The 144179-nt window shown below is 39.7% G+C and overlaps 1 protein-coding gene across 1 annotated transcript; it reads right to left on the reverse strand.

The window, feature by feature from the left end:
• Positions 1-25292: 25292 nt before the first annotated feature.
• Positions 25293-104067, reverse strand: Nrcam (neuronal cell adhesion molecule). Its single transcript, XM_035445653.1, has 26 exons — positions 103853-104067; positions 101061-101262; positions 95950-96055; positions 92838-93034; positions 91982-92104; positions 87828-87998; positions 87285-87341; positions 85402-85513; positions 82021-82205; positions 80654-80785; positions 72630-72773; positions 70451-70562; positions 67384-67550; positions 67141-67288; positions 65300-65424; positions 63108-63209; positions 59360-59557; positions 59191-59261; positions 58007-58232; positions 57425-57540; positions 55674-55878; positions 53515-53637; positions 52793-52969; positions 35408-35539; positions 34608-34686; positions 25293-26908 (listed from the first exon to the last, which is right to left on the reverse strand). The coding sequence occupies exons 2-26, from the start codon at positions 101170-101172 to the stop codon at positions 26671-26673; spliced, it is 3558 nt and encodes a 1185-aa protein (XP_035301544.1). The 5' UTR covers positions 101173-101262; positions 103853-104067; the 3' UTR covers positions 25293-26670.
• Between the last annotated feature and the right edge of the window lie 40112 nt (positions 104068-144179).

Raw genomic sequence — 144179 nt, forward strand, 5'->3', positions numbered from 1 at the left:
TTTTTTTAAGAAGGCATTAGGGTCTGGGGAGATGACTCAATGGCCACCTGAGTTCAGTTCCTAGCACCCATGTTGGGTAGTTCCCAACTGCCTTTAATTCCAGCTTCAGGGTATTCAATGCCTTCTGGTTTGTGAGTATGTGTACATACTCACATGCATACATGCACACATACTCACAAACAGACACATACATTTACGCATAAATTTTTAAGTAATAAAAAATAGATCTTTAAAGAAAGAAACGGTATCACAACTAGCAATCAGTCTGTTATAAATTTCAACAGTTTGTTTTGTCTTTTAAAACTATTTCATCAATTCTTTGAGAATTTTAGACAATATGTTTTGATTTGTTCAACTTCCCCACTACTTCTTCTAATTCCTCCCAGACTCACTCCCATTTTTCTAACCACAAACCCAACTTCATTCTCCTCTTTCTTTAGAAACCTATGACGTTCAATTTGTGCTGCCCATGGATGTGGGGTTACCCACTGGAGCATAGTAGACCTACCATGGCTACACCCATAAGGAAATCACTGGTTCTTTACAAAATGATATGATGGGCTTTATTAAGAGTAAAGGCAACTGCCAATCACTGTGTTTCATTGACAAAAATTTTAGAGTTGATTGAACCTTCCAGAGTCACTTAGCTCAACCTTCCTTCAAGAACACTTCCTCCACCTGACACATATATAGTTGATAAACAACCGTCTGGCCTTTGTTAGAGTAGACAGAACCATACAGAATGGTAGTTTTTCACTGGAAAAAATACTTCAGAAAAAATTCTGAAGATTATATTGCAATAAAACTGATCCTTTCCCTTTAAAACCATTCTCTGTGGGCAGTTGGCAAACATTTTTAAGTTTGGAATTTGGACCACACGGAATGAAATATTTTTGCCCTCATGAGATAACCTAGGAAAAAACAGAACACCATTGGCTTTCCCATTCATAAACACATTCTGCTTGGCGCTTCTATGATATTTTGTGAGGTGAAAGAGCCTGGAGTTTAGATTCATTTGCATGTTATCCTACTGTGATAGGAAATTATTTCTTCTTAGTCAGCTCTTATCATGCAGATTGCTCTGAAATCAGATTACAGCTGCTCCCTCTGATTGATTGGTTCATTCTGCCTTTAACAATCACTTCTGTATCTTGTCAGAGAGAATAAAGCTAAGGAAATAATTAAAGCACTCACTTGTCAGTTTGTAAGTGTTTTAACATGAAAGTTGCAGAAACCACACTGGTGTAAAAGTGAGGCAGAAGCAGACTTCTTTTTCACAATGAGTGTTCAAAATATGTCAAACAACCCTAGGAGACACAGAATGATTAGGTAACTTTAAGTTGATCCCTGAAGTGCTAAAACCAGCTCCTCCCAGGAACAACAAGGACTAGAGAGTGGGTAGAATTTCAGTTTCCATCAAGGGACACAAAGAAGGCAGCTTCCCACTGACAACCCATTCTCCCACTTTAAAAAAAAAAATGTGTTAAGCCAATATTCTGGACAAATGCCTTGAGCCACATGCTGGCATCAGGGCCCAGGGTTTGGTTTTTTTGGAGATGCCATCTATACTCCAGACTCGGACTGTACATTCTGGTCTCTCAACTTTACAATTCAGGTTCCATGACCTTGAGCACACCTTTAACCCCTGCTTGTTTATTTCCACATCATCAAAAGTAGTAGTACTATTTTTTGCAAGGTTTTGGGAAATATCAGAGATCATATAGGTAGAGTACCTAGATGAATGTGTCGCCCGTATTTAGGCCACCAGGATGTGGCAGTCCCTAGATCTCAGTTTGTCTTTCCCTTCAGTGATGCTTCTGTCCGGCAGCAAATAAACTGGCTGGACACAGTTTCTAGTGTCTCTCTCATAAGTTTATCCTGATGGAAGGTGACCTTGGAGAATCTGTGCCAAGACAAGCAACGTGGCCTTTTCTGGCCCTTGGTTCTCTAACAAAGAGGGTTATTTAGGGCATAGGACAAATTCATGCAGCACAAACAGACGCTCTGCAAAGGCAGGTGAGAGGAGACTAGGAAAGAAAATCTTGGATAATGCATTTAATTTGATCTGTTCCCTGGAGTCATTAAAATGCATCCTTCCCTGGACTCTAAAATTCTTGAGCTGAAATAATCAGTCCAACAAGATTTCTCCGCCTAGAAAACAGCAGAAGCATTCTTTATGTGTTCAAAATCCCAGGACTGTTGAAATACTGCCCCCTTGTGTTTCAGGATGGGAGCAATCTCAATGGGAAACACCCTATATCTAGCATAATGAATATACAGTGGACCCCAAATCACCCCTCTAATGTGAACGGTTAGAATGAGGGTACCGGAGTCCAGTTTGTATACACGTGATTAACACAGAGATTGACAATTACAATTTTCAAGGGACTCCCCAGTGAATTTAGAGGAAATTATTAACCTCTTAAGCATCCTCTCCTCGAAGAAGAAACAGAATAAAGAATACTTAAGAGAAATGACTAGGTGTCGCCTTCTATTACCCTGCCTACTCTTGTTTCTTTATTTCTCTCTCCACTCACTGAAAAAACTACCATGGCAAAGCAATTATAGTAGAGGCCCTAGAATCAGTCACTATGGACTTAAAATTTGTAAAAATGTGGGCAAATTGTTTAATGTGTCTGTGCCTCAGCCTATTAGGTCTGTAAGATGGTGACAAAGCAGTTGTGCCTTGAGGTACTGTCCCAAGGATGTCTGTGATTCTTAGAGCTCAGTACTTAGAACAAGCCCTGCACACTGTAAACATTGAACATTGGGAGCTCTTATTTGTCATTATTGTCTATTTCCCTGTCTCAGAATTTGTTCTAGAGTGTGGACACTGTGTGGAGAGTGAGAGACTTTAGAGCACTTAGCCCTAAATGTGATATCTTTATCAACAACCCTGGCTCCAAGGTTGAGGCTGTCTGCAGGAAGAGGAAAGTGGTAAAAGCCAGAGATGGTGGATGACTTCAAGGAAGCAATGTCTTCCAGGCACAACAGGGTGTATGCCCATATGAACTCACAGAGATGGAGAAAATATGCAAAAGACTTGCACAGGTTCAAAATGGACAAAATCCCAGCACAAAGTGTCACCTGTATCCAACAACCTATTTGCAATTGACAGGTGCTGGAGGAAGAAGGGCAAAAAGAATGCAATTCTGATTATATCAAAACTCCAAGAGGAAAAATTCATGATCCTTTAAGAAGCTGCTAGGAAATGCTAATGCCTATTGTATTAAACGAGGCCAGAATTACCACAGTGAATCTGAGGAAACTTGGCAAGCTTCATGTTTATCAGCTTCATCAGTGAGATGTCATTCTCCTTCCAGTTTGGGAGATTAGCTACATTTTTGCTAAAAGGCAGATTCCTTGAGGTAGAGATCTGAATCATGCTGCCTCCGTCTCCTTAAATTACACCCATTTGTCTCCCAGAATTATACTCTTCTGGAACCCTCTAGTAAAATGAACATGTGTCTGCACACATTTGCCACTATTATTCACTTTGTATTAACACTAGTTGTGAGGTTGACTGGGGACATCCTAACTACACAGCTAAAGCTCTGAATAACTGTAGATTTTTTTTAATATAACATTTCTGGTCCTAAAATAATGCTTATTGTAGGAGCCTTGGGTACTACATGAAGACACTGAAGAAGAATATCTTCAGCATTAACTTCTGACACTTCCTTCCAGATACGTAACTCTGTGACCTGTGTAGTCAGATGGTCAGGTGGAGTTCGGAGCTCATGAGACATCACATACTCTCCTGGTTGAAACCCAGAGTCCTCTTCCAGTTCCTGCTGATTGGTGAGGGTCTCACAGTTCTTGGTTGCAGTTCTTGTCCACAAAGGTGCCATCTCTACTCAACACCAATCTTCTCCCTCTTGAAACACATGTACTTGGAGGTGTGTAAGGGCTTGTGAACATACACACAAGTACACGGAGGGAGGGGGCAACCCACTCACATTTCTGAGTGTGGGCAACTAAAGAACTAGAAGAAAGGTTTATTGCAATAAAGTGTCAAAACATTGGTCAGGTCTTCTTCACATCCTCATTGGGAGAAGATTGCCATGGGTGCCTGTATTGAGCCTGGTAACACTGCTGTGTTCTCGCTACTCCTGGCTTGTGTAGAGCAGCATAGGCACTTTCTACTGTCCCTGTCCCTGGGCTACACTAGCATAGAGGCTATGTTTTCTAACTCCAGAGCTTACTACCAACAATTTCTAAAGCAAAAATAGTTCCCCCAAGAGGAATAGTTCTAATTCCCCACTTCTATTGCATTTTAAGTACTAGGGACATGTAAATTCATATTATGAACTAGATATACTAACTAATGTTCTGTAATATTTTACACTATCACAGTGAGTCTTCAAGGGAAATTTGTCTCAGTAGGATGAAGGACATGAGAGTAGGCACATGAGGAATGAGGTTACTTCTTAGGGGATATGATGTCCCTGTCTGAAAGTGGAAAGGACTGATGTTTTAATGACAGATGTAAAGATGGGAAAACACCTTTGACCATTCTAGAATTATCTTGGGCTTATCTCTGCTTAAGGATGGAGCAAGAATTGCCAGGACACTATAATTTAGAGCATTCTGCATGACATTAAATTAAGAGCTAGGTGGCATAAGAAATCCAAATTCTTTAAAGTGATAGCAGATCAGTAGTGATCTGTGCTATTGCACCACATAGTGCACACAACTGAAAATGGACACAAGTAAATAGAACTTCACAAAAGGGAATGCTTGCATGGCTGCCTACAGATTGTGAGAACTAGGAACCTTCACCTTAGTAGAATCACTCAATAGGTCTTTATACACTAGTACATGGAAGGACCCTTTCCTTCAAAACTTTTTGAAAATGACAAAAAGATTAGATACCAAAGATAGAGCCCTTGTAAACATTAAGCCTGTATCTAATTTACTATACATATAGCAACACATTAAGTGCACCCTGATCATCTTTCCTACATGAGAGCCCTGCCTGGGAGGTTAGTAGTGTTCAGCATTTCTCTGCTGCATCCCATTCTGCCGTTGTCCCATCCATCTAGGGCTGTGATGTACACTTGCTTCAAGGCATTATAAAATGGAGCTATTTTGGAGAGCATATATATGAGTGTGTGTGCTTTGATTATATGCTTTTTAGGAATGCTCAAAATGTGCCCTGAAGGTCAAATGCTTCCCAGTATAACTTTGAATGTGGTACATCATCTCACAGTATCAAAAGGTTGGGAATCACATCAAATAATTTCTATGACAGAGTCACATAAACTCCCATTAACTCTGCTCCCCCCAATACACACACAGCCTTCCTGTTGCCTCAGTACTTACTCCTGGCTTTGTGTCCCATTCTTCCCCTTCCTCGGGTTTCTGACTTGGGTTCTCCAATTGGTGCCTGCTTTATGACTTTCAGCCACCCCTTTTGAATTCAACACTGTCATCTGTCCCTTAGGGTTTGTCTTATTTTTTCTGTCAAGACACAAGCTAGAGTCATCAGAGAGGAAAGAACCTCTGTAGAAGAAATGTCTCCCTGAAAGTCAGCTGTAAGGCATTTTCTCAATCAATGGGGGAGGGTCTAGCCATGGTGAGTGGTGTCATCCCTGGCCTGGTGGTCCTGAGTTCTTTAAGAAAGAAGGCTGAGCAAGTCATGAGGAGCAAGTCAGTAAGCAGCACCACATCCATGGTCTCTGCATTAGCTCCTGCCTCCAGGATCCTGACCAGTTATAATTCCTATACTGAATTCCTCTGGAAGTATAAGCCAAATAAACCCTCTTCTCCTTGACTTGCTTTTTGGTCATGATGTTTCATCACAGCAATGGAAACCCTAACACAGGTCTCAAGCCTTTGTCATAGAACTTTCTTTCAGAACTCTAATGCTCCACATGTACAAGTCAAAGGCCAGCCTTAGAGTTCTTCCAACACACCACTTCCTGGTTTATGGTAATACCACCTATTTCTTATTCTGAAATGCAGGCAAGTCTCAGATGTATTTCATCTCTTTCTCTGTGTCATCAGACTAGGACAGCTTGGCTGGAGTTGGAGAATCCACTAAGAAGATTCAGTTTTTATCTGGTTGGTGCTGGCTGGCAGCTGGGCCCCAGCTGGGGCCGTTGGTGAGTTGTTACAGGAATAGAGCTCTGAAACTCTCACTGGCTTCTTGTCTGGTGATATGATCTCTCACTGCCACAGGTACTCCTACTATGATGGCATTTGCCCTTAGGCCCTCATAAGGATCAAGGTGGATGGGAAGGTTCCATCTTGGGCTCTTGGACTCCCCAAACTGTAAGCTGAGCAAACTTCTCTTTCAAATCTAGAGTAGCCTTCCTTGAACATTTTGTAAGAGTATTTGCAAAGTATGAATATAGGGTAGTCTTCCTTTAACATTTTATAATAATATTTGTAAAGGATAAATAACGGGATGCCTTGTGCTAAGTGCAGTTGTAGCTTCCATTGGAGAGGCTACATGTGTGTAGTTTAGAATGATAGTCTCAGGGTTTACAGAATTATTAATTATGTGTCAATGAGTTCCACCATTTCCATTCCCAGCAGCAAGCATTCTGAGAAAATAGACAGACACTGTAGACTTTTTGAACATAGCATTAGAAATCACACATGTCTCTTTAGCTGTATCCTGAAAGTTACTAGAAAGTTATAGGACAGTTTAGACTTAAGGGAGTTAATAAGACAACACCTCCTTCTGAAGGCGTGATAAACAATGTCCAAAAAGGTGCTTGGGACAGGGGCCATTAGTGAGATGTCTCAGTGGGTAAAGGTACTGCCCACCTAGCGAAAAAACATGATTTCAATACCTAGAAGCACATGATGGAAAGAGAGAAACAACTCCTGCAACTTGTCCTCTGGCCTCCATATGCACGCTGTGGCACATGTATGCACACACATAATAAATCTACTTTTAGGTCTTCTTTTAAAAGGCAAATGCATGGGAATGAGACCTTGCTGTACCTGTCTTTGGAACATTCTATCTGTCTCCATGGCTCTGACCCTGGGAAGAGTGAAGATAGACAAACTTGCCTATCCACCTTGCCTTCAGTTCCACGTATCTTACATTCCACCACAAGCTCTGGTAGCTTCCCTAACATCACACCCCATTTCTCATTACCAACATTTTTGGTGCCTGCTCCCTTATAGAACTTACCTATTTTATGTCCCATTTCCTCCTGGCCCCATTAGGTGACTTGAGGCAGCACTTTGTGCTGGGAAGAGCACTGGACTGAAAAACCATGTTCTAATGCTTCCACTAATGAGCTGTGTTCTCTTGAGCTCTTGCAGTGACTATGGTTTCCTCATTTACACAATGCTGGGAAAGTGAGTTTGGGAGGCGAGGGAGAAACAGTTGTTAGCATCAACTCTAATCATTTCTAAGCCCAGGCTGAGTTGAGAAATAAATGGAGAACAACAACAAATCACTGTTTAACCCCATTTAAAAGATTTACTCAGTATCTAAACAAATGTGGGATAGCACAGGAGATAAGGAAAAAGGTGTAGGACAAAGTCTAACTCTTGGGCAATTTCAATGTTCATTGTTCATCACAAAAAGCTGAAAAGCTTTCCAAAATATGATGTATAATATCAGTGAATGACTGGCCATGACTTATTGGCAACAAATCCTCCAGCAAAGTCATTGTGAGTTCCCACAGTAGTGTAAATGTTAAGATGGCCTTGAAGCAGACTAATTCTAACACAGCAAAAATTATCTAAGCCACAGTTGTCCTCTGACCTCAATATACATGCTGTGACACATGTATGCACACACATACTAAATGTCATTTTACATGTTTTTCTTAAAGGGGAATAAGTGGGACATGTGGCTTCCCTGCAGCTATCTTTGCCAAAGAAATGCACTGTATGAAAATCATGGTTATAGTGTTGGAGCTAGTAACAGACATCTGGCATAGGGAGTGTTCTGGTTTGCTTCCCTGTTGCTGTGATAATACCATGACCAAAAGAGACTTGAGGATGAGGGGGGATGAGTAATTTCATATTTCTGCTTACAATCCATCATCAAGAGAAGCCAAGGTGAACTCAAGGCAGGAACTTAAAGTACAAACCATGGGATGCTGCTTCCTGGCTATCGTCCCCAGACTCATGCTCAACTAGATTTCTTACTCGTCCCAGGCCTGCCTGTGTAGAGATGGCACTGGCCACAATGGTTAGGCTTTTGTACAGCTATCATCAATCAAGACAACTCAGTACAGGTATAGCCACTGACTACTCTGATCTAGGCAGTCCCTCAGTTGAGACTCCCTCAGATGACTTTGAATTGTGTCAAGTTGACAGCCGAAGCTAACAAGGACAGGAACAAAATCAGCCATAGAAAAAGGTAATGAATTTCTCCCACTCTCTATAAAGATGGGGAGGTGCCATTTTTATTTGCACTTCTCAGCCATAGGGCTTACCTGGTTTGATCAAAAATATTCAATAGCCTTAAAAAAAAAACAGAGGTCATCTTATGAATAAACAGCTCTCCCTTGCAGTAAACTCTGTATCACCAACATTCCCACCAGAAGAAACAATAAGAAGCACAGACCAGCTGGAAGAGCATGCAGAAGTAACAAGAATGAGAAACCTCCAGGCAGGCCTCATCCTAGAAAGGATAGCCTCCTGGGCCCTGGGGTGACCAGATGCCACTGGAGCCATTGAGAAAAATAGAGACCTATAGTAAATGAACGGAACCTTAAGTGCTCCCTTGGGGAACAGGGGCTATTTAAAGCTCACACATAGCTGAGTGCTGGTGCACAGCAGGTGCATTGAAAGTACTCTGTGATGCGTGCTATGCACTCCAAATTAATCAGATTACTCTTTGCCCTGCAGTTTTATAGCATTTCTCTAGTTTCATTCCATGCCACCTGGGAGAATATATTCTTGCCATGACTAGAGTTCTGTGATTTTACTGGAAGAAATTTTAAGGCCACTGAACCCAAAAGTCTATTCTGTGCACATCAGTCACTGGTCCTTCTGAGTAGCCAAGCTGTGGGTCCCAGCATTCCTGTGTGGAGTGCCTTAGCAGAAGAGACCCACACTGTGTCTAGTATGGAGACTGCTCCAGCTTGTTCTGCCTGATGCGACTCTGGGTCAAGGGTGAAGAGCCAAAATATAGAGAACACAGCCAGAATTTGTTATTAGAAGTAGGCGTGATTCTTTCTGAATAGAAATAGAAGAGGTGTAGATGGGGGAACGGAGGGGAGATTTGGAGAGGGGGGATTTGGAGGAGAGTTGTGAGGGGAAACTTCCATTGTAAATAATAATAATTAATAATAATAATAATGATAATAATAATGTCATTAAAAGTTAGAAAAAAGAAGTAGGGGTGATTACTGGGAAACAGGAAGAGATAAGAGAGGATGTTAAAGAGAAAGAACAGAAGAGAAGGGCAGATGTGAGACTGTTTGGGTCCATTCCTCTTGGGTGCCTAGAGGTTCCAGGCAAAATCACAAACCAAGTCTTGAAGACAGCAACCAATCTCAATGAGAAGAATCAGAATAATAACCCAAAGGAGAAATGAGATATCACCATTGTGTGGCATGCTTCCAGCACTTTGAAAATCCAGGACTTCTGTGTTAGCTGGAATAATAAATTTATCACATGTGACTACTCTAGAGGACTATCAAGAGTGATAACCTCTAAACTAAAGTGGCAAAAGAAACTTCCAAGTACATTTTTTTTCACAAATTCCCTGGACCATTCCACTGTCCCCACACAAAATTTTCTTGATTTCAATGGAATTACACTTTCTAGAACTCCAACTAAAGCTTCAGATGTTGCTCTTAAGTCCACTGTGCTTGTACTAAAGCCATGCCTCTCAACTCTCTAGCATAAGACCAAGCAATACCAGGATACTGAAGCCTGCTGGTCCTGGGTGACAATTGTCTCCTTAGATGGCTACCTATAGTTTGAAGAGTCCCATAAACTGTGTTAATCTGCCCTGAATTGAATAGCCACCTTGAGTGTTTCTACCTAACTTTGCCTTCTTTTCTTCTTTCACAGTGGTTATCTCTGCACATCAACTTGATGACTCCCTCACAGGCATATCCTGAACCTAGTCCCTGAGCTACTCAGCTAACTCAGGGCCTGCTCTGGGAAAACTTAGGCTTGCATAGATTATCAACAATCTCACACAGAGCTGAATGAATGACTTCACTCATCCCTCTGCCATTAGAGCCACCAATCTTTGTAAAAGCTTATTGAAGAACCCAGGCACAAAATTATACCAAATCTGGTTGGCAATTGGCTTCCATTTCTGTATCTGTTTGTCTAATTTGCAGAAGGGGAACCCCTTCTTCCCTTTCTTCATCAGCTTGTTCTACTTACCTCATTCTCTGCTGGCTGGCTAAGTTGCTTTGAGTAAGTAAGGCACTCTCTAATAAATATCCTAATATCTTTACCTGACTCCGTATTGGTAATTCACCTTTTATCTGGTGGCAGCTGTGGGATGTTACAAGCCTATGCCCAGTCTGGGACTACTCACAGGTACCACCGGGACACCAAATAGTTACCAACCGTCCAGGTTGTACAGAAACTTAGTACAAAAAAGAAAGAAACTTAGTCAAAAAAGAAAGAAATTTCCACAATCCATTCTTTACCATTATATGGATGATATTTTATTATCAGATTTTAATAAAGAAACATTAGAACGAATGTTTGAAACAGTGAAGAAGGTTCTGCCTCATTGGGGGTTACAGATTGCCCCAGAAAAGACACAAAGAGGAGGTTCTATTAATTACCTAGGTTACAAGATAGACTTACAACGAATCAGACCTCAAAAAGCACAAATTAGATAGAAGAGATCGTTATCAAATCCTTAATAGTCTTCAGAAACTACTAGAGGAAATTTCTCAACTACAGACAATAATTGGTGTGGAAGGACATGATTTAAAGCATTTAAAATGGCTCTTAAAGGGGACAAGGACTTAAACAGTCCAAGAATATTATCCCATGTAGCAGAAAAAGAATTGCAATGGGTGGAAAGCAGAATACTGGATGCACATATAGATCATGTACACCCTAATTTAGACTGTATTCTGGTCATCTTACCATCCAGAGAATACCCTTCTGGGATTCTGGTAGAGAGAGAAGATATTATATTGGAATGGATATTTCTGCCACAAAAACAGAATAAAAAGCTAAAGACATATATAGAAAAGATTTCTTATTTGATTCTAAAGGGCAAATTAAGATTCCATCAACTGACTAGAAAAGATCCAGTGGAAATGATAGTACCTTTAACTAATGAGGAAATTTCCTCCTTAGGGAAGGATAACAAATATTGGCAAATAGCTCTTACTGACTTTTTTGGGGAAAAATTAGCAACAATTATCCCAAAACTGACAGAATTAAATTCATAAAAAGACAATCTGGATCCTTCCACATATTGTAAGACAAACTCCTATTACTGGAGTTCTTACTGTCTACACTGATGGGAACAAATCAGGTAAGGCAGGTTATAAAGCAGGAGAGGTAAGTAAAGTAGTTCAAAGTCTGTATAACTCTGTACAGAAGGCAGAATTATATGCAATTCTTATGGTACCTATGGATTTTACAGAGCCTCTCAATATAGTTATGGATTCTCAATATACAAAGAGAGTCATGTTACACATTGAGACCACAGAATTCGTTCCTAATAATACAGAATTAACTTCACTGTTTATACAATTACAGGACACAATCATGAACAGAACTAATCCTTTATATATAACACATATCAGATCCCATAGGGATCTGCCAGGCTCACTAGCACAAGCCAATGATGAGATTGATCATTTATTAATAGGAAATATGCTAGAAGCCTCAGAATTTCATTAAAAAACACCATGTAAACAGCAAAGGTTTGAAAAAAGACTTCTCCATCACTTGGCAACAAGCCAAGGAGATAGTGAGAAACTGTCCTACCTGTTCCTTTTATAATCAAGCTCCATCAACAGCAGGCTGTAACCCTAAGAGCATTCAGAGAAATGAGGTTTGGCAGATGAATGTCTTTCACTTTGCAGAATTTGGAAATTTAAAATATATGCATCCTACTATAGACACATTTTCAGGGTTTCAATGGGCTACTGCTCTTACCTATGGAAAGGCCAATTCTGTTATTACACACCTGCTAGAGGTGATGGGTATACCTTCACAAATAAAAACTGATAATGTGTCTACTAAATAGGAACCATTTTTCAAATATTATAACATAAAGCATGAGACCAGTATACAACACAATCCCACAGGACAACCAGTGGTAGAGAGATCTAATTTGCAGAAGGGGAACCCCTTCTTCCCTTTCTTCATCAGCTTGTTCTATTTACCTCGTTCTCTACTGGCTGGCTAGGTTGTTCTGAGTAAGTAAGGCACTCCCTAATAAATATCCTAATATCTTTACCAGACTCTGTATTGGCAATTCACCTTTTAGGGTCCCTTGAACTCTGAGGGGAGGGATTTGAGAGAGACATTTTGTTTAGAGCATCTCTCTCTCTCTCTCTCTCTCTCTCTCTCTCTCTCTCTCTCTCTGCAAAATGTCTGACTGTGGGTCTCTCTATTTGTTCCCATCTGCTTCAGGAAGAAGCTTCTCTGATGATGGCTGAATAAGGCACTGATCTGTGAGTGTAGCAGAATAGCATTAGGAGTCATTTTATTGTTCTTTAAAAAAAAAAAGTCAGTAGTATTTGGTTTTACCCTAGTTCTCTGGGCTATTTAGCCTCTGGTTCTTGGTTACCCAAGCAGTGTCAGGTATGGGTTCCATTTCATGGTGGGAACCTTAAGTCAAATCAGACATCAGTTGGTTACTCACACAAAGTTAGCACCACTATTACCCTAGTGTATTTTGTAGGTATAACAGATCATAGATCAAAGGTTTTGTGGTTGAGTTGGTGTTTACAGTTTCCTTTTGGTAGCCTGCTAAGTACCTTTCCATTTCAAAGACACTAGAACTTGTGGTGAAGGTTCTATGTAGGCACCAATTTTATCTCTCCGTGTCCAAGGAATTGTTTGGTTCTTATCTTCAGCAATGGGGCCTTGTCAGTTTGTGAAGAACAACCTATTTTTCTTGGCAACAGCCTGGGTTGTTTGGGGATTTCCATTGGACCCTTTCAGCCAACAACTCAATTAGATGAAGCCAAGTCATGGTGGTGGAAACTTTGTTTGCTGACAAAAGATGTACAGTTTGGGTTCCATCTCCCTCATTATTTGGAGACTGCATTAGGCTCACCTTCAAAAATTATATGAAGTTTCCATGGCCCTAGGTTTCCATATTACCCCCAAAATGCCCTTCAATTATTGCTGTCTTCCCTTATTCCCTACCTTAGTCTTTTCTCCCCTCCCTTCACAACTGATTTCCCTGTTTTCATCTGCCCATATGGCTACTCAATCCACCCATAAAATATATACTATATTCTCTTCTTCATGATATACATGTGTCTCCCCTAGTCCCTTATTCTATGCTTAACTTCTCTAGGTTTATAAATTATACTTTGGTTATCATTTACTTAATGGTTAATATCCAAATATAAGCAAATACATACCATATTTATCTTTCTGTGTTGGGGTTACACCACTTAGAATAATTTTTCCACTTCCATCCATTTGCCTACAAATTTCATGATGCCATTTTTAAAAGCTGAATAACACTCCATTATGTAAATGTACCACATTTTCTTTACCTATTCTTTTGTTGAGGGACATCTAGGTTGTTGCCAGGTTCTGGTTATTATGACTAGAGCAGCAATGAACATGGTATCCCTTTGATAGGATGAAGTGTCCTTTGGGTATATGTCCAAGACTAGGATAGCTAGATGTCTTAGTTAGGGTTTTTTTTATTGCCGTGAAGAGACACCCTAGCCATGCCAACTCTTACAAAGAAACCATTTAGTTGAAGTGGCAGTTTACAGTTTAACAGGTTCAGTCCATTATAACGATGGAGAGCATGGCAGCATGCAGACAAACATGGTGCTGGCTACATCATGACCAGAATGCAGCAGAGAGTTGACTGACTGTCACACTGAGTGAAGTTTGAGAAAAGAGACCTCAAAGCCCGCCGCTGCAGTGACACACTTCCTCAACAAAACCACACCTCCTAACAGTACCATTCTCTTTAGGGGCAAATTTTCTTTCAAAATACCACACTGGATCTTGAGGTTGATTGATTCCCAACTTTCTGAGAAATCAGCATACTGATTGCTATAGTGGCTGTCTTAGATAGGGTTACTATTGCTATGACAAACACCATGACAAAAGAAACATGGGGAAAAAAGGGTTTATTTGGCTTATACTTCCACAGTATGGTTTTTTTGTGTGATATTTTGATCGTATTCTTACAATAAAGTTCACTTGGAGTCAGAGGGCAGAGGTAGCCACTAGCTGACCAAATTAACCATAGAGGTTTTGGAGTATGGAGGACAGAGAGGAGACAGGAAGTAGTAAGGCAGGGCTGTGAGAGAATCTCTCAAAGAAAAGAATCCACTTGCAGCAGAGCATTTAAGGGAAAGAAAGGGATTTGGACTCACCCATTTATTTTTATAAGTTTTTAGAATTATTTTTATAATTCTCTCTTATGTGAATTCTTATATAAAAATAAATCTCAAAATTTATAGGAAGTGCCAAGATGTACTAAAATTTTATATTTTCAATACATACCAAAGCTGTGTCATTTCTCTATTCTTTTCTTTTCCACTGCCCCCCCCACCTCACTTTTCTTATTCTACCTAAATACAAAAATTCAAGCTGGCCTGCAATTAGCTATGTAGAAGGATGATCTTGACGTTTTCCTTGATCTACCTCATGAGTGTAATCCCTCCTGGGAATACGGCTGTGCCACCATGCCCAGTTTATGTGGTGCTGAGGATCTAATCCAGAGCTTTGTGTTTGCTCTGCTTTACCAAGTAAGGCCCTTTTCCAGGTCAACCTGTGATTTCTGTACAACCTGATAACACAGTCAAAGAGTAGTAGACCCAACAGGGACCATGAGAGAGGAATTCCAACACTTCATTCTAGCAGAAGAAATGTAAAATCTGGGACCTAAATAATAGCTAAAGCCACATGCCTGTCCTCATCCACCCTCCACCTTCCTGACTCTCAGAGCCCATGATAGCTGGCCAGGTTTCTTTAATTCTGGCTTTTAGAATAGTTCCTTGGTATAGATCATTCTAAAACATTTCAAGTTTTCAGTAGACATAGTTAACAAATAATAGAATCCCTACATAGATCCCAAGGTAGGAGCTAAATTGTTCTCATTTTATAGATGAAGAAACTATGGTACACAGAAGTTGAATAGCTGGCCCATGATCAATATATACTGGCATTGATTCCCCAAGATGAGCTAAAAAAAAAAAGCAGGAAGGGGTAGAGAAGACTGGGAGGTTGGGGCCATCGCTGACAATGAAAATAAAAACAGTCCTCTGGCCCTTCACTTCAGTTATGCTAGACTTGGCCAAAGAAATGGTGGCAAAAATCTTGGAGTTGGCAGGAAGGTTCTTGAGTATCTTTCCTAGCACTGATCTCTTACTGATTTATTTCACAATTCTGAATGTCCTACAATACTTCTATGGAAGATGAGTCTCGTCCATGGAAATGAAAACTGCCCTTTAGAAATGCAATTGTCATATAGATCTCAGCAGTAGATTCCATCATTTCTTATGGCCTGTAAGTAAATGTGGCTTATACCTCAGCACTTTGGGCTGGAGACAAGCTGATCCTGGGAGTTCACTGGCGGACCAGCCTAGCCAAAATGTGGGGCATCAGGGTCATTGAGAGACCCTGACTCAAGGAAGTAATATGGATGGTGCTACAGCCAGACACCTGACATCTTTCTCTTGCCTCCACCTGTATGTTCACAGGCAAGCACATATGTGTACATCACAGAAATCCAGAGAGAGAGAGAGAGACAGAGAGACAGAGAGACAGAGAGAGACAGAGACAGAGAGAGAGAGAGAGATAGAGAGAGAGAGAGAGAGAGAGAGAGAGAGAGAGAGATTTTCCTTTGGAGCTGGGGCTGTAGTTAGTGGTAGAGTGCTTGCTTAAGTTAAATCCTTGGCTTTGCCTGGCCCCCAGTATTTAACTATCAACTGACTTGTATGATGCAATGAGAAAAAAGTATTTCATTGATTACCCACCAATGAAATAGCACAGTAAGGAATCAGTGATCAGCCTGTGGAATTGACAAGAGGGCTGCTTGGAGAAGTTTGGAATGTGTATATATTCATGAGGCCACAGGTTTAAAGTCTAAGAAAGCCTGGCTAGTCCACACTGATGTCTCAGATGCACAGGGACAGGCAGGTCACTCAGCTTCCAGAAGTGCCCTTCACGTTGTTTTCCATGGATCCACTTCTGAGAGCCTTCTAGCCTGTTTTTTGGTCTTCACTAATTCTCATGTTTTTCTGCTTTGTCCTTCGAGTGAGGAACCTTGGCCTCTCTTGTGCATTATCCCATATTGACCACTGTTTGAGCTACAATCTCCTCACAGCACAATTCTGTTGTTTGCGGTGACTCTGAATGTTCACTTCCAGAGGGCACTGTTAGAAAAACCAATGGGTCATATTCAGTAATCAGTATGGATGGATGAACACAGCTGAGAGAAGGAAACAGGGTAAAGGGAAAGACTTTCAGAACTCTCTGCCTCTCTCTCTCTCTCTCTCTCTCTCTCTCTCTCTCTCTCTCTCTCTCTGTGTGTGTGTGTGTGTGTGTGTGTGTGTGTGTGTGTGTTTGTGTGTGTGTATATGTGTGTAGGCCATAGGATACTTCGGGTGTTTTATTCCTCAGGCACTGTTCACTTTGTTTTTTGAGGCAAGGTCTTCCTCTGGCTTGGGGCTTGCTGATTAGGTATGCTGGCTATCCAGAAAGCCCCTGAAATGAGCCAAGTCTTCACCTCTCCAGCACTGGGTTACAATGTGTGCTGCCATGTCCAGTCTTTGTATGTGGGCTGTGCAGGCTGACTCAAATTACTCAAGCTTGCATGGCAAACACTGCGACGACTGAGCCACCTCAGGCCCAGCTTTAAGCATTCCTGCGTGGTTCAAGTGTCCTTTAGTGAATGGATTCTTTTCTGTATCTGTGGGCTCTTCCTTGGTCTTCAGGTATGACTTTCTAGCCTCTTCCTACTGTATGATTTGTCATCACTGAGAAGACTCAGGAATTGTGTTTTTGGACCAGAGACCACAAGCAACTTGACACAACCTCTACCTACCATAATCCTGAGCACATATTCCAGTCCTTCAAAAGCAGCTACCTTCTCTCTGTGGCAAACACACACACACACACACACACACACACACACACACACACACACACACACACACACAGTGGTACTGTGGAAGCTACAGGAGGAGTCAGAAAAAACAAGATTAAATTATCTCTTACCTGTGTGGAATGTTTTGAATTGTGTCACTTGCCTCTCATTCCAAGTTGAAACACTTAAGTCCTAGGCCTCTAGCACCTCACAATGTGACCGTCTTTGGGGTGTGACATTGCCCTGCATATCATGGCTTCTTTTTGTCCCCTTTGCAAGTTCTAATCATTCCTTTTACTACCTCTCCTGGGACTGCTCCACTTAAGCCCACAGTGGAGCCTGTCTTCAAAACCATGGCAGCCTATGTACTACCATAGCACTTGGGCCTAGATTCTTCATTGTGAGCACGAAGCCACTTAGTTCTCTGACTTCTCCAGAGTGAAGGTGAAATAGGCTCAGACACAGTGACTTCAGCTCTTCTGCTCTCGTGACACTGGGTCAGCGATAGGCCCAGAGGTGTAAAACCTGCTCAACGGAAGTACCAGTTCTCTCATGGAGCAGTTAGATGTTGAACACTTCAGCCCACATTCTAGATGTGCTCATTCATTTACCCTTCATTGCTCCTGTAAGGCAGAGGTAAGGCTGTGCTTAGCTGAGTGAGTAGACACTGAGACCTGTATTCCCTGTCTGCCAATGAGCATATTCCCCAAGCACAGCTGGTGAGGCATGCTATCCACATTCTTCTTATGTGTCCTTCCATCGAGATAGAAAGCAATAATCCATACACACTTGACAGCCTCTAGCATGCACCAACAAGGACTTTATGAAACTAATGGCAACTCCAAGAGAGGGCAAGGAAGTTTTGGTTTTGCTTCTGTAACATCTGCTAGCCTCATGGCCTTCAGAACTGGATCTTGAAAACTTGTGTTGTTTGCTACACACTGTAATCTGGGGGGGGGAGGGGAAGCAATGCTCTTACATCATTCTGGGTCTTGGCATGGGTTGCTCCAAAACAGGGCTCCTCCAAACCCATTTATGTAGATCTGTTTCTGTCTTGTCATGGATAGCTTTTGGGCTGGTGGCATGCGGCCTTCAGCAACATCAGGCTCTTATTCTGAAGTATTACTTTTTCACAACTAGACAGACATGCCAGCTTACTCTCTTTTCACTTTGAATAGCCTGCTTCCACTTTGTGTAGCTTGTATTTCATGATGAACAATTTTAAAGGAAGAAAGAGCTTATACTATAGAGTCAAATACAGCTGAGTTCATGAGATAGATCTCTTCTACAACTGTGTGACCTTTGGGAAGAAAAGGGATGTTATCTCACAGGCTGGGAAGAACATGAAATGGGAATGTGTACATGTTGTCTAGCATTGTGATGGGCATTTAACAGACACTAAAGGCAAGTTTGCTATTTGCTTCTTCCTTTGCATCCTACCATAGCAATTTCATGCTAAATAAAAAGGACAGGATGCTGAAAATATAAACCAGGCAAACATTCCAAGGCTGCATTTGGGAACAAAATGTAAAATATTGCAATTTGCTAAAGATTATTTCTTAGTGGTCTTGGGATGCCATAATAAAACACTAGTTACCAGCCTGGATGACTTAAACCACAAACATCTATTGTCTCAGGATGCAATATATTTTTTGAAAGCTGGAAGTGACAGATGAAGCAGCTAGCTGGTTGTTCCTATCGAGTCCTCTTTTCTTAGTTTGCAGATTGCCTACATTCATTTCATGCCTTCATATGGCAAAGGGAGAGGGACAGAGTGGAGAGAGGGAGAGAAAGGGGGAAGGAAAGAGAGAGACAGAGGCAAGAGAGAAAGAAGAGAGTGGGTATACAGGGAGAGACAAAAAGGAGGGGGAGGAGAAGAGAGAAGGGAAAGGGAGGAAAGAGGAAGGGAAAGAAGTAGGGAGGAAAGTGGAGAGGAGGAGGGGAGGGAAGGTGGAAGAGGAAAGGAGAGGGGAAGGGAGGGAGGGGGGGGGGAGGGGTGGGGATCAGGGGGGGGAGGGGAGGGGAGGGAGGAGGGGAGGAGGGAGGAGAGGAGAGGAGAGGAGAGGAGAGGAGAGGAGAGGAGAGGAGAGGAGAGGAGAGGATAAGGGAGATTTGTATTTGTAGACAGGGCAATATGGGATACACAATCCTTGTGCTGCCTGGAGAATGAGGAGTGAGCCATACAGAGACCTGAAAAAAGAACCCCAAGCAGAGGGAGAAGCAAATGTAGATTACTTTGTCATGTCAATCATATCTCACTTAGATGGAAAACTGAAATCTAGGAGATACAGTTTTGCTTAAAAGAGGTTGTGGTGATTTCAGGAAGGAGGAAGGATGATGGGGAAAGGTCCAACATCAGAAAGGCTCCAAAGGTGGGCTATCACAGAGCCAGAACCGAGAGGGTGCTTCTGTGTCAAAACCAGCTGCTCATACCCCCAGTGTAAAGAACGAACTAGAGGTGACTCTGATCAGGCAGAGCTCTTGGGGCTGAGTTGGGAGTAGACTGGAGAACACAAATGTAACAATAGCATGAACGGAACTCAAATATCACTTCATTTCTAAGGTGAACATGTAGAAATTGGATTTGGTTATCACCCATCATTGGGTGCTCATATTCTACCTGGAGGTCACCCAACCAAGAAAGACTGAGCATGCTCTATAACTTTGGCCTGTCCTATAGTGCCATGCACAACTGAGCAGGTGGGGGGAGGACACCACAGACTTCTAAAGAGGAAGGTGTGGTCCCCACACGAATACAAGGCAGTTCTAGGGGTCCCCATCTCCTCTGCCCCATCTTAGGGTAAGTAGTCCAAAGAAAGCAAACCTGTAATGGAAGGAGTCATTTGTGTCCAGTTTATTTTCCTTTCAAAATCAACTTTATTGAGATGCAACATATATAACAAAGCACACTTACTTTTAAGTATATAATTTTTGAGTTCTGATGAACCCCTATAACCATCCTCACAACCAAAATGTGGACTACTTCAATCATCTATAAGAGTTCTGTCTGCCTCCCAGAGGTAAATCTCTCTGCAAACTCCAATCCCTGGCAACCACAGTCTGCTTCCTGCCCTTGCAGGGGAGTTTTACCCACTCCGAAGTTTCATATGAACAAAACTTCTATGTTTGACTCCTTCACTTGGTGCCAAGAGATTTGTACTTACTGTTGACTGGTGGTCTGAACATGGTGCACATTTCAAAAGTTGTTTCTCCACTTACCTCTTAAGGGCATTTGAACTACTATTTGAAGGGTTTTGTTGTTGTTGTTGTTGTTGTTGTTGTTGTTGTTGTTATGAAGAGTACCTGGTCTCTCCCTTTAATCCAAAGCTAAAGCATTCCTCCAAATGGGGTAGGAGAGAGAATAGCTAACAGGCTGAGCGTCATGTTGAACACAAGCTACTGTGTTTGAGAATCAGAGGGGATTTCAGGAAGCCAAGTGCATGTCTATACCCGCAGAGTTCCTGAACCAGTTGTTCTGGGGCAGGCCAAGAATGGGATTCTAACAAGCAACGCTGTTGTTCTGGGAAACACCTGGAGTTGATGGCCTTGCAGTCTCCTTGAGAAGATAAGAGGCCATGTGTCCATGATGTGAGGCTGTCCTTATCTCAAACCTCATTTACACACAAGTCTATTCACCCTTAAGACAAACATAAGCTTTATTAAGACATCACTTGATACCATAATTCACTAGTTTTAACTATAAAACTCAGGACTTTTTAGTACTTCAGGAAGAGCCCTCACACCAGTGTGAAGTGAACTCTTGCCCCCACCTCCCCCAGCCCCAGACAGAAATCTATATCCTGTTTTCACAGGTTTGCCTTTTTGGACATTTCAAGTAAATTAGAATAGTGGATTTTGTGCTTGATTTTTAAAATTTGAGGGTTTTGGAGAACCTGCACATTGTTGTATTCATCAACTCTTTAATACGCCAGGCAGTATTTCATCTGACTGGGTAGCTATAGCATCTATTCATATAATATGCTCATTTTGTCCAGCTCTTCATCTGCTCATAGCCACTGGCGTTGTTTTCTAGCATTTACGATTGACACTTCCTGAACATGTTTATGCAAGCCTATGGCTAGATGTGGGTTTTCATTTCTTTTGGGTGTAACCTCAAGCATTGAGTTGTGATCACATGGTAAATTTATATTCAATATTTAAAGAAATTGCTAAATTCTTTCCAAAGTAGCTACACCATTTTATATTTCCACTACCAATGTATGAGGGTTCTACATGAATCTCTAGATTCAATTTATGTGAGGGCATATGCGAGAATTTAAGATCCCCATTGGCTGTGTTGAGGAATCTATTGAAAACACTGTTCCTTGACCACGGTAGCAAAGGATAATCTGGTCAACGTCAATTTTCACATTGACTTCCCATAAGAATAATCTGGGGACCTTTCCTAGTGACAGTCAAACTACAGTTCAGATCATGAAAACAACAACTCTGTGGGCTTGGTTGAACAGGCACCTGGCTTCTAAAACTGTCAGGTGATTTCAATAATCCAGCTATTAACCTCTGATGAAAAAAAAAAAAAAACTATTTTGTTGTTAAGTCATCCTCTGAGATAATGAACCACACACTTAGAACTGAATAGAGACACGGTCTACAGGACACACTGAATTGGACTGGGGACATTTTACAATCATAGAAGGAAAAAAAGGATGGACTGTCTGGCCAAAAGTATCTTCTACAATTTTCCTTACGGACTTTTCCTACTATAATTTCAACCATTTGGCCATGAAGTGGAGAATGACTCATAAAAGAAAGGGTATGGGTTGGAGACTGATGTAAAATCCTGTCTGTTTCTGACACTTGAGCTGTTTGAAAGTCAGTAGATAGTCAGAAAAGCAGGGGCTGGAGTGACTGATGGGTGCCATCTGTCGGGGAGGAGGTGTCCAGACCCAGGTAGAAACATCCTACTTTCATTCTTGCAATGGTCCTTCCCTTACTTCCAACTCAACACAGCCTCCTGCTTTGCAGTGACAAGCAGTTCCTGGTAACTGGTCTTCCAGGAAGGCCCACTCTCCCGCTCCTGTTTGCTGCATCGAGAGTCTCTCTCTGGATGATGTATCATCTTCAGCCCTCTTGTTCATGTTCTTCTTCCTTAGCAGTTTGCACTGGGTCCCATGTCTTAAACAGCCACGCTTAATCTTAGAAGTCCCTTGACCCTTTTGATCACTCCTCACATCTCTTTGCTTCTTGACTAATATTAAATAAGCTTGGCACATGGTCCGCAGGCCCAGGAATAGACTGGCCTCTGCATCTAGGCAGGCACGCTGGCCTTGCTGTGACCAGCTTGGTCCCCTTACTTTTCTGTGACTTTTCCTTGCCTCCCACCATTCAGCTCACATTTCATTGCCCAGGGCCTCTTTCCTGAACACCATGCCCAGACTGCTTTTCCTTCCGAGGTCTTTCCTAAGTGTGGACTTGCACTCATCCAGGGGTTCATCTGCTTATACTTGTCTTGACCAGGCTAAGCTCCTGGCCGCAGGGGAACAGCACTCACACCTGGTTTCGCTTGTGTTTCTTCATGGCTCAGATTATTTTTTGTTGCCAGGACCCACAGAATTGAAGTGGAAAGGGTATTAGATTAGCCATCACCTGCCCCATTGTTATCTCCCTGAGGAAATAGGAATGGGATAGTCAGAGAAGAGTTCAAGCAGGGCTGGATGGCCGTGTTGGAATACTAACCCTTACTTCTCTCTAGGCCACAGATCTTCCCTCTCCGTCCTCCCAGCCACTGTTTAGTACAGACACTGCAGCAATATTCTCTGCTCTTCCTTCCCCTTCTTCCAAAAATAGTTTAAACTACTTTTGTGTGTTTCAATAGCACACAAATAACAATAAAATTCAATAACAAACATCAAACCACTGGTGGCAGACAAAAATAGTATCTTGGATGAAAGGGGTTGAAGACATTTTGAGGACTCCCTTCCCTTATCGTCACACACACCTACCTGACAAACGTGGCCAGTGGACTCCAGGGCAACTCTTCCCCTGATCCACCCAGGCTGAAGCCCAATCAAGAGAACAACTATGCAAAAGGCTCATACACCTCATGCTTCCTCTCTGGAAACTGTGAACTCACTAGAGAGAGCTGCTGTCCCCTTTCCTTCGTTACAGCACCACCAGGTCATCGTTTGGCTATCCAAACTGATTTGGATGTTGTCCCTAGGTGGCTTTCTCTAGCGGGTTTCTTTCGAGGCAGAATAAAGCACGGAGCGCCCTCTGGTGGTCAGATGTAGAAACGTCTCAAGTAGGAGCGATTCATTCCGTGGATGAGAATCCCTGAGTTCCTAGATCCCCCTCATCTCAAAAGTGGTTAAAACCACCTGACAAGATGGTTTATATCGCTTTATAACTACCAAATCTTTCTGAGGTTATGCTTATGGCTTTACAGGCCCTGTTGCCACAGAGCCGTGACACGATGTAGAGCGCGGCCGTGGTTTGTTTTTCTGGTACACAGTGAATAGGGAGAATGGAGGATCTGAGAGAGCAGCCAAGGTGCCTCTTGGGAGAGGAATACTGAGCTAGCTCTACTTGACATCGCCAGTTCTCTTTGTAACGTGTTATCTAAATAACCGAGAGGGCAAGGCGGGTCTCCTGGGTGTAGTGCTGGGACACGGTCCTGTGACTAAGGGGCAAGCGATGGAATGTGGGCAATTGCTAAGCTTGGGCCGTTTGCACAGCTATACATATAGTTTGGAGACAGAAGAATGAAGTGGATGACATATTTGTAGTACGTATGAGTGTTCAAATTCACTCATCAGGCAGCCATATTAGGAAATACAAATTGACTGTGGTTGAGGTGAGAGGAGATCCGAGCTGGTGAAATGGACTGGCCATCACTGACTGGGCACCAGCAATCAGGCTTTTTTTCTTCTTTTTCTTCTCTTTTTCTCAAAAGACTGGTACTATCTCTTTTTGCTTAGTCCCTAGCCTTCTATTAAAAAGTCTGGATTATGCTGTCTTATCCATTCTTACGTTTAGTTTTGTGGTGTCATAGGCCTTTGAAAAATAAAACAAACAAGTCAAAATGTCTTCAAAATCTTCGGAAATACAGGTTTGAAGAAGTTAAAACTCATGAGGTCTGGACTGTTTAATAGCCGCTTTTCTGGTGGCAATCTGTGGAATTTTCCTGCTGGGTGCACAGATCATCAGGTCATTATAACTGTTACACCTGGACATTCATGCTCCTTTAGGAACATGATCGATTACAAGAGGGAAGGACATTAAAACCACATCTAACTTTTAATACAAAATCAATAGTAATCTACAGAAGGGACTTCTTCATACACAGAGACTTGTAGCATCCATAGTTATGGGAGAGCAGAAATGGCACATTTATTTATTTATTTATTTATTTATTTATTTATTTATTTATTTTGTCTCTGAAGAGACTGAAGTAACTTTTGTCTCTGTGCTTTCTGATGTCTAGGCAAGCCTGTCTTATCATTTGTAATTCCAGTAGATAGGCTGGTTTGTGGAGAGTAAATGAGAAGACATGAGAGTATTGAGAGCCTCATTTGGGGGATCACTGTAGAACAAGTTTTACCTGCATGCATGGAGGATGCCAGGTGACAAATCCTACTGCACTCCGTTGGCAAAATGCTGAGGATTTCAGCCAGAAGCTGGCTAAAACCGTGGGTTAAAAGGTTCACTAGGGTATGAGATAGGTAGGGTGTTAGTTGTGGGGGCAGAGAAGGAGGGGAGGGAGAGGGACCTGGGGTTGACATGTAAACTATTTTCTTTCTAATTAAAATTTTAAAAAAATTTTAAAAAGTTCACTATTGCAGTTTCACAGGGAGAAAAAAAAAGAGGCAAAACCCCACAAAGGCATCTGGATGTTTTTCAGTCCTATGTACTGCATTAATGAGCTTACTTCTCACCCAGCAGAACATAAACATTGCTTGTGTGTTTATTTGCACGTAACACCTATAAGCATATAGCTTCTACACTTTGTGTATATTTACACATTCAACAGAATATCTACATATAAAAAGCTTTACTTAAAATTAAACTTGATGCAAGTTATGAGAAACCAATTTATTGGCAAATGAAATTGAGCATTCTTTCAACCATAGGTTGTCATAGAGTTTTATATTGGAGGTAAGCCATTTCATACACATTGTTTATGACCAATATAGTATATATATTTATTTATTCCTTAGACTGCAGGTATAATCTTTTTGATGCTGGCCTAATTAAGCACTTGCCAGATTTTGCAGATTCTGGAGTGTGCCTGTTGCAATTTGTATACACATTGCTGGATGCTGCAGTTTGAAAGCTCATATAGGTATAGTGAATAGAGTCTCACTATTCACATGCTGCTGTCTGCTTTTAGTTCTACAATCTTTTGTTTTTCCATCAATTTCCAACCACAGCATTTTTCTTTTTCAACATGACTTGTTTGGCTAGAAACCACAAAAGACCACTAAACCATTATGTGCTCCAGCCGATGACAAAGCTTTTCTTTGCTTTTGATATTTATGGGGGAAAGCCCCTTCAAATACACTCAGCCTTTTAAAAGTTACTTTCCAACAACAGCAGTAACAGAGGATGGAGTGGCCCAGACTGGCTGATATCCAGTGCAGGAGTCAGGGGATACTTATTGTCTGAAGGCACTGCATGTGTCTTGCCCTGCATTTTCCAGACTAAAATTTGAAATCTAACTTGAGGGTTTTGTCTTCCATTCTTTCCCTATGGCACAAACACCGGAAGGTGTCACAAAAATGCAATGTTTATGCCCCGAACAACTGAACACAGAAATAGAATAAGAAGTGGAACACTGCTGCTGTACCCTGGAGGGTTAAGAAGCCTAGGAAGTAACAGGAGCAAAGAACAGATGACAGTCTCAGTGAGCATTCGCGGATGCACCTGCCATAATTAACTCATGTAGCAAGTATATACTGTACATACTGTTCCTAGCAGTCTCCCGAAAAGACTAACAAGAGCTAGACATAGTCACGAGTTTCACAACAATGTCCACAGAGACACTGAAGCCCTAGAAAACACTACGGTAACACTCCCCACAATCACAACGGAATTCAGATTTAGGGTTCAGCTGAGGAGAATAGTGTCAACAAAGTACTTGACCACAGCGCAATCACATACACAGCTGTGTCCTCTGTGCAGTGTGTTTCATGCATCTTATTGAACTGTATCCCACACAGGGAATAATGTGATCTATTGATGATGTTGAACTTTTTTTTTTTAATCAGTTCCAAGGAAATTGAGAAAACCCACTCCGAACAAAAAAAAAAGGACGCACTTTGCACCCCAGTTCATATCAACGTATCGTTTGACTGAGTTAAGTTCTTGCTTTGTTCCCATAATATTCACATACAGCAGAAAACATCCTTTCTACCCATATGCCCATGGAATGAGAGGGATGAGAAGTGCTCAGCAGAAACCTTCCAGAGAAATGGGACATTGACGAAGAGCTTAACGACTTAAACAAAGGAGTTCATGGCGTTGACAGGTGAAGGGGCCTCTGAGCTCTCATTTCCCTCGGCTGGTTCTTTCTCTTTCTTACCACTGTATTGTCCGATAAAGGAGCCATCCTCATTGAATTGGCCATTCACCCCCTCTCCATAGTCAACCAGGCTATCATCACTATCTTCCTTTTTCACAGTCCTGTCTGAAGGTGTTCGGCTTCCTTTTTTCAAAGGCTTGTGATCTTCTGCATCGCTGGAAAAAAAGAAAACATTTTGGTAAGACTGGCATTTAGCTAAAGTGCCTTGGTTTTACAGATCGTGCATGCAAATTATGAAAAAAGCACATGGAGCTGCTATGGCCAAATCTAACTGCCAAGTGGATTCCAGTGGCTAGCGTGGTGCTGGAATGGAATCAGGCACAGAAATGGTTGAATCGTGGTCTGCAGCAGAGAGGATGGCTTTCCGATAGGGCGTGATAATTTAAATGAGAGATTCTAAGGCCTGATTGGAAGGCAATCCAGGAACAATCACGAGCATTAAAAGGGAGGGGGGGATTGAGGACAGGTGAAAATCATCACTGTTTCAGTTCAAAGGAGCAGGGCAGAGTTCAGGACAGTGCCGAGTTAGTGTGTTAAACTGTAGAACATCTCTGATTCCTTGGATGTGAATGGAGCATGATTTTGGTTACATGTGAAATATGAATTGTTTTTTCCTGAGCCAGAAAGAGAAGCAAAATCCTGCAGTTCAAATAGTTTTGTTATTGAGTGCAGGCCAGATCTGTGAACTTCTACCTTACCTTTCAAAAGACCTAGAAATCCATTAAAAGGAGGCAGGGGAAACAAATGAGAACAGCCTAAGAAGAAAAGCACAATCCTTACACGGATAGGTCACAATTCATTTTTCTCTGAAGAATTTTGGCCAATGAGTAAAGATTTATTCATTTGGAAAGACAAACACTCTAACTTAAAAGCACTATATTTGAAACATAAATAGCCAGTCTCCAAACCCTAAGGTGGAGTGAGTGCTTCCAAACTCACAAAAAAAAAAAAAAAAAATGTCCTGTCCACTGCTTAACTGGATTCTCACCTCTCCTCTGGGCTATGCACACACTGAGGGCGGTCAACGTTTGCACTTTAGCAAAGCATTATAGGAGTCTATTATTATTTTTGCCTATTTCTTTGTTGAACCCTTAAGCACAACTTCTGAAGGCAAAAGAATATTCACTGTATTTAAGAATGTGCACTGACATGGCCACATATGTTACTGAATTTAAGATCACCCACTAACATGGTCATATGTATAAGTACAGTGACTGACTCCTTAACAGGTAACATTTGGGGGGAAATAGAAAAAATTACCAGCAACAACCCGGTTTGAAATAGGAATGATACACAATACTTGAACTAAAAGTCTTGAAGTACTTGATGTGACAAAGCTGTCACTGTAACATCAGTGTTTTTAACAAAGAATGGTGATAAGATTATTGTTAGCAAGACTGAGTTTTTTTTTCCCCTTGTCAAGCTACAAAGACTTAAACTGTCTCCTTAGGTGATACTTCCTGCTAGCAATCTCTTATTTTTCCCTCTAAGAAGAATACATCAAAACTTTCATGTGCTAGCAAAAACAACCCATAAAGATAATATACAAGTACACATTCACATCTAAATAATCTATACAATTGGTGACATCAGAGATCTTGGGGTGCCCTGTTGATGGGGGCATTTCAAAGGACACAACACCCACAAAACCCAACTTATAAAATACAGCTTACACAACATCTTTGAGAATTAGCTGTGAACTTCTGTACTTTGCTTAAATACCTCTAATATTTATGCCCCAGAAGAATTCAATAATAAGCAGATTTTTGCCACCTGAGTTCCACCTATTATTCTACTTAATAGAACTAGCAAGCCAAGGAATACATTATAGGATATGTTATTATGTCATTTCTTTGATCCAGCCTAGCCTTCATCTAATGTTTACTAAGTACCTACTCTAAGGAAGATGCCATTCTAGGCACTGGGGACATAGGAACAAGCAACAGAGACTAAAATGCTGCCCTTACATCCAGTGGGGTAAAATGCAGTTAGCAAACATCTTGGTAAAGAAAATTACTTATGTCAGGTGATCAGTACTGCAGAGAATTGAGAGCTAAGTAAATGGAACAGAAGGAGATAGGAAAAAAGGAGGGAGGGTTGACATAAGATATCCCTATCCCTGGAAGGTCTTGTTTAAAGGTACCATCTGATCCACGGATCTAAGAGCTCACCCTGTGGATGACTAGAGCAAGAGCAATTATGGCAAAAGCAACAAGCAGCACAAATGATCTGCAGCAGGGCAGGCTTGGCATGTTCTAGAAACAGCAAGGGCTTGCTGAGGCTGGAATTGAATGGGTGGATAAAAAAGAGAGTAGTTGGAGGTGGCAGGGGTAGGCCAAGGATCCATGGACATTGATGAGCCTCTGTTTAAGAGATGGAGGCTCTGTGGGTGGGAGGTATATATCCATGGGTGAGCATTGTGGTCTGACCTATATTGTTCTAAAAGCACAACTCTGCCATCAAACATTGACAGTAGCCTGCCCTTGAGAGGAGGGGTTGGTAAACTCTAGCAAACTTGAGATACACCCATTTGTGCTTTATTTATTGCCAATAGCTCCTTTTCTGCTACATCAGCAAAACTGCTGAGTTCCAGCTGAGACTATGTGGGCTGTAAAATCTAACACGTTTACCCAGGGCTCTTTAGAAGTGTGAGTCTGCAAAGCTCAGCAGTGGAATTGTGAGATTACTTCTGTCATTCAAGAGAGAGATGGCTGTGGTTTGGACCAGGGTGAAATGTTGAAGAAGTTTATACCAAATGCTCAGATTCTGGTCATATTTTGGAAAGAAGAGCAAGGTGGACTTCCTGGTGGATTGGCTAGGGAGCAACAGGCAAGGTGATGGCACCAGGATGTCTGGCATAAACAAGAAACTTGGCATTACCCCTTTTCACTGTGCACCAGAGCATGCTTGGGCGAAGATCTGAAGTTTGGTTTGCACATGTCAAAGTTTGTACATGTCAGAAGCACCACTTCTGCAATAATGTTATGAGACTTTTATGAGAATGATACATAAAATCAACAAAAATGCCTCAAGGAAGTCAAGCTATAGCCTGATAGAATTCATGAACATAGACAAGGAGACCTGAACTTGTAACCAGCCAAGTGGAGCCAACCACTAAAGAGATAAAATATCATATCAGGTTGGGTCAAGTTCAGGAATGAAAGTTTGGTTTAGTATGAAAATACAATTTATTAAATTTACCATTTGCACTTTTGTAGCCAGGAAAAAAAAACTATGATCATCGCAGTAGACTTAGAAAAATGTATATGACAGTGTTCAACACCCATTCATGAAGAAAACTTTAATATGCTAGAAAGGGGGAGTGTTTCTATTAATCTGTTAAAGGATGTCTACATGAAAACTACTGTGAATGGAATCCTTGATGGCCAGTGCTGAACTGTTCTGTTTAGAATCAGAAATAATAGTAAGCATGGCTGTTTTCTCCTCTTTCCTCTCTCCCTCTTCCTTTTTCTCATCCTCTCCTTCTTCCTTTTCTATGTTTTTGGAGACAGGGTCCTACATAGCCCAGGCTGGCCTAACACTCTCAACCTTGCTATGTAGCTGAAGATGACCTTGAACTCATCTTCCTGCCTTTCCTGCCCAAGTGCTAAGAATGTACACATGAGCTGCTTTCTACATTCCTAATGAAAACTACCCAGGAATATCAAGCAATGTGATGAGAAAAAGAAATGACACTTTTCACACACCCATCAAATTGTTGGTAGTCCTCTGTATTCCTCACAAGATTATAAACTCCCAGTAAAGGACCAAGTTTTATTGTGTTCAATTCACCTAAGGTGTGGCATACAGTAGGAACTCAATAAACATCTTTTGGGTAAATTCCTGATAAAATTACATTATAAGAGACCATGAATACTTAAAAAATGCTTTAGAATTCTAACATTACATTTTCATTCCTTCTTAATGTTATAATAGCAGACAAAGCATTGCTTTATATTATTCTTTCTTTAATACTGAGGATGCATTTTAGGGAGCTCATTCATTCCATTCTTAGTTGTGCTTGGCTCACATCCATGAAATAGTTACTAAAATAAAACCCACTAACAGTAAATAAATCTAATAATGCATCTGACATTCCTGCAGTGACTGTCCTACTATGATCAAACTACACAACAGTGTTATTGACATCCATACACCAAAATCTTATGCTGGCACACTGTAAAAGTTCATCATTATTTGCTTACAACCAGTTCATATTTGTGAGCACAATAAGCTGAAGTATGTAACAAATGCAACACCACAGCTTGTATCAGCCAAGCTTTGGCAAGAGTTAGCAAGCTGGCAGCAGCGCTGTGGTCACATGAATGACAAGATTCCCATGGCAAAATCCTCCATTTGGCCAGTAAATCATGGTTTGCATAGCACAAGCATATGGTTCACAACCTAGGCTCACTGTTGTTTTTAAACAGAATGCATCTAAAGAACAAGGAAATACTTACATAGTTGGCTGCACTGTTTCTTTGATTTTTCTATATGCTAGTAAGGATGCAGATCCTACTGTCTGTATAATTAAAGAGACAAACAAAGAAAGCTGCAGGCTTCTGAGAGAGGGTAGCTGCTTGGGTTGGGTGTTGGAGTGAGGGTATGGGGATAAAGCATATGGAAAAAAAATCAACTTTGGCTACTACAGGAGTTCCATCCCTCTTTGCACTATGACATTTTTGTCTGGCTTGGAGCCAACCAGGTAGAATTGTTCCATCCTCAGGCTGGAGAATGTGTGAAACACAAATGGAATTAATTTACATTTCCACAATAGTCCTAATTGTGTGTCAGCATGAGACCAGCATTATAGTCCATTTTCAGAACACAGGAGACTAAGAGTCAATAAGAAATACAGAGCTCAAAACATCTAGAAGGTGCAAAGTAGAGAAAGGACCCCGGTGATTTAGGGAAGAGAATAACACTCAAATGTACCATCAAAACAAATAATTCTCCATAAATAATTGGAACCGTTTTCATAAATTATGACTCTCAGATTAAAAAGGCCTACATGGAACAAACCAAAGGGAATAAACCTGAGGAAGCATCTGAATGCCTAAGGATAAGGTCACATAGACAACAACTATGTCCTGGAATTTGGGAGATGTGATTTCACATGAATCCCCACAAACTTGAAAATTCACTCAAAATCACACCACCGAGTCATGCTTTGAGTTGAAGACATCCATCAGAACTTTATTTCCTTTGGCCCCTCCAGGATTAATGTCATTACAAGAGTGACAAGTACTTTTGTCTTCATGCCAATTGGAAAATCTCTCTAGCCTGAGAAACTTCGGCAAAAACCGAAGACAGCCATTGAAAACGTTTCACAGACACAGCACACACATGAATTAATGCTGAGGCAAAGAAATGAGAGCTGGCAGATGGAAATCAAATTGTGACTATGAAGATAGAGCCAGACACTTGCTATGTACTGCTCGGAAAACAGACTCATGCTGGAAGTTGTCAGGTCACTCACAGAGAGCACAGAACTAGGAATGAAACCTCTGAAGATGTTTGGATTCTTGAAAATTTGTCAAGATGATGAAAATTAAGATGGATACATATTAGGCATCATAAAGGAATCAGAGGTAATGACCAAATGAAAATGGCCTCTGGATTCCAAGCTAGTTCATAAAACACAACCTTGACTTGAATCAAGGTTTAGTGCTGTTAGCATAGTCACATTGTCCCAGGTCTTGGCTTCACCAATATAATTGGCTACACCAATATAACAGTAAGGTGATATTTTGAGGGCTTTGAGATGAGCAGTACATTGCCATATTTGCTTAAGCATGATAAGAATATGAATCCACCACAATGTGGAGAATGTATGAAGTGCAATGGCTTATTTCTAATTCATGCAAGTATATATTTTCTATATTGAAGATGTAGCTTCGTATCAGTAAACAAGGGAGTGGTGTGCATATCCTGTATGAGGTCATAGCCACAAGAACTTTACAAGGATGTCCTTTAATTAGTGTCAGCTCACCTGCGTGTGGGAGAAACAGGTAGAAAAGTGAGTTATACCTGCAAAGATTTCTACTTTTCCAGAGTGAGACGCAGCTGCCTGGATTATGCACACTGAAGGCTGCTCTCATGTGCCATGGAAAACTGGTGATGGTGGGTGGGTGCTGTCTCAGGTTTTCAGACACTTTTACCTCCAGACCCAATACTAGGCAACAACATAACCCTTGCAAGACATTGTTCTGCTATCATGAGCTACAGAAATTCTGAGAGCTTTTGGAAACCATTGGCATTTTCTGTTGAGGAGGGGACAGCATAGGTACTGAGACCCTGTAGGCCAGACATGGTCGTATGTGCACGGACACTGTTGTGAAAGCTCATACTGAAACATACGGGTTTTCTGAATCCATTTACGTGTCCTACATTGGCATTGGTTGTCCCCTCGTGATACTGACATGGGAATCAAAAAATGAACTACAAAGCCAGGTAGTATCTGATGCAAATATCTATCTACAAAGATGGCTTGGAAATCACAATAGTGAATCTTTGGGGGGGGATTCCCAGGTAGGGTTTCTCTGTGGCTTTGGAGGCTGTCCTGGAACTAGTTCTTGTAGACCAGGCTGGTCTCTAACTCACAGAGATCCATCTGCCTCTGCCTCCTGAGTGTTGTGATTAAACGTGTGCGCCACCACTGCATGGCTAGTGAATCTTTTATTTCACCAAAAAGCATTTTCTTCTGTCAAAAAAAGCCATGAGATGTCCTTCATATATATTTAGAAGAATATATCTTATGTCACCAAAAAACTAAGTTATAAAAGGTATTTCATAAATAGAGTTATTTCAGGGTATTATATACATGATAGAACTTAACTTTAGCCTCTAAGTAAGAATAGTTTCATGCCAAGAGACTTAAAAGAAGGTAGATGGATTATGCTAAATGTTTTTCTTAATATGTAGTTAAATCAAGAATGTAGTATTGGCATTCAGTGAGTTAATGTACTGCATGATTGACTATGACAGCTCTTAATAATTAACAGCTTCAAAAACAACCTACTCCTAATTATCTAAAAGTTAGGGGGACATGCATTATTTAAGAAAAAGCATTTTCTAAATCTGAGATTAAAAAGTGTTGGGACTGGGCATGTAGTTCAGAACTAGAGTGCTTGCTTGGTTTGTGCAAAGTTCTGTGTTTGGTTCCCAGCACACACATATACATCCTGTCTCTGTCTCTGTGTCTCTGTCTCTCTCTCTTTGTCTCTCTGTCTCTCTCTCTCTGTCTCTCTCTCTGTCTCTCTCTCTGTCTCTCTCTGTCTCTCTCTCTCTCTCTCTCTCTCTCTCTCTCTCTCTCTCTCTCTCTCTCTCTCTCTCTCTCTCTCTCTCTCTCCTGAGGTAGGGGGGCTATGAGCTTGGAGCCAGCCTGGCCTATGTAGGGAATCCCAGGCCAGCTTGAACTACATAATGAGATTGAATCTCAAAAATAAAATGAAACAGATGCAGATGGCAGCCATGCTAACACTGGTTTTATAAATGCACGTTTCCCTCACACTGTAGGCTGTACAGAGTCCTTCTAGTTCTCACTGCAGCACAGTGAAATTGCTGGCCTGAAGAGCACAGCTCCTGTCTCTGGAAAAGGGTGGGATATAGTCTGACTCTAAACATGTAACTATAGTGGAAAATTTTATGATTCTTATTTTTTAATGGAGTGGTTTTTAGTGATGATATTTTAATCAAGAAGGGGGGCTATGTTTTGACATGCACTTGTTTCTTAAGTAAGAACTGCCAGGCAGGGCCCACTGTTCACTGGGTTCTGCTCTCAGAACTTGGGGGTGTCTGAAGGTAGTGTTTAGTGGGGCAGGGAAGGCATGACCAGAAGAAACAAGGGCTCACCTGTATTCTCCAAACGTTCCATCATCTTCCTTCATGGGCTGGATTTCAGGGTCCGCATGAGCATCTTCCTTTTCTTTAACTGGAAAGTTTGAATTGACATTATTATCCATTGATACTAAACTTCCTTGCTCAATGTTTGCAGGGGTGAGCTGAGACATAGAGGAAAGACAATCTCTACAGAAGTAGCTACTGTGTAGCCAGGCATACAATGTGGCCATGAGAATGCTTTGTTATTTACTAGATCAATTTTTATTAACATGAGCCACTTCAGTCTTTCTCCCAATGAAGAAATGATTTCTAAGTTTCCCGTAGTTCTTCTATATTTTCCAGTCTATTTATTAGTGTATTAGTAGTAACAAACATTTTTATATGTGAATTCTTTTGTGGTGGTTAAAAACTTAACATTTTTAATCGAAGGATAAATGGTCAAAGAAGATAGGAATTTGTCATCCTTGCCGGGACCATAATGTAATGTCACATGTTTCTTGTATTCTGGCTGTAAAATTGTACATGCTGCCCCCCCTTTGTCTCCTATAAACTGGTTTTAGATCCTACTTCAGTGTTCATAACCCTTTGGAGTCTAAGGAAGAAGGCTTCCTTGGAAAAGTGACTGGTACAATTCTCGTGTAGCCCATGACCTTGTGACAGTCCTCATAATGTAAAGAGGTGTCCAAATGGTTCAATTAAGTAACTCAAATGTATGGATAAGAAGATATTCTGTTCCTACTCCTATCCCCACTCTTCTTTTCAGGGTAGCAGATAAATCTGCAGCACTGGGAAGCATTTCAAAGCCCTCTCACCTGGATATTTACCACCCTTGTTTCTTCTAATGAAGCAAACGATCAGCAGAATTAAGATGAGGAGGGCGACAGCACACATTAGACCTATGAACCAGCCCTGGGTCGCGATATCCACTTGTCGGCTTGCCATCGCTACAAAACAAATCAGTGGCATCAGTAGAGACAGGTTAATGGCAAGGTGAGATCCATGCTGGTCTCTTCATTAAAAAACAATTGCCTCAGTATAGGAGCTTTTATGTGCTTTTCACAGGACCCCAAATTGGAATCTGCCAATCACCAATGAGAAATTGCATACTTAACTCTGAAAAAGCTTCACTGTGTAAAAAATTGAAATAGAGAAATCTTTATGTTAAAGATTAAGTGCTGCCACACCCTGATAAACACTGGATTCACACTTACTTTAACTATACATTCTCAGTAAAAATGCATTTACAAACCAATTAAAATCTATTATTTGGGGGATAAAATGGATACTAAATACGATAAAAATATAAAACTGAATTTTAAACAGAACAGAATGTATACATCTAACAGAGTATTTTTCCCTTCAAAAGAAACCACCTTGGGAGACTAAAATGTCAGTGGAAGAACGAAGCTATATTTTCAGTGTTTTGGAAATCTTAAGAAAGGAAAAGAAAAGAAAATGACCCATACAAGAACAGTAGGCACTGATGAACACCAAAACTTTTATTTTACACAGCACCTCAATTCTGATTAAAAATCCTGAGAATATCAAATATATTGTTAAAGAATCAGTATTTGTTATTGTTTGGGCTCTGTTATTCAAAAACTTTAAAATACATTTTGATCAATTATTGGAATCAATGTACAGTTTGAAGAGAAAAATACTCATTTACATGTATACAGTTCTTTATGCCTTCATCTACTCTGTTTGAGGAAATGATGTGAAACTTTATTCAGCTCCTCATAGTATGCAAAGCTCCTATGAACAGTTCAGATATTATATAAAAGTGTCAACTACAATGGACAAAGTGCAGCATTCATTGCTATTCAGACATACCCACAAAAATATGTTTAAATAAGTTTGCACGAATCTTTTATTAAAGGCCTTTGCTTTTTCTTTTTAAGCCATAAACAACATAAAAGGTTTTCTTCTTTAGCATTCATCCATATGCCTATATTTTGCCTTTAATGTGAGTTTCTTCTGAAAAACTTTCACCACTGGGTTAGATGTGCATGATCTCTAGATGCAGAAATAAGCATATCCCAGGTTTCCTATATGTACTAAAAGAAGCGTTTAATTGTGTCCTTTTGTCACAGAAATTAAAATGGTTAAAATTAAGTATGAAATGGAATGTAAAAAATGTCTGGATATATGTTTAAGAAATAAGATGGAAGTGGAAATATATCATTTGGAACATAAATTGGAGCCCAATAACCTTTTCCTAAAGTCCCCTCTGTGCCTCATTAGTTAGAGGAGTTTTGAGCTGTAGTGTAACCAGGCACATGTAGAACTTGAGTATAGACAGCTCTGGCTTCCATACACATGTCACAGTGATGATGATGATGTCAGTGGTGGTGATGCTGCTGCTGCTGCTGCTGATAATGATGATGATGATGATGATGATGATGATGATGATGATGATGACAGAAGCTAACAAGTTGGACTACTCCTCTATGCTAGGAACTGTACTGAAGGCAGGATCTCTTTTAATTCTTACAAAAGTCCTCTGAAGTAGGCATTATGATAATCCCAAAGCAAGAGAGGGTGAGAACAAGAGATTTCCCAAGAGTTGGAAGGGACCTTTGTGCATCTGTCTTTTTGTCCTGTCTAGCTTCAGTTAGTGAACATAGTAGTAAGCTATTTAACTGTCCTGATCTGATATAATGCATTACTGAAAACATGTCCAGACACCAATGTCTGAACATATCATAAACTGTTTTAGGGACATTCCATTCCAGAAAAGGTAAAAGATTTGAAAAATTCATTACATTCTCTTTGGCAAAACAGTCTTGCCAATTTGTACATGGCTTTTGTATGCTTTTATTCAAAGCTGAGCCCCAAACCACATGGCAAAAGTTATTTTAATCACGGGAGTCCTTGATTGTGGAATGCTTAATGAATTATGGCATTGTTACAAATAGTTGCAGCATTTATATCTTTCATCAAATCAAATAAGACTGATGAGATAAAAAATGCAAGATGTGTGAGTATTAGTGCTAACACTGTCTTCCTCAAGGGAGATTTTCCTAACTGAACTGCTTCTCAGCAGTTCTACTCAGTAGCTATGAAAAACTGGCTGCTTCCTGGATAACTGGCCAAAGATTTTCATGTTAACTTTGAATGTTTGCTTCTGTATCAAAGAAAAAAATTATGTGGATTTCTCCAATCTATTATTTAAGACCAGCTAATCACAAGTAAGCAGGTATATACATGCATTCATTCATTTGCATACATTCAGAGACAGAAACACACAGACACTGATGAAACCTAGGGGTCTTTTTTCCTTCTTGGAAAGAAGGGTTTGACTGTGAAGTTTGAACACATGGTCCCTCTTTTGACAGGTTGTCAAACGTTTGGGAGGTGAAGCCCTGCTGAAGGAAGTGGAGTTTCATTGCCTGGTCCCCCAATCCTATCTGCTTGTGTTCTGTTCTGTCAACAAGTGAGCAAGCAGCCTCAGGCTCCTGCTGCAATAGCCACTTGCCACTCCCACCACCATGCTGTCCCCACCATGATGAACTGGACTCCTAAACACTGACCAAAATAAATACTTCATTCCTAAGTTGTGTCTTGTCAGGTCACAGCAAAGAGAAATGTGGCTGACATATGAGGGTATTAGTTGGAAAATGAAAGTGGATTTTCTTCTCATCTGGAATTTCTATAGTTAAATCATATGCTTGAATTATCCACAAGGTGAGAAATAAAACTAACAAATCAAAAGAGTATGCAAATACCAAATAAGGCAGACAAGTGAGGCCTGCCTTGATGCCTAGAAGTTTCAGAGCAGTTTACTGTTCTGATTTTGCTTGTTGTGACATGGATAACATGTGCTGCATGGTGGGAGATCTCTGAGGACAGTGCCAAATCACAGAGTGAGACATATGATTACTGTTTATGAAGAAGTCACAAAGCATGAAAGTGACCTTTCCGGTTAAAACAGTTAGAAATGGAAAGAATGAGCTTGAAAATGCCTGGAGAACCAACAGAAAGGAGGTGAGCCCAAGAACAGATCTGTCTTAAATTCGTGATTAAGTGAGAGAGGGGTGCCACCACTGAGGGGCTGAAATATGACGGAGGATAGAAGGGCAATGTTAGGGAGAGATCGGGGCAGGAACAGAGCACCATCCTCCCCTCCATCCTGCTACTTTCTGTCTCAGTGTACAGTGCTTGACACAGTCGACAGTGTCCTAGATGGAGATTTCAAAGGTGGCAATAATGCCATTCACCAAGAACTCTAGAGGAAACATTGAGCTGAGGTTCCTGGGATTGGCAAAGTGAAGAGAGAAGAGCAGCACATGGACACAGAGTTAAAAAATTAGCCAAATGTTATGCTTCCCCATTGAGTATTGATGTCCTAGACTTCAAAACCTAGTGCTGGGAGGGAGCCAGAGCAGCCCATAAAGCGTTTACATGGTGTGCATCCTATAGCCCTAAGGACAGAGCACTGCTGCCTGAGAGGATGGGGTTTATTATTTGGGCCATTACTAGAACTTAATCAAAACTTGTTCTTTTTAGTTGTCAGTGAGCATGTAAATGGTGGCAATTACTGGGTCTTGCATCATCCTACCACCATCAGTGGCACATAGCAATTTCCCATGTCCCACTCTTTCCATTCACTCGTTTTGAATAAAACTAGTACTTGCTACTGGGATGGTAAGCATCTCCCATCAAGGAAAACATTCTTTTGTTGTTTAAAGGAGACATATTTGGTTGTGCAAAAGGACAAACATGCTGCAATCTGATTTTGAATGCAAATCTAATTTATCTGTAATTTGGGAGGACATGAAGTCCTTAGAGGCACCATTAACGCATAAAGGCTAATTGAACCCACTGTTTCTGGGACAACCTGTTCCTCTTGGGGTATGTCTCTGTGGCTTTGTATAGTGGGTATGGTTAGGGCTTCTCTTTGGGACTGGGGACAGACTTTTGGTCCCAGCTCTACCATACTACAATTGTAACTGGGGCCAGTTCTTCAACTCTGAAGATGGGCATGTAGTGTAAGCAGGCAGTAAGAGTGCTCACTTTAGAGGGATGTTATAAGCATGGAATGAGGAAACCTCTCATGTGTCATACTACCTGCTGTATTTTTATTCGTATTCTAGCTGTATGTCTACATGAGCTTTTAGTATTTTGAAATTAACAATTATCAGTAACAACAAGCAAAATTCTTGAAGAGAAAACTGAGTTGTTTAGAATCCCCATTTTAGAATTAATTCCTTTCCTAGCATATGTATGTAAATGGATATGAAAAAGAAGGGACAGAATAACAGGATTTTTCTTAAAACATACTGATTTTAGCAGATGTATATTTAGAACACCTCATTTGGTATGTAACTTAGTATTAACTTTGGTTTCTTTCTCTTTCTAAATTTTTTCCTGACTAATTCCAAATGATAAGAAATGACTTTAAAAATCATGCTTTGTTAGTGAAACTATAACCCTCCATCCTGCCTTTGGTTTCTATAGGGGTAGGTGTGTGATATCTCCTTAAGAATGTATGACATGACTGAGCAGAAGATGAATGAATGAATCATAGGACAAACAGCTCCTGTTTCAATCTGTGTAAGGAGATTATTTTCTATATTGGCAGCAAATATTTGTTATTATTATTTACATTTTACATGAAAATTTCTTCTTAAAACTTTCCTTTTACACTAGTGAACTCTGAATAACATTCACAAAACTAAAACACATGGAACAGGCAGCTTTTGCAATAAAATACAACACCAGACTTATAGAATTTCTTTTGCACAAGCTTAGTAACACTATGTTGATCATCCAACCAAATTGCAGGGTTCTTCTGGGTTATAGTCCATTTTGATATAAAGAATTCTGACACTCTTAGATATAATTCCAATGGAAAAAAATTCAGACATTAATGTCAATTTAATTCAGAGAAATTTTAAATATGAAAATTATTTAAAAGTAATTACCTAAATAATAAATTAAAATTATATTTCAGTCTTTTAAAATGATTTTGGGCAATAATGTAGTTGAAAGAGAATTTGCCCAATTTTGTAATTTGTTTAATAAAAGAAGCCAAACATAATTAAAATGCAAACTCCCAACCCAGAAGGGCCCCACAGAGAGAAATCTACAGCCCTTCGAGCTGCACCGGCACCAGCCTCTGACTAGAATGTCTGCTGGCTTCTGCTTGTGAGCATGAGCCAGAACTGGTGTGATGTGTGCCTCACCTGGGCCTGTCTCAAACACATCCTCTGAACTCACAAAACCAGAGGCCCCCTCAGCACCAACTCGAATTTTGTATGCTGTTCCTGGCATTAGACCCTTTAACCCAAAGAAGCTTCGAGAACCATTTACATTTGCTTTCCTCCATTCTTCTTTGCCTATGGAAATTGTGCAAAAAACAAAATAACAAAAAACAAAAACAAAAACAAAATAGTAACATTTCAGGGGACCAGAAGTTACTTAATGTTTCAAGAAAAGAAAATTGTCTTTGGGGTAAAGATAAAATATCTAGGTTGATTAAAGGTAGATTATTACAGATCTAATTGTATCAAATAAGTCAGTTAAAATTGGGAGATAAGTGAGAATATCCTCAAAGCAAGACCTATTGGACACTTAGCATGCACCCAAATGCACATATCCCATCACGGTCATTATTCTGTCTTTTACAAAGGATACTCATATACTCTTTGCCTTATGAAATGGCTGAGTTTCTCCCAAGATGTTTACATCAAGAACTATTACACATTAAGTGGCTTCAGAGAACTATAAGAATTATTTGTAAAGATTCATTAGATGAATCTTCTGGTAAATTTAAATACCTTTATACATATCTAAGCTATAGATTCAATATTTCTCAAGTATTTCTTTTTCTAAGGAATAGTTGTTTGCAAAAAGATATGTATCTGCCTGATAAAAGCCTCAATAGAACATTGACTGGTGTTCACCATTTTGTCAGACATTTGTGCAAACATTTACTGGCCAATCAGTCTATGATTTCAGAGCATACTACATTGAGGAAAGTATGAATGTGTTTTCATGAGTCACTGAAAATTCAAGGTGCCTGCACCATCCAGGAGACATGCCCGTCTGTGAACAGAGAGTTGACTTAGGAATACATAAAACACCAAGACAAAATGGATGCTTCCACAGTTTTAATTTTCCTCAATTTCTTGTAAAATTTTGCTGGGTTAAATGAATTCTTTCATATCAGTTTGATTTATACTACTAGAAATTCCAGATTGAAAGAAGAAAAAGTTGTCTTATATATACTTAGAAGTTATTAGTTTTGTTTACATGTTGTATTTACAGAACCAATTTAAAGTGCTCTCATATGAAAAATAACAATAGCAGCAGGGAGCTAAAGCCCCTGACTGTTAGTAACAGAGTATTTGTATTTGTTCATTAACTATGTGGGCTTGTAGTTCACAGTGATTTTACCATCATGACTCTGATTCTCTTGGTGGAATCAAGTTGTTTTTAGTGTAGTCCATGGGAAACCCTAAACATTATTCTTAGTTCCTAAAACATGTCCCCCATATTGAAAGCAGGGTAATAAATCATGTCTTACTGCCTGCTACACCATATTCAACATAAAACTTCACATGCTCTGGTCCCTCATATTCCCAACTGATATTGGCATACGTATCAGCAGCTGCCGCAGTGAGATTGCTGATCCTGGGATTTACTGCTCGAACTAAATACACAACAGAAAAACAAAACAAACAAAACACACAAACAATCATATTGCAGCACCATACACACTGACTGAAAGATCAAATAATCTGAAATTGTGTAAATATTAGAATTTATTGAAAAAAATTTAGATTCCATGCATCTTCACTTTTGATATAGAGAGATTACCTAGTTACTAAAATATTATAATAATCAGAAGTAATGGCATATGATGTTAAAGTTATGAGTTCTAGTGCATGGGTGCTGAGTAACATAAACTGCTTCCCATTAGATCCAGTCCCAGTACACATCACTGTCTTCATTGACTGGTAAACAATGTGGATTAATGAAGATTCCTGAGGACAGATGCCATTACAGTGTATCAGAAGCTTCCAAGTTCCATGAGACTACTTTTAAGTGAAGACTTTCAAAGAATTTATGTTGAAAGGAAAAAGAATATTCTTGAAAGTGGTGACTTCTGGCCTGTTTTGCGTCACAGACTAGAATCTGAGGAGCTGAGAAACTTGAGTGTTGGAGGACACTGAATAGTTAGGGCATTCTGGAGGAACAGGGACAAATAGAGTGGCCAACTATGCTCTATGGGAGGTACAGAAGTAAAAGGAGCAGGAATTAGCTGACCTGCGACATCCCAGAGTGATAGTCTTGCCTGGTGTTGGTTACACAACATTTCCTAACAGTGTAACTGGCTTCTAAAATTCCAAATTATGAAGCCTATATGATGCTCTCCATATACATGTGAAGTAATTAGAAGTGTCATTTGAATATCTGGAGGCTAAATCACACCACCCCAATAGTTTCAACTAAAAGTTAGAACTATAATAGCTAAAATGACCAGACCCTTTTGCCACCCCACAGAAATTACATGAGACGTGAAATTAGAAAGCACTGAGAAGTTTCCTCAGACTCTGAAATTAAATTCTAAAATGTGATGTAATTTAGAAGGTCTGTATTGAGTGCTATGGAAATAAGTGGCATTTCCTAAGATCAAACTTAGGTTTCTGGGGAGACAGTGAACTGTAAAAGGATGGTAGAGAGGTGCATATTGCATACAGACATGTATGGTATTGTCTAACAGATTTAATTAATAAAGATAAATAAAATTTGAAAGGCATATTAAAGAAGTTTAACAATGTACTTGGCCTGTGAAATATAACTAGATGACATACATATTTTGTGGTAAGTGAAAGGAATAACAGTGATTACTGATTTACAAAGAAACCATTTTAGTTTTCCCAGATTTCTTCTTAAGCAGACAACAGCAAGAATAAATAGAAGGAGTTACATGGGCGTTTGTGTGAATTATCACCAGCCAAAACCTAGTACATGTCAATAAACTTCTTTTAAAAATAATGGAATCTGGGGCTGGGACTTAGCTGGTAGCATGCTTGTCTAATGTGCAGGATGCTCTGGGTGTGATCCCAGCAGTGCATAAAAGCAGGTGTGATGGTGCACTCCTGCAATTCCAGAGCTCAAAGGTAGACTCAGGGGAGTCAGGAGCTCAAGGTCTTCCTCGGGGACATAGCAAGTTCTTGGCCACTCTAGGATATAAGGATACATGAGATCATGTCTCAAAAAATTACTATGATATCTAAGAATTAAATTTAGTATTGAAAAACCATAGAAGTTTTCCAGAAAGCAGAACCATAGCAAAATTTGTTTAAAAATAATTTTAAACAAAGGGCATCTAGCTTTTTAAATCTTATTTTTTAAACTTTATTTATGTGTGTGTGCAAGTGTGCACACAATATGGTACATGTGTAGAGCTCAGAGAACATGTTGTAGAAATTGGTTCTCTCCACCATGTGGGCTCTGGGAATTTAACTAAGGCCATTAGTTTGGTGGCAAGCACCTTTAGCTGATTTATCATCTAGCCAGCTCTAAAAGAGTGTTGTCTATGAATATTTATTCATAGCATTCAGAACTTTAGTCAGACAGAAACTTATCAGAGAAATAAAGGAACTAACATATTATGGCTCAAGTGAACTTAACAGATATCTCAACAGATACAGAAAATTGGAATAACCCCCTGTATCTTATTGGATCACCATGGGAAAAGGTTAGAGTTCAACAAAAACACAAACTATAGGAAACCTGCAAACTCGTGGAAACTGAACAACTCACAAGTGAATTACCACTGGGTCAAGGAAGAAATAAAGAAAGAAATTAAAGACTTCCTAGAATTCAATGAAAATGAATGCACAACATACCCAAACTTATAGTACACTATGAAATCAGTGCTAAGAGTAAAGTTCACAGCATTAGGTTCCTACATTAAGAATTTAGAGAAATCTCACACTAGCAACTTAACAGCACACCTGAAAACACTATAACAAAAACAAGCAAACATACACAGGACTAATAGATGATAGGAAATAGTTAAATTTAGAGATGAAATCAATAAGATAGATACAAAGAGAACAATAAAAAGAAACAATGAAACAAAGAGTTGGTTCTTTCAGAAAATCAACAAGATAGACAAACCCTTATTCAAATTAATTAAAAATCAGAGAGAAAATATCTAAATTAACAAAACTAGGGACAAAAGGGGGACATAACAACAGACGCTGAGGAAATCCAGAGAATCATTAGGTCATATTTCAAAAATCTGTACTCCACAAAATTGGAAAATTTAAAGGAAATGGGCAATTTTCTTGATGGGTACCACATATCAAAATTAAATGAAGACCAGATAAACAATTTAAATAGACCTATAACCCCTAAGGAGATAGAAGCAGTCATTAAAAGTCTCCCAATCAAAAAAAGCCCAGGGCCAGATGGTTTCAGCATAGAATTCTACCAGACTTTCAAAGAAGACCTAATACCAATATTCCTCAAATTATTCCATACAATAGATACAGATGGAACATTTCCAAATTCATTTTATGAGGCTACAGTTACCCTGATATCCAAACCACACAAAGACACAACTAAGAAAGAGAACTACAGACCAATATCCCTCATGAATATTGATACAAAAGTACTCAATAAAATACTGGCAAATGGAATACAAGAACACATAAAAAAATCATCCACCATGCATGATCAAGTAGGCTTCATCCCACAGACATAGGGTTGGTTCCATATATGAAAATCTGTAAATGTAATCCACCATATAAACAAATTGAAAGAAAAATAACCACATTACCATCTCATTAGATGCAAAAAAAACAAACAAACAAAACCTTCGATAAATATTTACTCCTTCATGATAAAGGTCTTGGGGATATCAGAGATACAAGGAGTATACCTAACCATCATAAAAGCAGTATATAGAAAACCAACAGTTATCATCAAACTAAATGGAGAGAAACTCAAAGCGATTCCACTAAAATCAGGAACAAGACAAGGCTGTCCACTCTCTCCATATCTATTCAATATACTACTCGAAATTCCAGCTAGAGCAATAAGACAACAAAAGGGGATCAAGGGGATGCAAATTGGAAAGGAAGAAGTCAAATTTTCCCTATTTGCAGATGATATGATGGTCTACATAAGTGAACCTAAAACTTCTACCAAGGAGTCCCTATATCTGATAAACCCCTTGTGATGTGACTGGATACAAAAGTAACTCAAAAAATCACCATCCCTCTTATATACAATTGGTAAATGGGCAGAGAAAGAAATCAGTTGAACAAACCCCTTTACAATAGCCACAAATAATATAAAATATTTTGGGGTAACTCTAACCAAACAAGGGAAAGATCTGTATGATAAGAACTTTAAGTCTTTGAAGAAAGAAATTGAAAAAGATAACAGAAGATGGAAAGTTTTCCCATGCTCTTGAATCAGGAGGTTTAACATAATAAAAATAACTACCTTATCAAAAGCAATCTACTCATTGGAAAAATCCCTGTCAGAATCCCAACACAATTCTTCACAGACCTTAAAAGAACAATACTCAATTTTATATGGAAAAACAAAACCCATGTTAGCTAAAACAATTCTGTACAGTAAAGGAAGTTTCAGAGGTATCACCATTCCTGATTTCAAGCTCTACTATAGAGCTATAGTAATAAAAACAGTTTGGTATTGGCATAAAAATAGACACCTTGATCAATGGAGTTGATTCAAAGACCCTGACATAAATTTACACACCTATGAACACCTGATTTTTGACAAAGAAGCCAAAATTATACAACACAAAAAAGAAATCATCTTCAACAAATGGTCTTGGCAAAACTGGATATCGGCATGGAGAAGAAAGCCAATAAAGCCTTATCTCTCACCCCATACAAAACTCAAGTCCCAATGGATCAAAGACTTCGTCATAAGTCCAGTTAAAATGAACCAGATTGAAGAGAAAGTGGGGAAGTAGCCTTGAAACCATTGGCACAGGAGAGTACTTTCTGAATAGAACACCAGTAGCATAGACATTGAAACCTACAATTAATAAATGGGACCTTCTGAAACTTGAAAAGCCTCTGTAAGGCAAAGGACATGGTAAATAAGACAAAATGGTAGCCTACAGAATGTGAAAAGATCTTCACCAATCCCACATCTGACAGAGAGCTGCTCTCCAAACTATATAAAGAACTCAAGAAACTAGGTATCAAAATATCAAATAATCCAATTTTAAAATGGGGTACAGATCTAAACAGATTCTCAACAGAAGAATCTCAAATGGCTACATTATACTTAAAGAATTGTTCAACATCCTTAGGCATCAGGGAAATGCAAATCAAAACAACTGTGAGATACCATCTTATACCAATAAGAATGACTAAGATCAAAACTACTGAGGACAGCTTATATTAGAGAAGATATGGAGTAAGAGGAACACTCCTCCACTGCTGGTGGAGTGCAAACTTGTACAACCACTTTGGAAATTAATATGGTGACTTCTCAGAAAATTGGGTATCAGTCTACCTCAAGACCAACTATACCATTCTTGGGCATATATCCAAAGGAGGTATACTAATACCACAAGGACATTTTCTCAACTATGTTCATAGCAGCACTACCTGTAATAGCCAGAACCTGGAAACAACCTAGATGCCCCTTGAAATTTACAAGCAAATGAATGGAACTACAAAAAGAAATCCTGAGTAAAGTAACTCAGACTCAGAAAGAAAAATCTGGTATATACTCACTCATAAGTGAATATTAGCTGAAAAATAAAGATAACCAGGCTACAATCCATAGCCCCTGAGAGGGTAGGTAACAAGAAAGGACCAAAGAGGGACACATGAATTTCCCTGCAAAGGAGGAATAGTAGAGATTTCCCATAAATTAGGGATAGGGAATGAGAATATGAGGGATCTGGTTGGGTGGGTTGGGGGCAGGACAGAGGGGGAGAGTAATGAAAGAAATATCTTGATGGGAGTGAGGGCATTTTGGGGTTAGGGAGAAACCTGGTGCCAGGGAAACACCAAGGAATCCACAAGGATGAACCCAGCTAAGACTCCGAGCAATAGTGGAGAGGGCGGCTGAGCTGTCTATCTCCTGTAATCAGATTGGTGACTACCCTAATTGTGAACCTAATAGTAACTGATGGAAACAAATGCAGAGAGAGATTCATAGCCAAGCACTGGGCTGAGCTCCCTGAATCCTGTTTAAGAAGAGAGGGAAGAAAGACTGTAAGAGCCATAGTGGGTCAAGGTCATCACAAAGGAACCCACAGGAACAACTAACCTGAGCTTATAGGAGCTTACAGATTCTAGACTGTCAGGGAGTCTGCATGGTGCCAACTTAGGGCCTCTACATATGTGTGACAGTGTGTGTAGCTTGGTCTGTTTTTGGGATAAGGGGCTGTCTCTAACTCTTGAGATAGCTTTTAGGAACACATTCCCCATACTGGCTTCCCTCGCCCAGCCTTATTACAAAGCGGGGAGCTTAGTCCTACCACAACTTGATGGGCCATGCTTTATTGACTCCCATAGGAGGCCTGCCCCTTTCTGAACAGAAACTGAGGAGGAGTGGATGCAGGGAACAGAAGGAAGGTGGCGGGGGCAGGGACAGGAGGAGAGGAGGAAAGGGAAACTGCAGTCAGAATGTAAAATAAATGAAAATTTTAATTAATAAAAATATGCTGAAGAAAAGATAAACATATTTTACATACCTAATGTGTTTAACTGTAAAGTGTCTATACTGAAAACATGTATTTAGCTTTCTCTTCAAGCAGCCATTCAAGATTTCAGTTTCTTCATGTTATATTATTTAGCCAGTTTTAAAATGGGGTATTCTCATCTTCCTTCCCATTGGCTGCCTCTTGTTCCACTTTCTTGCTCACTGAGCCGCTAGGATATAGCCACAGGGGTTTTCAGTGCTGTGTCTGATCTCAGTTTCCCCAAGGGTCTCCCTGCCTACCTCTTAGCACAATAAAAACTTACTCTGTTGTTATCTACTGATGCTAACTAACTACCACATGCTAGCTTCTTGAACTAGACAACTTCGCTGTTAAAACTCAAGGACTCACATCTGCATTACTACAGGATTGGGGGAGGGGCTGCTAAGAGCTCTTCACCTTTGGCTGCCAACTGCTCCAGTTACAACCCAAAGGGCATCTCTTTCCACACAGTATCTTGATAACTGTTACAGAGCATCTTGTCTGCTTTTCAATTCCTGCCTTTGCCCATGCTTCTGACCAACAACTCAACCAGGCCAGAGAAAACAGGCCTTCGAGACCCAGGTCTTTGGAACATTCTTTGTGAGGCCTTCCCTGACACCTTCCCTCACCCTAAGACTCATGTAGCATTTTGTTCACACTGCTGGTTTTTCATCTCCCTGCCACATTTTAAGCCTGTGAAAGGCAGAGTCTTGTTTTACTTTCTTGATGCACAGGGTTATGTAAAAAGTTGTGTTATTTGTGTCAAGGAAACATCTTTACCTGTTACAATGAGTGCTCAAATGCATTTGTGGTTTTTCTCTTTTTAAAATTTTTTTGTTTGTTCTTTTTTTCAGGCCAAATAAAGGCAAAAAATCATTTAGTAAGTCAGATCTCAGGAAGGACGCAGGACTGGCTGTTGACCGATGGAGCTTTTCTGATCAGTCCTGGGGAGACTTCAAATTAAACAGAGTATAGACTCTTTCTTTAGTATTTCCTCCATATTCCTATAGCAAATAATTACGCTACAAATCTGTCAAGAGCATCATTGTCACAATGTCACATGGGAATACAGCTCTGTCAGCAGAGGGGAGCCTGGGAAATCCCATATCCACTTTCCTCAGGTCTTGCTTCATTTCATAGAAAAACTTTCACAGGGGTAGCTCCCAGAACTCCAGACCCTGAGATCATCTAAGGAGCCATAGAAATGGGGCAAGAACTGCCAAACAAGGTAACTTTTATGTAAATATTGGTGGTTTGAAGCAGAAAGGGAATGGATCAAAATAAACTCCTGAAGATCCTGAATATCTATACGCAATTGTACTGAGAAGAAAGGAAGGAACACTGAGGATGTGCAAACCACTGGGTTCAATCTCTAGTATCACTTGAGAAGTGACTACTGTAATTTATCATTGTTAGATTTTAAAAGGTGCCTTTGAAGAAAAATTCAGAATTATGAATTACACTTGAGTTTAAATATCACTATGGTAAAATATCATAATTCAACAGCATTTAACTATTGTGCTATTAAAAATATTGAAAATAAGGTCAGATTCACCATTTTCTCACTTACATATTTATTATTCCTTTTATTATCTGAGGCCCACTAGATTTTACATTGAGAACTTAATTTACTTTTGTTTAATTGTTAATGTAATTGTTAATTCTACCTTCGTTATTTTATATTCATAAATTGTCTACAGTTGAATTTAGTCACATCAAATGAAAAAATAAAAACCTTTCAATAAAGATTATTTTAGTTTGAGTTCATTTAAAACAGAATCCATATTGTCTTCTAATGTGAACCAAGCTTCACTGGCAGCCCAAGGGAAGCTAAAGTTCTTGGCTGTCATTGGCCACAGTCACAGGGATATGTTTGCCACATAGGAGAGGCAGCCAGGCTTTCAGTGGAATTCTTAAGTAAGTTACATAGCTTAATTCATCACAAAACTACCCATCATTTTAGTTGATAATTGCTCCAGAAAAGAGATGTACATATAGAACAGAGTGACTCTAAGAACCATCTTATATACATTATGTGAAACACCAAGACTCTGGATAGAAGCAGATTTTCTAAGAAAATAGAGAATGTGCATCAAGTTTAAGCTTACAATAGTGGACACACTTAAGGCAAGGCTCCCTGCTCTCATGTTCTTTCCTTCACTCCTATGTGTACTCATCAAGCCAGGACAAGCCCTGACTGTGGGCACTTCACCAGTTCACTTGGAAACAGCTCAGGGAAGCAGAGACATAGCTACTCTTTAAAGGCAAACCCTGGTGGACCAATAGCCAGGGGTCAAAGATGGGGGCAGGGCTCTGTGGTATCCCTACCAGTGGAATATACATTACGAGTTATCAAACACCATTCTCCCAGAAAGTGTTTCAGGCACAGAGGGTTGTAAGAACTAATGGAGAACAGATGCCACCCACTGAAAACCACTAGCTAGATAGAACTCAGGCAGGGAGACTTTGCACTGGTGAAGAAGGGTGGAGTGAGACAGCTGAGCAAAGCATGCAAGCTGACTGGAAAACTCACTTGTAGATACTCAGTCCCAGTTGTAGGACACTGATAAACCAAAGCTCAGAAGAATAGTGTGTCATAATACTATTGAGAATGCGTACACAGTGTTGTCCAGGAGTGGGCTCAGAAGGATAGTGTGCTGTAATGCTATCAAGTGTGCATACACAGTGTTGTTCAGGAGTGAGGCCAGGTTAGATGGCAATTGGAAGCTCAGCTGATCTATTTCTAGTAGGCGGTTTTCATCTAGTATAATAATTCCTGATATGGGGCACAGCCATATGGAAGATCTGTGACAAATCTGCTGTTCTCATCCCATCTGATCTAACCAAAATCATATTCTTATAATCTAAGATTAGGATTTGCACCAGGGATAAGTGTTGAGAAAAGAAATTTGGGGAGAATTAAACATGTGACTTTCTATTCTAAAACGATGTAGAAATTAATTTCAAAGCCACAATCAGCCAAGGTCTTCTCCTTTTGGTGATGCTGAGCATATTTTATTTTCTCATTTTTACCCATGCTGCACTTCCCCACATTTTAGCATTGCAAAGTTCACACAGGTATGAAGTCATGCAGATGAATTATTTTACCTTTGCCTGCACCTACATCAGGTGGAAGAATACCAGCTTAATGAAGGGAAACAGAAACAGGACACTATATAGTTAGATGTAACACACCCATGAGCATGTACAGCCATATAAAAAGCACTCGTTAAAATTCTAAGGCATGCAAGAAGAATTAAGCCCAGTATATCAGGCACATGGGCAAAAATGTATTGCTTCCCCTATACTTACCCAATATTTAAATACAAACATTACTTAAGGTACATTATCCTAAGAAGGATTAGGCTGTTTTTGACCCATTTTTTGATAGAAATTTGAATTTCATATGATATATAGAAGCTATAGAAGATACCCAACAACCAGACGATTTAGTCCTTAAGCAATTTTACAATTTAGAGACATGCAAAACCAGAAAATATGTTACAATACTTAAATACTTTTAGAATTTATTTTATTTTATATGTGTGAATGTTTTGCCTACACAAATGTGTGTGTATTGCATGCAGGCCTAGCTCCCACCGAGGTCAGAAGAGGGCATCAGATATCCCGGAACTGCATTTACTGATGGTAGTGAGCCATCATGTGAGTGCTGGGAACTGAACCTGGGTCCTCTGTAAGACAAAAAGGGCTCTTAACCACTGAGCCATCTCTTTAGCCTCACTTTATACTATTCTAAATCTTTCACTGGATCAAAAATTTCTGACTCACTTTTGAAAATATTCAGTTTAATGGGAAATGTTTTGCCCACCTTTTCTTTTTTAAGAACGAAATAAGTGCAATACTTGTTTATAATTTCTGGCTAGAAATTCTTAATCAAAATGTAGATAAGCAAATTATTTCCAGTGAATCAGGACTATAGCCAAAATTATATATAAGCGCATGTGTACATATAGGCAAAAAAGTTACATTAAGCTTTGAATTCAATTGCGATAAGTATTATTATTTCTTATTCTGCTTTGATTTTAAAAAACATATTTATTTATTTTATCTGTGTCTATTTGCATGAATTCATGTGCACTATATGCATGGCAGGTACCTGTGAATGCTAGAAGAGAACCTCAGATCTATAACTGGTATTACAGACAGTTGTGAGTCACCATGTGAGTACTAGGAACTGAGCCTGGGTCCTCTGCAAGAGCAGTAAGTGCTCTTAACCTCTGAACCATCAGTCTCCTCACACCCATGTTTTAATGTAAGTTAGAAGTTTCCTATAGGCTTGAAACATAAATGACCAAATAGCTGAACAAAATAACTGATTTCCCCCATACATTGGGATGAGAAATTACAAATAAGTATGTTATTAGGTACAACGGATATTCCATGGTAAGAAAAAAAAAGAGAAGGAACAAATTCACAATGCCTTTTAATTCTCTGATATTTGTAATTATATGGATTTTATACATACCCAGCTTACCTTCATCCACAGTGGTTATTGCTTCCTCTGTAATCTGACTGCCGGATCCTACTGATGTTTGTGCATAGAAATAAAACTTGTACCGAGTGCTGAAATTTAAATTTTTTAAAGTCCAGCGTGTCTTGTTTGCAGGAATTTTTAAATCTACCAGAGGGCCTAGTTCATGTGTGCTGTTAACTGCCAATGAAAAGTGATAAACAAGTGCATTCCCTATTAGTTGTTATAAGAATAATACTGTAAGTCATAGTTCAGCAAGAGAAAAAAAGTCATTTTCAGTTTACAAGCCTTTTACAATCCTTTTCATGCTTTGGCTAACACACTAACTTATAACTATTTAAATTGTAAAATGTAACCTATAGTATAAAATGAACAAGTGGAAAAATTTACCCTGTTGGCTTACAAACTAGGGGGCCTCTACAGTTGGATTACAATAGCAATTATTATTCTGTCTTTGCTGATGGAGGTCTATATTGTTAATAACTCCAAACAATTCTCTTGGCATTTTGTGGCCAAGAAACTTTCACTTTCTCTTGCCAGATAATGGTCTCCTAACCTAATGATACATTTAGCAATCTGTATTATTCTAAAGAGACCTTAATTTTCAATAGCATAACATCATTTTTCTATACAGGTATGCTCTGAAGCTCTTTCTGGAACAGTACTTGAAGGTATATATACACAGGGAAATGAGCAGCTTGTATCTTACAACAGGGGTGACTTACTTGGCTGATATTTTAAGGTGTACTCAGTCAGGATGCCATTTGGGTGGCTTGGTGGGTCCCATTCCAAAGTGAGAGAGTCCAGTGTTGGATTAACAATCTTCAAAGATGAGGGAGCACTAGGGACTTTTAATGAAAGCAAACAGTCAACGCAATTTTTAAAAGACATTCCAAAGCCAACATAGTTGTCCTATTTACACAATGGATCCAAGTTTTGCTTTTCAGGTTGGTTTTTGACTCAGCTGGAAATACAGTGACACAAATCTGTGGCAGGGATGTATTTCTTTTGTTATGATATCTTGTTTTAAAAAATTTCTATTTAAATTCATTAAAATCATCTTCTCAAAATACATAATGACAGTCTTTATAGGGACTCAATCTATTTTAAAGCTGACAGTACTTAACTCAGTGTGTATCAGAGAACTGGTTGCTAAGGGAGACCATCCATGCAGGCCTTTGAGAGGAAGCAGCTGTGTTCTGGCCCATTAAGAACTATTTCCCCCAACAAACCAGGTGTCTTCACAAAGTCCCAGCACCCTTCCTAATGGGCTTTGTGCCCAGGCCAGGGTGCCCAAGTGCTGAGCTGTGCCTATCTCAAGTGCTCACAGCTTCCCAGTATTGGAAAGTAAAATAGAAGAGGCCCACCGTATGTTGGTTTACTCCATCCCAGCACGGAGAAGGTTCAAGGGTTTCCAGTCTCCTAGGCAGAGGCTGGCAAATTATCAGAGGAAAACAGGCCTAGTTTTCCACTCCCATCTTTATGAGATTTGGAGCTGATCTCCAGCAGGATGCTGCCTTCCTGTCATATTCCCTAGGAACCCTTTAATAATACCATTTTCCCTCCTTCACTCTAGCCGGAAACTGGAGAGTCAATTTGGAGTTCTTGTTTTTACCATCTCCTGGGATGCTAAATCTTGGCGACTCTCTCAACCATATCCATTCCTTTATCCTCTCTGCTTCTCTTCTTCTCCTGTGTTCATCCTGGGCCTGCAATCATACCTGCCACAGGCTTCTAAGCTTCAACCTAATTGGTTCTTAACTTTTGGAAACCTCAGGTCTCTTCTCTCTAGAAAAATATGTTGACATGCTGCACCATGTTGTTTCAGGCGGTCTGTAGTATTCTTCAAATGTTTCAACAGATCCTGAAGGGATTACCACACTCTGCAGGCTAAGAGCTTCTGGCCCACAGGTTAGCATCTATGGCAACTGAGATCATGCATGATGTGGGCCCTCTCTCAGTGCCATATCTCATTTCTCACTCTGGTTATACATCTTGCATTTGGTAGGAGGTGTACTTTTTAATGCCTCTGTGACTTCAGACAAACCATTCTTTCCCCTTCCACTTCAGTCTTTAATCCCATTTTTATCTTTTCTATGCCACCTTGAGCCATCCAAAGGACCAGCATGAGGCCTCAATGATGAGGATTATAGTGCAAACAGCCCTTCTGCCTCAGCATCTTGGGTGCTGGGACTGCAGGCACTACCAAGCCTGATACCAGACTTCTACCCTACTAACTCAGTACAACTTCATAAGAAGTCATGAAAGCTAATGAGTCAACTCTAACTCACAGAAATACCTTCCTCTGGGGATTATTTTCCTACATTTTCTTTTCAGCACTCACACTTTCCAGTGGGACCTACTGAAGCTTAGTGAAGTTTTTGTGTGTTGGTTTTGCTTTGTTTGTTTGATTTTTGAGACAGGGTTTCACTGTGTATTACTGGCTGTGCTGGAACTTGCTTTGTAGACCAGGCTGGCCTTAAACTCACAGAGATCTACCTGCCTCTGCCTCCCAAATGCTGAGATTAAAGGTGTGGACCACCACACCAGACAAAGCTTCGAGAAGTTACAGAACAAAACTCAGCTCAGAAAGCTGATGACTCAAAAAACACATTAACAATGTTTCACATAGCCTAAGTGAGAAGAAAAAGTTTAAGGGAAAGGAGAAGGTATACGGAGAGGGCCTTCTGGATTCTGAAGCTAGGTGTGTGGCCATCAATCATATATGAGTGACATTGTGTCAGCTTTGTTGTGTTGTGATTATTTATAATCATGCGTGAAGCTCCCAGAGAATTCTCTCAATGGTGGGCCTTCTGTAGTACAAAACCTTTCAGGATATGCCACAGGCTCCTTCCTTGATGCCAGAGACACACCCATTCCGTACCTCCCTCTGGAGTATGGAAGCCTTTGTCAGTGCTGGCCGGGCCCTCCCCTTTCCCGTTGACCACTCGGACATTGAGCTCATAGTGACTGTAAGGTTGCAGCCCTGGTAGCATGCCATGAGTTTTGCTGCCCTGGAAGGTGAGGATCTTCTTCTCGATGTGGCGTCTGTTTCTTTTGGATGAGCCCTGAGCCTTCCAGTAGTAAATCTGAAGTGGCAAGAACCAAAGTCAGGACTTACAGAAAATCACTATGATTCCTTATGCTTACAAAACCCAAGCACTGGGGTTGGCAAGGAGGCCCAGCCGGTAAAAAGTCCTTGCTATGTGAATGCCTGTCAACCTGAGTTACATTCGTGGGACCCACAGAAAGGTAGGAGAAGATAACCAAGTCCACAGAGCTGACTTCTGACCTCCACACATGCCCTGTTGCTTGTGTAACTCCCTTCTTGCTCATCCTTTGTAGGAGTGCCTGAACATGGGTACACACATATGCACAATTTTTTAAAGCTGAACTGCTGTTTTCTCAGAAAAATATCTTGGTTCATTTTACGTAACTATTAGTAAAACTAATGGATACTTGTTCGTAGACAAGAGAGACAGACCCACAGACAGTGAGGAAGCTCTGCTTTACTATTTTGTTGGAGGAATATAAAGGAAATTAATGAAATAGAATGTGACTTACTTGGTTCTTTCAAAAATAAGAAAAAATGACCATAATGAAGATTTAAGTATTTTAGCTGTATACATTTTACTGTCCATTGTTTATATACTCCCGTAGTTATGCATATTTATTTAACACATCACTTAATTTAATCCTCACCCTGGTGAGGTTTTTATTATTTTTTTGTGGTACTGTTGAGCTTATGGGTTACTGACGGATTCTCTCAAAGCCACAATGACCCTATACTGCAAGTCTTAGGTTAGTCTTTTCAGCCACACTACCATCTAATTCAAAGTACTTTTAATTGCAGGCACTGGTTTTGGAAAGATAAACAAAGTGTTGCCTAACTTTGGTCTAAAGGCAAGAACTTTTGCCTGTTACATTTTCTTGAAGGCTTCTTAGAAACTTAAAGGCATTTTTCAAGATAAGTCAACATATGCCAAATTTCTTCAGTATTAGGGGAAAAAAAAGAAAACAGTGCAGTGCAAAAAGCATCCTCTAGGGGCCAGTGTCAAATCAAAGTAGTGATATAAATATATGTGGCATTCTTTAGCTATATATGAATAAAACATCTCTAGGAATCAGTCTTTCTGTGTTTTGAAAATAAAGATGTTAATGTTCATAAGGATGCCTCAGTTATGGACTGCAGACTCTGAAAGTGTATTTTATCCAACAATAGAGACAGCACTAATAAATTTGTCTTGTGATCTCCTAACACGAAATCAGAGGTAAGCAGACACATGTATTACTGCTGTCTATATAATTGTAAAGCTCGGTGCAATTTGTTCTATTCTACTTCTTTACAAATCAGTTTGCCATATTTCACATGGGCTGTTCAGTTCCAGAAAAGTTGGGAAACCTAAGAAAGATAGATAAAACATCATTTTCTCACCCTGGATAAATAGGATTTCAAATCAACTGTAGCTGGGTTCTTTAGATACAGGTGCAGGTACTGAGCAAAGGATCTGATGGATTCACAAGTCCACAAGAGATAAGCCACATAATTTCAACCTGAACTGGTATGCATGAAAAGTTGCCCTCACCATGGCCCTGCTACTAACTAAAGAACACAAAGTGCTTCCCTTTACCTACCCGGTAGCCTTGTAAGTGTCCTCGGACACTCTTCAGAGGTACTGGGTCCCAGTGTACCTCTGCCAAAGTACTGTTCACCACATTGACATGAACATTCCCAGGAGCCACCATCGGAACTAAGAACAAGACAAGAAAGAGTGCTAAAAATAGCTGTTTTTTTTTATTTCATGTAAAAATGTCACACTATTCAATAAGTTTGGCTTGAAACACACTCCACACTACACTATAGAGTCCTGTACTACATATTGGTGATAGTTAAAAGTAGACTTTTTAAAATTCATTCATTCAACTCCATGAAACCAAGTTTTTCTTTAACATTGTGAACTATTCCCCCCAGCTGGAGGTTCTGGGTTTGGAATCCAGAACCTTACACATGTTAGGAAAGTGCTCTACCACCAAGCCATTCCCCTGGTACTGAATCACTATCACAGAGTAAGCTGTACAATTGCAGACAAGTAAGCAAAATGATTGCTACTTCTCCTCCCTTGCCAGCCCAGGATCCTCTGGAATAGCCTCAGTTTGCAGCTTGGTAGGTCTGTCCATCTGGAAAAGGGTAGAATGGAAAGAGCAGGGGACACTTACGGTCTTCTCCAGAGTGACCCATGACTGCAGCTGGCTCTGGAGCAAACCCCACATCATTCAGAGCTTGAACCTTTATCAGGTACGGGACAAAGGTTGGTGTGCCAGAGACAATGTATTTGGATACATTGGCCACAACCACAGACGTCCATTCATCATCACCATCCTTCTGGCGCCAGCTCACTTTGTACTGGAGGCCAGGCCCATTCGATTCAAAACCATTCAAGGGCTATGAAAAAAGTCAAATAGAATGATGGTACAACCTTTTACAGGAATGGCAAATCCAATTCCTAGACCAAAGAAAATGAATGCTAAAATTCTAAAATGCAAGCTATTAAATACCTATGTCTCCAGGGATCTCTTCTCCTTTATCATTGGTGATGAAATTCAAAGTTTGTTTGGAATAATGCTTTCAAAATTTACAAATTTGCAAAATTGTAAATTGTAATTCCAGAGTAGTAAATAATGTATGTATAAGGCTTCCGAAGACCGGCTCCATAAGTAAGTGTGGGTGAGCCTTACAACAGTTAGTTATCTAGACTCACTTTATATATTCCTCTTTGTGTTATTGCACATCATTACCCACTTGGAGATGGAAACTTATGAACCATTTCTCTATTAAAAAATCTGGGTCTGTCTGTTCTATCATATATGCATATACATATGCACATGCTTAGATCCAAGATGGGTTTTGATATTACACAAATCAATGTTTTTATTCTAATTATTCTTTTTTCATACCCAGAAAACACAGATAAAGTAAATAAGAATAATTATAATAATAATTGACTACTGGGAATGGCTTGATGCAGGTCTTCTAAATGGTCTCTTTGATGAGGATAATAGTAGCATTTTTTTGAGCATGTATTTGTGTCAGGCATTATACTAAGTGCTTCACATACATCAGTTCCTTCCATCTTATATAGGTGGATTATTGTTCTCAACATAGAGATGACCGATAGACACTTGGTAATTGGTATAATTACCAAAGGTGGGATTTTCAAGTGTCCATTTTTGGTCCCAGAAACAGAACTTTTTAATTACTATATAACACTGCCTTGTAAATAAAGATAAATGTTTATTTCCACAATGGGTAAACAGGAATATAAACATGGATATTTTTCTAAAATAACTCATTCTTCATTATCTATAAAAGATTAAGGCAAATGGGAGGCTTCATGGCTCACCTTCCATGTAATCACCAAGTTGTCAGGCTCTGTTCCTAGTCCTTCCACAGCTGTGGGATTTTGATCTGGTTCTAGAAATGAAGCCGTCACATGTGAGTTAGCTTTGGCTCTGGGAGGAGTGGGAAACCCTTCTCCGTTATGTGGGGACCCTGTGTTGCTGCTGCCTTACCTGCAGCTTTCGTCAGGTATTGCTCCGATGCCTCGCTGGGCACACTCCTCCCAATACTGTTCTCTGCCATGACACGGAAGGAGTAGTTTACGTACGGAGACAGCTTCAACTGTGCTGTGGTCTGTGTTCCAGAAACTTCCGCCTGGTGGTGCCATATCCCTGCCTCACGCATTGCATCTTCATATTCAATGATGAATTCTGGCCATAACGTCACACACACCACAAATGCAAGTCAGTGACATCAGTCAACTTGAGGACAGGTTGCTAGAGGTAATTTGTGGCAAGCAAGAGTAGCCAGACACAAGTGATTTTTTTTTCCCCCAGGAAAAATCCTGTTGGGGTATTGTGAGTTCAGCACTTAAGGATGTGCAATATTTGGCATTTCCCTCCATCACTGGGAAGTCAGCTTGTTAAAACTGTTAAACCTTATCTATATATTCTAATGGGAAGTTTAAATACACGAAAAAGTGCTCAATTACTGTCATAGAAAGGAGTAACTAGCCGGGCGTTGGTGGCACCCACCTTTAATCCCAGCACTCAGGAGGCAGAGGCAGGAGGATCTCTGTGAGTTCAAGGCCAGCCTGGTCTCCAGAGCAAGTGCCAGGATAGGCTCCAAAGCTACACAGAGAAATCCTGTCTCGAAAAACCAAAAAAAGAAAAAAAAAGAGAAAGGAGTAACTATAGAAAACACAGTTAAGGAGCTGTTTTTCCTGAGGAAGATCAACAGAAATCAAATGTTTAAGGTATTTTGTTGTGTGACACACTCTCAGACCTCCTAGGAAGTGTAAATTGATACACTTCTATGCAGGACAATTGAGAACGTCTAACAATTTTAAACATACACGGTCTTTAAAGAATTGTACTTCTAGCACATTTTGAACAAATGTGCTTACCCATGTGGTGTAAATACACATACAAAAGAATCCACATTGCTTCATGATTCACAATTGAAACAAACTAGTTACAAACAAGCTAAATGCTTACCAGTGGGCATATGTAATCAAATATGGTACACACACACACACACACACACACACACACACACACACACACACACTGTGGAATACTCTGCACCTGTTTTAAATGAGGATGGTCTGTATGGACAGAAATGGGAGGTCTCTAAGTGTACGGTTAACATAGAAATGAGCAGGCTATAGAAGAGTACACACACATACTACACCGTGTAACAGTAAAAAACAAAAACACAAACTGCTAGATAATACACACTTGGATGTACATGGATTTCTTGTCAGAAGGTACACACTCATTAAGAGTAGTATGGCCTGAGGAGCTTGCAGACATTAGTGGGAGGAAGACATACTTTCCACGGGTACTGCTAGGATCAATGTTGTGTTGTGTCATGTTTCACCTTTGTAAACAAATTATGTATTTAGGTAAGTCACACCCTGCCTGAAATTGGCTTGAGGCACTTAACATTTTCTACATGATGTTGTTCTGTCTTGCTGTGATAATGCCATGTCTCTGTAAAACATTTCTGAATGGATCTCAGTCCTGTGTTTCCTTCCACAAGTCAAAGTTCACTTGGGAGGCACGCCCTGCCCCACTGAAATATTAGCCATCCTTGAACTACAAGAAGTCTTGGGTGGGTGGGAAGAAATGTCCAGTCCACAGACTGCAAAGCAAAGTGTGGCTAGGAAACGCTTTGGATTTGTCACAAAAAGAAGCTACTAAATCCACCGGGGCTGACAGTGAGCACCTATTTACTGAGGCTCAGTGCTAGCACAAATCAAACCAACAAGTGACAAGTGTCCACAAGCTCCTTCCCCACACCTGTGCGCTTGTAGCCAGCCTGTCTCCAGCAGCAGATGCCCCATCTGGAAGCTGCCACCCAGCTACATCTTTTCTAGTGTTTCTTTATTCATTATACCTCTTCTTTTTCCTTCTTACTGTTTTCATTTCACTGTACTCAGCATTATTTATTCCTCTAATTTTATTTTCAAACTTTCTCTTTGTTGGGAAATATTTTTTTTTTCTTTTTGATCTCTCACTGTTTCTTCCCTTTAGAGTGTTCTTTTCCGGTTTTCCTATTTTTCCTTTCTTTCTTTTTCTCCTTTCCATTTTTTCTTCCTTGATCTCATTCATTTGCCACTTACACTTTTACTCTTTGTTACTCTTAACTTCACTGGACATTGGTTTTGCCGTTTTTCTCTTTGCAGTGGGCTATAATCGTTTCCTGTTCATTTTGATGCTGTCGCTGCAGCAATCTGTTTTCTCCTCTCTAAATGGTAGTGTCTGTTCAGTAGGATAATCCCCCATGTGAAACTAAAAGAGACACTTTGAGTCAACATATGTACCAATTACAACAGAGGAAGGTGCAATAAATCAACCTAGCTGTGACTTTGGAATGATCTGGAAGGGCAGTTGGTCTTCCTGAAGCCCACGCTTGAGGGTGACAATGTATTTCAGGCTCACGACTGACTATGTCAGCTCTCTTGGGTATCTCTATAGTTTTATGACCAAGCCTTGAAGTCTATTATATTCTGATTTAATAAATGTCTTTGTATCTGTCTGCCTTGTTCTCTCAACTGATTTCATTCCCTCTGCCAATGTAATCAAAGTGAGGCACTGACATGTTGAATGTGTCATTTTGTAGCAAAGGGCAATGGGGGAAAATCACCTGTGTTGGAAGTTAAGGACCTGTTGTATTTGAGCAGGTCTATCATAAGCTGTAGGTCTATAATAGAGAACCAAGATCAGTTTCCCAGTGTTTAGTCTGGCCTTTCAGCACCTCCAAGAAGCAGTGGATTAAATAAATGACCAACAAGATGCATCTCTCTACTGTGCCCATGCTGGGTAGTTTTATGTAAACTTGACACAAACCAGAGGAAACACAGAGGAGGGAGTGTCCTTGAAAAAAATGCCTCAACCGTCGTTGGTGGCACACTCCTTTAATCCCAGCACTCAGGAGGCAGAGGCAGGCGGATCTCCGTGAGTTCGAGGCCAGCCTGGTCTCCAGAGTGAGTGCCTGGATAGGCTCCAAAGCTACACAGAGAAACCCTGTCTCAAAAAAAAAAAAAGAAAAAAGAAAAAGAAAAAAGAAAGAAAGAAAAGAAAAGAAAAAAGAAAAAGAAAAAAGAAAAAGAAAAAAGAAAAAAATGCCTCTATGAAATGGGGCTGCAGGAAAGCCTGTAGGGCATTTTCTTAATTAGTGATTGATAGAGGAGGGCTCAGCCCATGGTGGTTGATGCCATTGCTGGACTGGTGATTCTGGTTCTATAAGAAAACAGGCTGAGCAAGCCATGAGGAGTAAGCCAGCAAGCAGCACCCCTCCATGACCTCTGCATCAGCTCCTGCCTCAAGGTTCCTGCTTTGTTTGAGTTTCTGTCCTGGCTTCCTCTGATGATGAATAGTAATGTGGGAGTGTAAGCCAAATAAATACTTTCCTCCCCAAGTAAGTTGCTTTTGGTCATGGTGTTTCATTGCAGCAGTATTAACCCTAACTAGGACAGTGGCAGACATGTAAGGTGGCTTCTTAATATTAAAAACAAATGACAATGTGTTTGCTTGATTAACTTTTTCAAGAATTAATTAGTTGTGCCAGTAGCTATAACCAGCAACATCTCCATTTCCAAAGAGCACCATAGTTTGTTTCTAACAGCAGTGACGAAGAGAATGCCAGTAAATGCATTATCAAGGAATTACAGCAGTATATTACAAAATGGTTACAGATATTTGCTTCAGGAATGGCCATTAGGTTTACCAACTATAAAGCAAAACTACCACATACTTGTAATGGGGCTATTGTTGTCATCGCCTGGGGTCCATGTCAGCTGAACACTTTTGTCAAGTTGATTGGTCAACTCTAAATCAAAGGGAGGATTCGGGACATCTGTGGAGAAAACACACACACACACATACACACACACACACACACACACACACACACACACACACACACACACACACACACGGTTAGCTGTCATTTTAAAAGGCAGTTTTATTCTTTATTTGTGATGCTATGCACAGAGGGACATCTTAGAGACACATCAGTCTCACTGGCCACTGAGCATGCAATGAAAAAGAAACAGACATGACTGAGGTTGCTGAGAGCACTGCACACCCAAGGCAACCCATCAGGGAGTTCTGTTTGCTTGCTTTTCTGGAGACACAAAAATCATTGTTTGCCAAATCCGCTAAGGCAGAGCATGAGGGTCCTCAGCACACTCAGTATGTGTCTTCTCATGAGAAGAAGGAAGCACAGGCAGAAATAACATTAGGCTCATTTCCAACAACACAAGGGAAACACAACAGTCAAGGCTGAGAGACAAATGCAGGCAAGCGGCATGCTCTGGTCAGAGGATTTTCAGTGTCTGGAGGCTGCTGAGGACTGTTTTCAAGAGTAGAGAGCTCTCCACATGCACAGGCATGCTTCCTTTCAGCTGCCTGCTGGAGTGGTGCTCTTGAGGGCCAACTCTCTTCCTGAGGCACTATCTTTTCAACCTTTGCTCCTGGAAGTGTGCCTGACTTCTGGGGGACCCAAGGACATATAAATATATGGGACTTCTTTCTGTCATCACTAATGTCCACAGAGGACAGGTTTTATAAGGAATGAATAGTTCTATGTAAAATCTGTCTGAAGTTATGCCACAAAATTATGATATTTGTGTGCTAAATAAAGATGAGTTTTCTAAACAAAAAGTTTCTGCAGATAAATTCTGATTATTTTTCCAGACTTAGAAAAATAACAAGAGATTGTTAGGTGCCTCCTTTTGTTCATTCCCTCTCGACTTTTGTTTTAACAGAAAGTGAGTAGGTTTTCTCAGATATAAAAGTTAGATGTTCTATACACCCATGTTTTTGCTGGAAGTACACTACTCAGATATGGAATCTCAAAACAAAATAATATTCCCTTATGTTTATTATTATTAGTGGTATGTTATATTTGTATATGTTTGGGGGGATGCACACACATGTCTGAGAACATAAAGAATAGAAGATGATGTCTGCTAGGTGGCTAGCTACTGATCTCCCAGGATCTGCCTGTCTCTGTCCCCCAACACTAGAGTTACAGGCATGTACTATCATTTCTTCTTATGTATGGGTTCTGGGGATTTGAACTCATGTCCTTTCTTTCACACCAAGTACTTTTATCCACTAAGTCATCTCCTGAGTCCTGAAACAAATCTCAGTATACAAGTAAAACCCAATTTGCAGAATGATTCTAAGAAACACCTTTTTCATTTGGTAAAATATGGATGATAGATCTTGATAAATGAATATGTTACCATGCAAGTAAACTATCAAAGAGGGATTTTATAAGATGGAATAAGTTTATAATAGCAAATAAAATATTTGGAAAAAACTGGAAATACAATGAGCAAAATATTCTAACCTTACAATGTACTATAAGGTTTTAAGAAATACTTGACTATGACAAATGAAGTCATTTTCCTTAAAGAAATGCAATGATACAACAGACAAGGGAAAGCAGTGTCTGCAAATGTGAAATGATTTAACAGAAGACAGAAAATGAAGACTCATTAGTTTACCGTAAATGGGGGCTGGAGTTGGAGTGGGAGCTAGAAAGGACATTAATATAAAGGATTTTAATCAAAATTAGTAATGGAAACATAGAAGAAGACAAAAGCAACACAGTATTACTTTTTTAATTAAGCTTTCTACTTCACTGTGAGGTATGGCACTGGCAGTGACAATTTAGGAATACAAAACCCCTCTGATTCTATATTAGAAGTTATTTTCCTTAATTTTCTTGTGTTACTGATATGAACTTCCCCCATTTTGTCATAGTCTGTGTATCTACACAGAGCATATTTATGTGGAAATATAAGGCATCTCTGAAAGAAGAAAAACGCCCACCCTTGTAGCTATGAAACTATAACAAACAAACATTCGATATCTACAACCCCCTCCCCCCAAACACAGAGAACCTGGCTGTGCTATGTTTGTTCTTGGTCTTACCAACAACCCTGAGCACAGCACTGGCGGAAACTCTGTCCAGTGTTGTGTTGGCTGCACATGTGTAGACCCCACCATCATCATCACCTACATCAGTCACCACCAGATGATCCTTGTCAATGGAGAATCTGCAAACAGAACACATGTAGAGCAATTGACATCAAGACACAGCTGACTGGGCTGGAGGGATGGCTCAGAGGTTAAGAGCACTGACTGCTCTTCTAGGGGCCCTGAGTTCAATTCCCAGCAACCACATGGTGGCTCACAACCATCTGTAATGAGATCTGGTGCCCTCTTCTAGCCTGCAGGCACACATGCAGACAGAACACTGTAAACACAATGAATAAATAAATCGTAAAAAAAAAAAAAGACACAGCTGACTGATACATGTCTTCCCAGCAGGCAAGAGTCTCTATGAACTTGATAAAAGAGAAGGATAAACACTTCAATAATTAGAGTGAACCCTATATATCACTTCAGTAATTAATAAACCTGGAAAACGACAATAACTCAACAGTTTTCTGTCAGACTTATGGAGTCTTAGGAGACTCTGCAGCAACCCTCCTAGGGTGGGGGCAAAAATCACATGGTATACCATAAATATGTACAATTACTGCATGCCAATTAATTTTTTTATTGATCAAAGTTACTGCCTGCATCCTGGGGTGAGGTGGTTGGTTTCATCTTTACCCCCACTAGAGGTGCTTCAGTCAGGCTTCTGTGGTTGTTTTGTTCTGCACAATTTCCCTCAGAGTGAAGATTTTTTAAAAAGTTACTGTTTGCTGCAGAAAGTTTGTGTTGTTACTGTTTTCCCCATTTGTATAAAGGCCCATGCAGGAGCTAAATGAAAAGTGTAGGGATCATTCTGGTCATTAGATCAGTAATCTTCACTAAGAGATTCTAGAAGTTACTTGCATCTTGCATGCAGGATTCATGTATGGTTCCAAGGAGGCTGCATAAATTGTAATCTGTCTTCTAAGTAATTTTGCAGTCAAACCTCAGTTGATCTAACTCATGGTCATTTCTTCATGTTCTCTTCTCTTTACCACCTCACATTTCACATAAAAAAAAAAATTGTCCAGATGGAAATGTGTGCTTTGGGCACATGGAGAGAAAGGCCAGAAAGTTATTGTGGGGTCATTAGCAAGCAAGAGGGTACCATTCAGTCATCCCAAGTTTGGGTCAGTACAAGCAAACCATGGAAACCATCTCAATCAGCACACAGCATTCCTGGCAGTGGGTATCACTTGTGTCCACTCTAACGGCTAAAATCGTGCATGCGACTGTCATTACTAGGGGAAGCTGAGGGCCTCAGGTAGAAAATACCACAATCTTCCTTCTATTCCAAGCTATAGGACTGATTAACCCCGTTAAATGGTTTACTTGATTTTGACTTTCTTTTCCTTCTGCAGGTGTTAGGTTAAATTTCTTTTTAAAAGCAATTCAATATCCAAATTCAAAACTAGTACTCTTTAAAATACTGGCAGAGTCAGGTGCATTCCTGATTATGGAGATTGGATATCTGCTTATTTGTAGAGTACAGATGGAAACATCTGCTGAGACTTTGCCATTCAAATTATACGACCATGGATGTCGTCCAAAATCTGGAGGGCCTTTTCCATCCTGAATTTCACAGGAGATCAACACACAAAGACCAACATTCTCAGGCTCATATTTCAAACACCCAATACTGTTTTAGTTCTAAGTACTGCACAGGAAAAAGAAAATGTTTATCTCATAATTTTGCAGACAGCTGACTTCAGACACTGAAAACATGGTGTCAATAACCCATTGACATAGAGCAGTCTACAGAGAGGGAAGGGGGAAGATAGCATCTGAAATACCTTTCGTCATTGGGCAGCTCTCCATTGTCCTTCAACCACATGATGGTGGGGATTAACGTATGGTCATGTTTCACTTTGCATTCAAAGGACACTTTGCTCCCCCTCTGCACGACTGCATATTCTGGTTGTTTAATGATCCTGGTTGGATCTAAAATTCAAAGTTATTGTTATCCATTTTGGCAAAACTGGAGAATTTGCTCTGTATCATATAATACTTGAAAACATTCATCAACTCTGTCTTACCTTTGATTTCCAAGTGAACTTCATTCTTTGCCATCCCTAATTTATTTCTTGCGACACATGTATAGGTCCCTGTACTATCCTTCTGGGCCACGGGAATTTCTAATGTTCCATTATCATGTAAAACATAAATGTCTTCATGAAGAGCGCTTCCTTTAGTTCCTTTAAACCTTCATCACAAAAGTTACCAGAGTGAGAATAAAACACAACAGACTGTGGTCTGCAGCAAGTGTCAAGGTCAAAGACATTTGGAATGATGACAGAGATTAAATTTCTGCTAATTTGTAAAGTGGGGATGAAAACATTTGTTGAGATTTCACTTTTCAAGTTATAAAACCAAAAATGTCCAAAACTTGAAGGGTTTTCCACAAGCACACTTCTGATATGTCAGAGAAAAATGAAAAGAAAGCACATAAAACAGGTGAATGCAAAAATTGGTGGGGTTTGCAAACTTAGAACAACAAAATATAATGGACTGCAATTTCTGTGGGATACGTAACTAAAGACATTACCTATTTTATCCTTAAATAGATGGTACAACAGGCAAAAGTAAGATTCCCTGTTTTGCTACAGACCACAGGATTATACAGAGAGAATTTAGCTGACAAAAATCATGAGGTTGACCCACAAGGATCACACATTCCAATGGAGGACACCCAAATCACAGGGCATTGGTAATATTTGCCTTCTGAATATCACTTCTGTGAAACCCTTATGAAGTCATAGCACTCCATTTTCCTTGACGGTATTCATCCCAGAAAATTTCAGCAGCGTCTCAATTAATTATTGAGCATAACTCACTCATGTACTGGTTTACTGGGTGATCTTCCCCCATACCATGGGGCCCTGATGAGATAGTATTCACAAAGTCAAGAAATCCTTTGCTCATAGTGAAATCTATTCCAGTTCCCTATTATAAACTTAAAAATTAGCCCCCCCGCCCCCCACAATTATCCTTTATGGCAGGACATCTGGCCAGGAGAAGAGCCTTTAAATAGACCACATTCAGAGCCTTAAAGGACAGGCACAGAGGAGGATTCAGCATGTCTACCCTCATGATAAGCAGGATGGGGTGACCTGATTTCTTAATAGCTCAATTAGGAAAGTACAACCTTAACTGGCCCAGACTCTACCATAACAAGCTGGTAATATTCTGTACTTACCTCCACTTTGGTTTTATTGATACAAGATCTTAGTCTAGGAAATTAACAGTTTATTCCTTTACCCCTAGAGACATAGGATAAAGCTACAGATCACTTGTCCAGCCCCAGAGAAAGGAATATTTCTTCTCACTGGGGCATCAGTGGGAACAAGCACCCCATCACTTAGCCCAAGACTGGAAGCCTCAACCTCTGGAATTTATATCACATAGCCTTAGTTTTCCCCCTTTGATCCAGCTACCTTAGATTAATAGCTAGACCTGAGAGGTCTCCTTTAATCCGCTAACATTTGGCAAAAATGCTAATGTGTATCAAATGCCACCCATTTTCCTTCCTCAGCTTAAGCCAGTTCCCAGCCACTGTGAAAGCAAGAGGAAGTGCTTAGAAAGCACAGAGATACAGCATCTCTTCCTCTTTTTCTACATTTGCTGACTACAAACTTCTAGCTTAACTAGCCACACTTGAAAATCCCATTTTTCTCTTCTTAGAATTCTATAATGATTTAAATTTCTCTCCTTAATTGATCCTCCCAGTATCTGCCAGGGAGTATCACAGCCATTCCCCATCTGAGACATAAAGTAATTTAATGGACACCCACTTTGTTAGCCCTTATCTGTTTTCTTGGCCCTGAAAAATGCTTGCCTATAACCTTGCTATTGCCAGAGAATTGTGAGTTGTGCCTGTGTGGGTATATAAACTGGAAAGCTTGGAATAAAGAGACGTGATGAGAAGAAGACATGTATGAGCTGACTCATTTCCTTCACCCTCAGAATCCTTTAGCTAGTTCCTGAGCTTGTTGTACTGTTCCTTCTTGATCCTGATAGGTTAGGGGGCTTGTACCCCAAAAACCTTGGTACTTTTTTATATTTTTTCTCCCATTTGTAAGAAAAAAAATTTAAAGACAACTTTATTTCAAGGCTCAGGATTATATGCTGAAAGTAGGACTAGCAAATGTAAAGAAAACATACATGTGATGTTGGAGAAGTGGAGACAGATGAAAAGGGCCTGAACAAAGTCATTCTGAGCTGGTAATCTCATCACCTTCACTAGGAAGCCTAAGTGTCCATGTTTCTCCTCTCTGGAGTTAAGGTTGGTCCTGGACAGACTTCTCTTTAATCCTAAACAGCTGTCACTCTCATCTCAATGGTTGATGATCAATACATACCTGTTCTAACTGTGTTACATCTATTTTCATCTTCCCCTTGTCCTGTCTAGCTATTCTAAAGCAAGCAAACTGTCAGCTACTGAAGGACTCCTACCAGGACTGGTAGGACGTGGATGGTTGGAGAGGAGGTAGGAGGACACAGGAGCTCTGCTGGGCTAATAAAAGCACCAAGCAGCAAGTCTTCTCTGAACCCATACAACCTCTCCTCCAGTTCTGTGCCGTTTTTAGATTTATTCTGTTCTTTTATGTAAACGGGCATTTTCTGTTATATGAATGTGTACCACATGCATGCCTGGTACCCATGGAGGTCAGAAATGGGTATAGAATCCCCTGGGACTGGGGTTATAGAGTTGAGAGTCACCCAATGGGTGCTGGGAACCAAATATACATAGGTCCTCTGCAAGAACAATAAATGTTCTTTACCACTGAGCCAACTCTCCATCCCTGACACTATGCCATTTTATTATCAAGAGCATGTTTCCTAACCAGTGCTTCAGAAGCTATTCACTAAGTTCTAGGCAAGGCCCATGATTGTGAAATATAACAGCCTTAAATATTAAAAATCATTTCTATGCAGCTTTGTAGTTAATAGAGCTGGATAGTTAATAAATATTTGAGAAAAAGTAAATAAATTTAATAACTAGTAATATGATGGATTGTATATTGCATTTTCCTGTTTGTTTTCTGACTAAAACCAGACCTAATTAGAATTATGTATCAAAAAAGAAATAGAGCTACTACTTACCACTCAATGGTAGGCATAGGAGACCCAAAGAAAGCACAATCTAACAAAGCAGGTCTGTTTGCAATGACTTGATACAGTGTGTTTGCAGATGTGAGAATTCGAGGTGGTTCAGCTAAAACATTTTAAAACGGTATAGTAAATATTATATACATCTTAGGCGTACAGTATATTTATCATGTTTGATTTAAGGTCATTAAAGTTTGTGGTAAAGTACATCTAACATTATTTTTCCCATATGTTCTGTATCTGTGACATCAGTAGTGACTTAACATAGAAGAAACACCTCCTACCTCATGCTCAAAATGTTACTCAGGTGTTAGTCAATTATTGATTTACTTATCTGTGATTCTTATGCTGTTTAATCATGGATTCACTTATTTGTATCCCTTATGACACTGGGTATCTTATAGTGAAAGACTGCAATTGTTTAATCATTTTATCCACAGCACAGTGTCTGGCAGGAAAATGTGACATTGCTGAATGGCTGACCCGTGATCATTCTAGTGGGTGGGGATGTGTGAGACACATGAAGAGGCAAAGGAAAGCAGAGTGGAGAGTGTGGTTTCTGAAGAACAGAGGGGACTAAAAAGCCTTTGACAGGCAAGAAAGCAACAGCATGAAAAGAAAAAACATTGACTGGGAGAAGAGATTTGCTCATATATGCCTGATCTAAGACTAATACACAAAATGTATAAGAAACTCAAAGAGCTCAACACTCCCAGAAAAAAAATTGGGTTTTAAACTGGACAAAAGATCCAAATACACATTTCTCAAAAGAAGACACACAAATGGCCAAGAGAGATGTGAAAAAACCGATCACTAATTATCAAGAGAAACACAAACTTCAGCCACAGGGATGTGTCACTTGATACCTGATGGAATGTCTGTTTTCAAAGAGACATATAAATACTCTTTCAGTCTTATAAAGAAGGGGAGCTGGGGCTTTGAGAAATGATTCAGCAGTTAAGAGCACATGCTGTTCTTTCAGAGGACACAAGTTCAATTCCAAGAACCCATGTCAAAGGGCTCAGAGGATTGGATGCCCCATTCTGGTATCTTTAAACTCCCACAAAAATATGATAGGCACTCACATAGATACACAGACATAAACATAAATAAAAATTCTGAAAAATAAGAGGATCCAATGTTTGTGGCACCGATGAATCTGAAAGACATTGTGTGAAATGAAACAAGCCAGACTCAAAGTAACACACATTGTATTGATCTTACTGAAATATGAAACCTGAAGATGTTGAATAAATAGAAGTAAAGCATGAAAAGAAACCCAGAAGTCAAAGGTGCTTCCTCAACATCTGCCAAATATTGATTGGCTTCCTTATGTTACGTTTGTTTGGAAAATGAGCACACTATCTAAAAGAATTGAAGTATAATTTCTGCTACTATAATTTTACCCACAACCATTTCATAATATGCTTGAGTTGTAGCATATATGTAGAACCCCTACAGTTCTTTGAGCATAGTTTTCAATGAAACAATGCATATCTGTGACTTGGATAAAAGACAAGCCTTATGATTAATCATTTAGTTTTTGTGTTGGAATTGTGACATTGTTTTTGAACTTGTCGGTTTCTGTGGTGCTAAATGAGAATGTTTCCACTGGCTCGTATGTTTCAAAGCTTGGTCTGCAGTTGAGAGAACTCCTTGGAAAGGATTAGGGGACAGTTTTGGAGGAGGTATGTCACTGGGACTAGTTTTTGAGGTTTCAAAAGCCCACATCATTCTAGCTATCTCTCTCTGCCTTATAAATGTTGTCTCAACATGCAAACTCGAAGCTACTGCTCCAGCACCATGTCTGCCCACCTGCTGCTATGATCCCACCATGATGGTCATGGGTGTTGCTACCCTCTTGATTGTGAGCCTCAGATGAAATAAATGCTGTCTTTGATAAGGTGCGTTAGTCATGGTGCTTTGTCACAACAATAACAGTTGTGACAAAAGCAGTTAACAGGTGTGTAAGGATGGAAAAGCACATATACTCAAATGCAAACGAACACTACTAAGACAAGACATGTATCTTATCTACCCTTGTATATTCTTTGTAGCTTGAAACACTATGCAAAACAGGTAGCAAAGACATAAAGCATTTTTGATGCACAAGTAGAAAACAACAGCAGTCATTAATTTAACTTCCCATGTCATTAATAAAGAGAGAACTTACCCAGCACATTTACAAAGGCATTTGCTAGCAAATATCCATATTCGTTAGAGGCATTGCACTGATAAACCGCACTTGATCTTTCTTGAACATTTGAAAAAATAATGGTATCACCATCTATTTTTCTGCTGGGGTCATCGGGGGCTACTGTTTGGATATAAAAATAGAAAATGTTTTTTGCTGCTTGAAAGATAAATATTAAATGTGCAAAATTTGAGATCTTTATTACATGAAAGGGAAGGAAATACAGCCTGATCTAGGTAAGTACATCAGTAAGTGGAAAAGAATCCAAGCAGAGTTTGCAAATATGCACAATGGTCATTCTGCCTTGAGTGGATGGATTCATCTTTAATAGTGAAGACTGCTTAGAGAGATGCAGAAAAGCAAGCCCAAGTTTGGTAAGAACAGCAATTCAGGAAACACATTGCCTTGTATATAAAGAATCCAGGTATTTAAAAGGAGGCAAGTTAATTATCCAAAGGAGGGAATAACAGCTTATCAACAAATGCAGAAACATGCTGGCTTGCTCAAACCTGCCCCCTTGGAGGACCTATTCTTGAAATAAATGGATGAGTAAATAAAGGCATGCATAGAGAACATGCTAGTCATGAACATGAGGATATCCGTTTTCCTGTTGTGCACACATCTGGGGCTGAAGGAGAAATCAGTTGTATAAAATTTCTCCCAAAGGCCTTTTTCAGCTAAATCCCTCAAGTACTTAAAAGTTGTTAAGACCAGGATTGATCCATGCTGAGGTTGGATGAAACTGGCTGGGTAATACAGTATGTGAGGACTTTGTCCAAAGCAAGGCAACCAATGTGCATGTGCTGTGCTGTGACACAGGAATTTCTTTTCCACTCTAGACCATGTCTCCGCATTAGTTTAAGAGCACACTTTTTTAGCATGCTGATGAGAACAAAAGTCAGTAACAGTACCTTCCCTCTGAAACTGCACATGGCAGCCATAGGAGGACATTGCTCCCGTTCTAGACACAGTTCTTTTTCTACAGTGACCAGAGAAGGTTGTGTATCACTGTACTGAGACTCCACTACCACTCTGAAATAAAAGTATCTGGCTCACCTCTGGCTTATTAATTCACTTTAATAAAAATAAATGCAGCTATAGTTACTCTCCTTTTTTTCATGCCCAAGCATTGTACTAATTCATTCTGTAATTGTTTTTTACTGCTACAATTTACCACAAATCTAGTATTTTGAAATAATATAAAGTTCACTACTTCTTGGTTCCCCAGGTCGGAAGCCTGAGGGGGATCCCACTGAGCTAAAGGCATGGTCCGAGGAAAGCTTTGCTCCTTTAGGTTGCAGAGGAATCCACTTCTTTGTTCCTTCTGCTTTCTGGAGGATTCCTAATTTCTTAGCCCATGTTTGCTTTTTTTTCCTAGCACCATCAAAGCCATCAGCATCATTTTTTTTTTCTGTTCATTCTTCAATGATCACGTTTCTGCCTGACCACAGACAGGCAAGGCATAACACTTTTGAGGATTCATGTGATGAAACTAGGCCCCAAACTCCAAATCAGAAAGCTCCTAACTGCATGTACAATGTCCCTCTTTGCTCTGTAAGGTGACATATTCACAGGTTCTAAGGATTAGGATGCAGACATCCTTGTGATCCCTTATTTTAACTATTAAACATTCTGACTACTATTATACCTATAGCCTAACAGTCTTTTGGATGTTCCAGATGAGGATAATTTAACAATGTATCATAAGTTGAACTATTGCACAAGTTCTTACCTTCCAAGGATTTTTAAAATTTCAACTTGTGAGCTACCTCTCAGAGAGTAATTAATGCCTGATGGGGAATGTCCTTCTGTGTATGTTTATCTTATTGGTTGTTGAATAAAGCACTGTTCGACCAATGAGGAAGCAAGATAGGTGGGATTAGGAGTCAAGAAGGATTCTGGAAAATGTAGTAAAGATAAGTCTTGAGATCCAGGCAGGAAGTGACATAGCAGGCAGACTCAGAATATAAACAGGAATCACTGTCTTGCTCTTCCTCTTCCTCCTACTCTCTTCTCTATGGAGCTGCCATGTGATCCCGGCAAGAGGACACCAGTGGAAGGCATCATCGATAAGGTAATTCTTATAAAATATATAGATTTATGATCATTAAGACTGAGCTAGCAAATTGAGAGCATGGGAAGAGGGGGGAGGGAGCTACAAGAATGAGAAGGGAAGAAGAGGAAGGATGCAGAGGTCAAGAGGGAGCAGAAAGGTTGAGTCAGGTGAAGAATAGAAGAAAGGGTATGTGACTGGTAGGGTTTTAGTTGGGGGGCTGGTAGGGGAGGACAGGAGGGAGAAGGGAACTGGAATTGTCATGTAAATCAATCTTGTTTCTAATTCAAATAAAAAATGATTTAAAAAAAAGACTGAGCTAGCATATAAGAAATCCTAGTCACTTGGCCAGTAGCATTGTCAACTAATATGACTCTGTGTTATTCTGGGTGTCCACGTGGCAGCGGGGCTCGGGCGGATGGAGCAAAGACTTATCACTACAAATGCCCTTATTCCTGAGGAAGCATAATAGGTGTCTTACAAAATTAGTGTCCAAAAGTCTGGCAACAATCAATGGCTAAGGTGTGGAATCTTCTGAGACACATATTTGTTCTGCTAGTGATACGGTATGTCAAGATTCTTTGAATTGACTCCTTAACTCACATTTGTAATTTCTGATTAAAATTTTCAAACTGCCTTAAGGAAAACATTCCTCTAAACAGATTACAAATGGGAGTCTTAATTCCTTCATTAAGGTATAGATTGTATCAGTAAATAACAGCAGAGGACATATGTTACATTGTCCCAGGAAGTGCCCTACAGGTGTAGAAGACAGATATGGATCTGAGAATGTGGTACACATCAGGGAAGCCCTTGTTTCTTATCCTGGATCCCAAGCCTTGTATCATTGGAGCTTTCGGATGGACACACTTGAAGTAATGGCTAATTACTGCCTTAACAAGTCATGGTGGAACACAGAACAGCAGCACCCCTGGCCACTCTTCCTCTGTGGATTTTCCTAACCAGATGGCCCTAGTACTTGGACATTCAGCTTTAGAAATGCCCATGGAGCTTTTCATGCCCACCATGTACCCACTCTGACTGCACCTCTGAAGGTGTGCCCAGCAACAAAGAACCATAATGAAGATGACACAATGGCCGAACACAGTGCCTGAACCTTTAGCGTGGATAACAGACCATAGGATAAGGCCTCCTCACATCTCTGAACATCTGAAATCTTAAAATCACACCACCATGTCCTGGTTAATAATATAGAGTGTTTTTTTTTTTTCTGAGATGAAAATCATCTGGAGCATTGTTGCACAAGAATGTGAATGTATTCAACATCATTCGACTGTGAGTTCACAGGTTAAATTAGCAATAGTAAACCCATGGCAAGAACTCAACACTGAACTATATTCTTAAACCTAAATTAGTAAATTTTATGCTGTGTGTGTACCACAAAAACTCATCTAAAGGAATAATTCATTTCTAGTAACAACAAACTTCATGTGTTGTAAATGAACACCAAAAAAATGTAGGAGTATATACATCTGCATCTATAACTTTAAGCCCCAAGGGTAAAGTCTAAAAGTTGGGTGACAGCCTTCAGAAAATGTTTAAAACAGTATAACTCTCCTAAAAGGAATGGCAAAGGCTACAAATGTTTCCAATATTTGGGATATGAAAATAATTATAATAAATAGAAATGATTTCTTAGAATTACTGGGTACTGTCAATCTCTAACATGTTTTTGTATCAATTGCATAATTTTACCTTTAGGATAATTGTATAATTTCTTTTTAGAACTTCATGAAATAGGTCAACCTATTTTCATATCTAAAATATATCTAATAATATATTTATATAATTATATATGATATAATATGAATATTATATATCAATATATCTAATATTGACATAATATAAATATTAGATATTAGATATACTTTAGATATGAAAAGCATAGACAGAAGCACTTAATAGTTTGTTTAATTTATAATAACTTCAAACTAGTTTAATAGTTTTGTTCCAGACTTCTGGTCCTATTACATTTTATAAGTATTTCCTGGAGTATGAACAATTGGACATGATGTAAAGACAAGCTTTGGCAAACAGCTGGATTTCCCTCTCCCAGCTATTCTATTCTAACAGGTCCAGCCAACAACAGAGCCCTTTACCTCCAAGAGGAGGAGGAAGGAGGAGGCTTTGACAGGATCTTGAGAATATTCTAAGTCTCCAGTCCCCTAGTTTTTTGCATGTGTTAATCGAGCACAATTTGTAATTGTGTCAGGCAGAGATTGCTCTTTCTTAACACACATGTGTCAAGGAAGTGTTAAGTACCTGGCTGATCGAAATGAGACATCACTTCAGAAGCCAGTGATATATGCATCCAGGTGCTTTGGAGTTAATCCAATGAATTTTATCAAACAAAACTTCCAGGTCTGAAGGCAAGCTCAAAATCAATACCACATTTTGCCAGAAGAATCCAGTCTTACCTCCACCTCACTCTGATATTCCTAGTTTTGTTTTTGAAGCTCAGAGTGTTTGGATGATTGCCAACAAGTCAGGAGAAGCAGTCTATGTGTCTGGTCATGTGGCTTTCTGACTGTGTCTCTGCTGCTTGGCATAGGAGACAAACCTGTGGCACCTGCCCGGATTCTACATGATTCCCTGAACCATGCTTCTGTGGAAGCACAGCTGGTCCTCGACCCTTTGCCCCAGTAGCTGGTCCATCTACAATTTCTGAAGTCTCTTGGGTGGAAGGTGGTGCCAACTAGCCTGCCTGGGCCATGGGCTAACTTATGGAGCCTATGTTTGTCTCTGCTAAAGTTAGTGACCCTCATGGTTCAGTCAATGCCACTACACTGCAGTTTTCTCCTTTTCTACCTTTGTGTCTCTCTTCCACGATCTGGTACTGCAGGATGCACAACTCAACAGAGGAGAGGCAAGCACCAGGCCTGTTTCCAGACAGTTCAGGAGTCTCCAAGGCAATCTTGTTGAAGTCCATGGCCAACTACTAAGTGGAAAGGAGAGTGGTGCAGACCTCTTCAAGCCTCTACTGACTTCTTGCTTTGTTCTGGTGCCTCAGTTCCTCACCCAACTCTGTACTGCTGATCAGAGGAAGCCAGTACACAGTGAGGCATATCTCTTTACACTTGGCTGTTTAAGATTTATTTTCCATTCAAAGAAGACACTCAACAGAGGCTGTCCAGAGACCGGGGGTGGGGGGAGGGTGTTGAGGACCAGGGATAGGCACAGTGTAAGAACCATGCAGGCTCCCCGCCAGCCCATCACCCACAGTTATGAGATGTCCATAAAACAGACCATGTTCTTCCAGCTTGACCACTCCCAAAGAAGCATCCCATCTCTCAGACAGAAACAACAGCTGCTTGAAGCTTCCTGGAGCAGCCAGGTGGCAAGCCCACTTGCTGTGCTGCCCTGCTGTGCATGGTTCCCCTCTCTAAATGCCCACCAGGAGGCTGCTCTGAGCTGCACACACCTGAGCTAGGGCACCCTGGATCTTGAAAAGCTCTGGAATTCCTACCTTGTCTGTGTTGCCTCCTTGGTCTTTTCTAAGGGAACACACATGGGATGGAAAAAAAAAATGAACTGACTTAGAATATGACTTGGCAGATTGTATCCTAACTCTTTCCGTTTGGGACCTAATTGGATGATTTGGGGTTGAAGCAGAAGAGCCTAACTTGTCTCTCTGAGATAACTTCCCTCTCCAAACAGATTTAGTTTTAACTGTAAAGGGGAGTGCATGGGAAGGCATATTAAAGCTCTTAATACAAAAATTAATAGAGTTCAAGGTTCCCCCAAGTGCTCTTATGCTGGCTCTGTCCTCCAAAGGTCAGTAGCTCCTGTAAATTCGTATGTTGAACCCCCAGCCCCAAGGTGGTCCTAGGCCAAAGGCTCAGGCTTTTGGCAGGTGACTAGGTCATAAGGGCTCTTTTCTCACAAATAGGAACAGTGTCCCTTGGCAAAAGACTTGAGGGAGACTGTCCCTGCTGTCACTGTACATTCACAGATGAAAAACCAGCACTAGAAGAGCTACTAAGTTCCTTCAACTTTGATTTTCCAGCCCCAACTAGACTGAGCAATAATTTTCTGTTGTTTATAAATTATCTAGCCCAAGGTACTTGGTTATGGCAGCAAAGCAGAGTAAGACAGCCAATTTGGAAGGATGATAAACCCATCAGGAAGAAAGATCAACCTCATCACTTAATTTCTCAGTTTTCCCTGCTAGGACTGTATCCTGACAGTCAAGCCCAGGAGTTTCTCTCTTCACCATCCCCTGGCTCTCCCACCAGCCCCTGCTCTCCCAATTTTCTTGCTGAGTAGCTAGAAGGATGATCTCTCCTGCTTGTCTGTTTTTGCTGAGTCTAAATCTCTGGAGTGCACTTAACTTTCTATAAATTGCAAAGAACCAATGAGCTGGAAGAAAGCAAACCCTTTGGTGCAGAAATGCTGAGTATTCAATATGGCCATTATTATTCTATATGCATTCTTAAGAAAACCATAGTTGTACTATAAAACATCTTAGTTCTGGGCTTTCTTTCACTCTTTCAATTGTCACAGAATCCCCTGGGAGGGACAGTAGCTCCTTGACATATGACCATGAAGTAATATTTGTGGTGTTTCCTACTCTGATCATAATTAAAATTGGATCATAAATATCAGTACCAATAACTAGCCTCATTAGCCTCAGTTTTCTTCCAAGAACATATTTCCTTTTTCAGGAAATACAAGCTGTTTCTGTCCAAGTATCTGATAACTACTGTGCCTTGTGACACAAGCAAACTCCCAACAAATACTCCAGCAAACACACTCATGGCACAGAGTGCAACTACTCAGACTAAACCCATGACTGCTGTGCCTGGTAATGAGGAACATGCTGTTGTTCTTCAAAGTAATGGTAGATCTACTGGCCATCTTCATCTCTGGGTTGAGCCTTCCATGCCAGAGGAAGACTCAGTTATAGAGAAATCAGTTCAAAGGAACTTTTTCTTGTGTGGAAGTAGAAGTGTTATTTGATTTTCAGCTGCGGACTATGAGGAGCCACATTGTATGAAAGTATCTTTATTAAGTAAAGAGTATCTTTGCATCTGATCATGATAATGACTAAGAGGTGAGCCTGAGGCTGAAGTCTGAAGTCTCTCTCTCTCTCTCTCTCTCTCTCTCTCTTTCTCTCTCTCTCTCTCTCTCTCTCTCTCTCTCCCTCTTCATCTAAGAGGAAGTCTGATTTCCAAAAGTGTGAAATGTTCAAAGGCCTCCCACTGTAGGGAGACCAGGAGGCATAGGAAAAAGGTAGCTGGCTGCTCTCTGTATGACCATGGCTTAGGAGTTCAGAATCAGTGAGACAAGATTCCAATTCCATTTTGTTCCTTTGCTTTGCTGTAATTCCCTCTAATACCCCAATCCTCTAATCAAGTTTTATAAAATGAGCCTTTACTATGACTTGGAGGGTTCATGGAAAGCCCTTGGCTACACTTTAATGGGCCACTGTGGGCAGCATAGTGGTAGCTTCGAGAGACATCTAATGAAAATGAGCTAGGAGTGGACCTGTAGAACGGGGTAGGAGGGTTGATGGTTACAAATACAACCAATGTCTTAATGACTTCCTCAAGGATTTCTGGAGAAGACCTCACAGTACTCAGGGAGGGCAAAGTAGAAGACTGAATACCCCGCGTAAGATCAGGACCCCATCCTTCAGGTACCCATCCAGTGGAAGGTTGACCCTGAACATTGGAAAACTTGGGGGATACTTGGGCTTTCCCCAAGACTGAAAACTTAGGCCAGTCTGATGTTCCTTTTGTTATCTACTGACTTAGTCCCATTCTTTCTGGCAACCTATACTGAACTTTAAAGGTGACTTAGTGCCCCTGTTAACTTTATATTCAGCTTTCATCCTAAACCTGAATTATTTCATCACCATGCACTCATTGTTGAGATACAGGTGTACTTTGAAAATAATCTCCAATTAGAGACAACAAAGGACACTTACTTTCTATTGGAACTCCATTTGTTAACCAGCCAATTCTGGGTTTGGGGTTGCCATTAGCTCTACAGATGAGGGTTCCATTCTCTCCTGGGGATAGCACAAGGTTTTGAGGTGCCACAATCCAGTATGGAGCCGCTTTATTGAGAGAAGAAATACAGATAAAAAATATGACTCAAAAGTATTGTAGTAAAAGAATACTGTGACTGTTGAAACAGATTATAAGGGTTTTGTAAAAGACCTGTAAGTCTCACTTTTTAGAATGAAAAACCATAAGAATTGCTTCAAATAATTCTTTAAGCTTTACTGAGTAAATAAAAATCGCATGAATTTGAACTCTGAACTATGCAATTACAAAATGGAGAAACAATTTTAAAACTTTTTGAAAAGTTGCAAAGATAAAATACAGTGTCCTATACCCCTTTGCTTAGTTGGGTTCTTCTAATATCTACATTTTATATAGCTGGATTGTGGATATTTATGAGACAGGAAGTAACCATTGCCCTGTCCTGGATACCACACCATCTCTACTGATTCAGTCTCTTTAGCCAAGGAGTTTCTTGGTCTCTTCTTTCCTTTCACAATTCTGACACATCTGAACAATGTTACTTGGCTTGACAGGATGCCTTCAGTGAGTCTGTCAGATGTTTTCTCATGATTAACTCCAGATTTGGGGCTGTAAGAATATCACAGTAGTGATGGGTTCTTTTTGATCACACTACTTCAAGGAAGACATGAGATCACAATGACTTACTATTAGTGATGTTAGGCTTCATCACGTGATTGAGGCACTATCTGTCAGGTATTCCCACTACAAAGTTACTACTGTCTGGTACTCTGTGTTCTGTCTGTTGGCAGCAAGCCACTAGTACAGCCTACTCTCAAGAGAGAACATAACCTCCATCACCTCCAGGAAGGAGTATTAAAGAATTACTGGACATACATTAAAATTGTCTTAGCCACTAGGTTTTTGTTTGGTTTGGTTTTGATTTGATTTTTTAAGGAGCAAGAAACACATTGAAGCTATGCAAATATCTTGCATCTCCTTAAAATTGTTTTCATCCACCAATTTTAGAATTCCTCCCTGGATCTTGCCTGAAGCAGTTATCGCTGTGGGACTATCATGGTGATTTTCTACTTTTACTATTCTTTCTGCATTTACTAATTGCAATTCTGTGAGGGTGATTTGAAAGGGTGGCTTTTAAATCTGGCCTGCATGCAATTACAATAGAAATGAGAAAAGACTCATGACACCATGAATGTGGATATAAATTTAAACTTCTCATTACTGAAGAGCATGATCAAAGGCACATTGAACTGAAGCTTCAGAGCCTGCACAAAAGCAAGGGAGTGCACGTGAGATGGAGTTATACCTTTAACTGTCACAGAAATGGTATGATGGACAGCTCCTAATGTGTTTTTTGCTATGCACTGATAATTTCCCGAGTCTGCTTCTGAAACCTGGGTGATCTGCAAGGTTTTCTTAAAGTTCCGATAAAACGTCCGGTTAACAGGAAGGGTTCCATCTTCTTTGATCCAGTAAATGATTGGAGTAGGTCTGAGAGGATAAATGAGTAATGATGTTACAAAGGGTGATTTCACCTGTGACTGTCTTGGAGCATCAATTCTCATGCATATTTGTAATTAATTGTTTGCATAAAGATAATGACAAACATACAGACCTTTTCATTAGCATCATATTTTTATAAGCAATGCTCAAAACCTGTATTTGGAACAATTCCCATTTTCAAATCATTAGAACTATATTTTTGGCATAAAGTTTAACTTCAGTAATGCTGTACTGCAAGCAGAATTGCTTTACTAAAGGGATAATCTTTTCTTCAAAGTTCTGGTCATCTAGGATGCTCTAGAGACTTTTATTATGTCAATTATTATTAAGTTAATCATATTGTATTATAATTCTCCATCAATGTTAAAGATATATAGTGAATGACTCATGTGCATATCAGTGCCTCTTGACTTGTATATACATTTACAAATCAAACAGATGAAACTTTCTGTTTTATGACACACTGATGATATGAATTAAATAATTAATGAATTAGAATCTTTTCCTTCACTTCATTTTTAGTGAACATTTAGAACACCATTGTGCTAATTGACAATAATAGAGCAGATTAATGCTGTACCACCTCTCACTCAAGTTTTACCCTTTTAAATCAGGAAAATCCAAACAAATGGCGTAATGATGAAAAGCCAGAATACTGCTTGGAGTTGCATCTTTCTCAAAGTCTCAGATCTTAGCTAAAATTTTTCTCTGACCCTGGTTCACTGACTTCCTTGGACCCTATCATTTGCAGCTGTCTCAATGAGAAGAATGGTTGGCAAGTATAATGTCTTTAGAAAATTTTCATGAGGAAAAATTTTAAAAATTGTTCAAGAAAACATTGCCTGTGTGTGTGTGTGTGTGTGTGTGTGTGTGTGTGTGTGTGTGTGTGTGTGTGTACTAAGCCACATCTTGGAGATAGTAAAAAAGAAAGGCAGATGGAGATCTTAAAGTCATCATTATATTTGTCATCAGAGATGCAAAAGACATGTTTAGTTTTTTTTTCAGCAGCACATCGAACCTTCTCTAAAATCGACGACACACTTGGCAACATAGCAAATATCAACAGGTACAAAAAAATTTGGAATAACCCATTGTGTCTTATCAGACCACCACATTTTAAAGTTAGAATTCAACAACAACACAAATTGCAGAAAACCTACACACTCATGGAAATTGAACAATTATACAATTCCTGGGTTAAGGAAGACATAAAGAAAGAAACTAAAGACTTCCTAGAATTCAATGAAAATGAAGACACATCATACCCAAACATATGGGACACTTTGAATGCAGTGCTAAAAGTTCATAGCTCTAAGTGCCCACATGAAGAAACTAGAGAATAGTCAGTCACACCAGAGAATTGACAGCACAACTGAAAGCTCTAGAACAAATAGAAGCAAATTCACTCCAGAGGAGTAGATGCCAGGAAATAATCAAACTGAGGACAGAGATCAATAAAGTTGAAACAAAGAAAACAATTCAAAGAATCAATGTGGTAAAAGACATGTTTGGAATGACAGTTTGTAACTGTGCCTTCAGTTTGTTTGAATGAACAAAGTGACAGCATATAAACTAGATGAATTGGTTTCTAAAATTAAAATTAAAACCTGCTATGAACATGTAGAGCTGTAGAAGATGTGAGATCAGTTTGGAAGTTCGAGTCACATGTGGAATCAGACAACATATGTTTCCTTATAGTTAGACTCATGTTTCAGATGAGGCAGGAGAGGGATGGGGCTAGACACTCAATGTTACAGATTACACTGAGTAAAGGACCAGTTGTTATGGAAGGCTCCTACTCTATTGAAAAATCCTTAAGATTTATGAATGTTTTAATATCGAGCTTAACAGTCCCTGGTTTGCAAGCAGTAAAGTACCTACCAGTGTTTCACAAGATTTCAATGTTTTAAAAAGTTCTTTCAGTTTTTATTTTTTTATATTTCCAAATTATAACCATATTTTACAAAAAAACATTCAGCGTTCCAAATCTGAAAACATGAGATGTGCCAAGATATGAAACTTGTTACATGTCATGTTGGTGATTCAATGAAACCAAAATGGAATTTGGAAAAATTCTGTTAGGAAAGATTGAATGTTTTTAATTAAATTTATTTATTTACTTTACATCCTGGTTGCAGTTTCCCCTCCCTACTCTTCTCCCATTCCTTGCCCCCACACCTCCTCCCCTGCCCAAAACTCTCTCTGTTTCTGTTCAGAAAGGGGCGGTCTTCCTATGGGTATCAACAAAGCATGGGAAAGACTGATTTGTTTTTTGTCAGATTTTTAAGAATTTTGTTAGTTTTTAGGCTGAAGAATCGAAATATTGAGTGTGATTTCCTAACTTGGCCAGCAGAGGCCTCCATGTGCATCCTGAAGCAATTATTCCTGGATTAAAGAAAGATTATATGATCTTTCGATTGCCAGGTCAGAGACAACACAAATTATAAAGCATGAAGGCAGCCAAGGTGCTCCTGGGATCCACTCACAGCTTCAGTAGTTGTGATTATGTGATGGCACTTGCTCTATGCCAGGCACTGGGGGAGGACAATCTAGAACCTGCCTGCCATATGGACCCAATGTCACAGTTGCTCTTATATCTGTCAAAGGACTCCCTGAAATGCCTGTCAAAGGCACATGGACTTTACAGTCTGCCCTCAGGAAGGAACAGAGGGAACAATGCCATTGTTCTAAGGCCTCGGCATGCCCTGTGTGCCTTTCATGGCAGATGTCAGGAGAGGTAACACTGCTAAAAAATCCATTGCCAGCATGTCTCCATGTGGCAGACATTGAGAGTAATGACCCCTAGTTAATTCACCTTCACATGCTGCCCCCTGCCTGAGCTCTAGACAAATGACCAAGGGTAAGTAGCTGTTATTATTTTTTTTTTAATCTACCAAGTACTGAGGTTGTTTGTTAGAAAGTAGCAAAATTCTACCACCTTATTAAAGCACAGTGATCTTAAGGTCATTACAGATATAGATAATGCAACACACACTATTACAACAAAATACTTTAGCAATAACATAGAATTCAAAGTTTACTCAGGAAATGTTTGTTGAAGTTTACTTGATTTGGGTCAAATTAGAAGCATAAGACAAAGGTTCTTCCTCGGATATTACTTCCTGTCTTTTATAGTTTGGTAAGAAGTAAGCATCAGGACAGAATGTGTTAACAGTTAACTCACAGGCCTTCTGCAATGCATTCTAGTGAAAGCACGCTTCCTCTCAGTTCCTCTTTGACGCTTTCGTTGCCCTCTGGAGTTAGAAATGTTGGTGGCCTCTCTTTACTAGGTTTAGCTGCAAACAAGAAATGCAATATACATTAAAATTATGAAGATGTATTTCTAGGAACACAGTCATTGTCAGAAGCTGCCTACAATTCTAATCTCATTTGAAATCTAGGCTTATTTGGGGATTTCTTCAGTTATACATATATACTCTCTCACTTATTCCATGTGCAGGAAAAGAAACAAGTTTGGTTGCCTGAGCAAAGCAGTGAAAGGACTCCTTTTGTACATGTCTTTACTTTGGGTTAGGTCTTTACCAATTTTCTGTGGGCTCATAAAGTTTCAAAATGTCAACAAAGAAAAATTAGCTCATCAAACCCCACATCCCTTAAGACTGGTACTCAGGTCAAAGCAAAAAGTGTGTCTTTTGAAAGATGGTAGATTTCTTTTTCAGCAGCAAATCAGTATGGACAAAGTATTTTGATTTATTCCAGATAAAGAATTATGGGCAATGCCACTGACTTACATCTCAAGATTCTTACACTGCAAGATTTGTGAGAAATTAAGCAAAACTAGACAATTATTGACAGAGTTCTGGCAAATTATATGCCATGAATGAAGATTAAAAGTAGGGGGGGCTAAAGGAGTGGCTGCATGACAGAGTGTTTGTTTAGTGGGTAAGACCTGAGTTTGGTTCCTAGCTTTGGAAAGAGAAAAAGAATATTAGCAGAGCTAAACACATAAGTTTCTCAATGACAAAATAAAGCGGGTCTAAGTCAGCGAGCTTAGAAATAGCTACAAGGAAGACCTTCTGTCTGATGGAATCTTAAATATGTGGCCATATTTACTGAAGTCTTTGGGAAACTTTCAAGTGGAAATGTGATAAAATGTGGACTTTCTTTGTTTCAATCACAAATGTCTACTTGATGCTTCTAAAGCCAAATGAAGAGGCAGCATGTTAATTTCTCATTTCTCAGAAGAAAAAACTGAGTACCAAAAAGGCATTGCTGAAGAAAAATTCGTTTTCTTAAGGATTTAGAGCTTGTTGGGAACCTTACTCCTCTAAAAATCACCTTGAGAATGCTCTTGAGGTCCATATTAGGGGATTGTATTAAATAAATAAAAGTGATGGTTATATCCTGCCATATTCTCTAATGTTCATATCTCAAAGGTAAAAACTTAAGGCAGCAGCAACCCTACCTATGTGAATTAAGACGCCCACATGTCTAGAATCAGTTATTTTCAGTGATAGATTTTATGCTTGACAAGAATGTTTTCTTTAAGGAAATCAAATTCTTTCCAATTTAAAACAATGGAGGTGAATGATCTATTTTTAGAAGTTTATTCCCACAGAAGACAATGAGTGTGTTTCTAACAATGCTAAGAACAATACAGTTCCTAATGCTACTGAACGAAGTTAGACATTTACTATGAAATGTACTCTATGTTAGTTACTGAAGGTGCTAATGAGTGGGTCAGTATTCTAGGGGTTTATATGACCAGTCAGTTCATGTGAAGGTCATGCAAAAAGTTTTTAGACAGTACAACATATGGAAAATACAATTCTGAACACATATGAGAGTTTTTTTCTAAAGCATATGAAATGGTTTACATGAAAAATTATAACAAGTTTAATTATACATACATCATGGAAAAGGTTTTAGTGACATGCTTGAAATTTTATAGCTAATTCTTATAAGAAACACACATTGGTATGGTGATATTGAACATGTAATTAGAAATTTCATAAAGAAACAAAGTTAAACAGCCATGGAGGTGAAGTTAGTGAACTAAGGTCTACAATGAAGGAGAGAATATCAGTTACAACCACTGTAACTCACCACCATAAAACTCAGTGTCACTCAAATTAGCAGCTATAGTGTCATTCAATTCATCCACTGAAATAAACAGAATATCATGAAGAGGGCACAAAGGCAGGGGAGAAGAGTCAAAAAATGACCGGGCAACAAAAACAATTGCATACAGCTATTCTAAGGGCCATTCTTTCCAGGTAAATCCAATGCTTGACAACATACTGGCTAAATCATTAATTCACTCAGCCACCCCCAACTACAACTTGAGCTACAGGATAAATGCCAATAACAGGCACTGTGAGGCATAATACATACACCAATGCTCAGAACACCACAGAGTTGGGAGGTTGCCATAGAAACAGGAATGGCAATCAGTGAAAAATGTAAATCCAATATTTAGGGTATGCATGCTTTTTCTAGCACATAAACTAATGCTTTAGAGATCCTTTACAGGAATTTTCCTGATCATTGAACTGGTTTACCTCAGAGACGGAACTGTATTTAACTGTTAATAATTTGATTCAAGTATGTAAATACCATTGAAAGAGACCCAGAAGGCTGAGCTCTTACCTGAAATCACCTTCAAAGAAATAGGTTGCTTCTGTTGTATGGTTTGAGTGTGATTAAATCTGGCATAGCAGATATAGTCTTCGCGGGTGTCTTCTGGGAGGACATTGGAGAAATAGAGGTCTCCATTCAGGCCTTGGGAAACCCGCTCACTCTGTGGAAGTCTTTGGAAGGCTGGAGGAAGACAGAGAGATACTCAGATCATTCTGTCATACAGTTACCACCCTCTACATCAGCAGGACAGCCATCAACTAACACATCTGAGCTTCACCTGAGAAAAATAAATATATATATATTTCTCACAGCTCTTTTAGGAAAAGAAAACAACCCTTTTGAGGCTTATTTTGTTGTTGCTGTTTGGGGTTTTTGCTTTTAAGATGTGAGACACACACACACACACACTCCACTGAACCTGGCCAATCCTAACTTCTTGAAGCTTCAAGCAGTAATAGCACTAGAGTCATGAAGTGAAGTATTTCATTAAGAAATTAGAAATGAAAAAAATGCTCTATAGCAGCTCTGCATATTTCCTGGTATCTCAATTGATCTCTAGTTGCAAACATCTTAGAAAACACATCAGAAAAGTCTGTAAGGAAGTCAACATGAGTTACATGTCATCATAAATTAGGTTCTGAGCAAGTAGACAAGCACAACAGTCCCTCAGCCCAGTGTGAGCCTACAGTCTAATTGATGAACCAAGCAGCAAACACCTGGTTAAACATAACAGACAATGGCAATGATGCCACTATCTGATGCTATGATATGTTACTGGGAACCAAACCTGGCTTCCCTCACCTTGTGTGCAGCTCACCTTGTGACACCGTCCATCTTTTACTCATTATATATATGAATAATGACCATCTCCTTGTACTAAAATCTAAGCTCCAAGAAGGAGGACACATTTGGTTTAATGCTGAAGCTACTGACAAGTGAGCAGTCTTTGTCAAGGGATCCTTCAAGGGCTCACTCTTGGAAGGGCTGAGTATCAGCCATCAGCACATTGACATTCCAGTTTCCAGAAAGATCATCCTGCATCTAGATCAGGTGAGGAGCTATGCACAGCAAGAGGATTTTCTACACGGCTGAGGGATCGGAAGAGGTGGGAGCCATTGATCTGCGGATGATGTTACATTCGACCATCAAAAAGCATCCAAAAGTGCCTGGCTCAGTTCCCAGAGCTCCAACTGTGATTATTTCCTCTCCCAGGTGAGAGGGATTTGGACAAGTCACACATCCCTGCAACATCAGGTTGGGGGTTTATGTGTTGATGGGACTTCTTCAGCCCGAAGCAAGGATATGTGTTCTTCCTGCAGTAGGTACCTGACCTAATATTTCACAAAATGCAAAATTGTAGTTAAAAACCAGCAGTAATTTTGGCAGTCCAAGCCCTGTGAATTGTGTTATTCAAGTTTCTGTCAAGTTGGAGGCTTATAAATTTACAGTCTTAAAACATTAGTCCTCTTGGATAGGAATGGTTTTAAAATATTGAGGAAAAGAATGTACACTGACAGCCAGGCAGGGTGGTGCATGCCTGAAACCCAATCTGTTTGGAAGACTGAACAGGAAAGAACTACAAGATGAGGCAAGTCTGTACTACACAACAAGTTCAACCATCAGCCTGGGCTACACAGTGAGACCCTGTCTCAGAAAACATACATTTACTTAATGAATCCAAGGCACCAAAGACATGTAGTTATTGCCTTTTGTTTCTAATGGCATGACTAATGGATGATGCTAGCTCTAATGTAAGACAACAGACATCAATAGGGGGTGTGAGACTGCCTTAGAGTCTCTCTGTATTACACTTGAAGATATGCAGATAGGAATATTTTTATGATGCATAAAGCAAGAGTGCTATGGGGATTCAGCCTTTCCTCATATTTCAGATGCAAGCCCATTTGAAAGGCAGATGGTTTGCTGCCATTTGAAAATGTATAAAATCATATGTATTGCCAGTTGTGCCACGCAGGAAGCATTAGCTGTATATTTTGATGATTTGGAGAGTTTCCATGTGACATATTTCTTTATTAAGAAAACAATAAATCATTTCTGAATAAGAAAAATTAATACATTTAATTTTGATAGTGACATTTGAAGAGTGTTATTCTCAAAGCCATAAACCACTCCTTTGTATTAGGTTTGTTGTGCATACCCTCAAAATCCATAACAGCTGTCCATAAATAAAGGGAGCATATATTTACACATTTATTTGTTGATAGATTCGTTTTCCACTTCTTTTGACACTTTCTCTTAGTGGTTTCATGAGTCAATAATGAACATGAGGTGTTAGAGTCCAGTTTTCTCCTCAGTAAGGTTTGCAACCAGTGATTAAATGCAGAGGGAGTCATGTCTCTGAGAACAGGGTGTTTTGTGCAAATCTTTTGCATACATTTCCACCATTCCATGTACAGGCAGGTCTCTTGCAATCTCACAGTGCTATTTCTTGTTGCCAGATCTAACAGACATTTCCCAGGCCTCATGTTATCTATTAGCTTCACTCAACAATCTTCATAACCAGTGTTCTCCACCTGGTGGGTGGAACACAATTCCATCTCTCTATGGACTCTGTTGACTCCAGTCACTGCTCCTTCTCGTTTGCTTTTCTGTGTTCTTGCACCACTCTTGGTCTCTATACGCAGGCTCTGTTCTCTACCTCCAGTACCCAGTCACTAAATTGTCTCATATAGCCCATGGATGTTTTCCTATGCCTTTATGCACTAAGAATTCACACCATGCTGACTGCAGCCCAGCTTATCTTCTGCCTCATACCTCTGACCTTTGCTGAGCATATTGATATGAGGATGTCTTGGACATCTCACATCCTGAATTCTGGTTCCTTAGTTTCTAAGCCAAGCCACCTCTAAGACAGCATGCTAACATAATAGCTTTTTTTGGTGGGGAGGGAGGTTAGAACAATAACTATTTGACTGTGTCAAAAGGAGACAAATTTGAAATTTTCTAGCAACTAGATTCATTTCTCCTTGTTCTAGTTTCCTTACTAGAGGATGACTGGATATGCTTCAGCTAGTTATGAGAAACTAATGGGAGAATCAGTGTGATATTATTAGTAAAGGACGGATACCCAGAAAAGGCTCAACAAGTATTAGCTGTTGTTGGTGATTTAAAAAACTGAAGATAGGATATAATAAAAGTAACCTGATTTCCTCTATGACTAGCCTTTGAGGTTTCAGGAAAGGATGCTCCTATTTTTCAGTCAGTTTTCTATCTCTGAACTTTGTATTCACCCCTGATTTTTCTCCTCATGATCCCATGTCTCCCTCTGTAGAGGCTCTATCCTCAGATTGCCTCCAGAGTCTGACCCACTCTACTGCTACCTTCCAAGTTCAAGTCACCAGTGACCATGATTTAGTTACAGAAATGCACACCCAATTGGTCTCCACCCCACCTCTCTTTTTCAAGCCCTGAGGATTGAACCTAGGGCCTTACAGATTCTCGACAAGTGACCCACCACTCAGCTATATGCTGAGCCATATCCTGGCCTGTCCCCACTTCTCTTTTTTCCTCCATGTTCTCCACACATGAATGGAAATGATCCTTTTACTATCTACTTTATTTCAGGAAAATGTGTTCTTATTTCATTCAGGTGAAAAAAACAAAAGCCCTTTCCATCAAGTCCCTGTGGTTCCCTGACACTGCTTTCATCCTCATTCCCCTTGGTTGCTTTTTCTGGTTTTGTTTTGGTTTTGTTTCACCCTAGGGATACTTCTCCTTAGGGCTTGCACAGTGCTCCCTTTCCACACAGATATGCAGGCCACTTGTTTGCCCTCTTACCCCAGTCCATTAGCATTAGGCTCATATTTCTGCTTTATTTTCTTCCATAATTCCTATCATTGACCGATACAGATTTTTAAAATGCATTTACTGTCTGCCTCCTTTTCCTTCACAGCTTATCTCTGTTGGCTAGAAAGTGAGCCCAATCATCGATGGGCTTGTAGTTTCTATTGTTGTTGATCTATAGCAATGTATGGCACAGTTAATGAATGAAGTGGCATGGTAATTATTTCACTAAGCAGCTGTTTTTTTGAGCATTTACAGATCATTTTATGAGCACTTTAGGATTCATAAGAGGAAGTGAATTGTTAAGACAACAAATAACTACAAGATGACTGAAGACAATTCTTAGTGTTAAGACTTACAGTTATCCATCCAAAATATTATAGCTGGTGGTAATCCAACTGGAGGTCTACAGGGAAGTACCAATGACTGACCATTTCGAAGTGTTATTGGTTCGAGTCTTTCTTTGGTCCACAAGGGAGACCCTGTAAGGAAAAACCAAAAGCCTTGTGAGTTATGTCTTCATGCAAAATTAGAAAGAAGACATCAACACAAAGAAAGGTATCCAAAGTGTTTGGAAAATGGTAACCTAGAATTTATATACATTAAACAATGAGAAAATTGCTTTTAAATAAGGCACTAGAGTTTAAAAATTATAATAGAACAAAAGAAAACTCCTCTTTACTATTATTATATTTATCATTATTACATATTAATGTTTCCTATATAATTTCCTATATAAACATTAATATGTAATAATTATAATTATACTATTGGTAGCCACAAATCTATTGTCTAATAATTTAGACTAATACACCAATAAGACATCTACTTTGATACAAGCAAGTTATCCACAGAGAATGGGAAAAACTTAAATGTCAGCATATTTGCTAAATAAGTAACTAAATACACATTTGTATTTCATACAGTATTACATATGTATATTCACTTATAAGATTTGTAAGAGAATATATACCATATATTAATATCAAGAAGGTTGTAAAATGGTATTTCAGACTAAGGTGGTTTATATTCATATACACAAGGAAAGAAAAATACTGGCTAGAAGTTATTTGCACGGATGGAAAGACTCATGATCAATTTAAATTTCTTTATGTATAATTTTAGATAAATAAGTTTAAAAGTTTTCAAAATAACCACAACTGGAAGTGGTCACTATACTTTAATGGCCATGTTTGGTTGAGAAATCTCCCTTACTGGATGGGCGGACAACAATGTTGTTAGAGATGGCAGCTCCACGCTCATTCCTTGCTGTGCACTGATAAACGCCTTCGTAGGTCTCAGCTCTCCCTTCACCCATGATGTTGATGATGAGAGTTCCAGAACCAGGCTTCATGGTGACCAGAGGGTCTTTGTCTATGTCAAAATGAGTTCCATTACGAGTCCAGGAAAAGCTGCCCAAAACATGAAGGGTTAAGCTCGTTAATGGTCTAGAAAATATAGGATTATGTACCCCTTAAAAAACTTTAGGTTTAATTAAAAAGTGGAGTACAGAACTAAATAGACAATTCTCAATGGAGGAATCTAAAATGGCTGAAAGTCACATAAGAAAGTGTTCAACATCCTTAGCCATCAGGGAAATGCAAACCAAAACAGCTCTGAGATACCATCTTACTCCTGTCAGAATAGCTAAAATAAAAAATACCAATGACAGTTTGTGCTGGAGAGGATGTGGAGAAAGAGGAACACTCCTCCACTGCTGGTGGGAGTGCCAACTTGTACAGCCACTTTGGAAATGAGTATGGCAACTCCTAAAGAAAATGGGAATCAGTCTACCACAAGATCCAGCAATTCCACTCCTAGGCATATACCCAAAAGAAACACATTCATACAACAAAGACATCTGTTCAACGATGTTCATAGCAGCACTATTTGTAATAGCCAGAAACTGGAAGCAGCCTAGATGCCTCTCAACTGAAGAATGGCTAGAGAAAATGTGGTACATTTACATAATGGAGTACTACTCAGCAGAAAAAAACAATGGAATCTTGAAATTTGCAGGAAAATGGATGGAACTCAAAGAAACCATTCTGAGTGAGGTAACCCAATCACAAAAAGACAAACATGATATGTACTCACTCATATGTGGATTATATACATAGAGTAAGGGATTGCCAGCCTACAATCCACACTGCCAGAGAAACTAGTAAACAAGAAGGACCCTAAAAGAGACAAACTTTGTCCCCTGGAGAAGGGGAAAGGGTCACACCATCCCCTGAGCAAATTGAGAACATGGGAAGAGGGCAGAGGGTGCTACGAGAATGAGAAGGAAGAAGAGGAAGGATGCAGAGGTCATGAGGGAGCAGAAAGGTTGAGTCAGGTGTAGATTAGAAGAAAGGTTATTTGATAGGTAGAGTTTTAGTTGGGGAGGTGGTAGGGGAGGAAGAGAGGGAGAAGGGAACTGGGATTGTCATGTATTTCAATCTTGTTTGTAATTAAAATAAAAAAAAACATTAGGTTTTATGGGTTTCCAGAAATAACTGTTGGATTTCAATACTTAGTAAAAGGCCCCTTGCTTAAAATACTGTGCCAAATCATGACTCAGGAAAAAATAAGTTCTGTTTTTACATTTTGAGGCATATACTGCTTCTAAAATCAGCTCAAATCTAATACAAATTGCCTGCCATTTTTTTTTAAGAAAATATAAAAACAGGTCTTCAAGGCATAATCTCGGAACACTTTTATTGTAAACCCCATTGTTCATACACAGTTAAGCTGGCTATAAAAGTGTGCTCTAGGCTGAAAAGTGACAAGAAAGGCCCCTATGAGAATTATATTATCTTTGAGTGGGAAATTGATCAGATCTGTTTCAAGCTATTAAAGTACAAACCAGAGAGAGGATGGGAGTAGAGTTAAGACTTTGGATGCTTTAAATGCTAGTTATTAAAAATGATAATTCTATATAAGGTGTATTTTTAGAATTTTTAATTCTAGAAATAATTATATAAATTTTAGAAGATATGCCAAATTGTCAACCAAGATTCATTTTTCTCAGTTTAGTTACATAAAAGATGCCCTCCTCTAAATGTCACAGTGCTCATGTGACTAACCTCCTCATTAGGCACCTTGGTGATGGTGAGACAATGGTGACATAGATGTCAAACATCGCTGTGTTTTCCAACTTGGGTTTCTTGTCTTACTACTTATGCTTACCAAAGCTAGAGAGGGTGATAGTGGTGGCGCAGGCTACAGGCTTGTCATGGTCAGAGGGCAAAGACACTGGTAAGCATCCCACAGTACACAGGACAGCTTTATTCTCACAGCAAAAAATCATCACCACTAACTAGTGACAAAAAGTTCTGCCATACTTACCTGGCCTTGACTACAAATGAAGCTAAAGTGAACATTGAGGCCTGTTTGAAAAATGGTTTTCAGCAATATGGTGGGGCTACTATTTTGGAATAAAGCCTTGATGGAAGTATTAACATGCATAGGTATCTAGAACCAGGTAGTATTTTTCCTCAGGTTCTAGTTTAATAAAACTTATACAAACATGCAAATAAAATATCTAAAACTTGCATCCTTTTATTATTGATAAATTCTTATGCCTAGTTACAATTTAACAGTTATGAGATTTAAGAGTTACAATATTTTAAAGTCTCATGTTTTAACAATCAAGCTGTATAGAATCCTCCATACTATTGGATGAGCCGTTGTGTTACTCTCTAGATGGCTTTGGATGATAGTCCAGCAGATGACTCTCAGAATCCCATCTTTATCATGTTTTTTTTAGACCTGATTATGATGTGCTTATGCTGAGATCTACAGAGAGAACACTGATAAGGGAAAAGAATGGTGTAGGACTATTACATGGCTAGTATAGAAGCAAGAGAGCTCGTAGAAGCCATCCATTCAAATTATCCTTTGTCTTTTCAGCCTATGAGAAAGCAAGCCCAGATAAAAGGGGTTGTCCCTTGTCATAAAACACTGGTGTGAGAAACAAGATTATAGGGTCTATCTCTAGTTCCTCATAAATTATGAGCATTTTACAGAAAAGCATGAATAAGAAAAATGCAAAATTTTGGGCTTTAGCAAGTAAGTTGTAATTAATCTGAGAGGAGACAATGAACATACTTTATAGAGATGTGCAGGACCTAGAAAACACATTAAACACCTTTCAAGGGCCAAAATGAGCCAGGGAGTTGGTTAGATAAATGAGAGCATGTTGTCAGTCATATTGTGAAATATCCAACTAAAAATGAAATTGCTCCACATGATCTTCCTTATTCTATCAAAATTCCAGACATTTCTATATGCACACAGATTGCCTGCTATTTTAAATGCTATCAAAAGCAGGAAACACACTTACCTTGGAGGGGGTTTCCCTTTAGCCTCACACTGGATTACAATATTCTCCCGAGGGTCAATAATGTAGTCCTTTGGTGACTGCTGAGTGATAGTTGGAGGTTGTACCACTTAATTGTAAAAGGGAAAATAATGTAAAGAAATAAATGATTTACTATCAATAATAACAACTACTTGTTCTGTATTAAAATCACTTGCCTAAGACTAAATATGCCACAAATATTCTTAGTAACTTCTGTTGTAGCAGTAAATCCTCATTAGGTTTTCACCTAAAACTCACCTAAAGTTAGGAAGTCAGGACACAACTTCCCTTTGGCAACATCACACACATCAGCAAAGTCCATTTTCCCACACCAAAAGTCTGGGAAAATGATTACTAATACAAATCTAATGTTCAGACACTGTTTTTCTGATGTAACAATGAGAAATTCATGGTTCTTTCATTTCAAGTGATATCTTCAGTATAAGTTATAAGGTAGACTTGACTCTTCCTTATGATAGAATGTAGAGCTCATTACTATGCTAATTATGTAAATTGATATATCCCAGGGAAAATACTTTTGACATGCTCATATCTAAAAGATTGTTAAGTTAGAGCCTTGACATGCCTTATCAGAGACAAGAGGTAGATGAATTAGGAATGAAGAGAAAACATTCTTATTTGGTCTATAATTGGGATTGAAATTCTCCTTTTTAGGGGATTGTATTTCTATTGTGCTTTTCAAATAATTACCTAGTCCTTTACTATAAAACTGTAAAGGTTAACTATTTGACCCAGAGCAATTCAATCTGAAGAAACCCAGTCTAGAGACCTTGATCATTCTCCAAGTTGCTCTAAAAGCACTCTAAAGTCTTTAGTCTCAGGAGATCAGGATTCTTGTTAGAATGAGAAACACTAGATGCCATAGACTTCAACCTCTGTTTGCTATTCAGAGAGACAAATGGCTTGACCAGGAAGACACCAAGCAGAGACTAATTTTCACCTCATTTCTGCTTGGTCTGTGCTAAGCACAGCTTCAAGGGATGCTATACAGAGTGGTAGTTTGCAATGTGAGCAACGTGCCCTTGCTCTTCCAGGGACCTTTGGTCATCTGGAGAGTTTCCATTGCCACAACTAGGGTTGAGGTAGAATGGTTACCTGTAGTAGGTAGAGGCCAAGGATATCTTTATATATTTCACAATATGTAGGCCAGACAAAAAGGGCCCCGATGCCTACAAAGTGAGTGAAGTCTTTGGGACTGTGCAATGAAGCAGTCCTGCTCCAGCTTACTTTCCCCTGCATCAGGCACTTTGAACTCCCCTGCCTTTATCTTGTTAATTTCTAATGCTAGTTCTGTCTGGCTCTCTGCTTTTCATTAGCTGGGAGACTTGAGGCTCAACTCCTATAAGCCCTCAGAGGGAAGGGAGTTTTAAAAGTAGACATGGCCTCCAACTCTATCTGGGAAGATTACTAACACACTTTTTGTAACATTTTTAGTAGATGCCTACACTGAGACTGTTCAGTTGTGCTTCAGGATTCTGATTTGGATCAGCTTTGTTTTGCAGTGATCAACCTCAGATTCTGGGAGTACAGCCTTTAGGATAATGAAAGGAATTCTCAAGGTTCTACACCATCAAAACGGTGAACAAAGACATTGATAGAAGGGATTCTTGGAGTCATTCAGTCCAGTTCTTCTTGGGGGGAATGGGATGGCATAAGAGTGCCAGACATGCAAATTTGCTTTCAAATGCAGGGCTTCCCCTCCTGTGCTTGCAGCTGCGCCAGGAGTTTGCCATCTGGAGGTATCTTTTTGAACAGTGCTTAGGTCATATGGCAATTAACAAATGCTTTGTAGTAATAAGTGACTTACCAAGATTTCTCTATTTAATTCAACATCAAAGGAAAATGTCTGAAAATGGACCATCTTTTCACTGGAAGATAAATGTTTCCCAGGTGTCAGAAGGAGCAGAAATTTTTCCTTATGGAAAGTCTCCCAGGAACAATGTAACTGGAATATTCTGCCTTCTGTGTGTTTCAATACAATCTGCTGAAGTGCAGAGCTTTTCTACTTATAACACCTAGGACCACTGTTCTACACACTTCTGAAGGCTGTAGTCATAGAAGAGGGACTTGAGTGAGCTTCTGCATACACCCAACTTCCACAACTCTGCAAAAGATGTGTGTCTGTTCCAGTTGATGGCATTTGAAAAAAATCGTGCTCCCTACAAAGTTTTGAATTTTCTCATTGAGTTACATCAGATGTGAATACAGCTTGTTTATTAGTAGAACAGCAGGTTGGCGAAAGTAATATCAGAGTCTCCATTATTCATGCAGGTTATATATTCCGTTTGTACCTTAGCATTCAAATGAGGTGTTCAGTTATAGTAAGCAAGATGCTTAAAAAGACACTAATCACAAAGCATGATGTTGTTTGCTTGATTCACACTATTAATTCAAGAAACAAGAACACAGTCACATCTTCACACTGCCTAGTAATTTGTAGAAATACACTTACAGTCATCAAGAAGCTTTGCTTTTTTCCCATCAGAATCAGCAGGTGAGTGGGCAAAGAAGATTAAAGAAAATCAGATGTTAGTAATGAGAATGTTAGCACCCTGAAGAAAAAAATGGCATCTTGTCTACTTGGTTTGACCTAGAATAAAAACCAAACTGTAAAAGTTGAAGTTGTGACATTGCAAGAGAAAGAAACTGGAACTCAGGTTTGTCTGCCCTGCAGCAGCTTCTCACATCAGCCTAGGGAAGAACAAAGGCTATGCTGTAGGAAAAATTGGGTGGAGGGCTCTTCTAGGAATATGAATATCTAACTCCATCCTGTACTCATTGTGCTGCACTGATAATTATGGTCAGTTTTTAAAAAATAGATGAAATCTACAATTAATTTGAGTTGTCACTTTCTGTCTAGTGTCTTATCTTATTATCCCAGATATCACAAAGCACATGATAATGATACCTAACAATGGGATATTGCTACAACTCTCCATCCAAGTCAAATCCAACGCTGACTTCAGATTTGTACATTTCTATGGTTACTCTCCAAGACAGTTTTATGCCATTAGCATATTTCTGCTTCAGAATTCTCAGTTGCCCAGACTGAGGGTATAGGATCATTGTGTGTGCAGAAGAAAGGGTGTGTGGAACTTGGGAGTGTTTACATGCATTTCTAATCATTCTGCATGGCTGCCTGTCACTACTATTTGCAAAGGTTAATGCAGGAGTGCCTAGGCTACTGGTGACTTTATTTTCATCATGGTTGTGCCTCTTCTCCATTAGCTGCCATAATTGAGTTAGCCCTAGGTGCCTGTTTCCCCTGATAGTAAGATTGAGCAGTCAGATTAAGGAGGAATATATTTAACACAAGAGAGAACAAAGGCATTGCCCTGGCTGCTTTTCCTTCTTCCCAGTGCATCTATTAGAGCAAATGCATAGTTAAATATTCCTGCTCCAATAGGCTCGGGCAAATGCATATGTCAATTAAATATATATCTACATATTTTAAATTAAGGCCATTGGATGAGTAACTAAATGAAAATGTTGCATTTTGTTGGGCTTTAGGGTAGAGGTGCATGTCCCAGGCAGTGAGCAGAGTGTCCAGGAAACCCCATATTGTCTTTGCATAGGCAGTTGCGACTTCTATGACTGAAAAGGACACCCCAGCAATTGCATAGCCCCAGAAAACAGCTATCTTTCTTGCACCTTAGAAACCTTGCCAAACAGATGTTCTCCTCAGGAAGCTAATGGCTTTAAGGAGGTCATGTAGATTGGGGATAAAGGGTAAATCAATTGTGAAGTACAGTAATTGTTCAGATTTGAAAATCTGCTTCACGCGGCAGGAACATATCCAGCTGGAACCCAGGGTTGTCTTTATTGTCTACAAACAAACCACTGTGGCCAGGCAGACTATGGTTTAAATTTTACTTTTGGGAAAATAAGGGAGAAAAATGCAGCAGCCCCTGTTTGCTGCTTCCTTTGAGTGATTTTTCAGGTCTAGCCTTAGTATCACATTTTTACACCTTGATCTTTGATCAGTTAGTTTAAGCCAAAAGAAGACTATTCAATAGCCTTGTACATGGCATACTAGTTGCTGTAATCCAGGCAGAACTGGCTCTACCCCTTGAACTTGGCACAGTGCCTCTGTGCACCTTGGCTCTGTACACAGGCATGGAGGTCTCTTTAGGAGAGTTCCTCCACCTACTTTCTTTCTCTTCTGTCATCTGTCTGAGGAGGCATTTCTTCTCTCTCTCTCTCTCTCTCTCTCTCTCTCTCTCTCTCTCTCTCTTTCTCTCTCTCTGTGTGTGTGTGTGTGTATCTTTCTTTATTTGTTCTTGCTTTCCTTCCCTTATTTTCTTACCTCCCCCGAATAAACTTTCAATATAAGTCACATTTACAGGTTTCTGTTTTCCATCCACCCCACCCCCAGCCCCATCCCTCACTGCTGCTGTCCCAGCCTTCTGCCTTGGGACCAGCCAAGGTTCCCATGCTCCATATTCACCATTCTGCTGTATTGTAACACTAGTCTTATAATTAAATTTGCATTGAAGATACAAAACAAGAAAGTGAAATGAGGCTGTCTGTCTGAATGGGAAGAAACAACATATGAAGTCAGGGTGATTAGGGGCTACAACGGGACAGAAGGTTGGCCAGACCATCCTCTAGGTTTTGTTTTGTTTTTGTTTTGTTTTTTTTTTTTTGTTTTTTTTGTTTTGTTTTGTTTTGTTTGAGATGCCTCAGCAATGGAGGAAGACAGTGACACAATGAGGACAATAAGAGGGGTCTGCCTCATCCTTGTAAGGTAAATCACATGGTCCTTCCACAAACGATTGCCCCCAGGGAAGATCAGGGCAGTTGCACCAGTCCCTTCTCAGACCACTCCTACAACTGTACACAAAAGACACCTGAGGCAAAGAAAGATGATGAAAAGGAGAGGACAGCATGGCCAGCTATTTCCAGGGCCTGTTCTACAGTGTCGCCATAAACACCAGGTGCTGAAGATAAAAGCCAAATTAATTTTGATTAGCTTTTCAGTGTCACGCAGACACTTTCCTCACCAACACCGTTCAGTGTGATGGTGAATACTGGGAGGGTTTGCCTCCTGGCCTAAGAGATTTAATACTCACGATCAAGAGGTACATCCAGGGCACTAATGATCTGGCACAGGAAGAGAATCAGGGGCACTCCGCCTGCGGAGAAGGGCTTCTTTTTCGGCATTATTTTAAGATGCTGCATCATCTCTACTGCTGAGACCCACACAAGGAATTTCCTTTTCTTCTTTCACAGAAGATTTTCGTGCAACGTTCAAATAGTTTTTCATGCAGGGAACTGAAAAAGGGGGTATAAGAACAGTAATTATAATGTATTAAAGTCAGAAAGGAAGAGTGAAAATATGCAACTCAGAAAAAAAATCAGTTCTCGGTTATACGTGAATTCTAAAAGGGAATTAGGTTTTAAATATTTAACTCAGAGACTGGAATAATCATTTATTCATAAATCTAATATCAGTTCAGAAATATTTGTGGTGATGTCAAGCAAAATCCGTACCATTCCCATTATTATGATTTTTCCATTTTTAAATATTTGTGCTTAAGCTCTCTGAAGGCAACCATGTCCATCTTAATAGATCAGGAAAACCTGGCTGTGAAGCCAGTTGGAGAGTGAGCGCTGAGGCTTCAGAGGGGAAGCCTAATGGCTTCTTCAACCTGAAGATGCTCACTGAGAAAGTTCTGGGCAGAGGCACCAGTTTCCTTCGAAGCCTAAATAATGATGAAACACCTGAACAGGAGATGACATGAACTTCATGTCGTCTCCATTTCTTACCTACACTACAGGTTCAGAGCCAGCTGAGCTGTGAGTTCCAGGCTGTCCTCAGCAGTCACTCTCCTCAACAGTGCTCATCAATTATTTTCTCCAAGTTCTTCTTTGGTGAAATATTGAGAGTCACTGTATTAGTTTAAAACCCCTCCATGACCTGGACTGATTGGTTCCACCAGCTTTTTTGCACTTCCTTGCAACTATTTTCTAGATGATTCCTTTCTATATTTTTTTGTGTTAATCCTCTAATGTGCCCTAAAATCTCCCCCCTCGACTCATTTTATCCCATCCCTTTACTTGGAAAGCCTTATCCACCCTATTTGTTTATCAAAGTCCTATTTGTTTTTCATAAATGACTTAGGAGGTTCTTTTCAAGAAACATCAGCTAGAAAACATTCCAGCATCACCTCTGGATTCTGGAAATTTCTCATTGTATACATAAAGTTCCTGCATGTATGTACATATGCATGCATGCATGCATACATACGTACATATTTGTATGTACCATGATCTCAGCGCCTGGGAGGCTGACACAGGAGGATTGCTGGGAGTTTAAGACCATATTCACCCACATAGTGAGTCCAAGTTCATCTTGGAGCTACAAGTGAAACTTTGTCTCAAAACAAACAAATGAAACCATAAATAAATAGCCAAAGTGGGTTGTGTTCCCCTGATCTCACTGTCATGTCAGCCTGTATGGAGAAGCAGCACACTGAAAACCTGAGCCCAGCCATAGAGAAAGATGTCTGCCCCACCTGGAAAGGTGTCTTCTCAGGGAGGAAAGGCACCCGTGTGCAATGGATCTTGGGTGGGCAAAAGGGAACAATACTGTAATAACCTAAGGTAGCTTCTGCAGGCTTCATTAGTGAATTATATGTATAACTTTTATTATTTAAGTAGTCATGCATTTTTATGAAATCCATCTTTTCTACTAGACTGTGTTTCTGTAGGATAGTGGCTTAATCTCTACTACTCCCCATCTGCATCCCAGTAGCCTGCTTGGAGCATGGAAGGAAGCAAATAAACATTTGTAGTAACAAAACAAAGGGATTAAAGAAAAAAGAACACAGTGGAGCCCTGAGATTACTGAATTGATTATATTCAAATAGATTGGCCATGGATAACCTGAGCTATATTTTTCCTATAACATGCAGTTTGCAAACCAGAATCTAATCATCATAGATAAATCAGTTGTAATATCAGCTCCCTGCATGGGATAAAGCACAGACATATGAAAAAAATTAAACAACGAGGATAATGTGTGTTTGGCTAGCAACCAAATTCAGATTTCAATTTGGTTTAGATGGACTTCTTACAGAACAGATACAAAGAAAGAAACTAGCAAACCTTAGGCATTGTGCTTATATAAATACATTTTTGTGACTCCAACATTCATCCTATATGGTTCAAGATCCAGAAAGTTTATCTTTTATTCCATTGTAAACATTCGCCTCGAGGTGGCATTAAGAAGTAGGAAGGGGAGCTTGTTCAAGAATTTCTGACCCAGATTCAAAGCAATCCACCTTTCTGTGTGCCTACAACACATCACCACCACACAATCACAGGTTTTAGGTTGCCTCAGATCTGCCGGTTTTAGTGCTAATTATAATTCAATAAAAGCTTCAGGAAAAGTGAAAGTAAAGGGCCCAAAGGGCATTAAAGCAAGTAGATCTTACAAAGAACATACGCTAGGGTAAAACAGCAAAGTTAAACTCTAGAACACACACTACTTGCCTGCCTGATTTATAAACCATGTAAATTAAGTTTATTAAATTCAAGCACTCAGCCCTCTAAATAGATACTGGAAAACCCAAATGCTTCCCCAAATCTGTATTATATGTACTGCAATGTCTGTAGAATCTTAAGTAGCTACACACAGTTTCTAAGTTCCTCACTTATTACACATTTTCCCTGATGTCTTAAATGTTTATCTCCCCCGCCCCACATAGAGAAACGATGAGAAAAGATTCATATAGGATAAACCATCACTGACCTATCTTTATCCTTTTAAAGTACACATGAAATTAATAGATTACATATAAAATCACAGTGTATATGATAAAGAAAACACAAGTTTTAGAAAAGCTGAAAGAGTACTTACTGAAAGAATCACGAGCAATAAATCTTCACAGTATTGGGAGATTAGGAACTATAATAGGAGAAAATAAGGTCTCTCTTCAAAGGTTGGAAGTTAACTGCACCATTAGCCACAAGATCATCTCCAGTGAATATTCTCTTAGGGCAGGACAAAGCAATGGTTCAGCCCATCCCTGACTCCTACCAGAGAAAAATCACCCACTCCTCCTTCACATGCCCTCAAAGGTGGCATTCCAAGCACTCAACAACAGCATTAACTCTCCAGCACTCAATCAAACTAAAATCAAATACAGCAACAGAAAACTGAGTTTTTGCTCAGTGAAAAGAATGTTGCACAAAGAAAAACTCTTGCTTTGCACCTTCCTTATTCCCGTTAACATACCCAATCAGGAACTACCTGCCCTGTATGTCACCTTGGGAGGTGACAGCTATTCAACAGTCAGTAAGTAAGAATCACAGGCCAAAACTAAATTCTTCGTGTAATTAGATTAAAAGGAATAAAGTCCCAATGTGAAATAACACCCCAGTCAAGGATAAGGAGTGTGCCAGCTTGAAATTTTCAAAAAGTATTTACTATTAGACAATGTAAAACATTGAAAAAGATTATTGTCAACTCCCATAAGTCACCTAGATAGTTAAAATCATCTATCTGTTTCAATGATCAATAGTAAGATAAGCAGTGAAGCCCGTTAGTATATATTTCTATAATTCCATTAAAAGCATATTTTCACATTATGTATAGAATCTGTGAACTGGAAAAAAATTTCAGTATTTCTTTTCTCCACTCTAGAAGAAATGTAATTCAAGGTTCATTTGTGCTTTTTTTGCCTCAAATTCATATTAAATCATAGAGTGTGATTTACTATATAGTTTTAAAGAATAATCTAAAGTTTTGACAAAAAATCACACAAAGCCTCAGAAAAGTAGCTGTCCTGTGACTTATGTAAAAAGTCTCTGTTTTTAGAAGGAAAATAAAACCTTGTTTTTCTCTAAAGTGAGAACTGCAGTTATTTTAAGTTTTAAAAGTCAGCTCTCCAACAGGACAGGAAGGCTGAGCATCATTTACCATTTTCTTCTGTGCTGTTTGTGCTTTTCTGTATCCAGCATGGGGGCGGTGTCAGTGATGACTGCACAAGGGCTCATCTGCACTCTCCAAGCCAGTGAACTAAATAGTGACATGCCCGGACTCCCAGGACACACTAATCACTGCCACTGGTAGCATGTCAGCAGCTGGCCTTTCTGGCTGCCCTGACACTGGATGTGCCATTATCCTGACTGTTTCCCAGTGTCCAACTCAGAGATGGTCACTCTTTATGCTGTAAATATTTTTACTGTAAGCCATAAGCCTAGTTATTCCTGTGCTTTTCAGTCACAGATTTGTGTCTGGGGCCATGGAAAGAAGATGCCATAAATCCTCCACAAAGCCACCGTTATGTCAGTACAGCCACAGATCACGCCAAGCTAAAGAAAAGCCTACATGACATATGGACCGCAGAGACTTTAATGATCTCTACAAACAGCAAGGCAAGCTACGTGAGTCTTTAAAGGGCATGTCTCTCATTTTCCTCAGTCAAGGGAATCCTACAGTAGGGCTTCTATAAAGAATCAAAATGAAACTACTAAGATGAAACAGTATCTAAGAAAAGATAAACAATAAGAGGGGTCTTAGGGTCTCTATTGCAGTGACAAAACACCATGACCAAAAAGCAAGTTGGGGAGGAAAGGTACTATTTGGCTTATACTTGCACAACCTGGTTCATCATTGAAAGAAATCAGGACAGGAACTCCAACAGGGAAGGATCCAGGAGGCAGGAGCTGACGCAGAAACCATGCAGAGGTGCTTGCTTCCCGTGGCTTGCTTAGTCTGCTTTCTTATAGAATCCAGGACCACCAGTCCAGGGGTGACACCACCCACAATGAGCTCTCCTTCATCAATAACTAATTAAGAAAATACTTTACAGCTGGATTTTATGGAAGAACTTTCTCAATTATGGTTCTGTCCATTCAGATAACTCTAAATTGTGTGACAGTTGACATAAGACTAAGGCGACAGTGTATCCTAGTAAAAGCTCAAAAACCTTTATTCCTCCAAGTACTGTAACTGAGCATCTTACTGGATACATTTTAAAACAACAGAAAACAGAAAAGCAATGTAAATATATCCATTTAACAGATGAGGGAAGAAAAATCCCCATTACGATGGCTACTGTTGTAGTTTGCTGTCTGTTGCAGTGACAAAACCCTCTGGCCAAAATCACCTTCCAAACAAAAAGGATTTGTTTGGCTTATTCTTCCAAATTACAATCAATCATTAAGGGAAGTCAGGGCAGCAACTCCATATTGGAACTGGAAGCTGGAAACAAAGATGAAAGCTTTGGTGGTCTGCTCTCTCCTTCACTCCCTGGCTCATGCTCAGTGAGCTTTCTCATAGAGTCCAGGCCCACCTGCCTAGGGATGGTACCATCCACTGTGGGTTAGATGCTCCTACACTAATCAGCAACCAAAATCATCCTTTACAAACATGTAGGCTTATCAGGTTCCGAAATAGAGACCGCCTGTGATGACTTGAGGCTGTATCAAAATGACAGCTGATGCTGTATTACTAAGGGCTATTCTATACAGGAATCCCACTTAGGCTCCTCCCTATATGCAGATAGCCTGTCTGCCCAACAATCTCCAAAGTAAGTTCTAGGGCTGATGTCAAGATGGTTCAGAGGGTGAAAGTGCTCTTTGCTGAGCCTGGCAACCAGTGTTTAATTCCCAAACCCACACGGCAGAAGGAAATAACAGACTCCCACAATTGTCCTCTTGACACTGATACATGCGCCACTGCATACGGAACCTCTTTCCCCAACACAATAGATGTCATAAAAAATTAAAACAAATTCTAGCAACCTACTCACTGATAAGGACTCCACAACGCAGTCTGGCAGCCACATGCTGAGGACACCCCACACCACCCCCGCCATGATATATGAAATACCAGACCTAGATAGCTGGTTCTTCTAACAAGTTCTGCTGTTTCTACTCATTTCACTCTGCCATTTCCTGAAAGAATTCAGCATCTCTCCTTCTTCCACATCTGCTTACACTGCAATTAGTCCATAAGCAACCACACCTACCAAATTTAGTCCTGGATGATTTTTTTAAAGGGCTGCTGGAGTCTATATATAGATGATTTTCACATGGCTGCTCAAAGCACTGTCAAGGGTCTCTGCACACTGTTTCCCATGTGAATAGGGATCCCCAAAATTATACCACATGACAGCCCTGGCCTTTTATAAGAATAACAAGTTAAGATAATAGAGACAAGGCAGTCTGTAAAGGGTTGATTTTACACATGGGTAGGTAAAGTCATGGAGGTTGAGAGTTCCAAACAGCCCAGACTACAAAGCAAGTCCCTGACTCCAAAACAGCAACAATAACAATAATACAGTTCATTTTGTTAAGCAGTCATAAGGTTAAAAAAATTAAAGAGCCAGCAATCCAGCTTTGCCATCAGGAAGTAGTTACTACCACCAAGTTTTTGTTTGTTTGTTTGTTTGTTTTGTTTTTTCGAGACAGGATTTCTCTGTGGCTTTGGAGGCTGTCCTGGAACTCATTCTGTAGAGCAGGCTGACCTCGAACTCACAGAGATCACCTGTCTCTGCTTCCCGAGTGCTGGGATTAAAGGTGTGAGCCACCAAAACCCTGCTTCACAAACCCTTTAAAAGATATTTCATATATGAATAGTAAAAATAACCAATATCTTAAAATCTTTTAGATTTAGAAAATTAGATAAGACTTTTAAGACATGAAGATCACAAAGATACCAGTCTTTTGGTAAAATCTAGTTATTTCTCATATATGATATCATCCAGACATCCACTATTTTACTTAGCATAGCAGTAACAGGAAAAGAAGTAACTTGATATGAGACCATGATATAAATGAGAGAGTTAGGACAAAGCATAAGACAGGGTTAATAGAAAGTCCACGTGCACCAGGCCAGTGGCAACTGGAGCAAAAAGCGCACCTGTTCCACACTTGTCTCGCCAGGTATCCAACCAGCACTGTTCAGATTTCTTCAGAATGAGAAAGCTGACTGCAAAAGTAAAGGTGGTTGAAGTAGGGGAGAAAAATTTTCTTTGAAAAATGGAAAGGCACGGTCTTTTTATCCCACCTCTAATCCAGTCACAACAGCTAAACAGAAGGGAGGAGATACTCTATTCTCAATCTGACACTTGGTTTCCTATAACTACCCCCTCTCCCTGCAGCCCAAGCCTGACCAAGGCTAAAAGAATCAGAGTGGGTGTCTGAACAAAGGCCGGCAGGCTGTGTAAAGGCTATGAGATGACTTGGTAACTTGAAAGGGAATTAAGAGTGACCAACTAAATGCTAACAAATTCCTTTCTGGGGGAAGGGTGAGTATGAGACAGGAAGAGAGAGTGAGGCAGCAGTTTGGAGCAAGAACAAAGGCCAAAGGTCAAATATAGATAGCATTATGAGCAGCCATGAGAAAGCTGAGGATAGATGAGGTATTAAAAGTGGAATGAAGATGGGGTCGGTCAAGATCTGTAGGAGCAGGAACAGATTGTTGTGACAATGGCATCCACAGAATATTTGGTAGATGATAAGCACGTGCCACCCTTGCATGGCCAGGCTAAATTTCCTGGTATCGCAAGCAATATTCTAGTTCTCTGTGGGCTTGGGCAGAAATTGACTGTGATTATGATGTCTTCTCCTCTTTCGTCCATCCCTGTATTTTACAACAAACACGAAACGTAGATAGAAGGTTATATTGATGGCCCTCAGGAAGTACTCCTCTCAGCCATCCCTGCTCTTATGTGGTCCCCTCTTGCAGTGACTCTGGGTTTTGCCATATGATATGTGTTGGCACTGAAATTCTGCCAAGTAGCCTACAAGCAGGAGTGTGATGACCTGCTCCCTCTGGGAAAAATGAACTAGACTAAGGATGATGGATAGCCCACGGAAAGCGATCTTGGGAGGAGAAAAGAATGACTTGAGGCTTTCTGGCCCTAGATGAAAGCAAAAGCATCAGTGATCTATTAAACCACAACCCCTGTCAACCCTTCCAATCACAGGAAGTGGTAAACTGTTGTGTTAAGTCTAGGATCGTGAAGTGGTCTGTTATAGAACCACAGATACCTTCAGCAATGGATGAAGACAAGTTGAAGTTTCTTGCAACCAGAAAGGTACATTAGGAGGACCAACAAGCCCAATGCACTGGTGTCTTTCCAAGCCCATAGCTGTAAAAACACTGGAATTCAAAATGAACAAATTGTCTTATGACAGATTTCTACATTGAATGTGACCTAACATTTTGGATTCTTAGAAGTTATTGTACTATATACATAAATTAGTACATCCAAAAGTTACATAGTAGGGTTGTGTTTCTCAGACACATCTAACTTCCCCAATAAGCAAAAAAAAGACAGTTCACGATGACAGTTTATTGTAAGCTTCTTTATACTGAAGTGATTGTAGATTATGCCTAATTGTTTTTCTTGGTCATTACATCGACTTATTCCTAATTCAGAAAAGCAAAAGCAAGACTAGAAAACAGGGTGATGGGCTTCAGCGCTGTTGTCCTCACTTCTACTCTCCTGCCTCCAGCAACCACAGCAGCATCCTGATGGTGATCAGCCTGACCCTAGCCCTCTCACTCTCTCATCAATGGTAATGGGAAGAAGAGGGTATGAAGGAAAGAAAAATGGCCAAGCCATAGGAGCAGGCCTATTCCTTTATCACAGGGTCCATTTGCCCACTGATTTCCTTTATGTAACACAAAAGAGGCAAAGTTCCAGTTTTTTAAATGGAAATTAGGAACCTGCTCTAACAGAGAAGTCTAAAAAAGTAGCAATTTACTTCTGAATACCAGAGTTGTGAGTGAGATATTTAGAAACATTTGTAGTGACTGAAACAAACTGCCTACCTTCTTGTCAACTGCAATTTCTATGGATACCACTGAAAAGGTGTAAGAGTCAGATGTAGGTTATTAAAAACTTAGCAAAAATTCTGACATTATTATTATCATTATTGAATGATATTTTCTCTTTTAGTCAAGCAAATGACATGTGGCAAAATGGCAGCTGTTTAATAATACCAAAAAAAAAAAAAAAAAAAAAGCTTTGGAGTGATTGCCAGGGTTTTTTTCTCTTTGAAAAAAAAACAAAAAAAAACGGTGTCATTCTTTTTTTGTTTTTGTTTTTGTTTTGTTGTTTTTTGTTTTGTTTTTGTTTTTGTTTTTGAGGCAGGGTTTCTCTGTGTAGCTTTGGACCCTATCCTGGCACTCACTCTGTAGACCAGGCTGGCCTTATATCACATTTCTAAGATAAACTTCATAACTCTTGCTGGAATAAAATGAGCCATGTAAGATAAGGATGTGGCACCCAGTTCAGCATCTCCAAATGTGTGTCTTTCTGAACAGTGCAAATCGGGGAGAAGAATGGGCAGGGATCGAAGTAGCTTACACTGGCATGAGAAATTAACATAGCATTTGGTGCTTACCACAATATACACAATATAATTTATGTCTGTCTTGTATTAATGTACAGTGGATGTGCAGGGTCCTTTTCTCCAGCTTTAAGGAGGCTCCCACTTTGTGATGCTGCCATCTCAACAAATGGCCTCCATAGTGCCCATGTCTTACCCAGAAGCAATACGTGTTTGTGTTTTTGTGTGTGTGAGTATGTGTGGATGCACACAGTGCATGTCTTGTTTTTTGCTGCCTTTGATTTACCAGTTAGAGTCAGCAACTGCAATCATAGAGAGTCAGGCAAACACCAGGGTACATGAGGAGTATTTAGTAGACACTAATGTTCCTGTCACAGAGAGTAGGCTCTGTTTCCCATCAGCCAGAGTTGCTTTAAGAAAGAATCTTAGAAGTAATATTCTGCAGGATTGTCAGCAATGATGAGTCAGGGAGCAAAAAGCTTGGGTGAGCCAGTCTGACTGATGATGTGAATGCTGGTTGGCTCAACACCTCTTCTGTCTCCTTTTAAGCTGCAATTCTGAATTCTTTTCCCCTATAATCTGGTCTTTCCTTAAACATGGGGCTGAACATGGAAGCAAAGTCCCAGATTTACAAAAATCCAACAGACATCATTCTTACCACGCCACAGTCTTTTGTAATTCTCTCAGCAATATTTCAAAGTAAATCTTACTAAGAGATCCAACCCATGCATAATCACAACAAAACCATGAAAGTGGGGAATGGAGACTGACAAGACATGAAGAATTGCATTTTCCACTTGTTATCAGTGTTGGGGAAATTTGTATTAGCATAAACCCCAGAGCTGGGAGCTGCTTATTGCAGCCAGAGGCTATTCCACATAAAGAACAAATCTCAGTTTCTAGCTGATGTGTATTGAGCACTACAAAGAATTTATCAGTAGGACAGGGAAGCAATATATGAAATATTTAACTTCTCATACATTCCATTTTCTACACACACACACACACACACACACACACACACACACGCACGCACGCACGCACGCACGCACGCACGCACGCACGCACGCGCACACACACACACGCGCACCCACACACAAACACCAAAGAGAAGACTTTTGCTTGCAAGGAAATTTATCAAATTTATCCCCAAAGATAATCTGCACCCTGCACATTTAGATACAATTCAGTTTCCAAGAAGTTCAATATTAGGAGGCCATGTTCTCTAACATAAGCACATAAAAGCATACATGTTGGCAACTACATTTTCTGTACTATGAAAGGTAATCAATCTGACATTTGACTCAGCTTTGGAATATTTTGCTGTCTGTGCTGAGAGGCTGTCCTCTCAGGAAGGTCCATTTAAACAGACTCCTGAGACATCTACACAGACTCCTGACACCATCTACACGGACTGCTGACACCATCAACACAGAGTCCATAGAAAGTGTGTTCTACTGCAAAAGTGTGAAACAGCATTCAGAAAGCAGTGTAGGAACAGCACCCTGAAGAAATGTTTCTTGTCCCACTCCCCAGTGGAACACTCAGGACAGAAGAACTTTATGGTTGTAATCAAGTTGGTGGACTACATTAAGTCTACTGTCTCCTTGAGTGTTTCCAGTTTGAATTTTTGTGTAATATTTTTTGTGGATAAAAATTAGCACTTGTTTCTCCTAAAAATTAAATATATTTATCCTTCTAGAGGGGAGAGGGGAGGAGGGAGAATGAGAAGAAAATAGCAGATAGGAAAATAAAGACAAAGCTAACATTTTAGAGGTAATACATTTCAAGATATATTATGATTTTTACTCTTTTCACTTAGAAATTGTGGTGATACACAAACAAAACAACTGAAGTGAAAATTCAAAATTGCAAAATATTTTCTTTAAGCATACTCAAGGTGGTATCACAAAGGTTTCAATCATTTACTTAGAAACCTTTCAGAAGGGCTTCAGGATGGGGTACTAGTGCTAAGGTCTCCCCTTGTTCTCAGGTTCCTACCAACAGACATCTAAGCTGCTATAGTGTAAGCACAGCCAAAGAAACCAGCTTTTGGAGTGACAGCTATTGAGATGCCATCGAAGATGGGGTAAACAAAAACAAAAACAAAACAAAGCAAACAAACAAAAACCCCACAATACCAGAAACTGAGAAAGTAAAGTAAAGTATTATATTCCTTGAGGCTACTGCTTTTTGCATCTGGGCACAGAAGGGATGGAGAAATGGGTATCGGGCATATGTCAGTATCTCCACAAAGGGAGATGCTGAGACAAGGATAACACCAGTCCAGGCCAAGTTCTGATATTAGAGAAGTGGGTCTGGGGCTCTCAGCAAAGGCAATAGTTGCTGAGTCTGCACATCACTTGCCAGATTTGAGATTAGTGGAGCTGGATGGACAGACCACATCTGGAAGTGAAAGCAACTCTAGCTCCTGGAAAAACAGTCTACTGAACTCGAAAGTTTGAAGTCTGTATAAAGAACAAAATTCTGATAGGGGGCAGTAAGACAAAGAATGAGGTTTGAAACCAACAACAGGGAAAACAGAAGCCAGGGACCTCCCTAAAATTGCAGAGAAATGCATGCACTTTTGACAGGACATCTGTTGTAGTTGCTTCTCAGGAATAGCAGAGGAAATGATCCCCAGGCCTGTCCTTGCCCATCAGTGGGCTCAAGATGAAGAGTAAGTACCTCTGCCCACATCTTTCTAAGATGACGTAGAGTCTTAATTCATCTAATTGGTCCATTTGGCTGAGGAAGGCTTTTAAAATTAGGGTTCTGTCTCCATTGAGAACTTTACAAAAGCATTCTCAACCAATACTGGAGTTAGGCATTAATCACTGGTCTCTAACTCTCCTCATAAATCTAAACAGGAACATTTTTGTCCTATTAGAAAGCTTAATACACTCTAGGAACAGTCCCAAAAAATCTGTTAATACTATACAGAATTTCCGTCATAAATTCTGATTTTTATCAAAGTTGATTATAAGAACAGGCTATGCCAAGAAATAATCAAATGATGGCTGAAATCGATAATGTAGAAACTAGGAAAAAATACAAATAATCAATGAAAAAAATACTTGGTTCTTTGAGAAAATCAACAAGATGGACAAACCTTTATCCAAACTAATCAAAAGGCAGACAGACAGACAGAGAGATAGAGAGAGAGAGAGAGAGAGAGAGAGAGAGAGAGAGAGAGAGAGAATATGCTAATTAACAAAATCAGAAATGAAAAGGGGGACATAAAAATAGACACTGAGGAAATCCAGAGAATTATCAGGTCACCCTTTGAAAACATGTACTCCACAATATTCAAAAATCTAAAGAAAATGAACAATTTTCCGGATAGATATCACTTACCAAAATTAAATCAAGAACAGATAAGCAATTTAAATAGACCTATAACCCCTTATGAAATAGAAGCAGTCATGAAAAGTCTCCCAACCAAAAAAAAGCCTAAGGACAGATGGTTTCAGTGCAGAATTCTACCAGAAATTCAAAGAAGAGCTAATGCCAGTATACCTCAAATTATTCCACACAATACAAGCAGAAGGGACATTGCCAAATTCTTTTTACGAGGCTACAATTACCTTGGTACTCAAGCCACACAAAAATACAACTAAGAAAGAGAACTTCAGACCAATATCACTCATGAACATTGATGCAAAAATACTCAACAAAATACTGGCAAATCAAATCCAAGAACACATCAGAAAAATCATCCACCATGATCAAGTAGGTTTTATCCAGGGATGCAGGGATGGTTCAACATATGAAAATCATCAATGTAAACTACCATATGAACAAACTGAGAAAGAAAAACTACATGATCATCTTACTAGATTCTGGAAAAAGCCTTTGACAAAGTCCAACAGCCCTTCATGATAAAGGTCTTGGAGAGATCAGGAATAACAGGAACATATCTAAACACAATAAAACCAATATACAGCAAACCAGAAGCCAACATCAAACTAAATAGAGAGAAACTCAATACAATTCCGCTAAAATCAGGAACAAGACAAGGCTGCCCACTCTCTCCATATCTCTTCAATGTTGTACTTGAAGTTCCAGCTAAAGCAATAAGACAAGAAAAGGAGATCAACGGAATACAAATTGGAAAGGAAGAAGTCAAACTTGCACTATTTGCAAATGATATGATAGTTTACATAAGTGACCCGAAAAACTCTACTAGGGAACTCCTACAGCTGATAAACACCTTCAGCAAAGTGGCAGGATAAAAAATTAACTAAAAAAATCAGTAGCCCTACTATATACAGAAAATAAACAGGCTGAGAAAGAAATCAGAGAAACATCACCCTTTAAAACAGCCTCAAACAACATGACATATCCTGCGGTAATGCCAACCAAACAAGTAAAAGACCTCTATAGTAAGACTTTGAGTCTTTAAAGGAAGAAATTAAAGAAGATGCCAGAAAATGGAAAGATCTCCCGTGCTCTTGGATAGGTAGAATCAACATTGTAAAAATGGCAATCTTTCCAAAACCAATCTACAGATTCAATGCAATCCCAATAAAAATCCCAACACAATTCTTCACAGACCTTTAAAGAATAATTCTCAACTTTATATGGAAAAAAAAACCCAGGATAGCCAAAACAACCCTTTATAAAAAAGCAACTTCTGGAGGCATCACCATCCTTGACTTCAAGTTATATTATACAGACATAGTCCTCAAAACAGCTTGTTATTGGCACAAAAGTAGACAGGTAGACCAATGGAATTGAATTTGAAACCCTGATATTAACCTACACACCTATGAACACCTGATTTTTGACAAAGAAGCTAATGTTATACAATGGAAAAAAGAAAGCATCTTCAACAAATGGTGTAGGGAGTAACCCTAGCCCCGCCCAATAGTCCTGGGGCAGGTACCGGGTGGACCTGGGGACTCGCCCATAAGGGCGGGGTGAAGGAAAGCCGGCATGACGTAAGAGGGGCTTCTTAAAAGGCTGCACGTGGGGACCGCGCGCTCTCTTTGTTCTGACTGCGCTGGCTGGGTTCTTAACCTAGCTCTGGCCTGTGTTTCACCCGGCTGTGCTTGGAAATAAAGAGACTTTAATCCAATAAAATGGTGCTGGCATAACTGGATGAGGACATGTAGAAGATTGCAGATCGATCCATATCTGCCACCATACACAAAACTTAAGTCCAAATGGATCAAAGACCTCAACATAAATCCACCCACACTAAACCTCTTATATGAGAAAGTGGGAGGTATCCCTGAACAAATTGGTACAGGAGATCGCTTCCTGAACATAACACCAGTAGCACAGACATTGAGATCCACAATTAATAAAGGGGACCTCCTAAAACTGAGAAGCTTCTGCAAAGCCACACAGTCAGGAAAATGGCAGCCCACAGACTGGGAAAAAATCTTCACCAACCCCACATCTGACAGAGTGCAGATTTCCAAAATATACAATGAACTCAATAAGCTAGTCACCAAAACACCAAACAATGAAATTAAAAAGTGGGGTGCAGAACTAAATAGAGAATTCTCAATGGGGGAAGCTAAAATGGCTGAAAGACACTTAAGAAAGTGCTCAACATCCTTAGCCATTAGGGAAATGCAACTTAAAACAACACCAGCCAGAATGGCTAAAATCAAAAACACCAATGACAGTCTACGATGGTATTGGATTTTGAAAAAGAACACTTCTCTATTGTTGGTGGGAGTGCAAACTTGTATGACCAATTTGGAAATCAGTATGGCAGTTTTTCAGGAAAATTGGAATCAGTCTATCTCAAGATCCAGCATTTCCTCTCTTGGGCATATACCCAAAGAATGTACATTCATTCATACAACAAGGACATATATTCAACAATGTTCAGAAGCAACCTAGATGCCCCTCAACCAAAGAATGGATGGAGAAAATGTGGTATATTTACTCAGCCAGTGGGGAGGGGGACGACAATGAAATCTTGAAATTCATAGCCAAATGGATGGAACTGGAAGATAACATCCTGAGTGAGGGAACCCAATCATAGAAAGACAAGCAGGGTATGTTCTCACTCATATACAGATATTAGACATAGAGCAAAGGACTACCAGCCTACAATTCATACCACCGGAGAAACAATAAAGGACCCCAGGAGAAGACACATGATTCCCCGAAGAAGGGGAGGGTGACAAGAACTCCTGAGCAAATTGGGAGCATGGGGAGAGAGAGGATGGAGGTGGGAAGGGTAAAGGTGAGAAGGGGAGGGGGGAGAACAAGAAGACTGAGTCAGGGGATGGAAAGAAAGGAGATGCCCTGATAGAGGGAGACAGTATAGGTATGGAGAGAGATCTGGCACAGGGGAAAAGTTACAGGATCCAAAGGGATGACCCCAACTAAGAATCCAGGCAGTGGTGGAGAGGCTGCCTTTGATGCCCTTCCCCTTTAATGAGATTGATGACTACCTTGGTTGCCATTCCTAGAGCTTTCATCCAGTAGCTGATCAAAACAGAAAACAAGTACCCACAGCTAAACACTGAGCCATACTCCTGGAATCCAGTTGCAGAGAGGGAGGAGGGATGAGAAAAGGAGCCAAGACTGTGCTGGAGAAACCAGCAGAAACAGTTGACCAGACCTAGTGAGAGCACAGAGACCCTAGTTGTAAAGCTGGAGAATCAGCATTGGACTGAACCAAGCCCTTTGAATGTGGGTGTCAGCTAGGAGGCCAGGGCAGTCTATGGGACCTCTAATAGTGGAGAAAGTGTTTATCCTTAGAGCACAAATGGACTTTGGGAGCACATTCCCTATGGAGGGATACTATTTCAGCCCAGATATGGGAAGGAGGGCCTGGGCCCTCCCTGAAATGATGTAGGGACTTTGATGGTCCCCCATGGAGGGCCTCACTATCCCTGGTGAGTGGGGGTGGTGGGTTGGGGGGTTGGTGGGGAGCATGGGAGAATGGGAGTGCGAGGGAATGGGGGAATTGATATATAAATAAGAATGCTTCTAAAATAAGAAAATAAAAATAAATTAGTAAAGTAGAAGCTTCACTTTAAAAAAATAAAAAAACAGGCTATAAAAATCCCTAGTTTACCTACATATTTAAGTAATTTAAGAGACCATAGTTCTTATATATAATATATAGTATTTACAAATCGGATTTACGATATCTGGTAGATAAGCAAGAAGCAAAACAAATAATCATGTTTAAAAGATGAAGTTTTGTATTGAATTAAGAGCCTGGCTTTGGATGGGAACAAGCTACTCCCTATACATTTTTGTGTCCTGTGTTAATAGGACATCGTAAATGGCATTACAATGGTTGATAAAAAATTGTAACTGGAGGGCAAGAGTCTAAAACTGGGGGAAAAGTGCATGCTACATACAGAGGCAGAGGAGCAGAGATGCCGGTGAGGCTAGGACCTTCCTAAGGCAACTGTGGATAGAGGGGAGCTCTTGGTAATAGAAGCTTTAACACTGCAACATTAGAACAACACCCATACATGCTCAGAGTTCTTTATGAAATATGTTAGTAACAACATGTACTACATACCCACCGAATTTCAGATGGCAGGATTCCCATGTTCATTTGTCATAATCTATACCTGCAAAATATTCTGTTTGGGGCTTGTCAGGAGGAATCCAGCTGTTTGAGAAGGTGGCATAGTCTGAAATGATGTACTGAGTGTACCCTTGTAGAAGGTGCTCAGCATTACAGGAGCAAGAAGCAGCTGTCCAGTTCTGCTTAAGAAAAAGGGACTTGGAGAGCCTGGAACAGTAACAGGACTATCCTGGCAAGGAAGTGGGTCACTATGAGAAGCCCCAGTTTCCACAGAAGCCCAAGGTCTGTTTCTGACAAGTATTCAGACACCAATGACACAAAAAGGTGGAGAAATAGGCAGTGATGTTGAATGGTGCCTTGCTGTGAGGAACTGAATTGCTGTATTAATGAGTTTTGATTTAATTATGCTATTAGAAGCATTTCAAAGCACAAAACTGGGCATGGTGAGGTAAGAACTTTGCTTTCAAAAGGAACATGCAGGGTGGGCTGGGCATTCAGGGTGGATTTTTTTAGAGAGCTCAATGAAATTGAGCTCACTCATCTGGGAATCAATTCTGCACAGATCAAATGCTGCCCTAGGCTAGAGGTGGTTGACAGGGGACTGATGGCAAATGGGGAGGAGGGAATGATTTTAGGTTCTCTGCAGCAGTGCTGACAGGGGCCCAGTCACAATCATTGAAAATTACAGGATTATGCCCAGCCTCTTGATGTCAGTCTTTGCCATAGTCACATACCCATTAGCTAACAGAGACAACCAGTTCCCCTGTTGTGGCATTATTTTAAAGAACAAAGCACAATAATTTTTTATCCTTAACATAAAATATGAAAGACAGCTCTGCTACCCTGGTTACCCATGTCAATTGCTTAGCTATGATACCTTTGAAAAATTATAATTGGAGTGCCATTAATATAAAAAAAGTAAATCCTCAAAAGACATCATTAAGAAAATGTAAAGACATATCATAGTCCAGGAAGAAAAATGTTTACAAATCACATATCTACTAATAACATGTCTATGACACATGGAAAAACATTTAAAAACTAAAAAGTAGGAAAAACAGGGCCAAGGATATCGTAGTAGTTTGACATTTCCCTATAAAAGATATGTGCATGTATAATAGCATATGAGAAGATATTCATCATCACTTATCATTAAGGAAATGTAAATTAATAGCATAATGTGTTAATAGTACATATGAATAGTCATATGAAAAACAACTGATGATACTCAGGGTTGGCAAAAATATTGAGAAACTGGAATCTTCACACATCCTTACAGGAATATAAAAAGATAGCTACTTTGGGAAAAGCCTGGAAATTTCTAAAAAGTTAAGGATTTATTTTCCACCTAACCTAGCAATTCTACTCCCAGGAATATTACACAAGAGTTGTGAAGACAGGATCTGGAGAGACAGCTCACCAGTAAAGATCCCTGGTTGCCTTTGCAGAGGGCCTGGATTCAGTTCCCTCCACCTACATGGTAGCTCACAACCCTTTCTAACTTAGTTCTAGGGAGTCTGTCACCCTCTTCTAGCCTCTATAGATACCTGGCACATATGTGGCACGTATACATACATTCAGGCAAAACCCTCATATATGAAATATAAATAAGCAATTTTTTAAGACATGAAAACATATAGCCACACAAAAACTTGTAGGCACACATACATCAAATTATTGATAGTGATGGTGAATTAGAAAAGAATTCAAGTATCCATCCACTGGTCAAAGAGTAAACATAATGAAGCATATTTCTATAATGGAATGCCACTCAACATCAGGAAACATGAGCTACTGGTACATACATGGCCCGCTCCATGGGCAAAGACCACAAAGCTATCCTAACAGAAGTCCAATCCGAAGGACCCAAGGCTCCCTTACATGAGACTTTGAGAATAATGACTACATAAAATGAAACAGTTTAAGGGCTGCCTGCAACAGGAAAAGAAAGGAGGACTGACCATGATCTGTCGGGAGGGAACTCAGCCAACAGCTGCCTTCTGTGTCCAAATGGTGCTGATAGCTACACAACTGTATGAAAACCCAGAAAACTACAGTTTACACAAACAAAATCTGTGGTGTGTCAACTATACCTCAACAAAGCTGTGATGGATAAACAGGGTAGTGTCAGCACCCCGAATGCTTCAATCTTGATTCAGGGGATACTTGTCTATGCCTATGTCCCTTAGCAACATGCTAGACACTCAGCTTTGTACCAGTATAAGCTAGCATATGTCTAGACAGAGGAAAGTAGCCCCCATTGAAGGAAAATAAGGTGGTATGTTAGTGTGTGAGTCTACATGGATCTCTGGCAGAGATTTGAATGGGAGAAATAGAGACAGGAACCTATTCTGATGAAAATAAGTAACTCATATTTATAAAGAGTTTCTATTGCCATCTGCAAAGTCTCCTTAATAAGAATCCATGACTATTTTCAACGTTTCTGAGAGTGATTTTTGTGATATATTAGGCTTCACCACTGCATAATGTGATTTGGTTTGGTTTCTCATTTCCTTGCAATTCATCAGAGGCCCATCCATATTAAGCAGAAGTCAGGCCCAAATGACCTGTTTCGTCAGGGTCTCAGATGAGCACATTTATCCCTTTCTTCTCTGCATGCCAGGTCTTCTTCTTGTCTTCAGAACATCTCAGGGGCTGAGAATTAGAAATACTTTCAAAAACAGACCCTGCTTACTTCTGTCTCATTAAGGAAAAAGAAAGCTATTAGAAGTAGAGATTAGAAAAACAAATTGTAAAAACTGGCACCAGTTTCTGGGAACTCCATTTCCTACTGAGAGTAGGAGCCTGGGCCTCCACCTGATGGGGAAGGAATTACACTGTCTCTACTCTGAGAAGAGAAGTTTGCAAGGGCTCCTTCCTCTGTGAGCACCATTAAGTCCAGACTGCAAAATGTTCAGAGCAGTCCAAAATGAGATGATGACAGATGCTCAATTATTAGCTTTTTCCTGCTCCAGGCACCATAGCCCTCTACCCTCTACCCTCTGCAACCCTACCCTGCTCTGCAACCTCCTGGCATCTCTCATTTTCCCACCCCTCTCTTTCTAGCTTAAATCTGGTAAAAAAAAAAAAGAAGAAAACCCTTTATTATTTTTATTAGTCCTTTGAACTAATTTCTCTTGTTTTAACATTTCATTCTCCTTTAGGAAAATCCTCATTAAGAATACTCCTGCTATGGATGGGGGATAGGATGGAGGGATAGTGGGAGGATGGGAGGAAGAGGGAACTGGGATTGGTTTGTAAAATAAGATTGTTTTTAATTTAAATAAAAATTTTTAAAAAGAATACTTATGCCTGTACTGGCACGAAGTCCAGATTTTATCCCTGGCTCCTTCTTGGTCACATCTTCACTCCACTGTCCCTCTGGATTGCTCATTTCAGGGCACAAGTGGATTCTTTATAAGCGTCAATACATGGCCTTTCTTGAGTGAGAGATGCAGGGTTTACTTATATAAAGTTTGGTGGAGCCCAAGATGCAGGAAGGCCAAGATAGTGAACTGGTACAGAAAAGGGGCGTGGCTCAAGATTGTCAGAACCCAGTCCAGGAGTGGAGTCATGTGATGAGAATTCCGAGTACTTGTGAGAAAGCTTCAAGCACACAAAACAAGAGTCTTGTGACCTCAGTATTTTCCAAGGCACAGAACTGCTCTTGGGATGAGTTTTTACTCTCCTCCCAGGTACAGCAGATAGGAGTCAGATTTCTCATTGCTTGTTGATGGTATCCAATTAAATGTTTAAACTATCTTTTATATGCTCCTATGAAAAAGTGTGTTTTTGCCACTGCAGCTTCTCCTTGTGATTGTATACAACTTGAACTCATGAGAACTTTACTCATGTGATTTACACCTTGGGGTGTAAATTGGCTGATGCTCTGAATCAAGTTGATTATTGCACGAGACTTAGTTCACCTCCTTTGTCGTCTCTATTCTTCCAGGTCTTATTGCCTCTAAACCAGTGACACACAATACATAAAACAACTTTGTAAATTGCCTAGCCAGTATAGGCAGGACTCAGATACTTGAGAATAGAATATTTGTAATGCTTTCATGACTAAATCCTGGCAAGATTCTAGACACATAGTAGGTATTCATGCAAACCAATTGGTTGACATCATTGAGACGTATTACCTGCCCGATAAGGTGCCAGGTTCCCAAAGGATGGCTGTGATAAAGAAGTGAGTGTGAAGACGTTAAGGAGAACTTGTGTGTGAAGAAGAACTGGAAATAATTTGATCTATTATATAATTTTGAATGGGGCCAAACCAGCTCTCGATGACTCCCCACATGTTCTCTTTTGAGTCTCAATAATTTTCAATGCACCACTTCAAAATTCTCTTATTCTTCTAACTCTCTATTATTCTAACCACAGCAGCAAGGTCTTATCTCCTCACAAGTTTGAATATCTCTACATAGATTTTTCAGTAACCTGGGAAATAGCCTCACCTTGTCCCTCCCAATGAACCCCTTGCATTCAGCATCACAGTATTGGAATCCATTCTGGCTGGTATGTTTTGACTCTGGTTCTGGAGACTCAACTTAAGCTCTTTCATATGTCAGGTCTATCCACTGAACTATGTCCTTGGCCTTTAGAATACAGTCAGTACCCAAACATGCATAATCCAGTAGTGTAGATGAGAGGATACTTTGAATGTCACTGGAGATGCTAGATAGCCACATCCCTATTTCATCACATGTCAGACAGTTCTAAGAGCATTGTGAATCTCTCATATGTCCCTAGGACTCAAAGAGTGAAGGTAATACTGCATCCTTTTGTTGGTTCTCTTTCTTTCTCTGTTCCACTTCTCTGCTCCCCCTTTCTCTTCCTGAACTCATATTTCCAAACTACAGGTGAATGAAGCTTGGTCTCTGGCCCACCCCTTGGTGGACTCTATGCTAAGATAAATGGTGGTAGCACTGGATTAGGTTAGCAAAGCTTATTCTGTATTTATGTTCTAACCCATATTATTTCCTACCAGTGACTGAACTTGTCATCTCTACTCAAAGCCTCCTCAACTACAGAAATTAATCTCTTCTTTCCCAGACTAAAAGAAGGAATTGGAAAGAAGCAGAGACCCCTGAGCATGTCTTATATCCCTAGCCTTTTTTTTTTTTTTAGTTTTCTAAAACAAGACTATAAAGGCAGTGTACAAGAAGAAGTAGTTTCAGAGAGGTCAGAGGGATCCAGAGAGGTCAAAGCCAGGCTAAGTTTGAGAATGTCAGTATACAGAAGTCAGATAACTTATCCAAGATCAGAAAGCAAAAATTAAGCCAGAAATGATCCCAGCACTGTGAGTTCAAAGCCCTTGATCTTTTGTGAAGAGTCAACAAGTGCTGCTTACTACATCCGTGCATATCCTTTCTCTGTCAGCATAAGGACAAAAATAACACTAACTCTAATCCTTTGCCTACTGACTACACAAATTGGTCTCTTCACTAACAGGTGCCAAGTGACAGAAGAGCCCGTTGTAGTGGACTGCCCCACTCTGAGCTTCTTCATCAGGCAGTGGGGAAATGGGGCCCATCTACTTCCTGCCAACACCATCTGGCAGGTGCTGGCTTTTCCCAGCCAGCCATGAACTATGCTGTGTAATTGCATCAAATCAAGGGGTGCTTCTCTGCAGCTCTTACTCCTGTCTCAAGCACAACTGTCACACAAAACCCACTTAGGAAACTAGAAGTCATCTATCTGACCCACTCCACAGAGCTTGGCTCACAGACCTACTGAATGACTAAATCAGCAAAGCTCATTTCCATGCTGGGTGGATGCCACCAGTAAGAGACACATGCCAAACAGCTGAAGGTGACCTGGGCCAAGCCCCCATGCTACCCCAGCAGACTGAAGAGTTCATAAACCTTATTTACCTTAGGTTATATCAGCTTCCCATATTTATTTAGCTTTTCCACTGTGTACTGTTCACTATTTTTAAGGCATACCATCATATTGCTACCACACTACAGGGACTTGGATCTTACCGATGCCTATATATCTTGTCTTGCCTTTTCCTGTCTCTGTGATTTTAATGAAGTGCTTTGCTCCATCCTTATTAGACAACACAGAAAGCACCACATGAAGGAAAGAGTGGGAACACCTTGAAGAAATCTTTAAAAGAGTTTTACAAGGATTGGGCCACTGATTCCAACTGATAGCAAACACTACTGTAAACATCACTGAAAACAAACTTACAAACATAGGTAGTAGATATGTGTGACCTTACCCCTGGCATGTTTCTGATGGTCTCTTCCTTTATCATCTGCAGAATCTGGGTGCTTTTCATAGTTTTCCAGATCCTTTAATAAACATTAGAGCTTTGGGGATAAGCTAATGGATTTCCTGCTCCCAGCAGAACTTTTTGCCACTTATTTTACAGTGATTGATGAACACTTTATCTATGGACCCTGATATTCTATGAGACATATGATTCACACCACAGCTTTATTGAATCCCTGAATCTGATCCAATTTAACAGTAGATAGCATCCTCTGAATATATTCCTATCATCTAGAAAACAGTTTCTTACCTAACCTTCATATTATACATCCAGGATCACACAGAGGAATTTGACATTCTTCTGAGAATCCCTAGAGTCCAAAATGCAAAGATTTTAAAAACTGTCCCATCCCTATAGTAGAACTCACTGATGTAAATACAAGTAAGGCTTCATCTATACTAAGAAATTTATAAACATTACCTATTTTGTAGTAGGCCACAGGAGGCATGTTCTGGCTCTCCGAATCCAGGTCGATAAGACTGCCACTCAATTTTTCCACATGGAACTGTTTCCTAGAGCTGCAGGCCTATGAAAGACAGAGCTACTACATTATAACCCCACACATGTGATGTGAACTCTGGAATGATGTCATGGTGAGGTCTAGGCATGGTCAGAATACTATGGTATTCCTATTACCTGGACAAGTATGATGAACATCTGCCATTTCCAAGAAAGAGAAGTCATTTCCCATGAGTTTACAAAAGTCATGTATGTTCTAAATTTAGATGGGATTTTTGGAGGGACTTTGTTCAAAAAAATAAATAAAACTTTGTTTGAACAAAGTTCAAGTGACACCCAATGTCCCCATCACCTAGGTGCACAAAATCTTCATGAAGGGATAAATTATTACTTTCATGAGAACTTACAACACCTAGTATATTAAGAATTAGGTCTCCTGATATCTGAAACAGCATCTTATCCACATATTACACCTCAAGTCATATAATCTCTAAGACCACCACTGTCCTCTTGGGATCAATTACAGAGAACAAGGAAGAGTCCTCGTCTTTTCTCCACCTTTAAGGAGCATTACTATCAATAGGTTTTAAGAGTCTATTGTTTTACCCCTCCTCTAAGCTAACAAGTTAAGATGGTGCCAGAGAACATAGAAGTCTTGTGTCAAAAACCTTATTACATACACAGCACCAATATTTGAGTAACATCTTTTCTTGTACTGGTTCCTAATGCTACAGTTCCTTTGTGTCCTGTTTAGTTTTGTTTTATACTTAACACAACTAGTAAGAAGGAACTTTAGTTAAATAATTGCCTGAATCAGACTGGCCTGTGGGCATGTCTGTGAAAGCATTTTCTTGATTGATGATCCATGATGTAGAAGTCACAAGTCCACTATGGGTGGAACCATTCCTAGGCTGGTGGAGCTAGAGCTAAAAGCAAAGGATCAGTACCTTAATCAGTATTCCTCTGTAGTCTATGCTACAGTTCCTGCCCTGGCTTTTCTCGATGATGCAGTACAACATGAAAGCTAAAATAAACATTTTTTCCAAAGTTCTTTTTGCTTATGGTATTTATTATAGCTACAGAGCTATAGGCTAGTTAATGTTGATGCAAAGAGGGCCTGGTGATTCTTGCACATACATTATAGGAGAGAAACTTGAAACTCTGGGGAACCAGAATCTTTAAAAAATACTTTTATTCTTTGAGGATTTCAGACACAGTATTTTGAAACTATTCACCCCCTTCTCCTCCTAAACCTTCCTAAGTATACCCCCACCTCCACATCCCTGCAACTTCATGTCCTTTATTTATTTTTTAAAATAATCCATTGACTTAATTTGTGCTGTTCATATACCCTTGGATGTGGGTCATCCACTATTAAATGGTCTGAGCAACCTACCAGGGGCCACACCCTTAAAGAAAACTAACTTTCCCTTTCCCAAAAGCAGTCAACTGTCAATAGTTCCTCAATTAGGAATGTGTGCTCATGAAACTGTTTCCACTCCATGCTAGAGTGTTGACAGGCCTGATCTTGTGCAACAGCCACAACTGCTGTGAGTTCGTGAGTATAGTGATCCTGTAATGTCCAGGAGGCACTATTTTTCTTTCCTTCCAGAACTCTGGCTCTGTTGAAATTTCTCTACCCCTCTTTCACAATGGTCTCTGAGTCTTGGGGAGGGAGTATGATATAGATGTCCTATTTTTGACTGGACACTCCACTGAAACATACTCTCTGCACTCTGAACCACTGCACAAAGAAATGTCTCTGATGTATTTGGAGAGCTTCACTAAGCTATAAGTATGGAGATATCAATTCAGAAGGTTGTTTGGTTCTAGGTCTATTTAGTAGAACTGGAGAAGTGAGTTCATCTCTAGGGACAGTGAATTCCCCAACAACAGGCTTTTGGTCAGATTTAGAATACCAGAAATGTATTTCCTATTATAGAGTGAATCTTAAATCCTATCAGAATGTTCTTGGTTACCCCCATAATATCCATGACACTATTGCACATATGAGCATAGTTTGCCATTGTGATTATTACCATAATTCACAGAAATCACGGCTGGGTAAGACTGCTGACAACATTCCTTACCAGTACTATGAAAGCTAGCCAGCAGGACAGAAGTTTCCTGGGCAGTAACAACTTGATTTTCTGTGTCCTGTGACGAATGTGTGTGGTGTCTTCAGCAATAAGAGCCACTCTTTTAGAGGGGGTAGTAAGTGTGCATGCACTTTTCTATAGAGGCAGACACTTCCCTCTACCTCCCAAGGCTATTTGTTAGACAAACATCAAAGACAGCACTAAATCCTCAAAAGCAGAAACATCAGGAACAAAGTGTCAGTAACAGTTCTGCCTGCAAGACGCATAAGAAAACCATGGAGAATGTCCTCCCACACTGCTTTGATTTTGCTGCTACTGGTGGCTGTGGAAGTGCACACTGTGACTATGCAATCCTTCACCTGCTAATCTCACACCCTCATTGGTGGCTCTTGACTTCTGGCCCAGAGAAACCCATGGTTTCCAAAAGGAATGTAACTGTAAATAAGGACTGAATGCATTTGTCCCCATACAAGAATTCTACTTTCTAAAGCAACCCAGAACTTCACAACAAATGCTCCAAATTTTACTAAGACGAGCAGGAAAACACATTTCAAAAGGAAAATGTTTTCATTTCTCATGATTTATTTGAACTAGAATAGCACATTTAATCTGGTATATTTGAGCTTTGCACAAGAGACAGAAAGATAACTATATTTACATATGATCTCAGATGGAATATTTTAAAAAGAAAGGCTCATCAAAGGAAAATGCTAATTCTAGTCAAGTGGCCTTCTTTCTACAAATTGTTAATTCAAAGCTTGAGGAAAAATTAGTTATTCATTCTGAGATAAAGCTCATTTCTTCCATGGTGTAGTACTGTGTTCCCTGGGGCAGTATTATAGTCACACACAGAATCTATTTCATTGAAAATATTAGCAGATTACCCAGAAATCTCTACAGATAATTAAATTCTTTCTAGCTCAAACAGCTGCCCCCAGTCTTATAGAATAAATTAGTGTACATCAAGGCATTTAAAACGTGAAACTTGCTTATAGCTATTTTCAGGTTAACATTTTGAATAAGTAAAATTCATTTACACTGCATTTTTTCAATGTAGTTTAGTGATAGATCACATGTATAGCATGCGCAAGGTACTATGTCTATACTGCTCTGCATGTGCACATGTACACACATACACACAGTCCTATGCTTATTGCTCAGCATGTGACATGTACACACACACACACATAGAGATATGTTATATTTTTCAGAATCACCATAAAGAGATGTTACTATCACATGAGAGAGAACTAAATGCCAACAAGAAAAGGAGGCTTCCCCTTAGATAATACAGGACCAGTCGGTGCCTTTCAGAATTGGGGATCCTGATTGTGGATGGGGCTCCCATTGAGGGCTGCTTTAGGAATTCATTAGTAAGTGAAGTTAAGAACCCAAAGGCTGTGGATGCCTCCACCACACAAGTGTGAGGAGATGGCTGGTACACATGCCATGATGGCTGGCACACATGCCATACAAGAGAAACATGAAGTCTGAGCACACGTAAAAGGAGCAGTTGTCTGTGTGTGACTGTGGACCTGCAGCACAAAAAGTGGCTGGAGGGGAAGATGAGGACCATGAGGCCAAACAGTGAACAAATCTTTCAAATATCACTGTATAACTAAACCAGCTATAGAGTTGTCCTAGAATCTAATACAGTGAAAGTGGTATGGTCTGAGACACACTGGTGACAATACACTGAGTTCACATATATGGAATCCAGAATTTAGAACTAGCTGGAGAAATCCTCCTTCACCACTCTTCTTAAATGCAAATGTAACACTTGGTTCTGGGAATTTCCTACTGCTTTACAACTGTTTACTTATTTTAATTGTAATAATATTTTAAAGAACTGTTACTTTTCCCACCTCGGGGCTCACAGTTAGTAAGAAGGGGACTGAGAACTTGAATGTGGAAAGTTGGACTCTAGGTGGTTGCCAGGGCCTGGAGGAATGAACAATGAATAGTGTTTAATGCGGATGTAGTTTCATTTGCAGAAAAAGTTCTGGTGATGTCCACACAACAATGAAACTGGACTTCACATTTCTGACCCGCTTTCTTATAAATCAGTAAGATGGTTAGTCTGTTTTATGTAATTTTACAATTATAAAAAGTCAAGAGAAATGCAACTCAAAACCACTCTGAGATACCATCTTACTCCTGTCAGAATGGCTAAAATCAATAACACCAATGACAGTCTATGCTAGAGAGGATGTGGAGAAAGATGAACACTCATACATTGCCGGTGGGAGTGCAAACTTGTACAACCACTTTGGAAATCAGTATGGTGGTTTCTCAGGAAAATGGGAATCAGTCTACCTCAAGATCCAGCAATTCCTCTCTTGGGCATATACCCAAAGAATGCACTCATACAATAAGGACATATGTTCAACTATGTTCATAGCAGCATTTTTTGAAATAGCCAGAACATGGAAGAAACCTAGATGCCCCTCAGCTGAAGAATGGATAGAGAAAATGTGGTACATTTACACAATGAAGTACTACTCAGCAGAAGAAAACAATGGAATCTTGAAATTCACTGGCAAATGGATGGAACTAGAAGAAACAATCCTGAGTGAGCAAAGGATTACCAATCTACAATCCACACTGCCAGAGGAGCTAGGAAACAACAAGTACCCCAAGAGAAGATTGCATAGGCCCTTGAAGAAGGTAAGGGGGACAAGAACCCTGAACAAAGTGGGAGCATGGGGTGTTGGTGGAGAGGAAAGAGGTGGGAAGGGACTAAGGGGAGTGGGGAGGAGAACAAGAGGACTGAGTCAAGGGAGGAATAGATGAGCACAAGAAAGGAGATGCCTTGATAGAGGGAGACAGTACAGGTATAGAGAGAGGTCTGGCACAGGGGAAATGTTAGGGGATCCACAGGGATGACCTCAACTAAAAATCCAAGCAGTGGTGGAGAAAATGCCATTGATGCCCTTCCCTATAATGAGATTGGTGTCTGCCTTGGTTACCATTCCCAGAGCCTTCATCCAGTAGCTGTTCGAAGAAGAAATAGGCACCCACAGCTAAGCATTAAACCATACTCCTGGAATCCACTTGCAGAGAGGAAGGAGGGATGAGCAAAGGAGCCAAGACAGTGCTGCAGAAACAGTAGCATGGAGCTAATGATAGCATGGAGACTCTAGTCATGAAGCTGGGGAAACAGCATTGGACAGAACCAAGCCCTCTGAATGTGGGTGCCAGCTAGGAGGCCAAGATAGTCTATGGGACCTCTAACAGTGGAGCCAGTCTTTATCCATAGAGCACAAATGGACTTTGGGAGCCCATTCCCTATGGGGGGGACACTATTACAGCCCAGATACAGCAAGGAGGGCCTAGGCTTTCCCCCAAATGATATGACAGATTTTGAAGGTCCCTGGTGGAGCGCCTCACTATCCCTGGGGAGGAGTTGGGGGATAGGTTGGGGGGATTGGTAGGGAACGTGGGAGGATGGAAGGGCAAGAGAATAGGGGGCATGGATATATAAATATGAGTAATAATTTAAGAATTTAAATAAAAATAAAAATAATTTTTAAAAAGTCAAGAGATTCTTCAAGAGTCAAACTTTTAGGAATCTCTCTAAATGTAATATAAAATATATTCTTGAAAGGAAAAGACTGAAATCCTTTAATTAAATAGAGAGAATAATGCTGAAAATAGGGTCTTAAGACAAAAGGTTTTCCTTCCAGGACACAGTAAAGACATTCATCTAACACGCACTCCTGCACCATGCTGCCCTTTCTCTTCTACTTCAGGCAGTAGACTACAACCAACCAAACTGAGAGACACTACACAGGGTAACAACTTTTTCCCATTTACTTTTCAATTAAATAACTTACAAACTCTGATACTTTATTACTGGTCATGATTCTTGTGTGCCATCTACTGTTCACTACCCTGAAAGAACTGGGGAAAAGTGCTTTCACAACACAGACTAGGCAAAATTTAGTCAAGACATAAATCTCTGAGGAGCTTTCTGACACTGGCTGAACTTGTGAAGTGATTGATTTTTATTCCTTCAGGGAAGAATTATGGTGAAAAAGAGAAAAGCCTAAAAATACCTTGGTACTAATTTTAACTGTATGTAATGGAAATCTCATTTCCAGTTCTAAATCTATAACTCTGATCTTATCAGTCATCCCCTAGGACAGCAACGTCTCTACTCTAAAATTACACAGGAAGGCTTTTATGTTCTCCTAGGAACATTTTCTTGAAAAGTGAACTTTACTGACAGTTTTTTTTTTTAAATGAGAATCAGAGGCATCTACTTGGTAATTTCTTTACTCAGAATCCAAGTTGTGTAGATGAAACCTGCATTGTCTTCCATTAATATAAGGGGAAATGATAACTAACATTGGTGGAATAATTATTTGCCAAAAACCTTCTCTCCAAGTAGGACTCAGTAGAGATTCGTGAATTCATATGCAAAAGTATTGAAAAATACAACTGTGTCCACAATTCTGACCTGGATAGCCTGTAGTGAGCCCTAACACTAAATAAAAATGAATGTATATGTCATTAAAAATTGCTAAATTTGATGATAATATATTGTTCTAGACCCTACAGGAGAAGTCATGTAATATTTATACATGTGCCGTGTAGCCTTTAAAGAATTCAAAATTCTAAAACCAATCCAGAATTAGAAACTGTGTCAAGATCCCAGCCAAGGAGTCGTGACCATCTACAGAGGCTGAGAGAAGCAAGGGGGTTTGTCTACATCACACTTTAAGTGAGAGACCTGGGCCCTGAGTGAAGGCTGTCTGTTCAGGACACTTGCACTCTTTCAGTATACCAGGCTACATACACTACAGGTCAAGAAGCTAGACACCTGTTTCTATTCTGAACTGGTTTCTGGTTTAAGTGTAGAATGACTAAAATCATTAGAAAGATGGTGATTATTTTGATGACAGTAATAATGGCAGAATTTTCTTTAAATTATTCAGTTTTATCAATTTCATTATTTCTTAGCCTGATGAAAAATATGGAAACTTTTACATGCAAATAAAATAAAATTATAGGTTGTGTTTTATGATTGCTATAAACGGTTTCACAGGCCTTTGAATATTTTTATTCTTAAAATATAAAATGTGTACATATATGAACATAGATACATGAAAACAACATATTTTTAAGTCTGAAATTTATAGTAGAAGACTTTTACCCATAGGGAGGCTTATCTATTACTGTGTCTGCATTTCCTAAAGGATACAAAGTGTTATTTGCAAGTGACCAGCAAGGTAACTGTGGGCAGAGAGGGTTTTCACAAAGAAATAATCAGTGCATGATCTCAGCACAGAACATGTACTTCTTACATTTTCAACTGTATGTTTTGCTATAGCTGCAACAGTGACAACATTTATTATCAAGGACAATAGTCTTATGTCTCTTAGGCTAATTTTTGTACCAAATGACTTAATATTGAGTGAAATAAAAGGAACAAAAGTGTAACTCTCTAGGCTAAGTTGATCTATTCTCAAAGTAACACAAAATAAAATCACTCCCCATCTTCCTAATAACCCTCAAGACTTCAAAAATTTTGACTTTAACTCACTGAAATGTGAGGCAATGTGGGGACTGAAGAGACACCTCAGTGGTTTTTATTGTAGTCTGTTGTCTTCCAGAGGACCAAGATTTAATTCCTACCTACTTGGTAGCTCACAACCATCCTGGTAGCTCACAACTAATGCCCTCTTCTGGCCTTCACCAGCACTAAGTACGAATGTGGTACTCAGACTTACATGTAAGAGAAACACCCACACCCATAAATTAAAATAAAAAAGGAAAAGCAATGCATAACAACAGGGATTGGTCATAGTTTCAGATGTGAGGAAGAAGTGTAACATTTCTTCTATGGCTCCACCCCCACTCTCTTCCCATCTTTCTTTTTCCCTTTGTTTTTTGCCAAGGAAAATTCTTGGGCCCCCCAAAATCTACCACTCTGAGCACAGCCAGCAAGCCATCAGTCTATCCTATTGCTTATTCTACCTTTTGAAGGAAGCACCAAAGCCAGGTATGGTGGGGCTCCTATTATCCCAGCGCTCAGGAGAGAGGCACAGTCAGAGAACCACATTAAGGTGGAGACCAGCAAGGGCTACAAAGCAAGGCTCTGTGTCATAGAACCAGAAGCAAAAAACCTACCAACTAGCCAACCAATGGAGTGTGTGTGTGTGTTATCTCAGTCTGTAATGTTCTTGCCTTGCAAGCAAGAAGATATGAGTTCAATTCCCAGAACCCGAATATAAAGAAAAGTTGGACATGGTGGTAAAAATCCAAGAGTTGGGGAGGTAGAACAAGTGGATCTGAGTAGCAACTCTGGCCTACTCAGCCAGCTCCAAGCCAGAGAAAGATCATCTCTAAAAGGAGGAGGTGTACAGTGCCTGAAGATTAATGCTGAGTTTGTACTCAGCCCTCAATAGGCACATGTGTACATGTGTGCATGCACACACACAAACATGTTGTGGTGGTTTGAAAGAGACTGGTCCCCATATACTCATATATTTAAAAGCTTGGTTTGTAGTGGGTGGAGCTGCTTTGGAAGATTAGGAAGTATAGCCTTGTTAGAGGAGATGTGCCACTTGGGTGGACTTTGAAATTTTAAAAGTCCACACTATGCCCAGTTCACTCTCTATTGGCCTCATTGTTATTTCAACATGTAAGCTCTCAGCTACTGTTCCAGCGCTATGCTTGCCTCTCTGCTGCCTTGCTCCCCCCAAGATGATCAAGGCTCACCCCCTGAAACTGAAATCAAGGCCCCAGTTAAGTGCTTTTTAAAAATATGTTGCCTTGGTTGTGGTGTTTTGTCATGAAAATAGAAAAGTTACTAAGACACGTATGTACATGTGTACACACACACACACACACACACACACACTCACAGAGAAACTTCAGGGTATGGTAATGGAACTGTGATCCAATGTTGCATGGAGAATGATCAAAGTCTTAGCTACATAGCCAGTTTGAGACCAACCTGAGCTACACGAGACCCCATCTCAAAACAAACAAACGCCAAACCAACGACAAATCAAAAAGAAATACTACTACTCCAGTCAAAAAATGTTAAGAGTTGAAAATGAAGTCCCATGGAAGAATAATAAATGCTCACAACCCTAACTTTATCCCAGCTTCTTTATTTTTCACTTTATTATGCTTCCAAAGACAAAATGAAGTTAACCTGGAACTCCTATTGGAAACTGCTTGAACCTTTGTCTGCTTTAACTGGATTGAGGGCAATAACAATGTCCTTGCATTTTACATAATGAGGTAAAGGATCTGCCAATACAGCTACCAGCTGTTATAAAAAAGATGCAACTGACTTCTTAATTCAATTTCTTAAATATTTAATAAGCTGGATTTTAGCCGGGGTGTATATGTTCATGAATATTAGGTTAAAAAGATAAGAATACAATGGATTATCTCTGAATGCAGGCAGGAAAGGCAGGCAGAATAGGCCCACTTTGCTAAAAGCTCTTAAAGTGCAAGTATTAAATACATTTAAATGCTAAAACCCTGTCCTCTAATGTCCAAACTGTACTTAGGTACTGGTGCCAGAGTAAAGAAAATAAGTAATTTGTTGCCTGTTCTTTGGCGCAACATATTACATATGATAAATATTACACAGAGCAGTCCTGATCATTCAGATAAATTAAATGATTGAATTTATTTCTATTTTAAATACATTCGAAAGTATCAAAGCACAGACCTACCTTTCCCTTAAACTGGTGAAATGAACAAAATTAAAGACTTGAATAACTACTTTGTGCCTTTATTTATGTACTGATTTATATTTATATGTCTGCTTAAATTATGTAATAATCAAAATATACAATATATAAGTACATTCTTTAAAAGATATTGCTTTATTGTTGTGTGAGCACATATGTGAATGAATGTATGCCACCTGTGTGCAGGTATCTGTTGAGGTCAGAAGAGGGCATCAGATAAATCAGAGCTAGATGGTTGTGACATGGGACGGGGACCAAATTCAGGTCCCCTGAAGGATAGGAATCACCCTTAACTGCTGAGCCATTTCTCTATCTCCATGGCTTTTATTTTTACTTTGATATTTTGCAGTTCTTCCCAGCCATTGTAGGCAATGACAAAATTGAGTGGTGGGAGTTTGAAAGGATCTGTGAAGGTAGTAAAGGGGATAATGTAGGAAGCTGCACCGTAAATGACTGTACAACAAAGAATAAAGAGGTATGGGAATGGCATGGTGAGCTATGAGAATTCAGAGAACAAAACATTATTGGGGATTATAAACTGAACAGACTTCATAAGTAGAAGGATTTGAGTTGGATCTTGCAAAGATTTGAAAGGATGCTAAAGGTGTTCAGCTAGTTGCCCAGGGGCTGAGGGATGTGACATAATCTTCTCACCAGGTTAAGGAGGCTCTGTGACAGTTGATGGCTCGAGTACAGGGTCTCTAGGGAATGTGGGAGATGTCAGTACAAATAAATGACTGTGAGCCGGGCTGCTCTGGCCACTTATGCTTAGCTTGAGAGAAGTAGTTCCTCTCTTTGCATAGAGCTGGCTGTCTTGATGAGTACACTAAACTGCATATAACAAGTGTACAGAGAGTTCTAGAGGAGTTCAAATGTCTACAAAACTTTTAATTAAATAGAAGAGATATCTGGGGACCTGAATGGACCCCATAGAACAGGAGGGCAAGGCTACCATGGGAAAATGACAATTGCAGCATCATGTTCTATGAGTCCTGCTTCTCTGACATAACAATTAAATAAGCAGAGAGATATTTTAAATAACATGTTCTGTGCTGATGCTGGTTTATTTAGGATTTTCAAATATACCCAGCATTTAATACATGTATGTACATACTTAATAGTATAACAAATTATTAGCATAAAGAACAAAAGATTGTTACATCACATCATATGATTTCTAAGGAAGAAAAACCCTACACTTTTGCTAGAGAAAATAAATAGGAATACATCACTATGATTTATCCAGGATGCTAGCCGGAGAACTCTAATAAACCTGAGCTAAACTAACAGTTGTCTCAATGCTATTTCTACCTTTTCATTTCTTCTCAAGGAAAGAACCTTTTATACACTTTTAAGACATGATTACTAGAAATGCATTACACTTTATGACACTTTGGGCAGAAGCATTCCTCCACCACTGAAAGATTCACTAGGCTGGAACTTACCAAGAACAAAGTTCACATAGAGTCTTTGAACAATGTGAATGAGACTGAGAATCTCAGCATAAAATCAAATTCACTTTCTATCAAGTTAGACATGAAAATTTGTATATATTAAAGGTGTTGTCATTGGCTGGAAGCCAGCCAAAGCAACACATTCATAAAGGAAATTGGAATATTCCTCCAGGTTGAGATGAGAGCTCTGTCAGTCATGTTTTGAGAGCCTTTTTCTCATGGATTTGGAGCACACGGGGAGATAAAGAGAATACTGTCCAGTTTAGGACAAGCCTTCTGCTTTAGAGTAACACTCACATTTCCATAGAGACAGAGTAAGTCATCAGTAGATGAAATGTCATATTCAATTGCAAATGAGTTTGTAAAACAGTCTCTCAATCTCACATGAACATTGGAGCCACCTGAGAACCCCATCGCCCCGCCCAATTCCCAGAGCCCAGACCCAACCCCATCAATGAAACCCAAAGCTCTGGGGCTGGGACTTGGGCACCAGTGTTCCCACACTTCCCCAGAGGGTTTCAATGTGCAGTCACCTTTCAACACATGTGGGAAAAAAGTTCCTTATATGCAGACTGGCTTTTTAAAAATTCAAAATTCATACTGAAAGAACATTTTAAAAGAATGGACTTTACTGATTTCATGTTCAGTACGGATTTATAGTGGGGTTGGTTCTAGGAACTTCAGTTATTACTGAAAGACAATTATGTCTTCAGTATGATCTATCAGTTACATTACAGATATTTTGCCATGATTACCTATGTGTTTTGCAATTGAGCAGATAAAGTATAACTTTATAAGTTACCATTAATACAAAACAATTAGAGATAGAGATATTTAGAAAAAGTTGTATGGTACCCAGTAAGAAAAAAGGATTAATACCAGATGAATCTAAATGGAAGACTATTACACTGAAGCATCCACTTCAGTCAAGAAAAAGGAGCACAAGAGACATATTAGGGATGCACACAAAAAGAGAATATTGTAATTCAGCAGACACAAAAAAAGGTCAGGGGTTAGGTTTGGGAAAGGGAGATGAGACCACTTCCAGAAGTCTTTATTCATAAGCTTGACATTCTCAAATTCTACCCTGGTCTGCAACTGATCTCTCTGCAGTATACAGCACAGCTGACCCTGCCCACTTCTGCCCGTGATTGACATCCTCCACCTGCTGTTCCCATATCCTCTTTACCTCCAAGCTCTCTGACCTGCTCCCTTTAGCCAACCCACATTTTCACCTTTCAATAGTTTTGCACATTTCTTAAAGGTCTAGCTTCACAGTTGTATCATGTATTCATTTTTTAAATTATGAACATTTGTGTCTTGAACTACCCTCAGGCTGCAACTCATGCTATCAATAAGCCTCTTTCCCTTTCTCCCTACCTCAAGTCCAGCTAAGCATGTTTCCTTTACTTCTCTTATTTTTCTGCTCCTGAAGGAGCTATCAGCTGCACTTGCCTAGCCTCCGAGTACTAATGAGACTTCCCACCTCCAGTATCAATACCCTATAGTCTGTTCTTTCTGAAATCCTGCTGCCATTGCCTCCCCTGCAGGGCCTCCTGGAATTCCCTGATCAGTTTTCACCTTCTACTTAGCACTTTGCAATTTGACCATTTCTCTCTTCTCATTTGACTCCCTCCCACCTATGATTCTAGCCTCCACCTCCCACCCACCCCAGGGTCTTCATGCCTTCCTAAATATTACTATGTCTGGGTCACTTTCCTCTTTTTTTCACTCAGCAAGCCTCAGTGGCTCCCCTGGAAGCCTTTTCAAGACACTGTGGTCTTGGTCAAATGTTCTTTCTCTGACCCAGCTCATGGCTTATACAGAGTGACAGCTATTAGTTTATGTGTCTGTCTCCAGGATGTGATTGTCATTTACAAAGACAGACATATCCCAGAAGCCCACCATCCCCTCAGTGTACTTGTTTACAAGTCTGTCTCCACTGGGAGCCTGTATGTACCTCCCAGGGCAAACTTCTTGTTCTGCTTTGTGCCTCATACATTTAGCATGGCGCCTGGCACATAATTAGCACTCCACAGAATGAATGAATGACTAATCAGAGTTGTGGGGGAGAAAGGTTCATTCATCTATTCACTGAATAATGGAAGTGGCAATGGCTACAGTGGACTGGGTGAAGCTCTGAGAGAAAGGAAAGGAATTAGATACCAGCATGAAAAGTCAGGAGTGCCAATGCAACTGGCAGACAGTGTTCCTTCATGTTAAATTCATTGGCTTGTCTAGCTGGGCCATCTGAGCATTAAGTCCACCTAATTGGCTTCATTCCTCTGGCTTTCTCTCAGTATCAGTCACTGGATACCTGTCGACATCTGCACTGTATCTTCCACATGACTGCTGGAAAACAAAAACAAAACTCCCGACCTTCTACCCTTACTTATGTATCCCTGCCATTATTTTAGTGAGAATACTATGCCATTTATTCTCACAGGAATAGCTGTGCCTGTTTAATTGAAGGACAACATGCACTTACTCACACATTCTGGTTGGCATCAGGAGGTACTATCAAGGAATATGTGATGAGTTTCAATGTTTCTTTTAAAAGCTTTACAATGGGTTTCAAAATGGATATTTGATCTGGTTAGTTCTTCCACTCAAAAAGAACGATACAATTCCCAGCTTGCTCAAATGAGACAATGGGTTTTCCAAGGATAACAAACTAACAAGGAGGTGAAGGGGGCAAAAGAGTTAGATACCGTCTGTAATGTAGATGCAAACTTCTCACAGTCATGGTTTCACTGGAGTCTACCCTATCCATCTTCCCAGACAAGCGTCTTGATAGCTTTGTAGATAAAAGTATCTACAGCATTGGGAAGCATCTTAACAAAGCTCCTTTGGACACAGGTATCGCTCACTAAATCCTGTCAAGAGCTAGTGGCTTGATGGGAAAGAAGATGGAGTTTCTCCTCTCTGTGCAGAATGACTATATCAGTCTCCATCATTTCTCTTCGAAAGCTCCCTTCCACATACTCAGTTCTGGAAGCTTAGCGCTTATTCTCACCCAGCTACTAAAACTCTCCTTCAGAGCTCCATTTAGAATCAGAATGGAATGTGTCATTTGTTCAGTGCAGACAGAGTCAGAGAATGCTGTCCACAAAAGATCATTGCATGACAAACACTTTGGGCCTTGGCAGTGGGATAGAGGCTTGATGGAAACTCGACCACTGTCTCAGTTGTGGGACATCAACAAGAGGCAACACTAACAAACGCCTGGCTACTTTACAGTAAAATTTTACTTATCCACTGAAATCTGAATTTCATGTAATTTTCACATTGTTAAATATTCTTTTGATCTTTTCTACCATTTGAAAAATGAAAACCATCTTAGAGCATAGTTTACTAAGGCAAGGAGGGTACCAGACTTGACCAACAGTAGTAGCTTGTAGTCCACCACATTAGAGCCATGATCATCAGCTCTATCCATTAATCGTGAGTTGGTTCTGAATGACCATTTCAAAATATCAAATTCATCCATACAGGTAAACATCAAAGAGAGTCAATGGGATGATTTGTTTTTAATTCTGTCTTTTTTTCAGATTAATAGATAAAATGTCTGGGCCAGAGTGATAGCTCAGCAGTTAAAAGCACTGGCTGCTCTTCCAGAGGACCTGCATGGCAACTTACAACTCATTGTAACTCCAAATTCTCTCACACAGACATAAATGCAGGCAAAATGCCAATGCACATGAAATAAATAAATTTTAAAAACATTTTAAATAGATTATGTATGGGTGTGTGTGTGTGTGTGTGTGTGTGTGTGTGTGTGTGTGTGTGTGATGTCGTGTATCTGAGGGTATACGTATGCTATGGTGCATGTATATGTAAAGTCAGAGGACAACCTTGGCTGTTAGCCCTTGCCACTCTAGTTTGAGATATGGTCTCTCGATGTCCATTCTTGCATATGCGAGGCTAGTTGACCTACAAGCTTAGTGGGGTTCCCCTGTCTCTACTTCCTGACTTACCATAGAAATATTGGGATTACAGATGGATGATACCAACTACAAGGTCCAGCTTTGAATTTTACAGATCATCTTTGAAATGTCTTAAGACTGGTAATAACCAGAAAATCCAGATACAAGACATTTTGGGAAAAAATTAAATGGGCTTATCTTCTATCACCATATTAAAAAAAAAAAAACTAGAAAAAGACACAAAGAATCGGGAAGAGGGCAAGTTAAAGGATTTCCTGGCAAAGATAGCAGTCATCTTATTACAAATAGAAAGTAAGCAAACATTGTGCAAGTAGTGGCTTGAATTTCTCCTGTACAAAGTTGAGAATCTGCATATATTGGAGAAACCACTGCTGTTGGCATCAGGTTGTGACCACACTAAGTTATTCATACTGTACAAAGCAGTGGCTTTCCAAACTATGCCATGTTCTGAGATTCTCCATTTTATAAGCAGTTTTTATTCTACTTTGAGGATAGAGGTTGACTCTGCACTCAGGTGGACTAATGAACAGCACTACCCCTTGGCACAGACTGATGAACTGGTTATGTTTACAAATAGAACAGTATTCTATAAATGTATCAAGGCAAACTGAGATTATCGGGGTTCATGGCTGAATTAAAACTATGTCAAGGAAATGACACCCAAGAACTTACTGGACACATTAGAACACCAATCACTGTGATGGGGATGTGTCTACAAACATGTGTTTTGTTAGATTTTTTTCCCCCATCAGATCTGCAAGTTCCCTTAAGCCTTTGTAAACCATCTCAGTCAGTAGGTGCTCCTGGTGCACTGGGAAATCTTTCCCTGTCAGGGAGCTTTTAACACTTAAAGCCACAGCCTCTCTGGGTCTTTTCTTTCAATCCTACATTCCTTTCACTAGACCATGTCATTGACTTGTTCCCCTCCCTCTCCCTCCCTCTCCCTCCCTCCCTCCCTTCCTCCACCTCTCCTTCCCTTAAATGCCCTTCCTCTATAACGAGATTGATGACTACCTTAAATGCTATTCTAGAACCTTCACCCAGTAGCTGATGGAAGCAGAAGCAGAGAACCACAGCTAAACACTGAGTTGAACTGGAATCCAGTTGTAGAGAGGGAGGAATGAGGAGAAAGGGATCAAGACCATACTACTGTTTATGAATCATAACATAAATAACTTACATCCAGGATATCTGATATGTGAACATTTGAAAGGGTCATTCAACCCCCAAGTTGAAAACTGCTGATTTTGAGCCTTATCTGACAACCCTAACAAGCAAGAATCCTGACCCTTAACAGACAAAATTCTTCCAATCCCTCAGGATCCAGTATGCAGGCTCCAGACAACTGGTGCCAGCATTGCCCCAGAATTTATTAGAAAGGTAAAGTGTTTGGCCCTACCACAATCTACTCAAACTTTGCCCATAAGGGCAGAATCTGTGCTACATCAAGGTTTCTGGGTGATTTTGAGGAGAAACCAAAAGCTGCGCTGTAGATTTCACCTCTTCCTAGAAGAAAGACCATATGAAGGAAGAGGGTTTTTCTCTCCACATTTGTGGCAAGCCTGTGGTATTACTAAACATAGCTTTAGTAGATTAAATAACAGAAAGTCATACATTAATCTTATCAGATTTCAAAGGCTGCATTTACTCAGAAAGTGTCAAATGTCAACATGTTAACTGAAGCCACTATACTTACCCTGTTGGAAAATAATATTGCATGAGGAGGGCCCCATCATTTTACCCTTTTCATTTTACTGCATATAAAAAGTGAAAGACCATACAGTAAACTGAAGAATGGCTAGAGACACAACCTAAGGAAGGGGGCTAAGGAAGTCAGAAGAACGTGTGCCCTTAAGGTGAGATCTGAGGCCCATGCTCCTTTCCACTGGCTGATCACCTGACTTCTTTGTCCTAAACAAAAATTCTGCTGAAACAAACTCCTGCCTTTTCATGTTTCTGTAGGCTGCACATTATCTCCAAATACCCCAAAATTGTAAACCAGTTTCATCAAATACTTAAGCAGGAGAAGTTCTATTTTTTTTCTATGTAGGACAGAACAGGGTCAACAGTCCAGAACGAAGTGTTTGAACTCATTGTGAGTACAACTGTCTAAATGTTTGTGACAGATTTCCTGTGGTAATGTTTCTCTGCATGTCATCTCACAGTTCTTAAACAATAAAGAACGAAAGTCAAAACTTGAAAAAGCTAATCAAAGAAAATGAAGTGTAATCATTTTATTGGAAGCTAAATTGCATCAGCATCTGAATATCTATTATTTCTTTCTGCATTTCAGCATTGTGCACCATCATTATCTATTCTTTGGGGGGTTTGAAAAGGCTTTAGAATCTGCTGATTGTCATCAACTAGCTACTAAAACCACAAAGCTCTGCAGGGCTGCTGGACCATAGCAGATGTAAAAAGGATGGTTAAGTACTGCAAATGGAGTTTCCGTTGCCAGACAAATGGCACCACAAAGCTGGAGCTACATTGCTCACATCTGGACACTTTCAGAACACAAGCTGTATGTGAGCATGAATAAATCAGCTTGGGACAGGTCACATTTCCAATGACACCATAGTGAAACTTGGCAAATCCAATTGTTTTGTTGTTATCAGATAAAATATAAAGTCAAAAGAAGTACTCTGTTTCTGCCAATGTCTTCTTCCATCTTCCCCTAGTCCAATACCTATCATTATGTATGAAAAGGGTGTTTTGAATGTGCCATGAAACTATTTTAGTATCATCTAAGCTTACTTTGAGTAAATCCTACTTAATTTCATTCCCTTCAGAATAATTAAAATGTATTATCTCAATAGGAAATAGAATTAGTTTCATTATCTAATTTATTTTTGAATTTAAAATACCCAGACAGCAAGCAGAATGTTCAGAAGTCATAATCTTGATTATACACAATTAAAAAGCCAGAAGCTAATACAGTGTAATGATTGGCATAATAACATAAAGAATGAGAAGTCAATTCCAAATAGTAAATTTTTCCTACATGTCTTGGTAATGAAGCATGAGAAATGGCTAATGACAGCATCATCACGTGGTTTTCAGGTAAAGAAACTTATCGATGTTCCTTTTGACATTGCCTAAAACTAATAATATCTTTATTTATTCTCTGTTGGTTGGGGCATTGAAGAAAAGACACAATTTAATAACTTAATTTCCCATTAAGAGTAGCTACAATCTGGCTAAATACTTTTTAAATCTGCATCTAATGATTATTATTTTCTGATGGATCCTTGTAGTGTTGCCAAGAGAAGATATGATAGGAATCAAAGTGTTTGCCCTGACTGGAAGAATCACATTTAAATGCCTTCAAGGACTAAGCAGTCAATGCTAAAGACTAATGTGCCAGGTTGAAAAATAAGAGGCCTATGTAAAGTGAGTGAGGGGCTGCTGCCAATTTTTAGTGGACTGTGGTCAGGAGAGAGCTTACCTACTACTGATAGACTGTTTCTCTAAAACCACAAATTCAAATATTTTCATGAAATGAATTATTTTTAGCATGCCACCAAGCAGTTTACAAGTGCTTCATGGTTCCAGGATGCTGGGGATGGAAGAAACACATCAGGGCCAGATGCTGTCTAGACTTTGTACTGATGCTCCATCACCATGGGTGTCTCTGGAACTGTTTCTATAAAGCATGTGTCCAACTCTCTGTTGGCACCAGACACCTTTCCTGGCCCTTTGATGTAATAAGTTTATTTGTGAAGAAACTGCTTTAGGATTTTAATTCTCAGTAAGTTAGGATATTAAAATAACATGAACACCAGAAAAGATAACCTCAGAATGCTGATGTAGACTATCTAAGGAACTGATGAACACAAGGGGTGACTTACCACAGAAGGACTGGAGGTACAGCCCCATAGCAGGACAATTTTTTAGTGTGTGGAAGGCCCCTTGGATAAATCCCATCACATGAAAAATAGATAAATGAATAAATAAAATTTAATATGGTATGGAGGGTTAGTTCATATGCTGAGAGGAAGACACACAGGAGTTTCGATTTGAGAGAGAACACTTCCTAATGGTCAGGCACACTAGATGGGGTCAGCCTAACTTTAGCAAAAGCCAAGCTCCCCACTTTGCAAACTGCAACATCATACAAATTACTTAAGGTTATGTTACCTCATTTCCTCATCTGTACAAGTGGGGAGCACAGCATCTACTCATAGGGTGACTATGAAGGCTAACTGAGTTAACTTAAAGTACTTAGAACAATGTCCAAGGAAGAACTGTCAACAAAGAATCAGCCATTGTTACTATCAAACAGCCCAAAAGCTAAATCCACTGAGTTCCCTATACCAGATGAACTAGTGCTTTTTTCTTAAATATGTAAAAGAGATTAAACTGAATCTTCACCAAAATGGAGACCCAAATCAATGGT

The sequence above is a fragment of the Cricetulus griseus genome, chromosome 5 (genome assembly GCF_003668045.3).
Source record: "Cricetulus griseus strain 17A/GY chromosome 5, alternate assembly CriGri-PICRH-1.0, whole genome shotgun sequence".
In the NCBI taxonomy this organism is placed as follows: Eukaryota; Metazoa; Chordata; class Mammalia; order Rodentia; family Cricetidae; genus Cricetulus; species Cricetulus griseus.

Coding starts and splice junctions, on each gene's coding strand:
- Nrcam (XM_035445653.1), bottom strand. CDS start 101,172: ATGATGCAGCATCTTAAAATAATGCCGAAAAAGAAGCCCTTCTCCGCA. Junction 70,563..72,629: donor TGCCTTTGTAAATGTGCTGG/GTAAGTTCTCTC, acceptor AAAATGTTTTAG/CTGAACCACCTCGAATTCTC. Junction 53,638..55,673: donor CTTCCATACTCCAGAGGGAG/GTACGGAATGGG, acceptor TTTCATTAAAAG/TCCCTAGTGCTCCCTCATCT.